General features: G+C 41.8%; 2 protein-coding genes across 3 annotated transcripts; one reads left to right on the top strand and one right to left on the bottom strand.

Annotated features, from left to right (window-relative positions):
- The first annotated feature begins 9,171 nt into the window (after positions 1-9,171).
- STK26 (serine/threonine kinase 26) lies at positions 9,172-64,049 on the top strand. Of its 2 annotated transcripts, XM_049644293.1 has the most exons (12): positions 9,174-9,331; positions 9,439-9,590; positions 41,003-41,233; positions 49,763-49,819; positions 55,050-55,158; positions 55,243-55,400; positions 57,025-57,210; positions 58,368-58,516; positions 59,767-59,860; positions 60,306-60,368; positions 60,448-60,584; positions 62,274-64,049. In XM_049644293.1, the coding sequence occupies exons 2-12, from the start codon at positions 9,549-9,551 to the stop codon at positions 62,296-62,298; spliced, it is 1,251 nt and encodes a 416-aa protein (XP_049500250.1). In that variant the 5' UTR covers positions 9,174-9,331; positions 9,439-9,548; the 3' UTR covers positions 62,299-64,049. The 2 variants fall into 2 exon arrangements, with proteins under 2 accessions (XP_049500251.1, XP_049500250.1); XM_049644294.1 differs by lacking the exons at positions 58,368-58,516; positions 59,767-59,860 and having other exon boundaries at positions 9,172-9,331.
- A 1,272-nt stretch (positions 64,050-65,321) lies between these two features.
- On the bottom strand, positions 65,322-91,679 carry FRMD7 (FERM domain containing 7). The gene is made up of 12 exons (XM_049643298.1): positions 91,602-91,679; positions 90,726-90,830; positions 89,876-89,918; positions 86,993-87,071; positions 83,940-84,037; positions 75,799-75,913; positions 75,239-75,386; positions 72,227-72,322; positions 70,662-70,825; positions 68,659-68,727; positions 68,473-68,548; positions 65,322-67,387 (listed from the first exon to the last, which is right to left on the bottom strand). The coding sequence occupies exons 1-12, from the start codon at positions 91,677-91,679 to the stop codon at positions 66,323-66,325; spliced, it is 2,136 nt and encodes a 711-aa protein (XP_049499255.1). The 3' UTR covers positions 65,322-66,322.
- Positions 91,680-144,179: the final 52,500 nt, after the last annotated feature.

The following is a 144,179-nucleotide window of genomic DNA, read 5'->3' on the forward strand; positions in this document are numbered from 1 at the left end:
CAACCATGCCTGACACAGAGCAAGCACTACATAAACTATAGCTCTTATGATTACCGAATTTTCTAGTTACATGAATACAAGTTTGGCTTGGGCTCCTGCTTTAAAAAGGACAATGAAAGGGGCCCCTGGGTGGCTCCGTTGGTTAAGCATCCAACTTTGGCTCAGGTCATGATCTCGTGGTTTGTGAGTTCGAGCTCCGCGTTGGGCTCTGTGCTGACAGCTCAGAGCCTGGAGCCTGCTTCGGATTCTGTGTCTCTCTCTCTCTCTGCTCCTCTCCTAGTCTCTCTCTCTCTGTCTCTCTCTCTCTGTCTCTCTGTCTCTCTCTCTCTCAAAAATCAATAAACATTTAAAAACATTAAAACAAAAAAGGACTACAAAAGAATTACTTTATACCTCATTTACTAGGTGCAGCGCGAAAGTGGGAGAGCAATACTGAAGTGTTTTGTTATGCATACTCACATGGAATACCTTACTTTTTTACTAGGAAACGTATTCAATAACTCAGCATTTTACAACCCAGACACAGTTTCTCCTGCTATTGTTCATATAAATGACCTTTCCATACAGCAATAACCTTCTAATGCTTTGAGAGTCTGGAAAAAAATAAGAAAATACCTTTTTTTTAGTATATATTTCATGAACTAAATCCATCCTTCACAACATAGTAAGCACTCATTTCTCTATATTTGCATCACAGGAATCTGTATATTGTCAGATGCAAAAGTTACATTAAAATTTAAGAGCTGGTATGTTCCAGTTTCTTGTAACACCTGAGAAAAACCCAAACACATAATAAAGGGCATTGTGCAAAACATTTAGAATATAATCTATTTGTATCTGCTTTCATGATTTCATATTAGAAATGTCTACCGCCATTTTCCCAATTTATATGAAAAGCATGATTTATCTATGTTAATTTCAAGCTGGCATTTCGCCACTTGAATGCTTACTGTCACATATGGTAAACTATCAGGATGTGTGAAGTTTCATAAAAGGGCAATAGCACGGAAAGAATGGAGGAACCAGAATAGTATGAATGATTCTGAAAAATTGGAGAAATATTAACTAAAGTTGCTGTGCTCTTTCACAGCAGGCAAGTAACATGGCTTTGCTAGTAATCTGTGCTTTAGATTGCAATAAATTGTTCCTGTTTTTCCTTCCATTGTAGAAGACACTAACTTGGCTTCATGAAACCAGGCATGCATATCATCTCCCACCTCATTTTCTTCTGAGTGTAGGAGGGGAAATATAATACAAACTGCTCTGGCGCACAATAATCTGTTTTACAGTTGCATGCAAGAAAACCATCCCAGAAACCTGGCAACATAGCATTCAGATCTCTTCACATCACTCCTGTCCTTTACTCCATTCTTTTCTTTGCTGTCATTATCATGCATTCCAAGGACAATCTACATATGCAGGAACACGGCAGAAATATTTAGTAATATAATCTTATACAGATGAGATTAACAATCATTACTTTGAAGAAAATGGTGTGCTTTCTATAGATAGATACAATGTCGGTAGGCACAGGCAGCATCTCACCAGACCAAAACATAGGACAGCTATTCAAGAAGTGACTCTCAAAATAGGAAGTGAAAGGTTCCAACTTGGTTTCTATTTTTTACATCCTTTATTGACAACTCGCCATCAGGTTACAAAGGATTTCTCTCTGCAATTCTCAATCTATTTTTGCAATCTGACCTCTTGTTACTTTTAACTGCCTTCTGGACATCTCCTCTTGGATATCGTACAGGAACTTCAAACTCAGTACACCCAAACTCAACACCTTATCTTTTCCCCAAACCCGGTCCTCCTTCTGTATTCCCTGGCTCAGTTCCAGGCATCAGCATTTACCCATTTCCCTAAGCTACATGTCTCTGGCATTTTACACCTCTCCCTCTAGTCCTGGCCACTTCCAATCAACTGAATGCTGTTGATTCCACCCCCAAATTGTTTCTGGACGCTATCCCCTCCTCTTTATTCTTGAAACCATAAATTTAGCTTAGTCCTTCTCCTGTACTTTTACAATGTTTCCTAATGGCCTCTTAATAGGTCCCTCTGCTTCCAGTCTCTCCCATAACCAATCTGACCTTTTTGTACTGACCAGAGAGGGGGGGTTGTTTTTATTTTTTGAACATACAAATCTAGGGCAGACTCTTCTCTTCCTTAAAACCACTCATTACTCCTAGGAGCTTACAGGATCAAGTCCAAAGTCTTTGGCATGGCACACAAGGCTCAAGGTCTGTCCCTCACTTCCCCTTCCAACCTCATTACCAAGATGCCTCACACACTCTGTACCTCTGCCTGTTAAACCAAACTACCAGCTAGTCCCGAGAGAAAGCTTGTCATTCCTCTAAGCTAGTGGTTCATAACCAAGAGGACACATCATAATCACCCAAGGAGTTGTTTCAGTGTGGGGTTGTTTTGTTTTTTGTTTTTTGTTTTTTGTTTTTTGTTTTTTTTTTTTTTTGGTCACAAAATACACATGCCCTTTCTCCATCTCACATCTACAAAATTATAATCTATATGAATGGAGCATGGTATCTAGATTTTAACTAGGTCATTGGGTGGTGGGGGATCCACTACCCAGATTAGGCATTTGTTTGTGCTGTTCCTTCTATCTGGAATGCTCTCCCCAAGACTTTTCCTGGCTACCTCCTATCCATTTTTCAAGGCTTAGTTCAAATATTACCTCTTTTGTGAAGCCTTCCAGGATGTACACAGATAAAATGCATTGCTCTGTGGTGCCAGTTGCCAGAGCATTTTTGAAGGTTGTGCTACTCTAATCATGTATCACTTTGAGTGCTCCTTGTTTCTTATGGTGTTCTCCTGCGAGGAAGCAAAGTTCTTGGATTTCTTTGTATTCCCTGCTCTCAGCACAGCTCCTAGCACTGTGCTCAAGAAATAAGAAAGAAAGAAAAGAACAGAGAAGAAGGAAAAGGAAAAGGGGAAAGATGGTGTGGCCTAGGCTGTCTCTGCAGCCCAAGTGCAAGTATAAAAAGACATTCTGCCTTCTATCCCTCAGCAAAAAACACCCTGTCACAGCCTGCAGTTGGACCCTCGTTGTGAGCCTCACGGGATAACATACTGACTTTTTACTAATCTTAAACTTTCAGTTTGGCACAGGAAAAAAAAATGAGTAGGGTGGAAGCTTTGTTTGTCTACAATGTTGAGTTCTGCCCCCAGAAACTTCTGGTAGTCCCTGATAATAGTCCTGCATGGGCGGCCTGTTATTTCCCGGCTCTGTTCATGTTCTCTTGAGAACAGCAGTAACAAAACTACGGGAGCTTTGACCACAGGGTGACAGAAGCTCAGCAAGCAAGTTGAAGGGTGGTAATTCTACCCAACTGCCTTTCTTAGAGGTCCCAGCAACAACTTCCTTTTCCCCAGTGTGAGCTGATGGCACAGTCACTTCCGATTTGGTCTCAACTGCCAGTTTTTTTCCTGTTTTTAACTGCCACCTTTGACTAGAACTGTTTTCTCGAGAAGCCTACAAATTAAAGAACAAGCAGTTGATTCAATCCATTTTAAAAAGTTAATTCCGAGGGGGAAAGTCTCACCCAAACTGGTGGTTCAGCACCATTTCATGGTAACACATGAAGGGTTCTCCTACAGCTAAAACCTGCACCCCGGAGAGCTCAAAGAAGTTACCTGACTTCATTACAAAGAGCCCAGTCTCCCAAAAGAATCTCTCCTAAGAAACTCCCCAGTCTTTGTGTTCCTAATGGCAACACAAAACTATCCTTACAGGACGGCTGGTGTGGAAAGCCGGGGCTCAGCCAACATGGAGGAGACTGGGAGTGAGGGCATGTGGGGTTCTGAGAGCCTTCCCCTTAGCTCCAAGGCCTCTAAACATCAACAGTGGAGTCCTGTGGGAATTTGGGCAGGCGGCAAAACCGGAACCAGGAGGATACCTCTTAACATTCCATCTTTTGACTCCTACCTCGACACGGGAATGAAATGTTCCCGGGCCACATTTACCTCTCTCAGTTCTAGAACCAATTGGTTAGGGCAAGAGGTAATGAGCTCAATCGTTTCAGTACCTACATGCAAATATTTCAAAGTGAGTTAGCAAACATGTGAAGAAATATTATAAGCAGGAAACCACCTAAGCAGCATCTGCTTCCACCCACCCCCTCTGTGGCTCTATTCCCCTCAGTAGCACCAGGAAGTAAAGCTAGCAAGAAAATTCGGCGGTGCCGAGTCTTAGATAGCAGTTGTTGTTACAAGTGATACTATGGTACAGTCCTGTGCAAGCTCCCAAAGGCTTAATGCTCCTTGACAGAGAACCCATTCAACAGGTTTTTCTCGTGATGCTTTGCTGGAACAACAGTGAGGCTCCAACATATGCAAGAACTATTCTGTCACGGTTTCCAATTTGATACCCACAGAGAGTAAAGAGGAGTTGTGAGGTATCACACAAGCTTTTACATATTTGAAAAAAGGACCCTTGAATGTTGTACTTCCAAATATCGGTACAGAGTCTAGCAGCTTGAATCAAAATATTCCTATCACTGGATGGTGAGCTTTTAGAATTACCAAGATCATTTCCTTTCATTTCAAATATTCACATAAGTGAAAGAAATTCAGATAACCGGATCAATTGGCCTTGTACTTCATACATTCGTACACATTTTACATTTCAATGTAGTTATCGAATAAGGTTCAAAATGTTAAAAGTCCAAAATGTGAAACCCTACCTCTAAATTTTGTCATGTGGAGTAAGAGGTCAAATTTAACTCAATGAGGTAACATATTTGAAGGCTCCTAGGTAATGTCTAGTACATAATAACCTGCTCCATGATTAAGTATTTTTTAAGCAAATCATTAAATTTTTCTTAAAGTTATTTTCTGTTCAATATTGTTTTTCATTAGGTAGTATTCACCCTTTGGGGGGAAGGGTGATCCATGGTTTTATACACAGGTAATATAAAAATACTGCTTTGTTTCCAGTACCCCCTTGATGTGGCCTAGTATCTTGTGGAGTACTCGTTGGTAGTGGCTTTTTGGGTTGCTTTTTTAAAAAGCTTATTTATTTATTTTGAGAGAGGGAGAGTGGGGGAGGGGCAGAGAGAGAGGGGGAGAGACAGAATCCCAAGCGGGCTCTACACTGTCAGCATGGGGCCCAATGTGGGGATCTAACCCACAAATCATGAGATCATGACCTGAGCCAAATTCGGACACTTCACAACTGAGCCACCCAGGCGCCTCTTGGGTTGTTGTTTTTTGTCTGTGTGTTTGTTCGTTTGTTGCCCCAGTCACCACACTGAACTGAAATTCTCAGGGAATGGCGCTTCCCAACTCTGTTTCTTGGTTATTAAGCCTTAATGAAAGAGTATAGAGCATGGTTTCTCCAACCTTGGCGCGACTGCCATTTTGGACTGGGTAATCCTTTGTTGTGAGGGCTCTCTTGTGCACTGGAGTATGGTTAGCAGCATCTCTGGCCTCTACTGACTCCCAGTAGCATCCTTTTTTCCTCATTTGTGAAAACCAAAAATATCTCCAGGAGGGAAAATTGCCTCTGGTCGAGAACCATAGCCCTAATACATTATTACCTGACTATTGCCCATATAAAAGTTTGGCCATTTCCATCTACCTACACTTTAGCTATGAACCAGTCCACTCAGTAAATACTTACAAACATGTGTAAAGTTAAATATTTAACACTGAGGATACAAGAAATTGAAACTACAGATTGTAAATTTAAATTATCAAGTTTTCTTGGGCTTAAGGACACTGTCTAACTTGGAATTCCCTGACTTTGCTTAATCTCTATACAATCTTACTGTATTTATACACTTAGACTACTTTATTTATACACTTATTAAGTATTCATAGCCACTCAGGTCACATCATTCAAGCAGGTACCAAATTCAATCTGAGGCACAAGTTACACTCTATGGGACTACTAAAGAGCATAAGATGTGGTGCCTCCCCTCAAGAAACTTATTCCATCAAGTTGGGGGAATACATGGTAACATATTATTGGACACTGGGCTGACATTTTGACGTACAATATTCAAGTGTCCTTCTTGGTGGGGAGTAACAAAAGCACACATGAATTTCTCATCACTTTATTTCAATTAAGAAATATATATATGTATATACTTATATACATATATTTATACATGTTTATATGTGTATTTATATATATATTCATGAAAAAGCATAATCAAACCACAATGAACTCTATGTCACAACTCCAGTGATCTCTATCAAGCATAATGACAACAAAAGATCGTTTATTAAGTAGCAGCAGACCTAAATAGGGGCCAGAAAGTTTACTACGATCTCAAAAGCAGTGTTTTTAAGGAAATGCCTCAATAGTTCAGGTCTCAAAATTTAGCATTCAGTCTTCCACATTCTTACATAACTGGTTCAGAATGATGTCAGGGAAAGTGGCTTCTCAGATAGGCTTAATTTGCTTATTTATTAAAATTACACAACTCACTCTTAGGTACTTGCGAAATTAAAGTAACTGGAAAGAATTTAGGACACACAAATATTAACCGTGTAACCTACAGGGAAGTGAACAATTTAAAGATTCAACAAGAGCAGTGCCTGGGAGTTTAGCCAAGCATCAATAAGACATACAGCGTACCCATTACTTGCCCAGCACTATACCAACCTCAGTGAGGACTTCAAAGAAAACTCATTCATTCATTCATTCATTCATTCAACAAATACCTACTGAGGGCTTACTATGTGCCACACACTGTTCTAAGCTCTGAGGATATAGCAGTCAACAAACCAGATGAACATCTTGCCCTCAGAAAACTGATATTCTACCTGAATAATTCTTATGTAAGACAAGTTGGATCTCTGGTCTCAGGGAGTAAATCATCTTGTTGGGCAGAACCAAACAAATGAAATCCATGAAAGAAGAAGAAAGAACTACAGTGTTGAGCACTGCTTCTACCAACGTGCAAAAGGAGGGGTTTGAAGGAGGGTTTGGAGCAATGAGGAATGTTCCACGGGGGTGGGACTTGAGATTCAGACCCTTGCTACCCAAAGTGTTGCCTAAGAATCACCAGTATTGGCACCCCCTGGGAAATTGTTATCGATGCAGAATCTTGGACCTATTCCAGACTTGCTCAATCAAAATCTGCACTTTAAAAAGAATCCTAGGGAACTTCTAAGGACATTAAAGTTTAGTTGGCACTGCAGGTTTCTGGTCAGGTTGGACCACTGAGTGAGTTGGGCTGGTGGGGAATGGAGATTGGATTGGCCGATCACCAGGTTAGAAGTTGTGAGGGCCTGGACTTGGGGAACTAGGAATAAGGAGAATGTAATTATATCCTTTATCATCTGAATGGATAAAGAAATATGATGGATATACATGCAATGGAATACTATTCAACCATGAAAAAGAAGGGAATCCTGCCATTAGTGACAAAATGGATGGACCTTGAGGACTTTATGCTAAGAGAAAAGAATTCAGAGAGAGACTAAATACTGTAAGATCAAAAAAAAAAAATACCAAACTTACAGAGTGTAGACTGGTGGTTGCCAGGGGCAGGAGAGAGGGAACACAGGTGAAGGTGGTCAAAGCGTACAAACTTCCAGTTAGAAGATGAATGAGTTCGGGACGCCTGGGTGGCTCAGTCGGTTAAGCGCCCGACTTCGGTTTAGGTCATGATCTCACGGCTTTTCAGTTTGAGCCCCGCGTTGGGCTCTGTGCTGAAAGCTCAGAGCCTGGAGCCTGCTTCGGATTCTGTGTCTCCCTCTCTCTCTCTGCCCCTCCCCCACTCACACTCTGTCTCTCTCTCTCAAAAATAAATAAACATTAAAAAAATTTTAAAAAAAGAAGATGAATGCGTTCTGGGGATGTAATGTACAGCAAGGTGACTACAGTTAGCAATACTGTATTGCATACTTCACAGTTGCTAAGAGAGTAGATCTTAAAAGTTAGAGGCACTTGGGTTTGGATCCCCAGCTCTACCACTTCTTAATTGTGTGATATTTGAGTCAAATTATTTAACCCCACTGGGCCTTTTTATCATCTGTAAAATAGCAGGGCCCTTGTAAAGATTCAATCAAGTAACATGTATGTAGCACTTAGCAGTCCCTGACAGGAAGAAAGTGGCAGCCATTAATAACAATTACATTGATAACAATTTAAAAAATGTTCTATTGAGAAGGGTTCGAAAGCAACAGATGGAACAAAAAAAACTTTTAGTGAGTGTCTGTTTTAGTGAGCGTTGGGTACAGAACCGTAACAACCTGCAATGTAAGGAACTTCAATCTTAAGCTGGCACTTAGATACTGCATTTTGAAATGTAATTAACCCTTGTTGATCCCCAGAAGTGCCTTCATGATGAGAGTTCGGTAATTGTTATTATTACCACTATTACTGCTGTTATCATTAGGGTGTTCTCAAAAGGGCCGGTTTCCCTGCTGGAGTGGAAGGAGCGGAGACAGGGAATTGCTGGTACCACTGCTGCCTATGTGGAGCTCCATAATGCGTACTGCTAATCATCCAGTCTCCTGCTCTATGCCTCTATTATCCTCATTAATGTTTCTGCTGAGGCACTATCTGTTTTCCAATTTCTCTCTCTCTTCCACGTGCAGAGAACTTGGGAAGAGAAGCACCAGTCTGACCGCCCTCCCCCAACTGACAGCCCAAAAGGCAGGGGAGCCTCAGGTTCAAGTCACCTGAAGCATATCTGGGGGTGGGGAATCCGGAAAGCCGGCGAGCGCCTATGGATCCGCCCGGACGCGCGGCCCCAGCCTAGGGAGACCCGGCCGCGGGAATGAGTAAGGGGTCAGCCGACTGGGCGGCTCTCCGTACCCCCGCCGTCGACTAGATCGGGGAGCCAAGAGGGACTTCCAACACGCCCCAAGTTTCATCTCAAGTCGTCTCCGAGGCTGCGTGCGCCCCAGCTTCGAACGCTTGCCTGCAACGTGGCCGCGTTTGAGACGCCCTTTCTACCCCAGGGTCACCCAAACTCTTCCGTTCCCTCCCAAGGCCGAGCCGTGTGCCGGGTCCCCCAGCCCCCGGCTTCTCCTCTCCGCGTGCCGGGGGAATCCGCCCCTTAGGCGGCTCCGGCCAGCCCAGCCACAGCCCCGCACCGCAAGGAGCCTCGGCGCTCCTGACACCGCCCGGCTGCAGGACGGGGGCAGGGCCAACGGCGGAACCGCCCCCAACCGCCTCCCCGGCCCGGCGGGCGGGCGGGTTGCTGGGGCGCCTCCACCTCCTCTTCCTAAAGCGGCGAGGCGCAGAAGAGCGGCATCACTCGAGCCCAGGTCCCGGCCACCGCCACACGCTGCGCCCCGCGTTCGGGAGAAGGAGCGGCGGCGGCAACAGCGGCGGGCAGGCGCCAGAAAGGTAGACTGAGTCCCGGGCAGTCGCGCCGCGAACCGCACCCCCCCCCCGCCCCAGCCCGGGGCTACGAGCCACCAGCCCGGTCACCCCACTTCTGTGTGTCCTTCCAGGCCCGGGTCGAAAAGCCTGGGAGGGCCGCCGAGCTACCCCCCGGAGGAGGAGCCAGTCCGAGCCCAGGGCGCCACCGCCGCAGGAGCAGTGCGGAGCAGCCGTCGCCTTCATGGCCCACTCACCGGTGGCTGTGCAAGTTCCCGGGATGCAGGTGAGGAAGCCCAGGCCGCCTCCGCCGACCACGTGACTGCCCCGGAGCCCGGTGCGCGGTCCCCAGCGACCACGGGCGGCCCTGGGGCTCCCCTGAAGGCAGGGCCGGGCGCAGGGGCCAGGTGACCCGGGAGTCGGGCTCGAAGCTTTCCCGGCGTTTCGACTAGCCTGGTGCACTGCGCGGGGAGGGCCGGGAGGGACGGCGCGCGCGGCGAGGTGCGGGGGGGAGGGCGGGGGAGCATAAAAATAGGCCAGATCCAGACACCTGCGCCTGCGGAGCGTGGTCCGGCTGGGGAGGAGGGGGGGGGGCGTGGAGGTGGGAGGTCTTAACTCCGGAGAGATGGAGGTGTCTCGGAATTTGTGGGGTAAAATGCAAGTCGTGCGCCCCCCGCCCCCGCACACACAAGTCGGGGCGGAGCAAGACAAGGGGGTGTCGGTGGCGGCGGCATTGAATTGGCCTCTTCCTGTGTGCGTAGAGCGAAGAGCGAGGTGACTTCTTTTCCCCTTTTGGTGTTGCTTCTTAAGGGCTAAGTTCTGTCTCGTTCCCCCACCTGGCGCAGCCCTTAGTGTGGCGTGAGAAATGCAGGGTTCGGTGTCGGAGTGGCCGAGGTGATGACTCCGCAGCCCCCTCCCCTTGCCTTTCCCACTGCACGACTGTTGCATGTGGTTAAAGGAAGCTTTTTGTCCTGGACGGGGGACTACTGCAAGGGACCCAACTTCTTACTAGAGATTTACCCAGGCCCCTCCCCCCCATTCTATTTTCATTTTCTTCAAGAAGGAATAAGCTGTGTCCCTACACTTTTTATGCGGTTAAGTTTTTAAACCGATGCATTTCAAGCTACGTACTCAGTGTTATCCAGGTCTGCTAACTTTTAAGCATTCGCTTTTTTCCTTTGCCAGATATCCTAAACAACGCATTTATCAACAGATCAGAGCCTAGAAACACGAAAGCCTCAATCCCTCATTATCTTCCAAAAATGTGAAAGCAGATGTTTTTCAAGTTCAGAAAAAACATTTAGAGTGGTAAATAGACACGGTTTCTAGTAAAAGACTTTTATGTTTCTGGTAAAAGTCAAAGAGCTGTGGATTGGGGCCTCAATTTACTAACTGATGCGTGGAATTTTTTTTTTTTTTAAAGCAATTGGTCACATTTTATGCACGGTCACAAAACAATTTTAAAAATACTTTCCCACAAAAGGACCATTTGTGTGGGGCACGTACCGAGCCTAGGACTCCTGTGCGGATTAAGCACCAGGCTTCTTCGCTGAATATAGGGCACATCTGTGTCGAGTCCCAGGAAGTCGGTGTGTATTTAATTTAAAAAAATAAGAGAGGAAGAAAACAGGAAATGAGAAATATTAGGGCTTTTTAAAAGGTTAATCCATTCGGGCTTTACACAAAGCCTCAAACTTTTTTCTCAGGCCACCCCCCGGCCTGCCTCCCCCCTCTCCCCCAGCCGCCCTGCCCCGCACCCCATTCATTCAGCCTGCCTTTGATTGTAGCAAGAGGTTAGTAGTTTGCAATACTAAGTCCAGTTTTGCTCCGTCTGATGTGGAAGGAGTGCGAAGACTTTCCCACCGTGCTCTCCTTTCCAGTGTGGGAGAGTAGTACGGAACGGTTGGCAAGTTTGCCTCTGAGGGTCTCCATGCTTCTGTCTCCATTGTGTGCGCGTGCGTCAGCAGAGCGAGTGCCTCGCGCTCGTCAAGTTTGTGATTCTGGGGAACTCTGTGCTGAGGAGAAAATGGTTTCTGGTCTTTATTCCGTTCGTCTTTATTTAATTTGTGTGGTTTTCTGGCCCTTATTTGATTTGTCTTGATTTGATTTATATGGCTTTGGACCTGCTTGCTGTTCAGTATTCCTTACCGCTCCCTGCTTTGTTTACTTGTCTGAGTTCCTTATCTCTTGAATTTTTAAATCTTAATTAAGGTGGTTTAGAATGGGAATCACATCTTTTAACTTCCCAGTTCTGCCTTTCACGTTACGCCTTCCCCAGGTTGTGGTTACTTTGTCCCGCATAATTTGGGGAGGGCGGTCACCTCAATATTAGCAAAGAAGAGAGGGACATTTATTTATGTCACTTTCTCCATCTTAATGAAATGGTGCATTCTTAACTGCTCGTTTCCATTTTATATGTAGATGTGGTTCTTAAGCATTTGATGCAACATAAAAATTTTCCACAGTTAAAATTGTACAGTACCCTAAAAGTAAATTTGACAGCAGGCAGTGAGACTCTTGAGCCTAGACTACTTTTACTATTCTTTTGTTCAAAAATCTTGCAAATGAGATGCAGAAATACATCATGAGCTTGTAAGATTCTCCTAGACTTTTGTGCAAGAGTTAGGAGCAACTTTTAAACCCTTCGAGTGGTAAGAAAACTTGAGTTAGCCATGTGTTCTGGAAATCAGTGTATAGTATTTCCACAAATCAGGGTGAAGTGGTGGACCGGCCCATAACTTTTTAACAGTTTATTTTAGAGCATTATGAAGATTGATGGAAAAAAATGATTTTTCCAGAAATAAAAACAAAATTACTTTATCCACAGTGTTTTTCTCTCCCTGAGGAGAGACGTGAAGTAGAAGCCGGGCTACCTGTTCTATCACTTAAGACTTCCAGCATTCCTGACTTTCGAACAAAGAAATTTCTGTTGCCACTAGTTTAAAATAGAAAAGAAACTTGGAGTGACGAAAGAAAACCCAGGATTTGGTCCAGTTCAAACTCTTCCTTATGAATTAGTTATTCAAACTCATATTGTTGATATTTCTCAATATTGTGGTAACGAACATTTTTGCCCCATTACACCAAATGTTGAGGGTATGAATTTGTTTTGGACTTAATTTGCGCTTACCTTTGTTAGTGTATACCTAAAGGAATTTTCCATACCAGGAGCTAAACTCTTGAAAAATATTTAAGGCACAACTTAAAAAAAAGGCAATAAACCAATAAACCTGTTTCTTTCCACTCAAATATTTACTCTTTAATGATTTAAAACATTTTTTCTTTGAAGTTTTCAGTTATTATGCTGAAGTTTAAAATATTTTCCCTTAGAACCTATATTAGTATTTCAGACAAGTATTCTAAATTGGTTGTTAAATCTTTCATAAAATGTAGGTGGGAGATGTTAAATACTGAATTGGAGTACTAAGTGGTGTTATGTTATGCTTTATGTTATGCCTCTTGTGAAAAATGTTTTCAGTTTCTATTAAAGACTTTACAAACTGGCCTTCATGTATCTTTAAGTACATCAAGGTGGTACAGTTTTTCGGTGGTTGTTATTTGAGATGTGAACTGGAAATGAAACATAAGAAGTAATGAACACATTACTAAAAGAAGACTTTTATCTAAAGAGAGGGAAAACAGTGCCTTGCATTGGTGAACCTAGTGCCTGGGTTCTGGGAGGGATACAGAAGTACCCTGCATGATCTGTAGCCCTTGAAGGTCTTAAAAGGTTGTTGGGGAGTTAAATCCAGTACCTGAAATATAAAATAATGCAAACATCTGTAAGACCTTTTCTAGAATAGAAGTTTCTGACTGGAGGAGTTGAAGGCTTACAGAAGGTAAACTGACCACTAAGGATTATTGGGGTCCATATTGGGGAGCATTTCTAAGCAGGAATGTACCCTGAGCAAAAGCATGGAGACAGGGAAAGGCACACCTGCACGAGTGTGCATGCACACACAGTCTTTGAGAGTGAGAGAAAATCAGTTGGATTATGACGAATTCCTCTAGAGAAATAATAGGAGGTAAGAGTGGAAAACGTGACTGGGTCCAGATTATGGTGGTTATTGAATGCTAAGGAAGGACTTTGGCCTTTGGACTAGTCATTGAACATTTCTGAGTAAAGGAGGCTCAATCAACGAAATTATATATAGGAAGAGAAATCTCAAGATTGGATGAATAGATGACCTGGAGGATTGAGAGTCTTGAGGCAGTTGGATCTACTGAGGCTATTTCAATGGGATGGTCATATCTGTACAGAAGCAGTGGACCTTCCATTGACTGATGGCTTTGCACATGCCCAGTACTGTGAAGAAAAAAATATGATTACCAGACTTAATACTTAGCTAATTATAGAAGGAGAAATTAAAGGTTTTATGGTGTTGAATATGAGAAACTGGAAGAATTATGGTACATATGAAAGAAATTGGAAAATCAAGGGGAAGAGCCAGATCTGGTAGGAAGTTAATGATTTCTGTTCTAGACTTGTGAGGTTTGAAGTAACAATGGGATGATGAAGTGAAAATGTAAAACAAAATGTCTATCACCTTGTTGGTGGTGATGTTTTCACAGGTGTCTGTGTATGTCCAAATTCATCAAATTATGTACATTAAATGTGTACAATTTTTTTGTATATCAATGTGCCTCAATAAGGCTGTTTAAAAAAATGTCCAGGGGCGCCTGGGTGGCTCAGTCGGTTGAGCGTCCGACTTCGGCTCAGGTCACGATCTCACAGTCCGTGAGTTCGAGCCCCGCGTCGGGCTCTGTGCTGACAGCTCAGAGCCTGGAGCCTGCTTCGGATTCTGTCTCCCTCTCTCTCTGCCCCTCCCCACCTCATGCTCTGTCTCTCTCTGTCTCAGAAATAAACATTAAAAAAAAAAAATTAAAAAAAAAAATGTCCAAAAAAATGTGAAGGTACAGATCTGGAGCTTTAGTCATTCGTCAGACATTGACTGAGCATTTACTATATGCCAGTCTCTTGAAACTGAAGGAGAGGAACCACCAAGAAGGGAGAAGTTTCTAATACACGAGAGAATATATGGAGGTGCGGGCCCTCATGAGACTGGAAGCATAAGTGGAGGATTAGCTTGTAAGAAAAGGGGGGGTGAGTTTAAGATGCATGGGAGGATGATGGGGCGCCTGGGTGGCTCAGTCAGTTAAGTTTTGGACTCGAGTTCAGCTCAGGTCATGATCTCACAGTTCCTAAGTTCGAGCCCTGTGTCGGGCTCTGCGCTGACAGTGTGGACCCTGCTTGGGATTCTCTCTCCCTCTCTCTGCCCCTCCTCCGCTTATATGCGTTCTCTCTCTCTCTCTCTCTCTCTCTCTCTCTCTCTCTCTCTCTCAAAATAAATAAATTAACTTAAAAAAAAAAGATGCATGGGAGGATGAGAAAATGTGTCCGCACCAGGAAGGAGTTAACCTGGGGAGAATCTTTGAACTAACTCTGTTCATGACAAGATTGGAGAGGAAATTCAGTTCAGTGCCAGAATCTAGTTTGGTGGAGTTCTTACCTCCCTTACACCCTTAGAAGGCATAATTTGAGATGGCAAAAGGTTTGAGAGCATTGCCTTGCACTGATGAACCCAAACCCTTGTCCTTATTGGTGAGTAGTTGATACAGAGGTGTTGGATATGCTAATGATAATGGTGGAAGACCAGCTGGAACCAAATAATCAAAGACAACTGTTAGCTAGGAGAGTTGGAGGTAGTTGAAAGGTATGGGGTTAGAGGGCTAGGGCCTGTAGGGAGAGTAAACAGGAATTGGGCATGGTAGGACATGTGCCTTGAACACTAATGAAGGTCTGGAAACGGCATTTGAGGACAAAGGTCCATCTTGTACCTCCCTTGCTTGAGTCATAGAAAATGAGAGAACATAATTTAGCTGATACTTAGGAATTGTTGAACATCATGATACTGTGGGGTTTTTTTTTTTTTTATCCTGCCTTTCAATTATTCAGTGACCTTGAGCAAAATGGGGAATAATAAAAGCTGCATTTCCTTTGCTTCAATGAGATGTTATTAGGATGAATTAACCATCATCTGTGGAGTATATTTTGAGCCCCTTTGTAAAAGGTGTTGTGATGTATATGGGCAGTTCATCCTGCAAAACAATGCTCGGCTAATCACATGAAAAAACACTGTCATTATCTCATCTCTCTCCTGCTTGATAAGCCACATTTTTCTATTGAAATCCTGTCTTCCTCTCCTCCTCCCCACAACACCAGCACCATACCCAAAGTCTAGGCTCAGCTTTCCAGACTTTTCTGTTATCTGGCTCCAGTCTACCGATGTAAACTTTTTGTTATCACTATTTCCCAGCAAGAAATCCCTTTTGTTCTACCATGCCAGTTACAATTTAGCAATCACTGACTGACCAAGTCCTACCTGATTTCTTCAAGGTCTGCAATCTTACTTTCTCTGTGAACTTTCCCTGAGTATTCCAGGCCACAGAAATCTCTTGTATTTCTAGGCACCTATTATATCTGTTGTCAGTGGTAGGCAGTCCAGTTACACTGCCTTAGATTTTCTCTAATATACTTATCTTCCAAACTAGGTTGTATATTTTTTGAAGGCAGCGACCATGTATTTTACTTTTCTTTATGCCACTAGGTATGAATTACATGTAAAAGTGTTGGCTAATAAATGCCATATAGACTAGACTAGACTCTTCTAACTTTTTTCCCATTCTGCCTGTATTGTGTAATGCTTGAATTCTTATAGGTCATGAAGGCTGATTTGTGTGCGCACAATGTAGACTTTTAACACTTACTAAAATGATTTTAATGCATTATATGCAACATGTCTAACAGTATATACTTGTAACAAATCAGCTGTCCACACACTGAAACTCTCATTCTCTCTCTCTCTCTCTCTTTTTAAAATTTATTTATTTATTTTGAGAGAGAGACAGAGACAGAATCCCAAGCAGGCTTGGGGCTGTCAGACCAGAGCCCGACACAGGGCTCGAACTCACGAACCGTGAGATCATGAGCTGAGTCAAAATCAGGAGTCAGACGCTTAACCACCTCAGCCACCCAGGCACCCATGAAGCTCTCATTCTCTTACTTACCAGGACCCTTGAGAGAAAAAGGAGACTCATTGCTTTCCTGGTAACTAGAGCTGATTTCAGACAAATTTGTGTCTTTGTCAGAAATAACTTCTTATCCCTTCCCTCTGTTTCCATCCCCACCATCCAAAAAAAGTCCAAATAAGTAAATAAAAGAAATTTTTGGCTTCTCTGTCCCAGCTGTCACATTAGGAAAAATCTGATAAAATTTTCATATTAAAGTGTTTTTGATTAATTGCTCAGTGTGTGACCTCTCCCATGAATATTCACATTTTACAGGGAATAATGTCCAAAAAAGTTTTAAAAAGGAAATCTAGTAATGGGATTTCTGACAGCTAGATGATTATTTTTGACTGAATTGTGTCTTCTGAAAGAGTGGTTGTTTTACTCGTTTTATTTGTTGCTAGAAAATGGAGTTAGGAGAACAAAATTCACAGCAGCCAACTCCTTTTCATTTCTTGTAATCAAGACCCGAAGAATTTCCACCACAGGTACATATAAAATAATGTTTCTTGGGGCACCTGGATAGCTCAGTTGCTTAAGCAGCTGACTCTTGATTTCAGCTCAGGTCATGATCTCATGGTTTGTGAATTCAAGCTCCGCTTGGGGCTCCGTGCTGTCAGTTCAGAGCCTGCTTGGGATTCTCTGTCTCCCTCTCTCTCTGCCCCTCCTCTGCTCTCTCTCTTTCAAAATAAATAAACTTTAAAAAAAGAAAAAGAAATAAGGGGCACCTGGGTGGCTCAGTCGGTTTCGTGGCCGACTTCAACTCAGGTCATGATCTCGCAGTTCATGAGTTCAGTCCCCAAGTCAGGCTCTGTGCTGACAGCTCAGAGCCTAGAGCCTGCTTTGGATTCTGTGTCTCTCTCACTGTCTCCTTCCCTCAGTCATGTTCTCTCTTTCTCTCTCAAAAGTGAATAAACATTGAAAAAAATGTTTAAAACAAAGAAATAAAATAATGTCTCTGGAAAAACGCCATGAGGTAACTTTTAGAAGAACAAAAATCAATAAAGTAGGCACAACTAAAATTTTCACCCTGTCTTATGTACATTTCCCATTTTGTCATCTGCCATTTTAGGCTAAGGTATTCTGTGGTAGGAAGGAACCACATCTTTGAATTAATACTTGTGAAAATCAAACACTTTTTTAAAAGTTTATGTATTTATTTTGAGAGAGAGAGAGAGAGAGAGGGCGCGTGCGCGCGCGCGCATGCACACACACACACACACACACACACACACACACACGAGCGAGCAAGCAGGGGAGGGGCAGAGAAAGAGGAAGAGAGACAGAATCCCAAGCAGACTCTGAGCTGTCAGCCCAGAGCCCCGGCATGAGGCTCAGTCTCACAACTTGAGCTCGTATCAAGAGTCCGATGCTTAACCCAGGCTCCCCCAAATCAGGCATTTTTAAAAAGATATTGACTAATTCAAGAATTCTATGAACCAGGAAAAGTTATCCCATAGGAAAACGCCTTTACATTTGGATTTTAAAACATAACACATTGCTGGCCAACTCTGCCCATCATCCTCTTTGATGTCACTCCCCCAAATCCCATGTAATTCAGGCAATTTACCTGACATGCCCATTCGGAAAAGCAGGGAAACCTAGTGCAGAACTGATCCTATCCTTCTCCTCTATTCCTGCCTGTCTCCCTGCCACCTGTCACCAGCAGGATAGAGCCGCACACCCCCTCAGCCTGTTCTGGACTTGTTCCAGCATTTCCCTGACTGCACCCTGCTGGCCTTTCTTTTCCTTCATTTATCATACCATCATGGATTAGAATGATCTGTGTCCTAAAATATCAGGTTAGTCATTGGTATGGCATAGCTTTGGCTATTCTAGCAAAATTAGAACAGAATTGTGGTTCATACTTCCTAAGAAGTAGAGGAAGCAAAATTGTAGACAGCTTAGGTAAAGGAGTCAAAAATATTCTTTTTTTAAGTGGCTACTTTCCTCCTCTTCAGTACAGTCACTTTGAATGGAAAGTGCTGCTAAAGAAATGAGACTTTTTTGTTGTCTTTTTGTCATGAAAAACATTTACAGAAAAAATTGTCAACCTTTCTTTGTGTTTCTGGTAACAGATTATATGTTCTTTATGGTATTTTTCTGCCCTCTCCCTCTTTCACCTGTTTAAAAAAAAGTAGGGAAAAGAAATCTGTAAAACCCTATCAATTTACAGTGCAAAGGACAGAGAAAAGTAGGGTTCAAATCAGACACCATTGGATTTTTCAGTTTGTTTATTACGGAATAATAGAGTGCCTAGCTGCAGAATAACAGTTGCTTTGAATTATAGAAACAGCTTACCAGTATCAACTTAATGAAGTTGTGCTGGATTTGAAATCCATACCACGCTAGATATGTTAGGGAATTTCTAAGCATACTAGTGAATTACTCTACCAGGTTTCAATAGTGCCTGGTAACACAATCCTAGGAGTGAATTTTTTGGCAGGTGGAGGAAATACTTCCAGGACATCTAGACGCATCCAGATTTTTCTTTGAAAATGCATTTTTGAGTTGCTCTGTTAGTGCCTTTTTATCCCCCTCCCCCAGCTTTCCATTAAACCATTGGCTTTGTGACATATCACTTTACAGTATGTTATATTAAGCTAGGACTTAACTGCTTGATGCAGTACGGTATAAATAACACAGCAGCGGGTGATGGGGAAGAGATAGGCGACATAGATCTTCAGGTGGGGCCTACATTGTTCTTATAAATGCAAGAAAATTTGGGGGAACTGAGCTCCCAAAGCCTTAGCCTCATCAGTATTGCCGCCCACTAGACCTGGGAAGGTTTCTAGACCCCCTGGTCTCAATTTCCTGCTGCCTGCCTTCACTTGAAGCGGAAACACAAAAGAAACCAATCAGCAAAGCATGCACACATGCTACTAAGTATGGTGACAGAAAATAGAACTTTGACCTCTTGTGGTTAAAGAGACTACAGTCAGTGTGTCTGGCAGAGTCAGGGAAAGAAGCATTTTTCAAATGTATGCTTTTAAAGTGCTACTGACCCCATGGGAAGAACAGTTAGCAAAACTCATTAATTAGGCTCCTGTTTGTTTCTGTGGTTTCAGTTCAAATCCTTTGTTTGAACTTAACCCGGAGCCTTCCTGTGTGCTAGTCAGTAAATGGTAGATAGTGTAGTGGACTTTCCCAAGTTGGACAATGGTGATCCAGGTTTAATGTTTTTACACACTTCTTCGTGAAACAAGACTGGGTGTGACTGAAGCTCGACAGTTGTCAGCAGCAAAGTTTGGAAAGCTTACTTTGTGTAGGAGATGGTGCTTGAAGCCTATCTTCGAGGTACAAGAAAGTATAAAAAGGAGTCCCTGACCTCAAGAAATTTATGCTGTACCTGGAGAGACTGGGCACTTATACATTTAGAAATCTAACAACGCAGAGCAGTTGTGATGAATCCCAAATGAGATAGAAACTGGGGCGCCTGGGTGGCGCAGTCGGTTAAAGCGTCCGACTTCAGCCAGGTCACGATCTCGCGGTCCGTGAGTTCGAGCCCCGCGTCGGGCTCTGGGCTGATGGCTCGGAGCCTGGAGCCTGTTTCCGATTCTGTGTCTCCCTCTCTCTCTGCCCCTCCCCCGTTCATGCTTTGTCTCTCTCTGTCCCAAAAATAAATAAAAAACATTGAAAAAAAAAAATTAAAAAAAAAAAAAAAAAGAAACTGACGTAGGAGCATTCAGAGGAAGACCAGATCGAGGAAGGGAACAGTCATTCATAGGATACCTTTAAAGGAGAGTGAGAGACACGCAAGGGAAAAGGGAAAAGGGATAAGGGATACACACCACGTTCCCTGTATAACAGATATTCAAGGTAGGTGTTCACTGGCATGAACTCTTAGGGCTAAATGCCAGACTGACAGTTATTTTTTTTTTTTTCAACTCTACAACAAGGACTTTTTCTGCAAGAAAGTATACTGATGAAAGCAGTGGTTTGTTTGATTTTTGAAATGGGAAAATTGCATTAAGCTTCCAACCCTACAGGCTGGGTTGGAGAAGGGGAAGACTAGATATAATAAGGAGACACTGAAATAGCCCAGGCTTTAGTTAACAAGGGTTTGATTTAGGGCAGTGATGGTCCAACTTGCGCGTGCATCAGAACCACCTGGAGGGTTTGTTAAAGCACAGACTGCCAGGCCCCATCTCCAGAATTTCTGATTCAGTAGGTCTGCTCTGGGGCCCATGTATTTGCATGTCTAATTGGATATGGAAAGGAGAGAAACGTGGGAAAAGCTGAATTCATCTTTGTGTTAAGTTCTACAGCTTCCAAAATCTCACGGCCACCCGTCACTTCCGTTTTCCTTTATCCAGGTAGGTAGGTTTGGCAACTTAGTAAATGCTCTTATCTTCAAATGCAAGTACTTTTATCAACAACGTGAAATCTGTTTATGCTTATAGTTGTGAAAATGCAACTTGGCTGAACTGGAATAAAATGTCAGTATACCAAATGTCAGCAAGTGGCAATATTTCCCCCCCAAAGTTTGGCATTTTTCAGAATTTTGATGCATCTCATCAATTTTTATTGTTCAGAATCCCTTTTTTCCACCCTGCTGTTAACTCTCACCCCTCCAAAATTGCTGGACTTAACTCTGGGCTGCTGTTAGGTCAAAAATCGCAAATTCGCAGTAATGATAGTCCAAAGCCCACTTGTGTTTACATATGTAAATTCCTGAAGGGGAGAGAAAGTTACTTCTGAATCTTTAAGGAAATATCAAATCACTTCCTAAATGGCCTTTCTGGCTCCAGATTTTGCTCCCTAAAATAGTCCCTGTACCTGTCAGATTAACATACTACCATTTGGCAACAGGTACCATGTAGGAAAGCTCGGAGGTTGGGTCAAAGGATAAGGACTGAAAATTAAAGAAGCAAATAGGGCCTACTTAATGAGTTTGCCAACACCAAACAATGTGAGCAAACTTGATTATTCACCTCATTCACCAGCCTTGGATCCAAATCACCTTTCAATTTCTAAAATGAAAACACAACCAACAAAAACAAAATTATCCTTCAGAATCCAAGATTTGCCCCCAATGAGGATGTTCAAAAGGGTGTACAGAAATATACATCTAAACACATTTAAAGCGATTATCAGAGAATAAATTTCGTGGGTCCGTAGGTAACTTGCTCCCCCTTTAGGGAATTTGGTTTCGGGTAAAAATCCTGATATTTTTACCTTATATTTCACACCTTTTATGTGGTAGCTGTCTCTTTTCCAGGATACTAAATTACTCTTGTGACCCATTTTTTCATAATTCTCGGTGGTAGATTAACTTTTTGTTGAAAAAAATTGATACGGGGTGTACAGGCACTTGCAATGTATATTGTGCAGAAAGTCTATTTTGTGCTTGAAAACACTTTTACTCTATTCAAGAAAATAAGGCTCAACATTTGCCACAGTTTTTAATCAGTGGTACCAATTTTAGACATAACTGTTTTTAAAACATAGCAAAGTGCATTTTTGAAATAAAAATGGGTAAATGATAGGGTAATCACTAAGTTCAAGAAGCAGAAAATTATTATTTGGCAATATCATTTAAGAAGGTCTGTGTATGGGGTGCCTGGCTGGCTCAGTCAGTAGAGCGTGTGACTCTTAATCTCAGGGTTGAAAGTTTGAGCCCCACGTTGGGTGTAGAGATTACTTAAAATCTTGAAGGAAAAAAAAGAGTCTCTGTATATAAGAGGAACGAGTAAAATATGTATAACTTATGTGCTCAGTAAACATTATGGTATCTATTGATTTGCTAAATATTTTTATTAGAAAATATAGAGAATTATTTGCCACCTTTAAAAATATTTATTCTAAGGTAAATACATATGGAAATGCATATGTATATATGTGTGAAACCATAGTAGGGTTATCAAGATTTAACACCTGTTGTATTTTTATCAGGGCCAGCTCTTTCTGCCTTTAGTACTTAAACTATTATTATTCCTGAAGAAATTGGGCTCACAGCAGTCCATTCCATACAGGATACAGATCCTGGGAAATGACTTTTAATGAAATTCAGTACCAATGTTAAGCTGTTTTAGTGAATTAGAATTGAACTTTACAAAGGATTATATTTATCAAGATTCTCAATTCTCTGCCTAATTTCTCTCATAGAATAGTTTTACAGAGCATCATTGCATTGAAGGAATTGCTTTGGATAAATATAAATTGGTTTACCTGTGAGTAAAATCACAGGCATGTGGGTAGTATACAAATGATTTCTGCTTAACAGAAACTTGTGATCATTTGTGTCTAAGCTCTTACTTTGAAACTAAAATTGCTATAAGTACTTTACACTGTATATTCTGAGGTGATGGGGAATGGAGGAGACAGGGCACTGGATTCTGTTTCAGTGACAAACACAATCTTGTACCCAGAGAGCTGCCTTTTTTAAAAAAAAAAAAAAAACTATTTATCTCTTCATGAAAAATGGTGACTGTCACTGAAAGATCTTTTTTTTACTCTGTCACAGGCTTCCCAAAGGGCACATAAAATGAAAACGTGGGATTTGACTAGTTAAATAATAAATCAATTTCGAGGTTTTAGCATAGGTGACACCTCCATGGTCGTCTTTTTGGACTGTGATTTCTGGTAATAGCAAGTGAAAAAAAAAAAAAAAACTATTACCGCTGTTGCTATGGATCTTCTATCTGCTGAGGTTCGGGCATCGTTTTGGAGGCTGCAGTGTAAACCCTGTTTAGGGAAGGTAGAATTTCATAATACCAGAGGATTACTGCTGCCTCATGAGCAAACAGAAAATGTAGGTGAGGGAAAAGGTATTGGACTCTGGAAGAAGAGAAAGACAGTGTTTCCAAGGAAGGGGAAAAAGTAGCCTCTTGCTTTTAAGATTGAGAATTCTCTGTGTATTTTTTTTAGAATGGGAAATTTCTCTACTTTCTGCAGAGAGGAGAAAAAGCTAACAGAAAAGGAAATTGGGGAGGTAATAGTAATTCGTTTCTTTCTTGTTGTTTATGACTTCTGTGATAAAAGTTACATTTACATAATTGATTTGTTGTGGCAAGAAAATGCCTGTAAGTAGTCTTTCGGGTCGGGAGAAAGCTTGTGGAAGATCTGGGGGAAGAGCTGACATTATAGGGATGGTGATTTCAGCTGCTTTTCTGTTTAAGATGTGCAATTTTTTGATGGCGTGTGTACTGAGCCAATAAATTGTTTCTAGACACTTGGAGTCATTTTGAGTGGCCTTTTTTTTTTCCCTCTGTAGGCAAAATGAATACTTTTCATTAACAAGGAAAAGCGCTAGATTATCAGTGGATTATATTTGGCTAATTTGGACTATTATTTGGTCGGGGGAAGGGGAGAAGCTAAAGAGAAGTTATCTTTATTTCAAATGACTGGACTTAATATTATTGTTACTTTTCCAGTACGTTCTGGCCATAAAAGTCTCTTTCAGGGAATGATTAAAACAGTTCTTTGGAGCATTGCAAGGCTGAGTAGCATCTCACATTTACTTGAAAATAAGTTTGCTTAATGACTTTTTAGCACCACTTGATTTATGTCTTGGCTGAGAGAAGAGTTCTAAGTAGCATGTAATCCAGTTGCTTTTTTCTAAGAACACTGATGGGTACTGAATACTGTATTACTCTATTGTTGGCTTTTAACTTTTCAGTAGTGTAAAAGGTATAAAGGTCTTCATACCTGAAAAATGAAGATCGTTTTCAGCCCGCAGCTTGCAGGCCCCTGCCTACACTGAGTCTTTCACCCACGTGCCCTGGCATGTGTATGTTTGGATGGCAGTATGTCAGGCAGTTATAGTGTAAGTACGATCCTGATTGAAAGACGAAGCACAGTTTGAGATGATCTTTCAAAAACCCTAACTGGAAAGATGATCTGTATATTGTGAAAGAATATTTTTATTTCATACAGACGAGTGGTGCCAGAGCTTGAGGATTTAATTATTTTTTTCCTGGTAGGACACTAAATCATTTCTTCCTAGCTATTAGAATGAAGAATGTGGCATATTCTGTTCCTCTATGCTATGGAATAATGCCTGCGTGCATCTCCTCAAATGTGAGGTGATGAGATTATAGCGGGTAACCCTTAAGCTCTGAAACTGAATTTTGGGGATTCTGCTCAGGGGTCTGGACTAGGCCATTATTTACAGAAGATGAGGCGTACGTACCTATGTATATATGGAAGGGATCAGGTACCTATTCCAAACCGATTTTGAATTAGATGTAATTAATTTTCTGAGGCAATTCATGTGTAGCAACTTTTCTACTATGTGTAATGACGTTTCCACCAGGAGGTAGTAAGGCTGTAATGTTTGGCCTATGCCTTGAACAAAAGCTTCTGGAAATTTTGGATTTTAACTTCTCCATAGTTAAATAGTTTTGAATGCCTGTGTTTTTTGAAAATAATAATGATGCCCTTTTTCCAGCAGTAATTTTGGACCTTTGTGAATCGAATGCAGCCTTTCTCAACCACAGTTGTCATCTGAACCACAAAACGGAGAAAAATGATTTAAGTTCATGTTTCCTCAAACTAAGACCATTCTAGATCTAGGAGAGTGGAGTTTATTTATTGCATACAGTGGATTCCTTCAACCAGCAGTCAGCGAACTATAGCCAAGGGCCAATTCCCGCCTGCAGCCTGTTTGTATGGAGCCTGCATGCTAAAAATAGTTTTTACATTTTTAAGGAGTCATTAAAAAGGAAGAAGTATATGTGACAGAGACCACAAACCGTACCTGGCCCACAAAGCCTAAGACATTTAACCATGTGGCCCTTTACAGAACAGTTTGCTGACCACTGTCTTTGGGTATGGAACCACATTACATTGAGAATTGCTAATCCAAATAAAGGAAATAAAGGAAACGTTTTATAATATTTGCTCTGAGGTTAGCGATACAGGAAGATAATAGAAAAGTTTCTCTTTATTAAAGTGACTTGCATATTGGTCCCATTACTGTAATGCTAAATAGATAGACATTTTTGTTCTCTAGACATAAACTTTAGTGGTTGAATTATATGGAAAATTGCATTGGTAATGATAATGTGATAAACTGTGTGTGTGTCTGCACACAGGTACATTTTAATATTTTTCTTAGTTTCTAGAACAAGAAAATAAAAGTGAGTGAATTTTATAGAGGAACACAATGGAGGGCACTGATTGCTTTTATCACTCTTTTAAAGACTGATATCTATTAGAGAAGGAAAGTGAATAGAGTGTTAAGTGTCAGACATAATCACGTTTGTTTCCTCCTTGTACTGAATGAGTGTCTTCACCCTACAATTAACATCTCAGGTACCTTGTCAGCAGCTTGGAGAATAGTACTTAATCAAAATGCATTAAAATTATTAGATCATAGCATATGAAATAATCAGGCTCTATCAAATGCCGCCTAACTACTTGATTTAGTGGGGGGAGGTGCTATCAGCCATAAAACATTATATTGGTAGATCACAAAATTATCGAGAGAGAAAAAAAGACTAGCAGGCATTATTTGTAATTTGCTGCTGATTTCTTTTATCTCCATATTCAGTTAACCATGAAGGTCTGTGAGGGTTTTTTTTGTTTCCAGAAAGTGTCAGACCTCATCTCTTCTTTTATCATGGCATTCTGGCCTTTGTCACTAAGTAGACTCGGGGCTAGGTGCAGACATGATGGAACTACCTGAAACACATGATTTTTCCACTCATCTGCTGAAAACTTGCAGTGGCTCCCTCCTAGCCTGTCCAGAAATTCCTGGGAAAGATGAGTCAAACCAGGCTGCTGAGATGGTCGGGAAAGGCATCACTGGGTAGCTGAACAGGCCTGGCTTTAAGACTGGGTGGGAAGAAGGGAAAGGAAGGAACGGAATGAAATTCGCCAAGGCAAGAAAGGACAAAGGGAGTTCTAAGGTTGTGTTTTTCAGAAATGTTTTATGGGTCCTTTCGGGGTGGGCAGTGAGGATTTGTTTGGTGAGTGGTACTTTCTCTCTGGTTAGGGCTGTAAAATGATAGGGTACAAGTCAGCTCAAGTTGTAGATCACAGATCTTTTTGGGTAGCACACTGTTCAAAGCATTTTAATTACTTTGAATTGCTCATCAAGCTTATTTTGGCTCTGGCAGTTCAAGAACTAATTAGGGAACTTTGTCATTTTGTCTCCATCCTGAGGTTATGTGTTTGTCATTGCCCCTCCCTACCCCACCCCCAGCTAGAAATCACTTGTTATAAAATCAAAAAAGCCAAGTATTTTATAAGGGTTACTTCCAGTTATAAAGTAAAATGACCCTTTAAAGTTCCCAAAGAAACCATATAGCATATTTTTTTGGAGGAAAAAGTCAGATTTTGTACATGTACTAAAATTTGTTACCAGATATTGATTATACTTATCGGAGAATTGCAGTTTTGTTGATTGCTAGATGAACAAAGACTATAAATTTTGACTAATAAGATATCCTAGCCACAGTTGTGCAGAGAACATATAAACAGCCTTTTGTTTATTTTGGTATTTGTTAAAAATTAAAAGATTCAGGGGCACTTTCACGGCTCAGTCAGTTGAGCGTCCAACTCTTGATTTCGGCTCAGGTCATGATCTAATGGTTCGTGAGTTCAAACCCTGCATCAGGCTCTGTGCTGACAGTGTGGACCCTGCTTGGGATTCTCTCTCTCCCTCTCTCTCTGTCCCTCCCCTGCTCTCATGTGTGCATGCACATGTGCACACACGCTCTTTCTCAAAAAACAAATAAACTTAAGTAAAAAAAGATTCAACCCCTATTAGTAGATATTTCATAATTTCAGTAGCATTTCCCCACCATTATTTGAATATTTAATTTGTCAAGTGTTGTGCTTTGATAACATGAACAGATTTCAGCAATGTCAGCACAAATCAATGGTGGTTAAAACTGCTGAATATGGGGCGCCTGGATGGCTCAGTTGGATAGGCGACCGACTTCGGCTCAGGTCATGATCTTGCAGTTTGTGAGTTCAAGCCCCGCATCGGGCTCTGTGCTGACAGCTCAGAGCCTGGAGCCTGCTTCAGATTCTGTGTCTCCCTCTTTCTGCCCCTCCCCTGCTCACACTCTGTGTCTCTCTGTCTCTTAATAATAAATAAATGTTAAAAAAAAAAAAAAAAACACTGCCGAATCTGTACCTTTAGAGATAGGGGTTAGGATATTCACACGTGCTGTTGACAGTGGAGTGTAGGGTGGGATGCAGATGGGTGTGAGAAAGTTCAGGGAGGATGTTGAAATGCACCCCTGTTTTGTTAGTGTAGCAGATTTGTTCATGTCCGCTAATTTCTGCTATATGTTGGGTGCATCATGGTGCTGATTACAGAGCTAACTTCTATGTTCCTTGTAGTAGTTCTTACTTTAGGTTTTCAGGTACAACTGTTACCAACACAGGCATCCCTTTTTTTTACTTGATTTCTGGGTGTATTCTTGTTTATGAATGCACTGCTTCAAATGATTTAAAGAAGTAGATAGGGCATAAAAATTAACAATAAGCATTATTGTTTTAGCCCTGTACACATACACACACATAAACAGACACTCTGGTGGTATTTTTCACTCTGGGGAAACCCAGAGTGGATTGTTGAAAATATCAGTGACCATTCTTTTAGAGTATTCTAGAATCTCCTCCCTATTCTTTGTATTTGCCAAGATTAAAATTCTTTGCTGTTGACACCTTTGTGCCATCAGTATCATTTTCTTGGGATCATAGAATGTTAAAGCCAGCAGGACCTAAGAGGTAATTTTCCTCAGTCCTAAGATTCTATTGGGTAACTCCTTGCAAATACAATTTGATTAAATCCGTTCAAAGTATAGATTTGATTAAAGAGAAAAATGTTGGAGGGAAATTATACCGCAGCCACTTTCTCATTAAGAATGAAAAGGTAAGTCTATGTAAAATTCCACTTTTTCAATCAGTGTTAATTTTCTGAAAGAACTCATGGTGTTAATAATTTAGTGCTGTGCTTACAAGCTTCAAACCTATTGATTTTAATTGGAGTTCCCCATCTAGAAGGAAGATAGGCAGCAAGCAAATCAATTTTGTGTTAATCCCGTGCATTTTAATAAGTGTGCTAAAGATTCACCGTAACATTATCTGTGATAGTTCGATATCTGATATGAGGTGTCTCTGCCTTAGATTCTATCCAAAGGTGTTTATTTCTGAAAGTACTAGAATGGCATCCTTTTATTTTACCTCCTGTATGGATAGCATAAAATAAGGCTCTCAGGGTCCATCACATTAAAATGTCCTGTATGTGGGTTTGATTAAATAATGGCCTGAATAAATTAGGATACCTGTTCTGTCATTTCTGTATTAGCGGAGTCGTTGTCTTCCTTTCATTGTATGGCCTCATCACCCTTTCCAAATGAATATTTTATAGTTAGAGCTTGTTATCAATCCCAGGCCATATTTATATAACATCCTGTCTAGTCAGTAATAATCCCTTTATTTTCCCATTAATGCTTATGGTTAAACCTGATCCCTGATTGAATTGTGTATTTCTATATGTGTTTAGCCCAAGTAAATTAAAAGAAATGTACGGCAGACTGATACACAGACTGTTGCCCTTCGAGACCTTTAATCTCTGCATTAGAGTATGAAATTGCCCTAGACTCTCCAGGACACACAGCAGTCATGTGGCTCTGGTTAATAGTGATTGCAGATGTGCTTCCAGAATCATAATTGCATGTATTGCTGATATGCATCCTTGTATATATGGCTACTACCAACTCGCTTTTGGGTATAGCTCCATATTACTTGAAGAACTGCTGTTTTACAACCTAAAAAACTCTCCAGTGGAAACAAAAAAATCTCAAAGGTGTCACTTTGGAAAGTTGCTATTATGTTAATCACATGTGAGAATAGGGATTGACTTAGAATTTCATACCTAGTTTAATATCCTTCAGTTTATTGAATGTCATCTCTTTTGCACCAAAAGTCAGAAATCAAACTACAAATGAGAGGATAACCTCAAGGGGCACCTGGATGGCTCATTCAGTTGGGCTCCGACTCTTGATTTTGGCTCAGGTCATCCCGAGGTTGTGGGATTGAGCCCCACATTGGGCTCCTGCTCTCCCTCCCTCCCTCCCTCCCTCCCTCCCTCTCTCTCTCTCTCTCTCTCCCTCCCTCCCTCCCTCCCTCCCTCCCCCTCCCTCCCTCTCAAATAAAATAAATTTAAAAAGGAAAGGATAACCTCACGCCAAAGATTGCATCCAAAGATGGGCCCCAGGTAAACACCCTGCAAACATCCAAGGGCTGCAAACGGAGCCCCATCCTTAATGAGCTTATTTATTAGAAAATGGAAAGATCATGGCAATGAAAGAGAATACAAAGATAATAAAATGTGTGCTGTAATGGAGGTTCAAGCAAAAAGCTGTGGGAGGGCAGGGGGTGAAGCAATTGATTCTGTTAGGTGATCAGGTTACCCTGGGGAGTTGGAAAGGTGTGTTTTGTGTTTTTTGTTTGTTTGTTTGTTTGTTTGTTTGTTTGTTTAAGAGATGTGGTATTTCCAGAGATGGGGAAGACTTCGGGTGTTGACAGAGAAAATGGCATGACTCAAAGGCTCAAAAATAAGAAAGTAAAACTGTTCCCCGATGGAGCATTGCATTTAAGTTTGTATGTCTAAGGTACTATTCACTGAAGCAATTGTGTTTGGTACATGATAAGATACCCGTGAAATTTTCCCTCTGGGCACTTAGTTTTGGTGGTTGTGCTAGTTCTGTATATGGGCAAGTATCATTATGTTACTTTCTGAATTTACAATTAGAGGAAGACTAACAGAACCTCAGGTCCTATGCAAGCTGAACTTCTGGTCCCCCTTCACTTCCTGGAGCAGTCACTCATATGTCCTGAGACATGGTCCCCTGTGAGGGGTGAGAGGTCAGTCTGGACAGTAACTCACTCTGTCGCTCTTTACCCATCCTTATTCTTAAGCCTGCTTCATTATAGTATCAGAGTTGGGACTTGAATGCAGTTTGCTAGTGGTTCTGAATTCCTTACGGCAACAGTAGAATAGTAGGAACTTTTCATTTGAGCCACTGTGCCATTACCACTATAAAATCAGCCATGTGGCTGGTGCCAATTCATCCCCTGACTTAATGACTCCTTCAAAACTAGAGTTTGGCAACTGCTATTGATACGAGGAGGAGGAGAACAAAGTGACTTGGCTTCTAATACCTCACACATTCACAGTGTCAAACCAGTAAGGGATCGAGAGATCATTGAGCCCACCTCTTTCCCTCATTTTACAGATGGTGAAGCCGACAGTTAATCGCTGAGTTCTTGTCATTTCCGGGATAAGCAAAATTAAGGCAATTTTGCCTGACCTCTCTGCTTTCTTTACCTCTGTACTACTTCTAAGAAACCAGACCTCCTTCTTCCTTTGGAGTGGCTGGAAGGTCAGAAAGAAGTGAGCTAAATGATGCAATGGAATTTGCATCCAGCATTTATTGTGATGATAGCCTTGACTTTTGGTTTATTGAGAGAAGAATGTGATTGTTTGCAGGATGTTTCCTTCCCCTGCCCCATGGCTATAATTAAAGGTTTCAGGGAACTTCAAATCCCAGAAAGTTAGTCAAAACGACACAATTAGTTATTTCCTTTAATTTAAGAGGTCTGCAATCCAAAGATGATTTACCTGGCTGAACAGAATAGTGTGACGTTTCTAATTTCAATTAAAATAACAGGAATTTAAAGATCTCTATAGGAAATAGAGCTAATAAAAGCACTGCCTGTTAGGAGTCTGTTTCTGAAGGATTTCCAAGAGTGGGGGGAGGTTATGGTTGAATTTCATCTCGTTCTTTCTGCATTTCATTTTTCTTTAGAAAAAACTGTGATATGTGGTAAAGTGACAATAGAATCAAAGAGATGTCTCTTTCTTCTTTACTCAACTGTAAATTGAACTGTCTTACCAACATGTGTAAAGAACCACATTCTTCATGTCCCAGAATGTGTCCTGCTTACGTCATTGTTCTTTCCCTCAGCCCTGAGCTTGGGTACAGAGGAGAAAGCACATTAGGGGGGCAGAGGAAGCTCTTTTATCCTCTCTTGAGTAGGAGGAATTCCGATGAAGGAATATTTTCAATTATTCTTTTGTTCTTAAAGGTGAAGTAGACTCAAAATTGTTCAGCAGGAGAAACTCCTTAAACTGCTATGTTATTCACGCTGCGACGTCAAAACCTTTCGTACTGGGTGCCCAGGTGGCTCAGTCAGTTAAGCGTCCAACTTCAGCTTAGGTCATGATCTCATGGTTCATGGGTTCAAGCCCTGTATCAGGCTTTGCACTGTCGGTGTGGAGCCTGCTTGGGATTCTCTTTTTCCCTCTCTCTCTCCCCCTCCCCTGCTCTCTCTCTATCTCAAATAAATAAATAAACTTAAAAAGAAAAACCTTTCGTAATAATTCTAATGAAGTTATCCTTTGCTAGAATATTTTCTAAGTATTTTTGCTAATGAGGTACATTTAAAAATAGGAATAATAAACTAAAGGAAAAATGAAAAAGTGCTTATAGACTTAATTTTATTTCTGCCTTATGAACACATTTTTCTTGTTGCTATGCACAGAATTGCTAGAAGCTTAAATTGTTGCTTAAGAGCACAAAATAATACTGTATGAGACCTTTGACTTTATCCTTTGCCAGTAAGATCAGGGCTGCCTCATCCATCTCAAAAGTGCCTTTTAAGTGGTGAGCAAAGACGGGGGCTCCACTGTGAGTTGATAGAATGCTGTCTGATGACCACGAGGAAGACCAGGGTTGTTGTAACCATACTTTTGACTACAGTTCATTTATTTCATTGCATGTACGTAAAACCTGGCAATTTGACACCTGCTGTATGTTGCAAAAGCAAATTCTAATAACTTCTGAGAGAGATACAAAAATGGGAGTGTGCCATAAAAGTAGGCAAACTAGGAACATTTTCTTTATGCACCTAGATAAATATTTTGAGCTCTCAAGCATGGAAATACAAACTCAGATGACTGACCACCTAAAGAAGATTGACCTCAAGCCCAACTCTTCATGTTTAATTTGAAACATGTACAGACATACCAGTTTTTACCTTAGTTCTTATTCTGTCACGGACAAAATATAGTGCAGCTCAATATTTTACTTCAGAAATAGAAATCTCAGAGGTCTCTTAAGAACTCCATAAATTTTTATCAGATACTTGTAATATGAACCTGAGGTTGTACAAAGTGGAAGAATACTCTGCCAACATCATGTTCTCCAAAAGTTTAGAAAAAAATATGAGTTTGTTTTATTCTTATTATTAAAATAATCTGAGTTTTCACATGGTCATGTGAACAATTCTATGCCCATATAAAATCTAGAACAAAAGTATTATTTTTATTCTTGGACAATTTCATCAATTTGAGGATCTTTTCAAATGAACAGAATGGAAAACATTAGTATTAAGGGTTACAGAAGTGTGAGAAAGCTGGAATTGGAGCGCTTGACTTCCGGACGTTGGATCTGATGGGTATCATGGTTTGGAATACCATCGCTACCTTGCCTCCCACACTCCAGAGGGTAGTGCATTCCAGTTTAGTTATTGGCATGAAAAAACAATGGGCCAAATATAGTAACCTTGCCAGAAAGTCAAAATTACATACAGGTCACTCCTCTGTAGAATTGTAGTATAAAACATTTGGTAATCATGCATATCTACAGGGATCAATCAATAGCATAGTGATTCCAAAATTGGAAGAAATCCTATCATTTGGAGAAGAGGAACATTCTATTTTAAGTTTTTCAAATTCTTTTAAAATTTTTCAGACTCTTTAAGCGTAAGGATATTACTAAGTACACATTGGACAGTTCCGTGATCTGTTCATGATGGAAAATAATTTTGGTTTTATAGCCAAAGGATAAAATTTAAGTTACAAATTAATCCGAGCTGTAGTGAAAGCTTCTTAGACTTAAGAGAAGACCTGGGTTCAAGTTTGAGCCTTGCCACCAGTTAACTACCTTATATCCTTGAACAATTTATAATCTCTGTAGGCTACAGGATTTTTTCCTCTATAAAAATTGATTTTGGATCAGATATTTGCTAAGTTCCCATCCATCTCAAAGATCCTATCATTCTTTTAATTTCAGGATTTCTGTTTCCCTTCTTAACCTCTCCCTACCTCTGCCATCATTTTGACATAAATGGCCTTAAATTTCATAGCTTCCATATGATGGTATTAGCCTGGGACCCAGTGGGCATACAATAAATGCTTGTTACTGATGGTGGTGATAAGGAGTTGGTCTAAATGACCTATACATTTCCTTCCAGCTGTAAAAGCCTGTGACTGTTTCAGTTCTATCAAGGGAGAAGTCAGCTGTGCTTGGATCATATATAGCACTTTAAAAAGGTGGATAGTGTCTGGGCGCCTGGGTGGCTCAGTTGGTTAAGCATCCAACTCTTGTTTTTGGCTCAGGTCATGATCTCGCATTTTAGTGGTTTGGAGCCCCTTATCCAGCTCTGCGCTGACAGTACAGAACCTGTTTGGGATTCTCTTTCTCTCCCTCTCTCTGCCCCTCCCCCACTCGCGCTACCTCTGTCTCTCTCAAAATAAATACATAAACTTAAAAATAAAAAGATAGTGTCCGGTCGTCTTGAACACAACCAGTGCTGAGAGATAGATGGCTGTTGACTTTAAATCTTTACTTTTTTTCTGGCAGTATGTCGATTAGGAAACACTCAACAACCTTTTGAAGAAGTGGTTATAGGGCAATTGAAACAATCTTAACATAGGCAGTCATAATAGAACTAATTGCAGGTGAGGCTGGTGGAGCCCCTAGAAAATGACTTCTATGCATTCTATTTGTTAGATGACAGGTACTAATATAGACATGGACGTAATCCAGAAAAGCATTCCTCTCTAGCTTGGGAGAAGTGGGTGCATCTCTAGTCCTGAGTATATTGTTGGGTTACAGTTTTCAGTTATTCTCTGTAACTGTCTAGGCATCCTCAGTTCACAGCAGGTCACTCCTGGTGTTACCACTTGAGACTATGAAAAGAGTAAGAGGCCTTCCTTTCTAAGCCTGATATCATTAGCACATTCTTTGCTCATCATTTCCTGTTTACCCCTCTTCATCAGTGAGTCACTGGTAGGCTTTGTAAAGTGCAAAAAGTATGTAGCCAAGAGCATTCATAGTATGGATTTTATTAAGGTAGGGAGGCAAGTGCAAAACCTAGTGTGAGGTCAGCTTTGCTCAGCTGGGTTCTTGCTTCTTGAGGGTTCTTTCACTTGCAGTCGGCCCTTCCTGGTCAAATTCTCTGAGAAATCTACCTCCTCTTCTTCCCTAACTCTATTGTTTTTACTCTCAGCTCCAGACTAGAAGTTTTACTTTACCTCAGATTCAAAGAAACTAGATTTTGTACCTTTGGTTCTTTACTACTTTTGGCTTTCCAGGTCCCCACCTCAAAGCCAATTCTAATTGTGTCTACAGTTTTCTCGTTCCTCCTGATTTTGCCTAGTCCCAATGCCCCTGATGGGGTTCAGGATATGCTATCCCAAAATATAGCACCTTGGCATGTTGAATATGTTAAGGTAAAGGAGTTTGAGAAAGTAGCAGAAGCAGGAAGGTCGCTCTGACTGACTCTGCCCCTTCCCGTCCTCCTTGCCCTCCTTCCCTGAAGCAGGTCATAAGATCCTCATGTGAGAGGTGTTCTCATGGTACCAGAAAGAAAGGAGCATCCTTATCTTTAAAGACAACAGGATGCCAAGAAGAATCTGAACAAACTGGCCTTGCTAAGTCTCCCCCGTTCACCACATTTCTTTGTCCTGTCACATCTTTCCACAATTTCTCACTCTTTCTCCAACCTAGCATCAAAATACATTAGTTTAACCATTTCTTTGAGTCTTCATTTCCTTATGGAGGCTCTGGTGTCATGTAAAACTGACATTAAGTAAATGTATATGCTTTTCTTCTGTTAGTCTTTGTGAGTTTAATTTTCAGACCCAGCCAGGGACCCTAAGACGTTCGAGGGAAACCTTTTTCCCTCTCCACCACCACCTTCCCACAATTTGTACCCATTTTCTAGTAGCTAAACTTTTACTCTTTGCCAATGTTGACTGGTAACTCAAAACCATCATCAATTAGATCTGAACCTATTATGTACCCTATTAACACATAGACTATTGTGTTAAAAAATGTTCAAGGATATTTATACAAAGAGTATGAGCCATTGCACTCTGGGCTATCCTACCTCTGTTTTGTGGCGTCTCCTGGGGTCCTGGCCTCTTGAGTAGTGAAGGAATAAACTGAAGTAATTACAAAAAAAAGGTGGGGGGGTATGGGTTACATTGTGTGTGTTTTTCTAAATATTACTTTTCTGGTCTTATTTGAGGGTAGGCACTAATTTTAGAGATGTGTCCTTAGAAGTATTGCAGACTTAATTTTTTAAATATAGCTATGTATATATAAATACCAAAGTCCCTTTGGTTTTATTTTAATCTCCTAAGTTGTCCACTTTCAGTGTGCACAGTTAGAAGATAGCCACAGTCTTGCCGAGGAAAAATAGGGGTGACAAGTTCCCTATAATCAAGGATACAAATTTCAGATGTCTGCTCAGTGGTTCCCAATGCTGATGTCAAGTCTGGTGCCAAAATGACTACATAGGAAGTAGTTTGTAGTACTTTAAAACAAGAACTTATTGCTGGGCCCTAATTTCAGAGATCCTGAATCAGTAGTTTGGGGATGAGGCCTAGGTATCTGCATTTTAAAAGTTGTACTGGTGTAACTGGGTGGCTTAGTCACTTAGGCGTCTGACTCTTGGTTCCAGCTCAGGTCATGATCTCACGGTTTGTGAGTTTGAGCCCCATGTCAGGCTTCCAGCTGACAGTGTGGAGGCTGCTTGGGATTCTTGTCTCACTCTCTCTCTGCCCCTCCCCTCCTTGCGCTCCTTCTTTCTCTCTCTCTCAAAATAAATAAACAAAATAATAATGTTTAGCCAGGAGTGAAGACTCCTTAGAGAACCCTTATGAGTCCTTCCAGCCCCCTGATTCTGTGAGTTAAGTATGCAGGAAGCCTTCTTCCCTCTGCCCCTGACTTGCCACAGTAAGATATCCCTTTTAGACATCCTAAGAGTATTCCCGTAGTGAAAGGTTGTTGCCGGTTATTGTTTTATTAGTAATGATAACTTCTGTCTAAGACTCAAGTTTGTAATAGTGTAACTACAGCTGAAGAGTTCAAATCCAAGCAAAGGACAAGTACAGAACGTCAAGGAATAATGTAAGTGTCCTGAGGTGCACCTGTGAAGTTCCCATTTGCATGGACCTGTTTTTGTGGGGCATGTAGAAATCAACTACCATTAGTTTTAAATCAATGTGAAGTTAATGTAGCCATTCCTCCCATTTGCTGCTACATAACTTAGAACTCCATCCTGCAATACAGCTTTGAGAAGGCAATGCAAATACAGATATAGTAGTAAACTGAGATTTTGCAGTAGAGGTAGGAAGAGTAGGAGATTTTAATATTCTTTGGAAATTCTTAATATAATATTAATTTTCTTTTTCTTTAATATTTTAATATTCTTAAGATTTGATTTGGATGCAGAGGGAGTTGACTTGACGTGACTTTCTTAGAGATTCTGAAGAAGAGTGGTGTGAATGAGCAGGCCAATCAGCTTCTTCATATAGATCTTTTCTTTTTTTAAATATGTGAAATTTATTGTCAAATTGGTTTCCATACAACACCCAGTGCTCATCCCAACAGGTGCCCTCCTCAATACCCATCACCCACCCTCCCCTACCTCCCACCTCCCATCAGCCCTCAGTTTGTTCTCAGTTTTTAAGAGTCTCTTATGCTTTGGTTCTCTCCCACTCAAACCTCTTTTTTTTTTCTTCCCCTCCCCCATGGGTTCCTGTTAAGTTTCTCAGGATCCACATAAGAGTGAACACATATTGTATCTGTCTTTCTCTGTATGGCTTATTTCACTTAGCATAACGCTCTCCAGTTCCATCCACGTTGCTACAAAGGGCCATATTTCATTCTTTCTCATTGCCACGTAGTACTCCATTGTGTATACATATAGATCGTTTTCTATTGCATTACTTGCGATGTTTACCATTTATTTGCTTGACTCTGCCCTTGCACGAAAAACAGAAAGGAAACCTATCTTAATAAAGATTTGGTATACTTTGGTTTAAGAAGCTGGTGAGATGGGGAAGGGAAAGAGAGTACTTGGGTATTATCTATCCAAGATTCAGGAATTGGTAAACAGGGCAGGGATCTTTATCCTTCAGGTAGACAGGGAGGTGAGATTATTATACTCGTGAAGAGTTGTACAAACATTGTAAATGATGGAACTTTCTCTTTTTGTTTCTCCAACATGGTATTCCTGGATTTATGATGGGAAGCTATTCATGAGCTAGGATTCACTTCAGAGCTTTTTTAAAATTCAAAATGTGACTTGATTTTTAAATCTTTGTTTACATACTTTCAGAAACTCATTTTATTATAGGACAGCCATGTTCTCCCTGGAGTTGATTGTTTCAGTCAAATCCTTTTAAAACGTGAATTAAGGAGATTAGGATTTAATCTTTGTTGCTTACAACAAAATCTTGTTATAAAGTTAAAGGAATACACTTGCTAGTCCAGAATGTATTATCAGGGAGTGCACACTATGTATTTTTTTAGTCAGTGGTATACTTACAACTTCAGATTTGTATTGTAGCTATATCAGAAAAATGGAAAGATTTATTACTTTTCTTTTTCCAAATCCACTGAATTTAGGAACTTACTGAGAGGTAAACCTATCACAAAGCTTTGGTGAATATTTCTGCCACAAAGTACTGGAAAGACCAGAACCATCACCACAAGTAGAAAGAGGTAACTTGTGGGTTAGCTGCTAAATAATATTAATCACAACGAAGTACAATGTCTTGCTAAGGGAACAACAGGGAAGTCAATAATGATGGTGATACTCAAGTTTTAGAGAAGGTATATAACAAAATGTAAGCATTAAGACCCATTTGCAGCCTCCTGGAAATCTAAGTTATTTTTACAAGCCCATATGGAAGCCCCAGATATATTTGTTCTATGTGGGTATAGAGATGGGAGGGGATAACAAGTAGCTTGCAAATATCAAAGAGACTACTACATGGAAAGTGCATCTCTGAGGAATGGAAAAAATCCAATCGAGGAGAATGGGGAAGCTTATAAATTAAGCAGGTCATGTACAAACTGAATTTTGGACAGGTTGAAAAAAGAAAAGTTGGTGACATTCTGTAAAAGTAGGCATAAGCTTTTAGGTTACTCAAAGGCAGGCAGTTTAATGGGATCATAGTGGGTCTGTTTGATGACAGTGCCACAAAGAACTGGATGAGAAACAAAAATAAGCTTTGATGATCTTGTTGTCTAATAAAAGAAGAACTAAGGGATCATGCTAACTCTGAAATTGTCTCCTGAAATTGTTGAATAGGTAAAATTGTAGTAAATGAAGAGATAATCTAGGTCCAATTGACAGATTAAATACATGTAGCTCACCAGAACTAGATAGCATCCTTTTATATTTTGACGCATTTAGGTATAAATTAATAACATGCCTATTTGGGGGAGGTTTGGAAATACTGTGTTTCTACTGGATCAGGAGTATATATTCGGCAATGTGAGTTTAAATAATGATACAAATATTGTCTTGTTGGAGGAAAATTTGGATTAAAAATTGTATAAGGTGAAGGATATTTCTGAATCAGGAAAGGACAGTGAATTTATGAGCAGAAGTCATACCGAGGCATTTGTAACCTAAAACACCTATGCTTGATTCCAGATTTTATTGTAGCAAAATGTTGATTTCTAGATTCCTACTGTGGGATGAGTTGCAAAAGTTCAACATATTACCATTTCCAAACGAGCACCAGCATTTATGATCAAGGCAGAGAAGAAGCTTATTTCAACCATCAATGAAAATATTACATACAGATACGATCCCAAGCAAAGAAAAAAAAAAAAACTTGTAAATTCTTGAGCCTTTTGCATTCTGTGTTGTTTACATGGTGGTTTAGGAGTACAGGTGGAATAATTGGAATATCAGAGAGAAGAAGAGTTAAGAGGTAATATTTTGCTGCCAGAATGTTAGAATTTTAAACAATTTACCTACTTTATAGCTCAGGTTAAGTGCTCTGTCACCATCGCTACCCTTGCATTAATGTGCAGACCCTGCCTAGTCCACTGCTTCATCCTAAAAAGTGCCTGGCCCCATATTTCTGAAGTATAATTAACATACAGTGTCATGTTAGTTTCAAGCATACAAGGTAATGATTCATACATTAGTGCTCGGCACAATAAATGTAAACATCTGTCACCAAACAATGTTATTGTAATATTGTTGACTATTTTCCCTATGCTATACTTTTTACCTCTGTGACTTATTTATTTTATAATTGGAAGTTTGTACCTTTTAATCCCCTTTATCTATTTCAATCTGCCCCCCACCCTTTCTTTGGCAACCATCAGTTTGTTCTCTGTATTTAAGAGTCTGTTTTTTTGTTTGTTTTGGTTTTTTAGATTACACATACAAGTGAAGTCACATGGTATTTGTCTTTCTCTGTCTGGATTATTCCATTTAGCATAATACCCTCTAGTTTCATCCATATTGTCACAAATGGCAAGATCTTGGTCTTTTTGATGGCTGAGTAATATTCCATCGTGTGTGTGTGTGTGTGTGTGTGTGTGTGTGTGTGTGTGTGTACCATATCTTCTTTATCCATTCATCTATCAATGAACACTTGGGTTGCTTCCATATTTTGGCTATTGTAAATAATGCTGCAATAAACATAGGGGTACATCTATCTTTTTGAATTAATGCTTTCATTTTCTTTGGCTAAATACCTAGTAGTGGTATCACTGGATCATATGATATTTCTATTTTTAATTTTTTTGAGGAACCTCCATACCGTTTTCCACAGTAGCTGCACTAATTTACATTCCCACCAACAGTGCATGCAGGTTCCTTTTTCTCCACATCCTTGCCAACACTTGTTATTTTTTGTCAGCCATTCTGACAGATGTAAGGTGATATCTCATTTTGTTTTTCATTCACATTTCCTTGGTGATTAGTGATGTTGAGCATCTTTTCATGTGTCTGTTGCCCATCTGTATGCCTTTAGAAAAATGTCTGTTCAGGTCTTTTGCCCATTTAAAAATCAGATTATTTGTTTATTTGTTGTTGAGTTGTATAAGTTTTTAAATATATTTTAGATATTAACCTCTTATTGGGTGTATCGTTTGCAAATATCTTCTATTCAGTAGGTCGCCTTTTTGTTTCGTTGATGGTTTCCTTTGCCGTGCAAAAGCTTTTTATTTTTGCGTAGTCCCAATAGTTTATTTTTGCTTTTGTTTCCCTTGCCTGAGGAAATCTATCTAGAAAAAAAATGTTGCTAAGGCCAATGTCAAAGTAAAGAGTACCTGGCCCTTTGACAGGCATCAGAGATAACATTTTGCTGCATGGGCTTGTTTTGTGGTAACAGGATCAGCTAAGCCCGGTTAGTGTGGGTGATCTAGTAGAATATGGACTATTTGGCTGTTTGGGATTATAATTGCCCTAACAAAGCACATGTGGAGAGTCAAGGGAGTTTATATGCTTTTAAAAATGTGTTATTGTCTTATGTGATTTATTTTCCTTCATTTCAAAAAATTTGATGCAAAACATTTGTGTTTTCTTTCTTTCTCTTTCCTGCCCCCACCCCCTTAGAATAACATAGCTGATCCAGAAGAACTGTTCACAAAGTTAGAACGCATTGGGAAAGGCTCCTTTGGAGAAGTTTTCAAAGGAATTGATAACCGTACCCAGCAAGTGGTTGCTATTAAAATCATAGACCTCGAGGAAGCCGAAGATGAAATTGAAGACATTCAGCAAGAAATAACTGTTTTGAGTCAGTGTGACAGCTCATATGTAACAAAATACTATGGATCATATTTAAAGGTAATGTGTGTGTTGTATTATTTAAGTCATAAGGTATTTTCATTATAAGTTTTTCTTTCTTTTTTTTAATTCTGTTTTTTGAAAGGCAGTGTCTTAAATTAGGATTTGGCAGTCTTTGGGCTCCAGGCAGAATCCAGCTCCATTTATAGTGCCAAATAGACCGTTTTTAGATTTAGCAGCTGTGTCCTGAATGCATCCCAGTGCTCAGCTGCACCGTTATTCCACACCTGAACTTTGGGTCAATGGAGGAGCAGTAATACAGCTGGTCCTTGAGACACATCCTTTGTCAGGAAAGAGCTTTCCCCCTGGGCTTTCACACATTATTCTCAATGGTCCAGTCTGTCTCAACCTCAGAATTGATGGAATATGTAAGTATGTCATTTATTCCATTGAGTTGTGGTTATTTACACATCTTTCTCTCCTTCCAGATTATGAGCTCCTTGATGGCAGGGAGTTTAGTTCAACCAGTCTTGGTTTTCACATTTAGCATAAGACATGGAACATCTCAAGCACATGATAAATACGTGTGGAAGTGGAGTCAAATGGAACACTGTCTGCCCCCCCACCTTTCCCAAAAGTTGGAATTTTAGTTTCCAGGATCATGGAATTAGTAGACACCTTAAGTTGCAGCAGATGGAGATGTGACTGCATAACAGAATACTCTCCGGTTAGTAAAACCCAAGAGTTAGGGGCGCCTGGATGGCTCAGTTGGTTAAGCATCCAATTCTTGATTTCGGCTAAGGTCATGATCTCACATTTTGTAAGTTTGAGCCCCACATTGGGCTCTGAGCTGACAGCTTGGAGCCTGCTTCAGATTCTCTCTCTCTCCATCTCTCTCTGCCCCTCTCCTGCTTGTGCTCTCTCACTCTCTCAAATTGAATAAACTTAAAACACACACACACACACACACACACACACACACACACACACACACACAAGAGTTCTTGGGTTCCAGAGTTAGAAGTCGGGATGCGTGTCTATTGAAATTTGAAGAATAAATAGTTAGAAAAATCTAGCTTAAGGGACTCCTGGGTGGCTCAGTCGGTTAAGCATCCAGCTCTTGATTTCGGCTGAGGTCATGATCTCATGGTTTGTGAGTTCGAGCCCCACATCCTGCAGAGCGCTGACAGTGCGGAGCCTGCTTGGGACTTTCTCTCTCTCTCTCTCTCTCTCTCTCTCTCTCTCAAGTAAATAAATAAACTTAGAAAAATCTAGGTTAGAGTTAAAATTATTTTAAAATTAAAAATTTTTATCATGTTAAAGTTTTTCAAAGGAAGGCAATACTAGTTAGATTTTTGCTTTTCAGGGTTTACAAGGGGAGGAAGAGGTTTTTTGTTTGTTTGGTTCATTGGTTTTTTTGTTCATCTATCTCTGGGCCAAAAGGGGTGTGTTTATAACTCATTAGCTATTGGCCTCCATAAGAATGAATGCTATTTTTTATATTCTAATGACCAAATAAACCCTAGGGTAATCTATCTATCCATATTAGTTACTACCGATTCAGAAATCATGAATTTCACTTTCTTTTTACTAAGCCTGTTTATTCTCATATTACATGAATTAGATGAATGTGGTGTGAATGCACAGTAAAGCATTAAACAGCCAGGCGCTCTGTGTCACACACTGTATTAGGTGCTGGAGGTATAAAAATGAGTGACTCCTGTCATTAAGGAGTTCACAATCCCATATTGTACTAAAAGGGTGCAGGTTTTGTGATTAAGTACGTACAAGGTACAGATGGGGCACAGATAAACAAGTAGTCACTTCTGTCACTTTGAAGAGAGGCTAATGGTGTGAAGGAAAGGCTTCCAGGAGGAGATGATAATGCCAGTAATTCCTATACAATTTACTTTTTTAAATTTTTTTAATGTTTATTTCTCTTGGAGAGAGAGAGGGAGCAAGGGAGGAACAGAGAGAGGAAGACACAGAATCTGAAGCAGGCTCTAAGCTCTGAGCTGTCAGCATTGAGCCAGATAGGGGGCTCGAAATTACAAACTGCAAGATCATGACCTGAGCCGAAGTCGGATGCTCACCTGACTGAGCCACCCAGGCGCCCCCCCCCCCCAAATTACTTCTAAGTGTTAGCCATTACTCTCACACAATTATTTGATTCTTTGTGGCATATTTTGCTTTTGCAGTCTTTCCTACAAAACTTATTTAGCGGGTCAGATTCTTTTTAGGAATCCTGAGAGATCGCTCAGTCTCAATATGTTTAGGTCTCCCTCCTGATCCCATAGCAGGCTTGGTTTAAGACAGCCTCAGGAATTTGCTGTTGTTGTGGTTGTGGTTGTTGTGTGTTTGCTCATTCTGGTTTACACTTTCTGGATTGAATACTGGTAATTCAAGACCTACTCTAGAGCAAATTTAAACCTTTGCTATTCTTAGGCACCTGTAACAGATAAGCTATTTTTGGAACTGACTTAACATATTAAATAAGCCCTATTTCAAATGGAGTTTTCTATATTATATTGAAACTGGGTACCGAAATGCAACTGACTGTTTTATTGGTTGCTTATAGCATTTTTAATTAATGTTCAGTACTCTCGTGGCAAATGAATTACAGTACTGTTTGTATTATTTATTTGTATGAGTTCACATTTTTAAAAAATTCCCCTCATCGTGTACATGTACCAGTCATCCAATAAGTACTTAATGTTTAAGTAAATAAATCTGATTGTTTTGTCCAAATCTTGATTATAGAATGTTCTTAGACTGGTCAATGATACACAGCCATTATCCATGATGTCTTCATAAAGGATTAAATTGAAATTATTTTTATCTCCTTTACCCATCATTAATTAAAGTCCACAATGTGAAGGACTACTTTGAAGAAAATAGCACTTCTTGATAAAATTGTAGAAATTTACATATGGCTGATATTAGTTATTTATATCCTGAATCTATTTACATTAAAGTAAGTAAATGTGTGTATTATCTCTGTACACATGTTCATATATACAGACAAAGGAAAAGAAATAGCTTATGATTTTATAACCTTTTAATATCATTTATTTAAATTGACCAACTTGTTTGTTTTCAGTTTATATTACAACATGGGACTTTTGTGGGCTTGCTTTTTTTTTTTTTAAACTAAAATCACATCAAATATAACAAGGTTCTGTTTAATGCAGGCAATATAACTCAAGGCTACATCATCTAAGTATCATCAGGGAACTGCATTATCAATCGTTGTGGCACATCCTTCCATTTCAGATGACATAGGGGATTTTGTGAGTCAAGTTAATTGAGTAGAGTAGGATATGGGTTTTTCTCAGGTTGTCTTTACTCAGGATATCATACATAGCCGAGACCTCACTGTAGGCTGGAGGAAAAGTTCTTGCATTTGAGAGAAAATTATATGCTCTCTGAAACTGTATTCAGTTGTAGTGATTTCCTTGAAACATACAAAAATGTACAAGGTATTCATTTTGACTGAGCTCACTGTATAACTTCATTTTTAAAAACAAGAGTAAAAACCAGACAAACATCAGTATGACCACAGTATTTTGCTTTAATTTTAGTTCACTGCAGATTTTCTTGAGAGACAAAGTTAGTCTTTATGAAGAGTGCTAACATAAGCAAACCCTTCCCTTCTGATCTCATAATATTGGAAAAATCTTTTATAATCTTTAAATATTTTTCTAGTTTGATGTAAATCTTAAAGTGAAGCTCACTCAGGCATTGAATAGAATTTGAATCATGCCTTTATTTGCTGCTGAAAATCGCCTTTAGATTTCTGTTTATGTTAAGGAAATATGCCCCCCTCCACATACCACCGCCACTGATATTTATCAAAAAAGAAAAAGGAATTGAGTGATTGAAGTAAAATATTCCAGAATAGAGTCTGCAAAATTTTGTGACCTTCTCACTGTTTTTCCTGAGACTTCTGTGTGTGTTTATTCCCAGTGTATGGTGAATGTTTCTGGAATCTTCTTTAGTTAAAAAAAATTTGGGGGGGAGAATTTTTTTATAAAACTTGAAGGAAATTGCAGAGGAAAAAATTTTCTCCTTCTTACAGTGTTTTTCCCTCAAAATAAATATAGCTTTACACTTCACAGAACACACCTCTAAGGAGCCCCATATTAGATTCAGTTTAGCAGGCCTTTATTCATTTATTGAGTGCCCTACTATGTGCATTCCTTTCAGTCTGCATACTTGCCCTGGTCAGTCTCATTTACTTTATCTTGACAATTTCTGAATTCATGTCTCTGGTTCTAGCCTGTCTCCTTAGCCCCAGATGGATATATCTAACTTGCTTCATATTACCCACTTATCTGTGGGTACATCAAGTACCATAACCTGAATGATGGCGAGTAGCATTTGAACAAGAACTTGAACATGGTTTGGATGAGGGTGGAGTATAGACAAGGCATTCTAGTTTGGAAGAAAATGATTCAGGGGTAGTAAAGCATCTGGCAAGATGATCTCTCCTGTCCCTTGCAGTTCTATAAAATTTGACATGCTGTTTCCTTTTTATTGTGATAAAATATGTATCATAAAATTTACCATTGTAATCATTTTAAGCCTACCGTGAGTAGCAGTGAGTATATTCATATTGCTGTGCAACTATCACCACCATCCGTCTTCAGAACTTTCTCATCTTCATCAGTCAAAACTCTGTACACATTTGGGGTGCCTGGGTGGCTCAGTCGATTAAGCATCTAACTTTGGCTCAGGTCATGATCTCACGGTTCGTGAGTTCAAGCCCCACATGGGGCTCTCAGCTGTCAGCACAGAGCCTGCTTTGGATCCTCTGTCCCTCTCTCTGCCCTCCCCTCCTTGCACACTCGCACTTGCTCTCTCTCTCTCTCTCTCTCAAAATGAATAAATAAACTTTGAAGAAAAAAAAGAATGAAACTCTCTACACATTAAACTATAACTCTCCAGGGGCACCTGGGTGGCTCAGTCGGTTGAGCGTCCGACTTCGGCTCAGGTCATGATCTCATAGTTCGTGGGTTCGAGCCCCGCATCAGGCTCTGTGCTGACCGCTTGCTCAGAGCCTGGAGCCTGCTTCGGATTCCGTGTCTCCTTCTCTCTCTGCCCCTCCCCTGCTCAAGCTTTCTCACACTCTGTTTCTTAACAATAAATGAATGTAAAAAAAATTTTTTTAAATAAAAATAAACTGTAACTCTCCATTGTCTCCTCACCACAGTCCTTGGTAACCACCAGTCTACTTTCTGTCTCTATGAATTTGACTACTACAGGTTCCTCATATATATAAGCAGAATCAGACAGCATTTGTCTTTTGGTGAGTGGCTGACTTTAGTCATACAGGTTGGATTATGTGGTCAGTGCTATGATTGCTATGAGATTCACCGACCAGCCCATTTAATTCAACATATAGTTAATATCTAGTACCATAATCATCTCTCAAATACATACAGTGAATGTTTTAAATGGTTTTTTCCTATGAACAAATGAATTCCAAATTGCTCTGTCGCCTTTCTGCCCGCTTTGGGCAAGTGTCTGTTTAGCACCAAACAGTGGGGTTCAGTTGGCCTCATGGGGTAACAGAGTTGATACTGCAGACACCAGTAATTTGTTAACATTAGGCTCCAAGATCTCCCCAGCAAATAGTACGACTCTGGAGCAGTTACTCTTTAGGCGTTCGGAATTTCGGAACAGAGAGCCATTTCCTAACACCTGGCCACCCATGTTGATGCAGAACTTTAAACGTACTCCTCCAACCCGCTGTTAATATGTGTGGATCATTTTGTAAGTGGAGAAGTGGACTCTTCCCTTCAGGGACTTCCTCTACTTCAATGTGCCGGATGTGCAGTTATGGTTTGCAGTCCCTGGCTCTTTGGGAATTTTAAACTGGTATGTAGATATCATCTCAGCTTTGTAAATTATTGAAAAGCAAGCCAAACGTACTTGTTTGCATTCTCCAGCACAAACATCTTTTCCCAGAAATCAAAGGTTAGAAGTTGTAGTCCTCCAAAAGAATACAAACATAGAGTCTGGGCTTTTTTTGGTTTGGTTTGGTTTGTGATTGGCGTTGTCATTGAGCCCTGCTGTGGACCAGAAACCTGTAAAAAGAGCCTCTGTGGGCAAAGCTTCCTTGAGCAGGGAAGAGCCCCTACCAGCTCACCATTCCTGCCTGTGCCCACTCAGGCACTCAGACTGTGTAACAGTCTTCTGAAGGTCCGGATCTATGGCCATCCTCCAGTGAGGCTTGTCTCCAGAAGCGGTAATCAGAAGGAAGCAGGCAGAAAATCCGTCTGACGGCTCTGGTTCCTTCCCTGCCCTGGTACCACCAAACAGCTCGCTTGCTAGGAGGAATGCTTCTTTTCAGATCTGGCAGTTGCTTAGTCATACCTCTAATAACATTTTACGCTTTCTATGAATACTCTTCAGTGAGGAACAGACAGTTGGTAAGTTTCCATTTTGGAATCGGTACCCCCAGAAAGGACACACATCATTTTAAACCTGGAAAACAGATGTTTTCGGTCATGTGGAACTACAAATCAGATAACCATCCGATAATAAGATCTTTTCATTTTCCTTTTAAATGTCAGGTGAATGGGAAGCATTCTGAATTCATAAGGTAGAATGTAGTACTTATCAGGAACAATCTTGTGGCAAAAGAAAAATTTCCCCAGCTATGCACTGCTGTGAGAGTCACTTTTTTCTTCTCTTGACAAAAATATAAAGACACGTCAGGTGTACAATTCTCAGGTTCCGAGTGCCTAATTTCTATACATAAAGACAAGTTATGTGAACCACTCCTAGAACTCCATTCCCCTCCCTGCTGTTATGGGGACGTATTTGCTCTCTTTTTGTGCCGGAGGCAGGGCCGCTAGCAAAGACTCTCAGTTCTTCCTTCAGTTCAGGCTGTGATAGGAGAGTGGACATCAAAACTGGGGGGAGGGAGATACATCGTTACCCTCTCTCGCGCGCGCATCTTACGTGGTGTCAGCATCCGGAAAGGAGGAATCCCTAAATCTCAGTTTACCTGAGCCCTTCCTCCCCGGCCCCGGACATTAGGCCACATCCCAGTACTCACACTGCAGTGTCACCCACCATGAGGTTACTGGGGGCCATTCTCTGCCATGATAAAGCCCCAGCCTCATGGACACATGTGGACGTTTTGAATGGAACTCCTGAGTACTTCCCAGGGATTTTAGAGTTTTAGAGTTTGGCTCGAGAATCCTCCTCCTACAGCTGGGGCTGTAAAGGTAAGAAATGTGTTCTGACATCCCAAGGTGAAGCACAACACTGAGTGTGTTTTTCCCCCCAGAAACATTGTTACATGTTATAGCATGCTGTACTCTGGATACCTTTGTGTTAAATTGTCTTTTTGTGGGGGCTTACCCCAGGAACCTAGACATTATTTCTAGGGGAAAATGCTTGCTTTCCAAATTCTAAACGCCTTACTTAAAATGGACTTTTAAAACACAAGCCACTCACAACTTGGATACTTGCCAGTATAGTAAACTCAACCGTTCTACTTACAGTCAATTCTGTGGTCCCACAAAAATTCAGAGAATACTACTGATGACATGGGGAGAGAAGCGTCCATAGTATTTCAAGCTAGAGCCGAAAGAAGAACAGATTCGATGGTTTATTCTGATTTGTATCTGATAGCGCTGAAGGGTGTCTGTGTACATACACCTGATTTGGAATTTATATATACTCTGCCGATGAGCCCCGTTTCTTCTTGGACAATTTACAGTGACGTAAATTCCACCTGGAGTAATCATATGCTCTTTAAGCTACGCACTCCTTTCTCGTATCCATTTACCTTGGCAGTGGGACACCGTGGGGTGCAGAGGGAGAGGGACACTAATTCTTTCTAAGCTCCACCTGTGTACCAAAAATGCCCATTAATCATAGCTGATGAAAGTGGGAAAGTACATGAAAACAAAAGCCAAAAACTGAAACAAGGCAAACTGTCTAGTGTCCTCAAACTCTAAAATCGTATGCGAAAAACCCAGAAGCCCCATTTAAAATTTCTACACACCTCAGGGCGCCTGGATAGCTCAGTCAGTTAAGCATCTGACCTCGGCTCAGGTCATGATCTCGCAGTTCATAGGTTTGAGCCCCATGTGAGGCTCTGTGCTGACAGTGCAGAGCCTGCTTGGGATTCTCTCTCTCTCCCTCTCACTCTCTGCCCCTCTCCCACTTCTGCTCTCTCCTCTCAAAATGAATACACTTTAAAATTTCTACAAGTCTCCACATACCTCCTCATTCTTTAATGTAACTATCTTTTCCTTTCAGTATCATTCAAAATAATAATTTAAGGCTATGGTTTATTTTTTCTGGGTTTTATAAAAATTTTTAACAGTTCAACAATTTTAAAAACAGTATTTATTTAGCTATATCACAAGCTAAATACGTAGGGAGGAAGGTCAAGACTCAGAACTTTTATCTGTAATGTTCTGTGGGAAAATATATTCTGCGTTTCAAACAACTAATCTTAAACTTGTATTTTAGAACCAGTACATTAGTCTGTCAGATTTAATGTTTTATGCTAGTATGTTATTTGGCTCAGGCTTGTAATGATTAAATTGTTTCATAACTTTACAGGGTTCAAAATTATGGATAATAATGGAATACCTGGGTGGTGGTTCAGCACTGGATCTTGTAAGTATTTTAAAATAATTACACACATACCTGTCTGTACTTTAACTTTTTTTATTTTAATTGGAGGAAGCAATGGCTTTTGGGCAAGCTGAGTGGTTGCTTTAGATAATACATTCAAATTAAGGTCTCTATTCAGGACTATAGATTGAGCCGTATTGCAAGATCGGGCATATTGCTGACGTTTTTAGAGTATATATGAAACGCAAATAGCTTCATGAAATAAAGCTCCCCAAATTAGGACTGTGTGTGACCATTGCCATCAGTTTAGAGTTTTACTTTGCAGGCGTTTCCCTGAAAAGACTGAACGTTCTTGGATTTTTGAAATATGTAATTCAGATAAGTATCACTAAAACTAGTTCTTGGGTTCTCACCAAGTGCGCCTGCAGACCCAATTCTCTGCAGAATTCTCTCTGCCCCTCTGTAGGTCATTTGGAAATGTGATGGTACTTTTGGTTGTCATAATGACTTGGAAGTGTTACAGCCATTTTAGTGGGCAAAGATCAGGATGCTAAAATCCTGCAGTGAACAGGAAAAGTTCCACCCAGTGAAGATGGGAACACACACAAATTCCTTTGAGAAGCACTGGTTGTTTTCCCCGAGTTAGTGTGATTCTGTCATTGCCGTTTTCTTCTCCCTTTTCAATCTTTACTAATATGGCGTTGTATTTAAAATTCAATACGGATTACTAGAGGCAACTTGGTGTAGTAGAGATGGCCACTGGGCTGGCCTATGGGAGTGTGAGGTGATGGGGCGAGCGGTCTTCGTAACCGAATCTGTGACTGTGAACCAGGCACACAAATTTCTTACATTTGGATATCCTATAAAACAAAGAAGTTGCACTAAGTTATTTTTAAGTTCTCTTCCATCTTGAAAATCTATACGGACCCTGACACAGGACTCAATCCCACCACCCTGGGATCATGATCTGAGCCGAATTCCAGAGTCGGGCATTAAACTGGCTGATCCACCCAGGCACCCCTCCATCTTGAATATTCTGTGACTTACATTGTCTTAGCATGCTCCTGGATTTAGAAATGATAAGAGTATGCTGTCTCTAAAAATAAAGTGTTTTGATGACTAAGATCATCAAGTAACATTTTAACTCTTATTTTTAAGTGGAGATGAGTTTCCCTAACTATAAGTGATTAAATATTTCTAAAGGGGTTTAATCCTCCCTGCCAATGGCTCCAAAGTTTCAAATAATCCTGTGAACAGAAATGACTCTAAGATTTTCTTTCCTTTAAACAGAACCATATTTAAAGCATTCTAAAGAAGTGGTAATTAAATTTGATGGAGAGTCTCATCTCCTTCTAGGAATTCATCTCATTTTAATCTGTTGCTGAGTTAGGTAATCCTTCCTTGTGTCTCATCTAATTCGTACATCCCAAAGCTTGAGTTCATTTTGTCTTTCTCCTCTCTAGTGATAGAACACAACTGGTATTTCTTTGTAGAATAATCCTTCATGCTTATGGAGTCAGATCTCTTTCTTCTCCTGAAGTTAAATGGCCCCATTTCCATTTGTCTTGTCACATAGTTTTATTACACAATAGTTTTTTCATTAGCTCCACAAGAAGCGTCTCAACTGCTCCATGATCCTCCTCCTACCCTTTAAATATTCAGAGCTCTTTCCAAATTTATCATAGTTACCTTCTCTGGTCCCCCAAGGTGCTAACCATATGTCTTCCCTGTTTCGTGGGCATTGGCAAAGCTAGTGCACTGCCGTCAGCAGGATCGGCAATAGCAATGTTAAGCACTGGACGCTGGCCCAACCCTAACCAATAATGTGAGCTGTAGTAGTAGTTTGGTCAGTTTTATGTAATCTCTGAGTGAAGTCTCTTAATTTCATCCTGCTGTTCTGATCTCTGCCTAATAGAACAAATTGCCAAGTTGCATAAATTCAACAAACTTAAGATGTTTTTAGCCCTGTCATAGCTAAAAATCAAGAGACCTATGTCCTAGACCTGGTTCTGCCGTTGACTAGCTGGCTAATAATGGACAAGTCATTGAACCTCTGTGCCTTAATTTCCTCACATGTTGAATGAAGAAATTAGATGAATGATCTCTCGAGGTTTGTGTCCCTAGCTCAAGAATTCAATAATACTGTGATTGAATTATAAACATTTAACTGGCCTTTGTAAGGAGGGCAAATGATGAGAAAATGCGCTGTGCCGTACAAACAAATGCTATCATTTGGGGAATCTAAAAAGGATTGGGTTTGAGGGAGGGCACTGCTACCAGGGACAAGAAAAAACGACAGGGATGCTGAGAAGAGAATATTTGTCACTTTAAGATTTTATTTTTAAGTAATCTCTACACCCATCGTGGGGCTCGAACTCAAAACCCCGAGAGTCACATGCTGACTGAGCCAGCCAGGTGCCCCAATATTTCTCACTTTAAATTGGTGCCCAAATAATGGAATGCGATTATGACTTGTAACTGACATCAACATTTTATAGTGTATACTTGAAGATTCTCTCCCATTCCTTTTTTTAAAATTTTTTTAATGTTTATTTATTTTTGAGAGAGAGACAGAGACAGAGCATGAGTGGGGGAGGGGCAGAGAGAGAGGGAGACACAGAATCCGAAGCAGGCTCCAGGCTCGGAGCCGCCAGCACAGAGCCCGACGCGGGGCTCAAACTCGTGAACCACGAGATCGTGACCTGAGCTGAAGTTGGACACTTAACCGACTGAGCCACCCAGGCGCCCCGATTCTCTCCCATTCTTGAAAAAAATTAGTTATACATGAACAGACTCTGAGAGTATTTTTTTAAATCATACCTCACTTCTTTCCAGTAGGAATTGCAGTGGCTTACAACAAAAACACATATGATAAGGTTAAGAGGATAAAATATGAGCACCAAAGACAAAAGTTGGAAACAATATGCTAACCGTAAGAGAAGGCACTGACATAACCTGCTGCATTAGGACCAGCTGAAAGTCACAGGAGTGGGGAAGATCCCCAGGCCCACAAGTACACAGTCTGTGAAAGAGCAGGTGACCCGCTCTTGCATGTCCTCACTTGACAATAAGGCCAGTACACTGGCCCTGGAGGCAGAGATATTAGCTATTAGAGACATGGCACTGTCTCTGGCCACTGAAGACAAGTTCAGTTATGCACTCCAGGGACAGTGGACCAAGATCTCAGCATTCTCTCTCTCCCAGGGAATAGCAATCTCTGTTCCATCTACTTTACCTCCTCTATCACTCCAGCTCCCTTTTTTCTCCTTCTCTCATCATTGTCGACATGGCTAATGATACATTTTAACCACAAGGCTTGGAAGAGTTTTCTGTCTGATAATGCACCAGAAAAACCCAGCTGTACTACCCAGTTCCCATTGCCCTGCCATGGCTTCTCCCCGACTCCACCATCTTCCTCCAGTACCCAGTTAATTGAGATTTTATTTTTCCTGAATTTTAAGGACCTAAGCTGGACCTAAATATACCAGATGAGCCAGTGGGTCTTGAGGACCTCTTCTTTGTTTGTTTTTACTTAAATATATTTTTTAAAATTCTGTATTAGGTAATACACTGGCTTATCCAGGCCACTTTCAGAAGCCCTTCAGAATAAGTAGTGTCCCTTATATATACCTTGCCCAATTTCTTTTTTTTAATGTTTATTTTATTTTTGAGAGAGAGAGAGACAGAGCATGAGCAAGGGAGGGGCAGAGAGAGAGGGAGACACAGAATCCAAAGCAGGCTCCTGGCCCCGAGCTATCAGCACGAGTCCGACGCGGGGCTCAAACCCGCAAGCTGTGAGATCATGACCTGAGCTGAAGTCGGATGCTCAACCGACTGAACCACCCGGGCATCCCAGACCTTGCCCAGTTTCTTAAGTGAGTGAGGGCATACCTCCTCTGGCCCTGTCAACATTTTCTGATCAGTGATACCAACATTTGTCTTTAAATTATTTGGTAGTACCTCAGAATTTCATTGCCGGCAATCAATAAAATGCCATTTTCACCTTTGAGAACAACTTTAATCACTACTGTTTAAATAGAAACTTTTGGAGTGGAAGTTAATAGACTTATAAGTAAATAGATAATGTTACCTAGGAAAGGCACCTATTGAACTACGGGCATCCCTGGAGTATACTGTATATCCAGACCACAGCTAATATTTTAGTGGTGAAACTGAAGTATGGGTTCTATTTTAAGCTGTTAAATTGCAACATGAAAGTGCCCTTTATTCAGAATAAATACGGCATTCATGAAAGATGAAATACACAAGGTGCCAAAGAGCTGTGAATCCCTCCCAGTGTGAGGCAGAGTGGGCGATGTTTGATTTTCACCACCTCCTCCCTCCTTCCAGCAAACAGCTCAACCTCAGCCCTGACTTCAGATTCCCACCCTTCCTGTAATAATATTGTACAGTCCACTGTTTGTGCTTTATGAGGTACCAGAATTTTAAAATAGCCATTTATTTTAAAGGGAGATTTTCAGATACTCCATTACAAGTTCTCCCGAAACCTAATCATTGCTTTCCTTGTATTCCAGTTGGAACTATTGGCTTTAGGACGGGGATGGGGAAAGAAAGGGGAAATGTGTTACATTTAGTTAAAAAACCATTCCCCTATTCCCCTTCATGATTCGATCTTTTTTTTTTTTTTTTTTTTTTTTTTACAATGAAGTCTGAACAGATTAATTGTTGTATTCCTGACTAACTTTTAAAATCTCAGCCTCGGAAAGGCTGCCTGCTTTCCAGTGTTATTGAGATACATAAATGCTAAGAACTGTGCTGTGGCTGACCTGTACCATTGAGCTGAGTTGCTGCGGAAATCTTACAGACTTTTTGATCTCAAAATCAGTTTAGTGTAAATAGTTAATCATTTAAATAGCAAATGTCAAAATTTAAGTAGCTGATTTCTTTTTTCCTAGCCAAAGAAAGAAAGAAAAGAAAAGAAAGCTAGTTCTGTCATTATTTAAGAGTATTTCTTAAATCTTTGATGTAAATATTTAAGAACCTCACAGAGGTAACACTGCTTGTATTATCTTTTGAGATTAAATCTAATCCGTTTAAAAACCATTTCAGCCTTAACCATTTCAGACTTAACTTGTTTACTATCTTCCCTTACCTTTTTAATCTTTTTCTCCTTTGTTTAAATATTGGCTTAATAAGCAGAATTGCTTCACATATCTAAGTGATTCCCTTATTTCAAAGATCGTATCAAGTTAGTACTTCATTGTTTGGAACTTATATATGTTTGTAAAAGTGTGTGTGTTTTCCCCCTAAGCTTCGAGCTGGTCCATTTGATGAGTTCCAGATTGCTACCATGCTAAAGGAAATCTTGAAAGGTCTGGACTATCTGCATTCAGAAAAGAAAATTCACCGAGACATAAAAGGTATACAAAAATCTTACATGAACCTGAGAAAAGTAGCTGCATTCTGAGGAAACTGAGCGTTTTTTGTTTCTTTTTTCCTCCTAGCTGCCAACGTCTTGCTGTCAGAACAAGGAGATGTTAAACTTGCTGACTTTGGAGTTGCTGGCCAGCTGACAGATACACAAATTAAAAGAAATACCTTTGTGGGAACACCATTTTGGATGGCTCCTGAAGTTATTCAACAGTCGGCTTATGACTCAAAAGTAAAGTGTTACCTGTACAAACTTTAGTTTTTAATAATAGGTTTTATAGAGCGTGCTATTCTATATAATAAACCGTCCCAGTTTTCCTTCTTTTACAAGTATTTCTAAAGCTAGAGTTATGTCAAGTGTTACTGCTAAACCATTAGTTCCCTGGATGCTGATCATATTTGGACCTTATTCCCTTCAATGGCCTTCCATTCCACTTAGAATAAAATCTAAAGTCCTCACTATCACATACATGGCTCTTGATGATCTGGCCCTTGTCTGCCTCCTCAACCTCATCTCCTATTACTCTCCCTCTATATTCTATCTGCTTTGGCCACAGTGAGTGCTATGTCCCACAAACATAGCAAGTACTCTCTGGCCTCAGGACCTTTGCACTCACCATTCCTTCTATCTGGAATAACTTTCCCCCCAATCAGGTCTCTGCTTAAACATTACCTCACAGAATAGTCTTCCCTAGCCATCCCATGTAAATTTGCAACCCCTTGCAATCATCCATTATTCCGTGATCCTGATTTCTTATTTTCTTCATTGAACCTAGCACCATCTGACATTGTATAATTTACATATTTGTCTCTTCCGTTAGAACACAAGCCCCTTCAGAGCAGAGATTTTTGTCTGTTTTATTCACCACTGGAATCTTCAGTATCTAGAATATGGTGCCAGGCAAAAAGTTAGGGAATTTGATAATTCTTTTTTTTTTTTTTATGAAATTTATTGTCAAATTAGTTTCCATACAACACCCGGTGCTCATCCGATAATTCTTTTTTTTTTTTTTTTAACGTTTATTTATTTTTGAGACAGGGAGAGACAGCATGAATGGGGGAGGGTCAGAGAGAGAGGGAGACACAGAATCCGAAACAGGCTCCAGGCTCTGAGCGATCAGCACAGAGCCCGACGCGGGGCTCGAACTCACGGACCGCGAGATCATGACCTGAGCCGGAGTCAGATGCTTAACTGACTGAGCCACCCAGGCGCCCCGATAATTCTTTTTTCAAGTAGGCTTCACACCCAGTGCTGAGCCCAATGTGGGACTTGACCTCACCACCCTTAAGATCAAGACCTGAGCTGAGATCAAGAGTTAGACACGGAACTGACTGAGCCATCCAGTCACCCCAGGAATTTGTTAATTTTTTTAAATAAATGAATTATATTAATAAAAATTTATTGCCATTACATTTCTTGAGACGCTCCATTTTTTTTTTTTGAGTTTGTTTATGTATGTATGTCTGTCCTCTCTGCCCTCAACTTGGGGCTTGAATCTACTACCCCAAGGTCAAGAATTGCATGCTCTTCCAAGTGAGCCAGCCAGGCACTCCTTTTAAGACACCTTTTTTAAAGTTTATTTATTTATTTTGAGAGAGAGAGAGAGTTGAGCAGGGGAGGGGCAGAAAGAGAAGCAGGCTCCACACTGTCAGCAAGAAGCCTGACACCGGGCTCGACCTCATGAATCATGAGATTGAGATCATGACCTGAGCCAAAACCAAGAGTCACACGCTCAACCCACTGAGCCACCCAGGTGCCCCAGGACACTTTAATATCATATGACCCATAGGCTATTTTGTGGCGGTCTGTTGGAATGGAATTTCGAGGTAATATTTTTTTCTTTCTCTTACCTCAGGCTGACATTTGGTCATTGGGAATTACTGCTATTGAGCTAGCCAAAGGAGAGCCACCCAACTCTGATATGCATCCAATGAGAGTTCTGTTTCTTATTCCAAAAAACAACCCTCCAACTCTTGTTGGAGACTTTACTAAGTCCTTCAAGGAGTTTATTGATGCTTGCCTGAACAAAGATCCATCATTTGTGAGTATATATTGCTCTTACTACCATTTGTTTTCTATTATTAAAGCTGTTTAAAGCAAATGTAGTTTTTCTACAGTGGGGAATACAGTGCATGGGAAAATTGTCTAAGATCCTTCTAGGAACCTGGTTCTTCCCCCTATCTTGCTAATTCTGTTCAGTTCTTAACAAGGTCCTTACTTCCTTTTCTCCTTGCCCTGTATCTTTTTCTCTTGCTCATGGCCCCTAGCTTCCTCCTTACTCTATTGATCATTTCCTATTTCAACAGGAAGGAAATTTGAGAAATAAGGTTTCTGTTATAGGATGCCACTATTAAAGCACACGTGTAACTATTCACAGTGATATTTATTCAACAGTGCTTTCATTTTTCATGAAAAGTTATGTGTGCCTTTCACTCGTTTCAAAATTTAACGTTGAGAAATTCCAACATGAAGTTGCATGTTTTTACTGATGTCTAGTGAACTCCACTCGTTTACCTGGCAGATTTGATCACAGTTGCTTTACTATTTCAAAAATAAAGCTGCCTGGTGACTTCTAGAAGCTAGAAGTGTACAAGAACTAAGTTGTGACGTAACTGTTTTAAAATTGAGAATGAACATTCTGATATTGACAAAATACTAGGAGCGAAATATCCCTCACAGGATGTGGCATTTGTATTTAGGTGCAGTATGAATTCACGTGTGACGGGGAGAGGATTAATCTGGGGATCACATGATAGGTGCAGATGATAATAAAAGTTTTAGCCTTGCTAGTTTTCATCCAGTTTTTTCAACTTACAGTAAATATAATAAAAGTATTTTGAAAGCACTATTGTGAAACGGTTGTAAATTTTTACTCCATTTTCAAAACCTTGCCACGTGTCTCTCTGCTGTGGAGAAGGCCCCACAGCAAACTTGCCAGTTTGCTGGTGGACAGGCCACCTTTTTGTCCGTTGGGCTTGAACAAATTGGTATCAGAGTAGTAAATTTAATTTGGTTGCCTTGAGCCACTTCAAAGAGTAGAATTAGCCATTGCCCTACAGCATTTTAGCTGTCCTTGTGTCTGTAGACATACTTTTCAGACATACCTTTTCAGGTTAATAATGGAAGTTTTTTTTTTACCACACCTTGCAATCATAAAGGGCCTCGAAATATTCATGTGACCTTCATATCTTTCCCTAGCGTCCTACAGCTAAAGAACTTCTGAAACACAAATTCATTGTAAAAAATTCAAAGAAGACTTCTTATCTGACCGAACTGATAGATCGATTTAAGAGATGGAAGGCAGAAGGGCACAGTGATGATGAATCTGATTCTGAGGGCTCTGATTCGTATGTACAAATCATTTCATTGTTATGTAGGTAGCCCGTTCGAATACTGCGTATCTTCTAACCAGTATCCACTATGCTTTCTCTAGCATAAAATGGAAGCTGTATTTTCAAGTTTTATAGTAGAAACTGTGAAAAGCTTTTAAAATCACAGTCTGTGCAGTACAATGAATTTGGAAACATGTTTTTTCTTAGAAGTGAATTGCTCTAGTTTTAAATGGTCTCGGTCTAACCCCTAGTGGATACTTGAGTATATTACAAAATTTTGGAACAAGATTCTATTAAAAGTGTTACATCAGTTTGCCCAAAGTGATAAAGGCTATGTCTTCTCATACTTTGGGGGAAACCTGCAAAATCCCTCTGGAGCACTGACTGCCAGGCCTTTCCCACCTCTTGGCCATGTCCTGAACTGTGATCAGACTGATATATTTAAGTATTTATTTATGTGTGATTTGGACCCTCCTAAAAAAGCTACACCAGTTTTTAACTGCAGCATTTACATTGACATCTTATCTTCTAAGTCCATAACTTAATTTAGACTAGGAAAGTCTGTGGGTTATACCAGAATTTACTCTTCCACTTGATGAATTGGCACAAAGACAACACCAAATTTCTTTAGACAATACTCTCAGAGTCCTGCCTTTATGAGAAATTGCCCTACTTTTGAAAACAATAAAAAATACCAGGATGATTTTTGTGCCTTGTTGTAATGGTTTGTTGGCCTTAGCGGCCCATGAAAGTAGCACACGGAATGTTAAAAAAGAATCCAAAGGGGCGCCTGGGTGGCTCAGTCGGTTAAGCGTCCATCTCTTGGTTTTGGCTCAGGTCGTGATCTCACGGTTTGTGAGTTCAAGTCCCACATCGGGCTCTGCACAGACAGCGTGGAGCCTGCTTGCGATTCTCTCACTCTTAAAATAAACAAACAAACAAACAAACATGAAAAAAATTGTTTTAAAGAATCAAAAGCCACACTACAGGAGATCCTGATCCAGTCAGTGGGGAGGGGTGTGGGCAGGCCTTTCTATACACTAAGAGGTCTCCACATGTGATCCTGATGCACACTTCAGAGTTGAGAACTACTGCTCTTCTTCAAGTAAATTGTATCTACCTGAAACTGAGATCACATCCTTTTTTATACTATGACTTGTGTCTATATCGGGACAACTCTTCAGAGTGTGGCTGCATTGATTTGATATTTTCACCAAGCTGAATTATTTAGGAACTTATATTAGTATTTTGGGCAATCTCTTTAGGGAATCCACCAGCAGAGAAAATAATACTCATCCTGAATGGAGCTTTACCACCGTGCGAAAGAAGCCTGATCCAAAGAAACTACAGAATGGGGCAGTATGTGCATGGAGATAATCACTTACTTCCTCTTGATAGACTCTGTTGAACTACATAGTGAGATTACGATAGCCAAAAATTACTAGAATTTAATACCCCTAAATTCCTGTCTACCTCCCAGTGTCCATAGTATGCTTCATTTGCCATTAGTTTTGAGCTAATTAAGTAAAGGTCATGGAAGTCATTTAAGTGGCCATTGGTACGTTTTTAAATGCATTTTACTTAGAGGTGCGTAAACCCAGTGGAATTATGGATATCTATTGTAATCCCAGAAGTTAGAAGCCTTCTGGATGATGGATGGGAATTAGGAAGGAAGCATGGAGACGTGCCTTATATTGGGTCTTTTGGGAGGGAGAATTCAAATTAGTGCTCCCTTGTTATGGAATAAGAAAAACATGAATGATTATTTTAATTCATGTGTATAATCTAAATTATTTGTTCAAAGGAGCAAGATCTTGTGCAGACTCTGAGCTGTTTGTCTATGATAATCACACCTGCATTTGCTGAAGTAAGTATGGATTCATCAGGTTTGGATATCTACGCCAAGAAGTATAGTAATTTTAAATGTTATTGCTATTGATTCTCAGCTTAAACAGCAGGATGAGAACAACGCTAGCAGGAATCAGGCAATTGAAGAACTTGAGAAAAGTATTGCTGTGGCTGAAGCTGCCTGTCCTGGCATCACAGATAAAATGGTGAAGAAATTAATTGAGAAATTCCAAAAGTAAGCTTGAAATGTCATTTAAAATGTTTATTTTAACGTTTTCTGTTGGGTGTTAGTTCGTGATGCAATAGAATTACCTTGATTCAGTCATTGCAATCATTCCTCATTATTAAGTCACTTCTTAAATAGTGGTATGCTTAAAACTGTTTTGTTTGTTGCCCATCTTAAACATTAGCTTTTGGAATTATTATCTTTGGGCATTACAAGGTCGTTTTCCACTGAATGAAATGGCCTGTTTTGTTGTTTTTCTCCTCTGCCTGCTAGCAGGAATATAAACAAAAGGTCGATATGGAGCATATTTTCATTTGGGCCCTTGTAAATACCATTTAGGAATGCTTTCATTCTTGCCGCTACCCTCATCACACTACTATTCGCATAGTTTCCAGTGCTAAAGTTTAACCCCTGTAAGAAAAGTTAAAGGAAGGATTTTAGGTAGAGGAGGTCACTGAAGAGTATAAAACGTCCTTATGATTGACTTCAGTTTCCACACTGTCTCTTGAGCTGTTGGTTTAACTTCGTTCCCATTCAATACAGTTCACACATTTCATTTGCAAATTCTCTTTTTATTTTTTTAAATTTTTTAATGTTTATTTTTCAGAGATAGAGAGAGACAGCATAAGTGGGGAAGGAGCAGAGAGAGGGAGACACAGCATCCGAAGCAGGCTCCAGGCTCTGAGCTGTCAGCACAGAGCCTGACGTGGGGCTTAAACTCACAAACCACGAGATCATGACCTGAGCTGAAGTCGGTGCTTAACCAACGGAGCCACCCAGGCACCCCAACAGATTCTCTTTTTAAACAAGACTTTATATGCATGCACAAACACACAGCTTCTTAGCTCAAACAAGTTATAAAGCAATACTAACTCTAGCCTCAATCCCATTATATCACTTCTCAGTGCATTTTTCTTTTCTTTTTTATATTTTTTTTTAGTTATAGTTTTTGAGAGAATGAGCGGGGAGGGGGCAGAAAGAGAGGGCGGGGTACAGAGGATCTGAAGTGGGCTCTGTGCTGACAGCAGAGAGCCCAATGAGGGGCTTGAACTCACGAACCGTGAGATTATGACCTGAGCTGAAGTCGGATGTGTAACCAACTGAACCACCCAGGTGCCCCTCAGTACATCTTTCTACTTGTTTTTGTATTTGTGATGCCACTGGGATCAAGCTGGAACAAACTATACGGCCTATAAACCATATACTCTGATGGATCTTCTCTCAGATGAAGCCTACTTGTACAGATAAACTGAAGCTCCTCTTAAAAATCCGATAGATTTGGGGCACCTGGGTGGCTCAGGTGGCTGAGTTTCAGTTTCAGTTCAAGTTGTGATCTCACAGTTTGTGAGTTCGAGCCCCGCATCAGGCTCTGCGCTGACAGTGTGAAGCCTGCTTGAGATTCTCCCTCTCTCTCTCTCTCTTTCTCTCTCTCTCAAATAAATAAATATTTTAAAAAATCCAATAGATTTTCACGGACAACTTCCCACTCTTTTCCAATTTGCAGACAAATCAGTTGGAGGTTGTAAAATCAGATACAGAAGGGATTTTTGAACTGCTTTATATTTTAACCTCTACATGAGGAGATTCAGTAAGAGAATTTGGTTTGCTGAATCAGTTCCTCCATTGCAGAGTTCACACAGCTGAGAAATATAAACATACATAGTTACATATCCGTTTACGTTTTTCTTCATTTTATAGGTGTTCAGCAGATGAATCCCCCTAAGGAACTTCTTATTATTGGCTTCTGTTTCATACGGACTCAGAGAAACCCACCAAAGCTACTTAAAGCTTAACAAATGCTTAACTCATGAGCTCCATGTGCCTTTTGGATCTTTGCAACATTGAAGATTTGGAAGAAGCTCTTCAACTATTTTGTGATGGTGTTTATCATTTTATATCTTAAAGAGATTATTTTGTAAGGAATAACTTTTAATACTATAGTTTCACCTGCATTCTACTAAATGTTGTGATACAGTTTTGCTTTTAGGTATCATTATTAAGTTACTGGGATGAATACCTTTCATGTTTTGATCTTTAGTTAACTGTGCACCCAAGAAACATACAGGTCTTTCAAAGTCATCCTAAATATTCAACTTTTGTAAATCATCAAGACTCAAAACACTTTATCTTTTAAACCAAGCATTTTCTAAAAATGACTATTGGTGGGGAGATGGAAACAGGTCATATCTTCTTAAGACAGAAGTTTTTAATAAGCTCTTGGCAATGAAACCTGGAAAAGTATTGACTCTTATACAAAATTGGTATGATATCCCAGGCAGCTCAATGACGATCACATTTGAGAGCCCTGTGTTTGAAGCATTTATAGGCAACATGTAGCAACAGTATTTACCTTTTCTTTTAGAAGAGGCTATTAACCCTCATTTAACATGGTTGAAAATTTAAAGCAATACTAATTAGCCAAGGATGGGTTTTTGGCAATACTGGAGGAATTAGGCTTCGTTTTTAAAATCTTCAATTCATATTGCATATTTTATGCTTGGATTTGGGGAGCTTAAAAAAAAGCTGATAATCATGTGATTAAATACCTGATCAACAGGTAGGAATATAATTTACACCAGCATATTTTTGTCATGGTAGTAAAATGTCCTATAAACTATTTATACTTTTTTTGTTCTTCATAATTATCTAGTACATAAGCATTGTTTGTTCATTTTTGAAAGGGTATTTAAATAAGCATTTTTTAGTTCATATGAAAATAACCATAGTACAGAATGATCTGTGTCCGTACAATGTTAAGTTAGACTGTACAGTTAATTAGCTGTTATATTTATGGTACTGTTACATGGGGTAATACCTTTTTTCTTTTAAGCCCAATATATATATTATGCCTGCCTAAGTTTTGAACTGGGGCTATATTTTCAGTAGTTGTAGAATTATTGGTATTAATTAGTTTTGATAGTTAACGTCTGGTTTAGATCTGCACAATTTGGTTTTTGCACAGAAATCATTTCTAAAAATCTGAATAATTGCCAAATATTAGAAGAAAGACGTTCTTCAAGAATACAGGTTTTAGTCAAAGTGGCCATTACCTCCTCTTTTTCTGTAATAATACAGACACTTGAATAAGTTGTGGTCATGTCATATGCCAAGAAAAATCTTTTCATTGGTGCCTATACTGTAACAATTACTTTTAACACATTGTATTTTGAAGTAATGGTTCAGTTGAAATGTTCACCTGCTATGGAACTGAAAGTCAATTACAGTTTATAACCTATAGAGGTCTAGGAATAATTTTGCAACTCATGTCATGGGTTAAATGAATATTTTTGTAAAAGCAAAGGTAATAAATTTATAAATTGATTATTTGAAACTTGACAACACAGCCACATCATGAGTAGGAATTATATTGCTTATTCATTATAGTTACTAGTCCTATAAACTGTTTCTAGGTGAAGCATACTCCAGTGTTGTGGGGGGGGGGGGGGGTAAAAATAAATATTTAAATTTCATGGTCCTCAGTGTATGTTTTCTCCAGGGGTGTTATGGTGTCATATTTTAATTATTTCAAATTTTTTTCTCTTTTGCCCTTTAATTTGCTGTTGGAAATTTAACACCAACGTCTCCATTGGAAACTAGAAGGTATTCTTCATATTCAAACATTGATTATAGCTACAGTGAAGATATGCCCCCCTGTCATGACGAAATTATCGAGAGTCCTCTTTCAGTCAGAAATGTCCTAGGTTGGACATTAAGTTGTCTGGTCACCCTAACAATAGTTTTATTAGGAAATCATATACAGACTTGAACCATATAGCTCTTTGGGGAAAACAGATTTCACAAAGACTTCCAGAGCTGAGATGAGAAATAGCATATAAGCCTAAAGGAATTTGAGTTTTTCCTAGAGAAAAAGTCGAAGATGAGCTTAATATAGCTTTGAGGATCTATAGGATTAACACATACGTAACTGGACTTCAATATATTCTTACTATTAAATAGCTTTTCTTGGGGAGCCTGGGAGTCAGTTAAGCGTCCGAATCTTGATTTTGGCTCAGGTCATGATCTCATGGTTCATGAGATAAAGCACCACATCAGGGTCCACGCTGACAGCACGAAGGCTGCTTAGGATTCTCTCTCTCCCTCTCTGTCTCTGCCCCTCCCATGCTCGTGCTCTCTCTCTCTCTCAAATATAGATAGATAGATTTGTGAGTTACTGGGTAGGATTCAAGGAGCAGGGAAAAAAGTGCTAGAATGAGGGAAAGGACTAGAGAAAGGTATGTTAAAAGGATATTTTCTGATATAAGGATGAGGAAAGTAAGAAAACGATTCCATGCATCTTTTCTCCATTAAGTCATGTATAAAAATAGCTTGCTTATGTAATTGCATCATTTGTTTGAAGTTAGTACCCAACATTGTCCTGTAAATATGTTGTACTTAACATTAAAATCAATAAATGAAGTTCTCAGATGGAATGCTGTACCTTCCAGGAGGAATAGTAGGGAAATTCTGAATGGGTCAGGAATAGAATCTTGGTTCATGAACTCAGTCTGGTTTTAGCACGATCCTTTTTCTTTTCAGCAATCGCAGTTCAACCACTTCATCCCTGAATATACATTTTCACCTCCCTCCTTCCTTTTTCTTATTTTCTAACTGTCCCTTCCTTTAGTAATACACCAGAACCAATCATTTCTGAAATTGATTAAAACAAAATGAAGACCCAGGGGTGCCTGGGTGGCTCAGCTGGTTACGCATCCAACTCTTGATTTCAGTTCAAGTCATGATCTCACAGTTTGTGAGATGGAGCCCCACATTCAGGCTCTGGACCGACAGCACAGAGCCTGCTTGGGATTCTCTCTCTCCCCTCTCTGTTCCTCCCTTGCTTGCTCTCTCTCACTCTCTCTAGACAAACTTTTAAAAAGAATAATAACAAGCAAAATGAAGATCATACTTGCAACTTATTTTTTTAAATAAATGGATGTTCATCACTCTTTATTAAAATTCTGTTCATCTCATTTCTTTGCCTACATACATGCAAAAAAAAAAAAGAACTAAGTCTTGCAGGAGAAAGTAGATAAACCAACATGTTGACTTTTATCTTTCACTACATGTAATAGTTAAGAATAGAGAAATAAGTCAAACATCATATCTTCATCAGGCATATATCTGGCTTTAGAAATTAATTCATGAATTTCCGAGGTTGAGAATTTTTCCCAGTCCCAGATGCATCACAAACTTGTATTCTGCCGAGAGGATGTATGCCACCATCTTGTTCCTGAGACATCAGAGGGCCATGCTCCCCCTAATATATGTTATAAAAATCAAAATCTTTAACACGTCACAGAAACATTTTCACTGGAACCTTTAGTCGCGGTACGGTTTAAGAACAAAATGACCAACATAGTCACAATCTACTAAATCACTAAAGGACACAAGTCTATATGCCAACCCATACTGTCCCCATTCTTCAATGTGGAAGAGCGCGAACTTCACTGATAACGTCTCTGGAGAAATGTATCATGGAGATGATAAATGGCCACCTCACCCTACAACAGTGCTGGTGATGGGAAGGTATGTTCCAGAGTCACTTCAAAGGAAACTTGAAGAGAGGAGATTGAGGAACGAGGCAGCAGCTGGATCTTTCATAAGCTAGGTGCCCAAACTCAGGAGATTCCCTTAATGCCAATGAGTAGTAACTAAGAAAACGGTTTGTGCAGAAGGTTCCTTTTTTTTTTTTTAATCTACGTTGGCAACATGGAACTGGCCTAGGAATGTTCCTGGCGTTCACACTTCTAAGCTAAAAAGTAATTACACGGTTTTAGCAAAGTCCTGTCTTCAGCAGTCGGTGTACTGAAAGAAACGTCTTCGTCCTCTTCATCTAGCTGTAGACTACCAGAAGATAAGCGGACTCTGGCCATGGGTGACCTTATCCCTTTGCCATACAAAGAGTAGTAGTCCGATTTAAGAATTTCTGATTCTGAATCACTGGATTCACTAGCTACGTATCTTTCTGATGCTCCCTGATCCATTAAAACTGTTGGAAGCTCCTGCTCTGCAAACATATATGGGAAAAAGTCAGCTTTACGACTCAGAGTAGGACAAGGCCCTAAAGGTCTAAATTCAGACCCAAAAGGAAAACGGATTGTTTTCATATCTGATTGGCTCTGGGATCGTTTGGGAGCTTGCTCTTGAATGTTACATGCAAACGCATCTTCTAAATTTGGGTCTTCCGCTTCCAGATCTATGTTGATGTTGCTCCTACCACTGGTCCTGGCCGTAGCTTCTTGGAGTTCTTCAAAGTCTTGCTGAAAGCTCTTCATTCTGACATTCCTTGGGCTCCTTTTGGCTGGCTTCGTTGCAGTGGGCCCTGGAGAGCTGTCTGGCCTTTCCCTTTCCCCTGCCAAGGTCGGAGACCGTCTGGGCACCTGGGGTGGTCTGTCCACGTAAAAAAAGACTTGGGGAGGCATAATACTGACCTGCTGGCCAGTACAAGGTATATAGGGCACATCTGTGTAAGTCAGCCGCCTCGCTGGGCTCACTTCACTTGTGAGGCCGGCAGGTGTGCTCATGTGATTGTCAGCAAGCTTACAGCTCGGCTGGAAGGAGCTCAGAGGACTCCTTCCCTCAAAGTAATCTCTGGGATCGGGGTCTGTGTAAAGAAAAGGGAAAGAGGAACTGCTCTGGGACTGATGTAACAATGCGGGGTCCGCCTCTGGTTTGGACCGCTCTGGCGCGGCGGCAACCGTCACCTCGGCCGCGGAGCTCCTCCTCCTACCGTCCAGCACGGGCTCCGAGGCTCGCACCCCATTCGCGGTTCGGTAGCATCCGCCGCCATACGCTAGTCTCAAATCTTCCACCTTGAGAGGGAGGACATGGTGAAAGAAGAGAAGAGTCGTTTGGTGGGGGTGGGGGCAGGGATCCAAAGTAGCCTCCAATTTCACAAAGGTATTTCTCACACGGTCGTTTCAACCCATGTTCTAGTCCCAGGTTGATAAATCTATACAGGCAGGACCATAACTTGTGCCATGGCCCAATCCCTGCGCTAAAAAGTACACAGGACGCTCTCCTTTCTCACTGCCACCCCAAGCCCAGCCTCTGAGTTCTTCATGTGCTCCAGCCAGCGCGGGACTTTAAGCAGTGCGGTTTAGAAGCTCTACAAATGAGCCGGGGTTCTGCTTTCTGGTTCTGGTTCTGCCTTCGACTTGCCGTGTGACCTTGGGCAAGTCCCCTAACCTCCCTGCTCCAGCCTCCTCCCTATTTTCTGTAAAATGGTGGGAAGGAGGGCTATGAATGGCATGAGAGGGTCATAGATTAGATGGTACCTTCCAGCATCATACCTCTGTGAAGCTTTTGAGATAAAAGCTGCCTATGACCTGAATGAAGACATGAGCGTTTGTGAGACCTATAATTATTATTATTTTTTTTTTTTTTAGGGAGAGCCAAAGAAAAATAATTAACGTGGCTAATGCTGTAAAACCCAAACGAAGCCATCATCTCACTGTTCCAGGAGAACAGCACTGTTGTTAAATTAAGTGACAAAATTACACAGCAAGAGTACTTTAAAACGTTAACCCAAGACCTTACAGCTTCCTCTAAGCCTTAAGATTTTCATTAGGTAAAAAGGAAGAGCTTTTACTTTTAAACATGCAAAGCCACAGAAATTCATTTGGATCTGCATTTTGCAAGATGTTAGCAATACAAGGTGCAATTTAAAAATGTGCCATATCCTTCCAGTCTATGAGGTACACACCAGTGGTCATTTATTAAATGGTCTTCTATTGGCTGGAAAGACTGAGCTGACAGATCTCCCTAGGAGGCCAGCCTATGCAAACAGTCACCTTTTTACACACTGGGAGATTCTGGCAGAATCAAATCTTAAAAGCATTTGAAATGTAGATGCATTACATTTATCTAAAGCAGAAAGAATTTTCAGAAACCTTACTTGTTTTGATACATCAGAGAGGAGGTCTGGTGACGACCTGCACTGCCGTTCATGGTACTGAGATGGGTAATGTTTCCTGAAATCCCCAAACAGAGAAGGAATTGAAATGGTCTTCATGCACCTACAGAACATATATAATTCTCTAATTCAACTTAAAATCAACACGAGAGAGAGAAAACCATGTACCTCTCGAATGGTAAGCTCCTCAACCTCCCTTTCTTTCCATATTCCAAAAGCTGCCGTTGGGTTCTTCCGCTATTTTAAGAATGAGACAGACATTTTATTTTAAAAAAGATTTGATGGGGGGAGCCTGGGTGGCTCAGTCGGTTAAGCGTCCAACTTCGGCTCGGGTCATGTTCTCGCGGTTCGTGGGTTCGAGCCCCACGTCGGGCTCCATGTTGGCAGCTTGGAGCCTGGAGCCTGCTTTAGATTCTGTGTCTTCCTCTCTCTGCTCCTCCCCTGCTTGCTCTCTCTCTCTCTCTCTCTCTCTCTCAAAAATAAACCCTTAAAAATTTTTTTAATGTTTATTTTTGAGAGAGAGTGTGAGTGGGGGAGGGGCAGGGAGAGAGGGGGACAGAGGATCTGAAGCGGGCTCTCTGCTGACAGCACAGAGTCCAATGAGGGGCTTGAAGTCACGAACTGTGAGATCATGACCCAAGCGGATGTTGCACACTTAACTGACTAAGCCACCCAGGTGCCCCGAGATAGACATTTTATTAACACTAGCCATAAGCCAGTAGGCTACTAAAACTTGAAAGCTTCGTTTACTGCTGAAGTCCAGTCCACATGAATGACATATGCCATGAATCGTTGACCGTCACAGTAATTAAGAATAATACCCACTTATCCAAATATCAGGCATATATCAACCTCATCTATGCAGAGCCCAGGAAATTTTTAAAAGCTTCTGAACAGGACTATATAACAGTTAAAAAATCTGGCCTTGGAAACTAATATACTTTCCTATGAAGGCCTTTTCCCTACCTACAAATTTAGATACAATTTCTTTTTTTCTTAATATTTTTTAAAGTTTATTTATTTACTGACAGAGAGAGAGAGAGAGAGAGAGAGAATGGCAGGGAAGGGCAGAGAATCCCAAGCACGTTCCACACTATCAGTGCAGAGCTCGATGCAGGGCTCAAACTCAGGAAACCACGAGATCATGACCTGAGCCAAAACCAAGAGTCGGCCGCTTAACCCACTGAGCCACCAGGCACCCCCATACACAATTTCTAATAAGGCTATTTATCTGGTTTCCCAATTCATGACAGAGGAAAAACAGCTAACTAAAACAGTAGAAGAGGTTTGCTCCAGCCAGACACACACCAACAAAGAAAGCCAGCTGGGAGAAACACAAAAGCCAAAAAGGAAATCACAAAAATAATAAAGCCCCAAAACTCTGAGCCATTTATCACTGGGGTGCAGGGACTGACATTCCTCTCCCGCCCTGAGGCCATCACTGCACTACAGCTGCCTGTGCAGGTCAATAAGTGATGTTTATAATAACTCAGGTCATTAAGACAAGGGCAAAATATGCTCAGTATCATCTGTTTAAGGAGGCAGGGATTTGTAAAATACATTTTGGAAAGATTCCATCAAAAATATGTATGTTTTTAAAATCTCCTCAGTTCTTACTGAGGCAGGCCTCCACTATTTGAAAATCCCCTATGGGAAATATTCAATTCGGATTTTTTTTTTTTTTTTTACCTTAGCTAAGAGTTCTGAAAGCCTCTTCCAAAGAGTGACTAGGCTGGTGCGTTCAAGTAAAAACAAGATCTTATTTTGACCTGGCTTCCATTCTTCCAGTGTTTTCTCACGCTATCTCTTGCCTAACCACCACCAAACGGATGTTGTTGAGCTGCCCTTTCCATGGCTTGCATACACGTTCATATAAAGAAAACAATAGGTTCATTAAATACGTCTTCTCAAACAGTGTCTGCTCCCTGCTCCTCATGCTTGCCAATATTCTGATCTAACCCCTTGCTAGGATGCTTCCCTCCTCCTCCTTCCCGGTTAGGAAATATTGACCTAATGTGTCACACAGAGAATGAGCCGTAAAGGGTGTCACCCTTTAAGTGACTTAAACGGATTCTGTATTGCTTCTAGAATTCAACTCCTCCTACTGCCTTCCCTGTCACTGAAAAGAAGTTGCGGGTACAGTATGCCCGCGTGCAATAATATTTCATTACCTGTAGCGGAAACTGGAGCCCTTGCTGCAGAGTAGGGTTCTGGGCTTTGATTTGGGCTCTTCAGAAAGTCTGAAAAAAGCATGGTACTCCACACAAGTCTTCCAGAAAGCCTTGCAGGCATCTCGGCTGGCCATGGTGAACTCCAAGGTGTCCTTGCACAACACCTGTATAAACCAATTTCCATTAAGCGAAACACCCTTCATGACTATCAAAGAACTTCAAATCCCAATGCTATCCAAACCATTGGCCCGAGGGCCCGTGCAGCTTCCGATTTTCCACTCGGCTCCCTACAGGCTTCACACCTACTAAAAGCAAATGATTGGCCACCTTCCGAGGAACGGACAGGGCCACTGCTCAAAAACAGAGCCTTCTCTAAGAAGCCCATCTCGCTTTGCAGCCCCCTCACCTCAAACGCTTGTTTACCCACCCACCCCACTTCTCTGCCAGGAACCTTTTTATGAAGTTGTAAATTAGGTTAAAATGAACATCAAAGGACATCCTTTCGAGGTGACAAGAAGTTATAAATGACCAACAGGAAACGGGGTGGGGGGGAGGGGATTTCCTTACAGATGGTAGGCTTTATAGGATGATTACACGTGTGGGAGTCTTTTTTAACATATCAGCTAGAAACACTTTGTCCTCTCTATGCTGCCTTGTTCGACAATGCTCTGTATTGCTCACTTAGCATATTCTAATCTGCTTTAGGGGAGCTTAGCCTTCCAGACCTAAAGTTCAAGTTTCCTCCATCCCCCAACCCACTATATACCCGCCTTTGCCCACGCATGCATGCAGCCCTATTTTCTGCTGACCCCCCCCCCCACCTCCTTTTGTTCATTCTCAGGTTCCTGCATGCAGCCCTGGGACACTCGACAAGCCTCACACTGGATACAGTCTCCTGAAGTGCTCAAACAAACGCTTTCACGTAAGGCTAAGGTCCAGAGGATGCAGCCCAAGCTACTGAATCTTCTGTAGGTCAAAACACGAGTTGATACACATTTTTCATTTCCTTTATGGTCACAAAAGGACATCCTTTGTAGCATCGTTGTCTCACCCCGAACAATGCGGCCTTGACCGGCAATTCCTTCTTTTGCTTAATCTACACCCAAAGTTCCCTACGTCTTGCTTTGGCAAGTAGGTGTTCAATTATTTGGCATGTAGTAGGTGTTCAGTTATTTTTTGTTTAATGAAGAGGCATGAAAATACTTTATAAAATGGGGCAGATAACATCAAATAAATATGTCCATAGTCCTAGATCTGTTCACTTCCATTTGACTTCTCAAATCCCTGGAAAAAAAATGTTTTTTTAAGGAGACTTGTCTTTCATTCCAGCCACCCCATTTTCCTACTACTTTATTCGTTCTGAACTGTCAATAGGATTTCTTGGTGTTCTGCCTTGAGTAGAAATATGACTAACGCTCTGGTTTATTTATGTAGAGGCAAAAGAGGGAGTACATCACCCCTCAGGGCCAGCCAGCTTTCACCACCCACATTCAAACAATTTGCTGAAACAACCAAGAAATCCCACGTGAACCAAAAGTAGAAGAATTTATTATAAAGCTACTTACCAAAATGTTGGAATGAAGTTTGATGAGAAAATGCTTTCTCTTAAAACTCAGCTTGCGGATTTTAGCCCAGTTGAAAGTATTGATCTTTGTATTTCCCTATAATGAAACACATGGCAGACTTCAAGGTGAATGTCAGCAAAAGCTGGTTGGGAAGACAATGAGAACCTGCTAGAAAATGCGCTTCTGTGCATGGGACCATCCTTGATCTATCTCTTGCACGTACTGATCCTCCTGTACTAGGCGGAGGCTGTGGGCCGCAGAAGGCGTTCCAGGTGGGACACAGGGCCGTTCCGAAATGCCAGCAAGGAGGGGTACACCTGGGAAAGGTTTCCAGCCAGGATGGGGAGATCACAGTAGAAAAGGATTACTGCAATAGCTTCTCTAATCTCACCCCTTCCTACGTTTTCACATTCAACTGCCACTCCATTTACTCAAACACCTTCGATAGCTCCTCACTACATGCATCATCAAGTCTAAACACTTTTGGCTGGGTTTTCCTGCCGCCACTATATTGAATATTCAGCCTTCTATCCCACTGATCCTAGAAAACAGTCTTCCATCCAACTCTGTACCTTCCCTCCCAGAGAGAGGGCTCCTCATTCTCCTTACCTAGAATTGCTTTCCCCATAGCCAAGCTTTCTTGCCCCGCTAAAGCGTTCTGTATAACTATGACAGCCTACATCCATTTCTAACTCCTCTTAACTCCCTTGGCTATAGTGGACTTCCCAAACCATTTAGGTCTTTTAGTTGGTTAGTTGGTTGGTTGGTTGGCTGATCTGTCGGTTAGCTGATGTTTGTTTGTCCACATGCTCCAAAAATCAAAGGTATACAGAAATATAGACATTGAGAAACCTTGCTCCTATCACCATCACTCCTATCTCTGTCCCTCTGTACCTATCTACCCATTCTCTATAGATAACCACATTTATTAGTTTGTTGTGTATACTTGTACAACTTCAAATAAATATGATAAATTAGGTTTTGATTACTTACTGGCTGCTATTGATCACTATTGCTCTGGTCTCTCAAAATAAATTGTGAGTATCTTAATTATAGGAGCCACAGGTCACGCTTAATGTTAGTTTCTTGATTATGTCATCCTTTACCCTTCTCGGGGCCTTTGTCTGTGTGCCCTTTGTCTGGAACCCCCATCCCTCACCTGCCAGCCCTCACTTCGATCTGGACAACTTCCTCAGGTCTTAGCTTAAATGTTCAAGTCCTTTCACATGTGTTACCATAGCATCCCACACTTCTTCAAGCACAAGTACATTGTATCTGTTTAAAATTATTTGTGTAGGGGTGTTTGGGTGGCTCAGCCAGTTAAGCAGCTGACCCTTGGTTTTGGCTTGGGTCATGATCTGACGATTCATGAATCAATCCCCTCACTTGGGATTCTCTCTCTCTCCCTCTCTCTCTGCTCCTCCCCTGCTCATGCTCATGCTCATGTCAAAAACAAATAAACTTAAAAAATAATAACAAATAAAATTACTTGTTTCATTGTCGGTCTTCCCCCTATTAGAATGCAAGGTCCATGAAGTCAGGATAATTCCTGCTCACCTCTGTACCTCTAGTGTCTGGCATAGGGTGGATGTACGATAACTATACTGACAGAAGACTGAATGAACAGATTGCTGCCCAACTCGGTAAAAATACTCAAACCCATTGAATTGAACAATTAAAACAGATGAATTTTATGGCATGCAAATTATATCTCAGTAAAGCTGGTTTTGTTTAAAAAAGAAAATAATAATATAATGAATGAAGAACACATAGGAAGTACTCAGTACATAAGTATTCTTTGACTGGATTTGGGGTAGGACAAAATAGACCAGCCACATCGTTTCACACTGTCCACAGAAGTATTCACACTGGAGGAGGTCACAACTAACACGATGGCTTTGCTCCTCTGCCCTCCCCCATTTTTTCCCATGCGGGAGGAAATGGCGAGGATCGGGGCTTAGAGTGGAGTGGGTAAACAGGCATGCCTGTGACCCATTGGGTCTTTTGCCCACGAGTGTGATTCTCGTGCCACAAAGTTTACAACCAGAAACATGAGAAGGCCAAGATTCTTTTAGCTGAGTCTGTACCTGACTCTTTGTGACTTACTTCAGTACTCTAATTTGGTCCTGGAGATCACTGGGCCTGAGCTCATCCCTTCCTCTCTCACAAGTGATTTATTCCCAAACCTGCCCAGCTATCTGCCTATCATCTTTTTAATGTCTATTTATTTTTGAAAGAAGACACAGAGAGACAGCATGAGCAAGGGAGGAGCAGAGAGAGAAGGAGAGAGAAAATCCCAAGCAGGCTCTGTGCTGTCAGCGCAGAGCCGGACGCGGGGCTCAAACTCATAAACCACGAGATGAAATCAATAGTCAGATGCTTAGTTGACTGAGCTACCCAGCCACCCTTCTGCCTATCATTTTGGAAGGTGAGGCAAGTGCTCTTGAACCTTAACCTGTATCTAAATTCATTGAATGTTCACCCATGTGAGGAGACTTAATGGACTGGTCAGGTTCCTTGGAGTGAGGATTCATGATGATAGAGGACCAGAGAGGCCTGAGTTGGTTTCTAACCTGAAAAACAACGTCCTGGGAAAATAATGAACCAGTAAACAGAAGCAACTGCTGGCACACTGGGCTCTAATTCCCTAGCAGCCGACGGTGGGCATCTCCAGTGAAACCAATAACTGAATGAGAACACCACATTTTGGACCCTTCGGGTTGTTTCTGGTGCATCCGGATAAGGTGAGTGCACTCCGCATCACAGCCTAAGCTTTTAAGATGCCCAAATCCATAATGTGCGAGTTCCTGTGAGTCAAAACAGTCAGTTACAGACCATAAATGGAGGCAAAGCACATCAAGGGGAGAAGACTTACCCAAGACACTGGCAAGTGTCCCCTCCCTTTCTGACGGGTGGTAATACTGAGAGGTGAGGTCACCTCAGGAATGGACACCCACGCTTGTGCCAACGTAACCCCCGAAGCCTCAGGACTTTAAAGGAAAGAGTTGGTACCCGTAACACCACTACTCCCATGTGAGCAACAGCCAGGTGGATCTGCATCCCTTCGCCATCACTGGCGGGGTGAGGCCTGATGCCGTACATATCCAGCTTCCTTGCTATATCCAGTAGCAGAATGTCCGATTCAGCCGGGCTCCTGCCGCTGCAAAGGGAAAGAATTTACGAGCCTAATAAATGCGGCAAGAATGACACCTCCACCCTAAGGGCTCCAAGAGGAGCTCAGTGTTTTCTCGAGCTCGAAGCTTCTCTGACTTAAGGACTTGCTTTTTTTTTTTTTCATGTTTATTTACTTTTGAGAGAGAGAGAGAGAGCACAAGCAGGGGAGGGGCAGGGAGACGGGGAGACACAGAACCCGAAACAGGCTTCAGGCTCCGAGCTGTCAGCACAGAGCTTGACGCGGGGCTCGAACCCACAAACTGTGAGATCAGGACCTGAGCCAAAGTCGGATGCTTAACCGACTGAGCCCCACAGGCGCCCTAGGACTTGCTTTTAAGAGCCTGTCCCCAGCATTAGCATGCCCACTAGCAGAAGCAGGTGCCAGATGAAGTACTTACACGTGCTTCTGATGAAAGTGCATGATCTTGCTCTCTAAACAGTCTTGGTTCGGTAAGTATCGGGTTTGTGCCAGATGTTTCTTATCTGTTTCTTCATGAAAGTCTCCCAGTTCTGCTGCACGACAGAAAAGTGACATTTTTCACATTAGCATTGAGGAGTTAAGCAGTGGAGCACCTGGCAGATTCTCTGACCTGCCCCAAACAGCCCCTTCTTTGCAGCCAGTATAGCCCTAGGCCCCCCACCCCATGATTTATGTATCTTTATATTTTAGTTCACGGTGGAATGAACTGGGTCTTTCTCAAATCAGAAGCAGTGGCTTGCTATGAAGTCTCAGTATAGTAAATCACAGACACGGTGTAGGTCTTAAAGGCTCCAGGATCACAGGTGAGTATTTCATTAGTTTCTTCTTCCACATTCTGTTTGTGATCTCTTCTTCTTCTCATCAGTTCCTGTTACAGTTTGAGTTGTGTGTGCCCCAAAAACACTCTCAAATTCATATGTGGAAGTTCTAAACACCAGTACCTCACACTGTGACTGTATTTAGAGATAGGACCTAAAAAGAGGGGATTAAATTAAAATGAGTCAGCAAGGGGGCACCTGGGTGGCTCAGTTGGTTGAGCGTCTGACTTCAGCTCAGGTCATGATCTCACAGTCCGTGAGTTCAAGCCCCGCGTCAGGCTCTGTGCCGACGGCTCAGAGCCTGGAGCCTGCTTCGGATTCTGTGTCTCCCTCTCTCTCTGCCCCTCCCCTGCTCATGCTCTGTCCCTCTCTGTCTCAAAAATAAATAAAAACATTTAAAAATAAAATAAAATAAAAAAATAAAATGAGTCAGCAGGGTGGGCACTCATCCAATCTGACTAGTGTCCTTATAAGAAGAGGAAATTCGAACACACAGATACCAGGAATGCAAGTGCACGGGAGAAAGACCAGGTGAGGATACATCCAGAGGACAACAATCTGCAATCCAAGCAGAGAAGGCTCAGAAGAAACCAAAGCTGTCCACACTTCAGCCTTGGATTCCTAGTCTCCAGAAGTGTGAGAAAATACATTTCTGTCATTTAAACCACCTAGACTCTGGTATTTTGCTTTGGCAACCCTAGCAAAGTAATACAGGCCCCTAACCTCGCTCTACCTTGATCGTACATTATCCAAAAAGGAGCATATAAATGCCAAGTACAATGCCAGCCAGTCACAGCTATTCATCACTCTGTACACTGGGAAGTGAGTAAAACCCTAGCTATCTGGAATCCCTAGGAAATGAATCATTCTGGAAATTATTTGGGCTTTTCCAAATTACTGGCAGTTCACCCCTGATCATAATCTACTCTTTTCTAGATGTCTCCAGTTTATTGTTTTAAACATCTGTCAGCACAATGCCTACAAAGGTCGTTGAGGTGTACAGGATTATCTGCCCCTACAGTTAATGGATTGGAAATGTTTTGATTTTTGAATTACCGTGTCTTCTTTATCATTTTTACACCTTTCCCTCTCTGTCAGATTGATATGAATCACTTCCTGGTCACTGACTTCCCTTGAAGAGGTCTCCACTTGGTTGTAATTATGACTTCTAAGTGGGAACCTAGATATCCAAACCTGTTAGCGTTTTATGAATTGGAAGAGTAAATGGATTCTCCATGGAATCCTGTGGTGCTTGCCTATTGACTAAAATACATGGACACGGGACACTGATTTTGAGTGCTGGAAACTTATTTTGCCTTTTCTCTTGATTTTCTTTTGTTTCTTAATTTTTAAAGTTTATTTATTTATTTTGAGGGGGAGGGTCAGAGACAGAGGGAGAGGGAGAATCCCAAGCAGGCTCCGCATTGTCAAGGAGCCAGACACGGGGCTCGAACCCACCAACCATGAGATCATGACGTGAGCCGAAATTAAGAGTTTTATGTTTAACCAATTGAGCCACCCAGGTGTCTCTTGACTTTCTATTACATTTTAGACAGGTGACATGCTCATTGAGATATAGGTGTATGTTTTTTAAAAGTCACATTATAGTGAAAATCCTCATATAACAAGCTTTCTTAAGAAAAAAAAAAAGACCAAATAAATGGCTCTTTTATTTATTTTTTGCCAAAATTGATAACTGTACAAATCTCTTTAAAACAGAATCAGGCCCATATGATTTCACTGATTAATTCTATCAAATATTCAAAGAAGATATAAAGACCAATTCTTCACAAACTTTTCCAGAAAATAGAAGATATAATACTTACCAACCCATTCTATGAGGCCAGTATTACTCTGATACCAAAACTGTGATGGACAAAGCCATCATAAGAAAACTACAGACCAATATACCTCATGAATACAGAGGCAAAAATCCTCAACCAAATACTAGTAAACTGAATCTGGCAACATATAAAAATGATTACTCATCATGACCCAGTGGGATGTATCCCAGGATTGCAAGATCAGTTCAACATATGAAGATTAATTAATATAATATACTATGTCAATAGAATAAAGGACAAAAAAACATTTATCATTTCAGAAGATCCAGAAAAGCTCTGGGCAAAACCCAACACCATTTCATGATTTTAAAAAGTTCAACAAACAAGGAATAGAAGGCAGCTTCTTCGACCTGATAAAAGTTATCCATGAAAACCCAATAGCTAGCATCATAATCATACTAAATGATGAGAAACTGAATGTTTTTCCCTATGACCAGAAACAAGACAAGGACATCTGTTCTTGCCAGTTATATATCCAACATTGTACTGGTGGTTCTAGTCAGTGCAATGAAGCAACAAGAAAAAATATAAACAATTTGCACTGAAAAATAAGAGATAAAATTGTCTTTACTGGGGCGCCTGGTGGCTCAGTCAGTTAGGTGTCTGACTCTTGATTTCGGCTCAGGTCATGACCTCTGGGTCATGAGTTCAAGCCCTGCATTGGACTCTGTGCTGACAGTGCAGAGCCTTCTTGGGATTCTCTCTCTCCCTCTCTCTCTGCCCCTCCTCCGCTCATGTGCGTGCTCTCTCTCTCTCTTAAATAAATAAACATTAAAAAATTTGTCTCTACTTGTAGTCAATGTGGTCAGGTGTGTAGAAAATCCTAGGGAATCCACGAAAAACTCTAGAAGTAATATAGGAGTTCATCAACGTAGAAAAATGGATCAATATACAAAATACACTTGTATTCGCATATACTAGTGATGAACAATCCAAAAATGAAACCAAGAAAATTCCATTTATAGCATCTAAAAACCCAAAATGCTTAGGAATAAATTTTACCCAAAGATGTAGAAGGCTTGTATACTGAAGATTATAAAACATTGCTAAGAGAAATTTTTAACAGATCTATATAAATGGAGAGACATTTCGTGTTCATGCATTATAAAACTCAATTTGTTAAGATGGTAATTCTGCCAAAATTGATTTATAAATTCAATTAAATTCCCACCACAATTTTTTGTAGAAATTGATAGATGATCTTAAAATTTACATGGAAATGCACAGGATGTAAAATAAGCAAAACTATTTTGAAAAAGAACAAAGCTGGAGGATATACATTTCTCTATTTCAAAACTTAATACAAAGCTACAATAAATAAGATAGTGTAATAATGGCATAAGGACATATAGATCAATGGAACATAGTTAAGAATCTAGAAGTAAACCCTTACATTAATGGTCAATAGGTTTTTAAAAAGATAAGACAATTCAATAGGGAAATGATAGTTTTTTTCAACAAATAGGGAAAATGGACATCTACACGAAAAAAAAAAAAAATGAAGTCAGATCCCTACTTCACAACATACACCATACAAGCATACAAAACAACAACTCAAAATGGGTCATATAACTAAATCTAAGAGGCAAACCTCTAAAAGTTCTAGAAGAAAACCTAGGAGAAAATGTCTGTGACCTTAGGTTACACAAAGAGTTTTTAGATACAACATCAAAAGCATGATTCGCTAAAACATACTGAGAAAGGGAATTCTGCCAAAATTAAAAACTGTTCCACTCCAAAAACCAGAAGAAAAAAAGAGTCAATGCACCAAGTTGGGGGGAAATTTTTCAGTTACATATCTCATAAATGATTTTTAATGAGAATATATAGAAATCTGGGGCACCTGGCTGGCTGAGTCAGATCAGTGTGTGACTCTTGATCTTGGGGTCTGAGTTTGAGCCCCATTTAGACATTACTAAAAAAAAACAATATATATATATATATATATATATATATATATATATATTCATTCATTCAGTAGGAAGACAACAATCCATTTTAAAATGGGCCAAAGATTTGAAAGGCATTTTACCAACAAAAACATAGGAATTGTTAATAAGCAAAGGAGAAGGTGTTCCACATCATTAGTCACTAGGAACATGCTAATTATAATTGCAACAAGATAGCTCTTCATACCCACTAGAATGGCCACAAGAATAATAAGAATAAATAAGAATAAATAAAACGGAAAACAGTTCAGCAGCTTCATAAAATTTTAAACATATATTTACCTTAAGATGAGGTAATTACCCTTCTAGAAATCTATTCAAGAGATATGAGAATATGTCTAAACAAAAATTGTACATGAATGTTCATAACATTATTTATATGAGCTAAACTGGAAACAATCCAAATGTCCACAATCAAGTACATAGATAAACAAAATGTTGGGGTGCCTGGGTGGCTCAGTCAGTTAAGCATCTGACTCTTGATTTTGCTTTTTGTTTTGTTTTGTTTTTTTAATTTTTTTTTAACGTTTTATTTATTTTTGAGACAGGGAGAGACAGAGCATAAACAGGGGAGGGTCAGAGAGAGGGAGACACATAATCTGATACAGGCTCCAGGCTCTGAGCTGTCAGCACAGAGCCTGACGCAGGGCTCGAACTCACGGACCGCGAGATCATGACCTGAGCCGAAGTCGGCCACTTAACCGACTGAGCCACCCAGGCGCCCCTGACTCTTGATTTTGGCTCAGGTCATGATCCCAGGGTTGTGAGACGGAACCCTGCGTTGGGCTCTGTGCTGAGTGTGGAGCCTGCTTGGGATTCTCTTCCTCCCTGCTCTCTCAGAAATTAAACAAAATGTGGTATGTCCACAAAATGGAATACTACTCAGCAAAAGAAAAGAACAAACTGCTGTGATTCATGCTAGAACTTGCACAAATTTCAAAAATATTATGTCGAGTGAAACAAAGCCAGAAGTAAATGACCACATATTTTATCATTCTGACTGAAATGTCTAGAAAGGGCAAATCTATAGAAACAGAAAGTAAGTTAGTAGTTGCTGGGGCTGAGCATGGGGACAGGGAGTGACTGCAAATGGGCACGAGAGGTCTCTTGCATGATGGGAATGTTCTAAAACTGGATTGAGGTAATGGTTGCATAACTTTGTAAAATTTACTAAATATTGTTGAGTTGTAGTCTGAAAAAGGGTGCATTTTATAAGTAAATTGTACCTCAATAGAGCTGTTTTTAAACACACACACACACACCAATCTTTCCGTCTATTAAGCACAAGAGCCTATGTTGACCCTAGGCAAACACAAGAACACAAAGACTGTGCTGGTTTTTCATTCCATGCAAGACTATGAAAATCTAGGAAGAGACCTACAACATAGAAATGAGTAAATATCATCAGTAAAAGAAGGTAGCAAATGTTATGAGAACCCCCGTTACCAGGCTGGCCCAAAGTACCACCATCTCTCTCTACTGCAATAGCCTCTTCTCTGGTCTCCCTACTTCTGCCATTCCCTCACAGGGTCTCTTTTCACCCCGGAAGCCAACATGGTCCTGTTAAATCCTAATTCAGATCATTTCACTCCTCTGCTTAAAACGCTTCAATGGCTTGCTGTCTCATTTAGAGTAATCTTCTATGTCTTTAATATGCTTTTAAGGCCCTCCACGATTACTCTCTCCCCTTCTCCCTCAGTTCCATCCAGCCACAAAGCCTGCTTAACATTTCTTCAACACCCCTGGCACACTCCCCCCTCAGGCCCTTTGCACAGGATGTTCTCTCTGCCTGGAACACCCTTCCACCAGATTTCTGCAAGGCTTGCTCTCTTACCTCCTCCATGTCTTTGTTCAACTGTCATGTTCACAGTGAAGCCTAACTTGACTACCTTACTGAAAAATTCAGTACCCACCCCCGGAATTCCCCAGCTGCCTTCCATACTTTATTTTCTCCAATGCACTTATCTCCTTCGAATACATTATATATTTCCTTATTTTGGTTATTGTCCGATTGCCCTCCACTGACAAAATGTGAGCTCCACAAGAGCAAGGGTTTGTGTCTGTTTAGTTCACTGCCGTGTTCCCCATGCCTATAATAGTACCTGGCATGTGGCAGGTACTCAGTAAGTGTTTCTGGAATGAATGACAAAGAAGAGTTACTAAAAGCGTTCACAAAAGGGATGTGTAGGAGAGACTTAAGCAGATGAGACGTCAGAATGTGGAGATTGTTGAATGCCTAGAACATAAATATGGAACGAATGAATAAATGGATAAATGAGCAAATGAACGAGCAGTCTTGTGATGTTCTACACGCTGCCTTAGCATCCAGTGAAATGGTCCAACCTATGGATTGTGCGGAGCTGACTCATCGAAACTTTAGCTTTTTCTCTATGGAAAGAACTTGTATTGACAAAATAATCCTCTGGAAAAGCTGAAGTCCTCTGTGCTATGCCTGAAATGGCCACTAGGGAATGCCCAAATCCATAATGCTAAAGTATCCAGGATGCAATTGGGCTCCCCAACAGTCATGTGGGGGCCCCGGTCATTCACAGGCTGATAACGAAAAAGGAGAAGTCTTCCAACATTGGTTCATCTATCCGCCTTACCTGGTGCCCACCAAGCCAAACATTCAAAGCCCATCAATATTACATATAGTTTTCAGCCACCCCTCCTCGACACACCCTATGTGTGAGCTGTACTTGAGCTACATCTCTGTATATATGACTTCTTGGCCCAGCACAATTTTCTTTTTTATGCTGTCTTCTCTGCCTATCACTGCCTGTCCGATTCCTATGTGTCCCTTTAAAGACCAGCACAAAAGCCACCTCCTCCAGAAGCCCTTCCTGATTACTACTGCTCTCACTGCCCAGTGCTTTCCTGATATCCTGGGGCTGTGGTCACCTGCCCCAGTCAGCAGTCCCTTGGTAAACACTGATTTAGACACTGCCCCTATCGAAGCACTTCATTCTGGAGTTCCCAGTGAAATCAGAAATCTACCAGCTCGGGACTGTCAGGAAGGTCAAGGGATACAGGTCAAAAATGAAGTCGAGAAACAAGACAGAATACAATGTTATGATTCTGCAAAAGTGGTAAAGAACAGCCTATTCTTGGAAGGCCTCTCTAGAAGGGAAAGAAAGTCCACTGGCCATATAAGAAGAAATACAGTCTCCAGTTGCCTCGACCCCACCCACCCTCAGGGCTGCAGGAGAAGCCTGGCCTGCCCAGCTTTCCCCCCTCCCAAGCTGGCTCCCGCTGTTCCCCTGGTCTCCTTTTCCCTGCCTTCATTATTCAGCCTAGTCCAACTACTTGGCTGCTAGCAAATGGGAGCTCTAATAGATGCCTGGGGCCTTTTTCCCTTTTAGCCTCTTTCCACCTGCTGTACTCTGTGCTTTGTTCTCCAGATTCATGATAAAGAGCAACACAAAAATCCCATCAAACATGACAATGTGCTGCAGAAAGCACGTACCAGAAATGTATCCTGGGGCAAGCACAGAGAGTGGAGCCTGCCTGGCAAAACCCATGTCTGGACAGATTAGTCCAAACCCGCTCCTGGACAGCAAGCCCCAGGCGGGGGTAGGGGGGTGGGGAGGGTAGGGGGGCTGGAGGTTACGCCATGATAGAAAAAAAATCAGCATTTACCCTTAATCTCTATAGCCATCTTGTGAGAATGTATTCTTGTCACTATTATAAAGACTCGGAAACTCAGGCACAGACAAGTGAGGGGACGACAACAGCTAGGTCGTAGTAGAGACTGGATTGGAATCCAAAGCTGAATGACTACAATGACTAGCCTCTTTCTCCTGGACCATGCTGATTCTACATATATCTTATCCAGCCTTCCTCTCCTCTGTAAGTCCTAACACAGGATGGACACGCTGGGCGTGCTCGGCTCCTTTGCTCGGTTCCCTATCCGGTCGATAGGCGCCGAAACCGACATTTGCTACTTACATTGTAGGATGTGAGATACCATCAACGCTGTAGAGTTGTCACTGCATGGAAGCCTTCCTAGAGCCAAATCCTTCTTTATTTGAAGAGTAAAAAGATACCTGGAAGAAGTTGGGGGGGGTAGAAAATCTCTTAAGAAACAAGCATTTCCCTTCTCCCAGATCTCAGATGTTTCAAGAAAGAGACGGCACCCCCAGTCAGCAAGATGCCTTTTGGGGATGGTGAGTAATGCATAGGCTTTGCTTCAGCCCCAAACCAGTACCAGACCACAACTCAGCTGATCCAGCATTTTGGCAGGCCTCACAGCCATTAGGAATCACCCCAGCTAAATCCTCCCGCCAACTTGAGGGAGTTGGCCAATCATCCTCCAGTGGTTTCTGCCACGTAGCAAAGCCACATAGCCAGCCAGAGACAAAGGGAGATTCAGCAAGAACAAGCCCACTGGGGAGGCTCTGTTTACTAAATGCTATCAGAGCACTCACTATCAAAACAACTTAGATTGGGAGAGCAGGAATGATCACCCCATTTTACAATTACAGAAAGGCAGAGGTTAGGTGATTTGGGCAAGGTCATTTTGCCCAAAGATAGTGAAACTGGCCAGAAGTCAGGTCACCCACAGAATTTATGCCTCCTCCTATCCAAAATATTGTGTTTCAGAAATCAAGGACTTGAGGTCATGCTTTACTCGGACTACCTTCTCTGTATCATCAGAGACCAGCCCAGCACTTTGCACAGAGCACGTAGGAAATTCCTATGTTCTGAAAGGAATGAACCCAGTGTGCTCTTTTTTTCCCACCGACATGCTCATCAGGGACCCATAAAGTACAGACTGGTGTCCAGAGTTCTGCCAAAGAGATAGCATTTGGTCCCACGCTTTTAAGCTGTTACCAAAGGAGAATCAAGTTTTGAAAAGATGTGTAAAAAGAAGATTCTATCATTGACTGCTTTCTTCCATGGTCCAAATTTGGTTCCAGTATTTGATTTTATACACTGAAAAACATATTGAGTATGTACTGTGGGCATTTCCCAATGTAAGATGTAACTTTCTAAATAAAGTTTTATCTGGACTTCTTTATTTAAATCAATTAAGCCTTGAAGGCAATGTGGTAAATCAAAATTAATTGCAGGGGATAGATAAAAATCTAGATTAGAACAAGCAGGTAAAATTAGTAGGTGATTATTCAATTTATAAACGCATTCATCATTGTAATACTTCAAATTATGAGCTCCCCTAATGGGCTAGAAATGATTCAATTAGAAAATTTATATTTGCATACCACTCTCAGAAACTCATGGATTGGCCCCAAACGAGGCATCCTTGTGAATTTAACTATAGTTAAGTATCTTAAATGGCCCACCAGAAAAAATAAAGGAAGTCTAACATTTGCCATTGCCTGCTCTCAAATATAGATGTAAATGAGAATTAATAAGCCTCAATCGCTGAAGGGAAAGTGAATTTCTTTTTGCTCCTAGCAAGAAGGAAAAGGAAACTTCTTGTCATTTGACACGTTCCTTGCTACTAAGAGGGCAGCTGCCTGCTACAAATACCAAATCCTCGCTCTGAACAGCTGATGAATCATTTATCATCACATTGATTTTCTCATTCTTTCCCTTTTGGAGGGTGGAGGAGTTTATCTCCATTAAAATTGGTCACAGTGTGAGACTCAAGTGAAATGGGTTAGCAAATGCAAACTGATATAGATACCAAGATATCAGGTTATCTGGGAAAGTGGGCTACAACTCACAAATATGGAAGAGAGAAGGTGTGAAGGAGTGACAGACTTGTGAAAAGTGACGTCTGCAGAGACCCCGCAGCATACAAGTCCTCCTGTACAAAAGGGGTGAAGAAGAACTGGCCTTGAGCTGTGTTGGGAGGTGTGGGAGGTGGGGGAAAACTCGGCCAAATCACTCAAAGCTCCCAGGACCTGTTTTCTCCTCTGTAAACTAGGAGAGCTGGGGCAGATTATCTCAAATATCCATGCTAGGGTAAGATTCTAGAGCCTGGCAAGCACAGTAGGGTTTGGGGGAGCCTTATGTTGACAATGCATTTTTGAAGTAGGTTTACATTGTCATTTTGAAGGGTATTGTATCTAAGTATAAATAGACTTTTTAAGCGAAATCAGTCAGTCAGAGAAAGACAAATATCATATGACTTCACTCAGATGAGGACTTTAAGATATGAAACAGATGAACTTAAGGGAAGGGAAGCAAAAATAATATAAAAACAGGGAGGGGGACAAAAACATAAGAGACTTAAATATGGAGAACAAACAGAGGGTTACTGGAGGGGTTGTGGGAGGGGGTTGGGCTAAATGGATAAGGGGCACTAAGGAATCTACTCCTGAAATCATTGTTGCACTAGATGCTAACTAACTTGGATATAAACTTAAAAAATAACTTAAATAAAAAAATTTTTTAAATAGATTTTTTAAACGTTTTATACTTGTAAATTTTATTTTTATACACATAAAACATTTTGTCTCAAATTATGAATAATGTGTAATTATAAATGACTGTTAAAATTACATAAAATTATGAATAATTTATAATTATTAAAGAATTGTAATAATTATCAATGATTTCCATTATATATTATAATTTATTAAAGTCATTTTTTAGACTTTTTATTTTTTTACTCTTTCAATGTTTTATAAGTATGTGTCGTCATCACTTTCTACCCATAGGATGCATACACACACCCGCAGGTTTTCATAGCTGGTATATTCGTGCCGTCAAGCTGCCTTCCAGCTGGAACACAGATGCAATGAAGGCAAGCAGTCCTGTTGTTGTAGCAGCTAAAGGCAGAACCCCCACATGGGCACCCAGGCTGGCTGCCGTGCTAGAAGGCCACCCCTCCTCCCTGAAATCCCCACCCTTTGGAAGACTAACACTTTGGGGACCAGCCAGGCCCTCCTTCTCCTCAGCTCCTCACCGTCTCCCAGAGAGTGACTGAGAGCCAAGCTTGCCAAAGAAGGCTAGAAGCCCATCCCCTGATAAATGGAGAATAATGAGTCTTAGGTAACATCATGCAGCCGACCCACAGGTAAGTACTCTACCTTGTAAGCTCTTCTCGAAGATGTCCGGGGTCCACTGGGAAAAATTTCACCATAAATTTGAAAACAACCTCCTTAGGATCTTAAAACACAATTATCTCCATAAGTTTTATTTAAATGTCCATCACAACAGTTACAGGTATTTACACACACACACACACACACACAGTGTACGCACACGCACACACACACACACACACACACACACATACACACTTCCCTCTCTCCTCTCCCCTCTTCTCCCCATCACTGCTTCCCTCAGACTTTTCTTTTAAATTTCAATTTTCCACATTTCTAGGATGGTGCTATTTCTGGATCGTGTCTTTATGTGGATAGCAATCGGGAAAGTTTCCCTGTCCCTCTTTCTACCCTCTCTCCCTTTGAGTTTCTTTTTGTAAACATGTGTCTCTTTCTGGGCCCTACTGTGCCCTCTATGATGCGTCGCAGTTAGAAAATATATATACCACTTGCCTCTTGGGGATTCTGCACTCCTGGCTGAGAGAAAGGCCCAGCTTTAGAAGCAGGTATTTATCATCTGACTCAAGGTTCTCATAAAAGGAACTAGAGGTGAGTGTATGTATGGAGTGGTGCCTCTTTGTTGCTTAAAATCGACATTAAGAAAACACATCTAGGGGTGCCTGAGTGACTCAGTCAGTTAAGCGTCCAACTTCGGCTCAGGTCATGGTCTCATGATTCATGGGTTCGAGCCCGGCATCGGGCTCTGTGCTGAGGATTCGCTCTCTCCCTTTCTCTCTGCCCCTCCCCAACTCATGTGCATGTGCCCTCTCTCTTTCTCTCTCTCAAAATAAATAAACTTAAAAAAGAGAAAACACATTACTTGTCTTCACCCCTACTTGCATTTGAAAAAAAAAAAGAAACTCTTTGCATCAAAAGCAAATATTTATGGAGTGCCTATTATAGGCCAAGCGTTGCACCAGGCAGGTGCCGGGAATGAAAAGACAAAGAAGTACTCATAGTCTGGGAGGATGGGCAGCAGCACAGACTAATGTCAGTGTTGAGTACTGGGGAAGCAGAAGAGGGAGAAAAGAGGGCTCCCAGTTCGATTTGAATTTTAGATAAACCATGATCACACGGGAAATACTTATACAAAGAAATTATTCTTTGTTTACCTGAAGTTCCAATTTAGGTGGACATCTTTTATCTGAGAACCCTACGCCTGAAGTGAATTTTGTCACAGGCAGGAAAGGTAGGAGTATGAAGGGGGTCGATGGCAGAGGTAAAGCTAGAAAGGCAGGCAGAGTCTGTGCTTTGCGGATCCTGCTAACGAGTTTGGGCTTTATTCTAAGGGCAATGAGGAGCCGTGGAAGCATTTTCAGCCGGGGCGTGATGTGGTCAGCTTTGTATTTTCAATAGTTACCTTTGGAGTAGTGTACATGATGGATCAGGGGAATCAGTTAGGAAGCTGTTGGAATAAGGTGACACGGGATTATAATGTGGTGGGAACTGATGGGACTGCGGAAGCCCCAACCCAGAGAGCACGCGAGGGAAGAGACGCTGTAAAACAGCGTGTCTTGGGCGCCTGGGTGGCTCAGTCGGTTAAGTATCCAATTCTTGATTTCGGCTCAGGTCATGATCTCATGGTTGGTGGGAGTGAGCCCTGCATCGGGCTCTGTGCTGACTGACAGTGTGGAGCCTGTTTGGGATTCTCTCTCTCTCCCTCTGTCTCTGCCCCTCCCCCGGCTCTTGCACGCGAGCTCTCTCTCTCTGTTTTATTTAACACACTTAAAAATAAAAGCATTTCTCAGAGTGTCGACTGAAATCTGCCTGCATCAGAACCACCTGTGGAATTTGTTTAAAATGCAAGCTGCTGCCCCCCCCCCCCCCCCGCAACCCGGGAATGAGGCCCAGGAATCTGCATTTGAACAAGTGATCCTGACACACACTGAAATTTAAGCACCACACTAGGTGGTGACATCCGGGTGGAGGGAAAATTCCATACATACTAGGCACTCAAATACGAAATGAAACAAATGGACAGTGTCTGTGACATTGGATAAAACTAAAACATCTTCGGGTAGAAGGTAAATGGCAGTGCAGACTGACATAACGACCAAGGTCAGCCTGCCCTAAAATGGGCACTTAGGCATTAGGATTATTTTGACTTAAAAGCAATCAAAACCCAGTCAATTCAGGAAATGCTTTTTACCTCCCCCTCAACTGGCTAAATTTACACTGGAAAGGAAGAGCCTGTACCAGGAAGAGAGCTATTACCTGAGATAACTCCATTACAACATGAACTAGGTGTGGCAGACAGGGAGGAACTTCGTTAGGGCTTTTGATCAAAGTCCTCTATGTCCCATTGTGTCTGAGTGGCCCAGCAAACATTTGTTTACCAAACATTTACTTTTTCTTCCTCCTGTGAAGTGCATTCCTTCCCTCTGAGGTCCCACACCCTGCCCCCTTCTCCTTAGTTCTGGATGACACATTTACCTCATTTCACCTGTCTTTGGAATTTCCATGCCTGTGTGGATTCCCCATACCTATGAGATTAAATTTGAATTTCTCTTGTTCATCTGTCTCCTGTCCATTTGATTCTTATTCTGGCTAGAAGGACCTTGAAGGGCAGAGGAAATTTTTCCTTCCCCGAGAACATGAAGGATGCTCAAAGATTTGCAGTGCTGGAGTCCGAGCCAGTCCACAGAGTGCTGTAATTACCAGCATAGATCCAGGAGCATGAGTTTTTTCCTCTTGGGCAAAATTAAAACGATTTTTTTAATTGCTAAATTCACTGGATATACAAAGGATTAAAATAATACATCGAAGCCCTTTTCTCCCTTATATTTGGTGAGGAATAGTGTGGTGTTGCTGAAATATTTTCAAGCTGTCACTGGGAATTACATCCCTTAAGTGATTTTCCATACTTACTTTTTACTTGCTTTGTAATGGGCTTCAGTATCTCCAACCAGACCTGTGATAACATTAATGAAAAAGTTGGTAGAACATGGCATTGAGTGCAGCTTTTTTTTTTTTTTTTTTTTTTTGGTAATGGACAAAAGTCAACACGAAATAAACAAATACCAAGACTACTGAGATCCCTTCTAACGACAGTTAGAAACAGTGGTGTCAGAGATGACATACCTCGACCATATTCAATCAGCCCCCTCGTATTTACCCAATGACAGTGAACACTGTTGATCTATAAACTCTTCGTTGTTGACATTTGAATCACTGCTCCCCTGCCTAAGTAGGATGACAAAGGTGTCACATACAAGGCTCGTTAGTGGCTACAAAGACTAATGAAGGCATTTGGCTCTGCATTTGAATCCTAAAGCCTCCAAATGCCAGCTTACTTTCTGGGAAGGTGCTGGTGCTGGATAACGGAATAGCCAAGGCAGGACACGTCAGGAAGAACATCCAGAATGTTGGGGCCTGAGAGAGGGGAAAGAAGAGTCCCCTAGTCATTGGTAAGGTTAGGAGCCTTCATTCTGGAGGCCGATGTCCAGCCTCAGGGAAAATCAGAACAGATAAAGCACAGATTGCTGTTCCCAGGATGACAAAAGAGGAGCGTAGGGTAGAAAAGTCTGTTTGGTAAACTGAGGCGACTTTAAATAGACAAAGAGGGAAGAGGGACAGTAGTTGTTAAATCTGGTCATTTTGCAAGGATTTAAAATGCTTTTTCATTTTTCAGTCAGGTTTGAGCGCTCCATACCTGGCTGCAAACTGCATTTTAGAAGCAATCCTAGACACAAAGAACCCTATAATGAAAGCAACTTACATTATTTCCAGAATGGCTACAGAATTCTAATCCAAAATATTCCTTTTCAGCAAGATTTAGGTGGCTGCAACTCAGGTTAAACAGCGCCTTCCCGGATGACTTTTGCTAAACAAAACAGAGAGATCATAGCACAGTTTGCATTCCTGACCTGATAGTGTTACTGCAGTGTGGGAGAAAGGGTGGGGGCAGCCCAACTCTTAAAGCACTTTCGGGTAAGCACGGTTTACAGGTCTTGCTTGCATCCTCTCAAAAGACGATGTTTCACAGATAAATACATGCCTCTACCTGTAGATTGTTTTAGGGCCTCCTCCCCCCCCTGCTTAAAAAGCCTCAGACTAATGACAAATCCTCTTAGAAAAAGAGAGCCTTGTACTTAACTATGGCGAGATCTGCAAATCTACCCCTTCAATGGAATTCTTTAATCAATTCATCCCACAGGCAATTTGAATGATTTCCCCCCCAAATTGACAGATAGTTTAATCAAGATGCAAATCTGACCTGCTTAAAATCCTTCTGTGGCTCCCCTCAGGATAAAGTCTCTAGTCTTCGCTCAGGAGTCCGGGCCCACTTTGGCTCAAGCTCACGTGGCCCCGCCTGCCCCTCCGGCCTCTTCTCTTGCCCCTCCCCCTCGCTGGCATTTTCCTTTCTAATAATCGCAGCCTGCTCGCAGTTCCCCGCTCACATCAAGTAGTTTCATGGCTCCGGCTTCTGCTCCCCTGTCATTCCTTCTCCACAGACCGCCCTTCCCACCCTTCTTTGGTTTGGCTCACTCCTACTCAGCTCAGATGCCATCTTCCCTGGAGAGCTTTCCCGGATACCTATCAGCCACAGGGTGAGCCAAGGGCAACCTCGGTGCTCCCAAACACCCTCTCTCACCTCCAGCGTGCACTTTGAACCCGGATGTCTGTCTTTCCCATTAGACCGAATACCTTCATAGCAGGGACCTTGCTTCATTTTTCTTGTTACCCACCACGTCTAACTCAAAGCCTGGCACCTAGTAGGGGCTCTTGAATGTTTGCCGCTCTGACATGAAATTGGCCAAATTACTCATAGGAGCTCCTTGAGTAGACTTCATTTTGCTGCTTTTCCCACCAGATCTGGGTCCAGCATAACTCGTTCACATAGGGCCACACGTTTTTGTTTTTGTTTTTCTTCATAAAGCCCACGTCCACGGTGAACACAAAACAGCCCCTTTCCTGGGCTTCTCTGAGAACAGGAGCTTTGAAGATCTCTCTGAAAATGTCCCGGAGCCGTTGCAGGGAGGGCCGTGATGGGAAAATTGGGCCCTGGATGATAGGCGCAAAGAAATGCTGCTGAAAACCTCTAGTTAAAGCCAAGTCACGTGGTGCCTATGCGGCTGCAAAGGAAGCCGGGTGAGGGGAAATGTAGTTGGAAATCACCGACCCATAGAATTTACGGCAACCTTGAGAGGTCAGAGAGCCCAGCCACCCTCCTCCCACCCCCTACCCTCTCCCTCAAGGCAGTGCCACGCGGAGCAGGGGCCCACATCTGGGATTTAATAGCTTCCAGGAAGGCGACCTACCCCACCCCCTCCCCCCGGCGACCCCAAATGCTCCCCTCTCCCCTGGACTTCTCTCTACTTAGTTACACTGTCCAAAGCTCCACCACCAGCTCGAGATTCATGTGGGTCAGCCAGGGTCCTATTTTAAAATGCAAATAGGCCGCCAGGGGTAAAACCTACTGCATCCCCAGCACCTGGAGAAAGCTTGAGGGAGAGGGGGTTTGATTTTATGTGGGAGGTCACATTGGAGCTGTGGTCTGGGAAGAGGGGGTCAGCCCACACAGAGTGGGGGGTGCAAGGGCATGAAGGACATTGGGGCGCAGTGGAGGAGGGGGACGTCTGGAAGGGAGGAGGGAAGGGGAGTTTTTGCCTATGTGGCAACCTTGCCTAGGGCAAGTGCTGACACAGACCATTCCAGACAGATGAGATCGCTCCTATTTTTAAAGCCCTCCAGACAAGGAGCTGCCACGGGATTTTTATTATGAGAAAGAAAAAAGAAGAATTTCTAAAGAGAGATATGACAGCAATACTTTTTCCGACACCAAAGAAACATTTCAGTCATGAGGACCAAATTCTGTCATAGGCTCTGGTTTCTTCGCAAACAACTTAGGAAACTCAAGATTTTCCTTTCTCCTCCTCATTTTTGATTCTTTTTTTCCACCAGAGTATTTAACCCTCCCCATCAAGGCTGCCACATCCCACGTGTTTGTGTATTTAAATGTTTCTGCAGTCACAAAGAATAAATATATAGCCATTCTTGTAAGGATTCCGATCAGGGCTTCCTTTTTGCTTTCTTCCGTAAGATCCCATACCATGTTTATAAGAGTAATCGACTGAGTCTTCCATCCCCACACATGTTGCCAATTGGCTCTAAAAGCCTTTGGCATTTATGCCTTTGGAGGTCAGGCGCTCACGTGGCTCGGGCTCTCCACCCCCATTTCCGGAGAGGCATTTCCCCTTCAGCCCTCCATAATGTACCTCGAAATTGGCCAGCCTTGTGGAACGTGTTGCATAAGAGGTAAGGGCTTGGTTCTGTCTCAACATGCAGGCTTTAATGTTTTTCAACCATGATAATCCAATTCCTCAATTTTTAGGTTACGATTATTTTTCTCATAATATCTCTTTCTATGCAACTTTTCTATTTTCTCTTTTCTGGACTTCTCTGTTTCTTTTCTGGACTTTTGAATCTCTTTTGCATTCCATGTTTGTGTTTAAACTGACACTTCAACGTTCTGATCAAGCTCTTGAGTGGATCTAAATTCTTTACTACCGGTCCCCCCTCAAGGAATTGGAACTACAATCCTGAATCCTGTTTTACCCTCCCCCTTGGATTACAGTAGAACAGCGTTTATCTTCAAAAGAAAACTTTTTCTATAGGGGCTCGTGGGTGGCTTAGTAGGTTAAGCGTCTGACTCTTGATTTTGGCCCAGGTTAAGATCTCACGGTTGTGAGATCAAATCCCGCATTGGGCTCCATGCCGAGCGTGGAGCCTGCTTGGGATTCTCTCTCTCCCCCCTCTATCTGTGCCCCTCCCTGACATGCACGCATGTGTGCAAACTCTCTCTCTCTCTCTCTCTCTCTCTCTCTCTCTCTCTCTCAAAAATAAATACTTGAAAGCATATATATGTGTATACAGTTGACCCTCGGGCAACACAGGTTTGAAGTGCATGGGTACACTTGTATATGGATTTGTTTTGTTAAATACAGTACGATACCGCAGTGTAGCACTACAGATGTATTTTATCTTTCTTACGATTTTCTTAATAACATTTTCTTTTTTCTAGCTTACTTTATTGTAAGAATACAGTATAGAATACAGAGAACATACAAAACATGTATTAATTGATTGTGTTATTGGTAAGGCTTCCAGTCAACAGTAAGCAGACTGTTAGTAGTTAAGTTTTGGAGGAGTGAAAAGATAGAGATGGATTTTTGACTGTGTAAAGGGGTCAGTATCCCTAACTCTTGTGTTGTTCAAGGATTAGATAGATACATACACAATTGAAAACTTGTTTTAGAACTTCTATTTACAGTCTCCAATTTACAAACTGTGTTTTAATCATTGGGCATTGATTTCTGGGGAGCTCCAAACTCCTCTTCTCATGGGAACAACAAATGTTCAAGGTAGTTATCTGTACCCAACAACCTGCCAAAGCTTCTAGGCCCCCAGAGCTGTCAGGTGACAATTTGCTACATCAAACCTGAATTGTAATCGTGCTCTACTCACTTATTAGCTGAATGAATTGGGGAAAATCTTTTACCTCGCAGATTTACCTGCCTTTTCCAGGTACCTGAAAACAGAAACCACGTGTTTGACTACCTGGAAGTATATATATATGTTTGCTGAATAAGTAGATGAATGGATCCGAACAATTAACTTGATTCCTATACATTAGTAAGACAGTTCTTTCAGGAGGAAGAACAAATTAGTCACTGTGTGGACTAGAGCAAGTTACTGAATCTTCCGGAGCCTCAGTTGACTCAGCTGTGAAATGGAGATAATGGTACTCTTATCTCGGGGGGCGTGGGTGGTTCAGCCGGTTGAACGTCAGACTTGATTTCGGCTCAGGTCATGATCTCATGGTTCGTGGGAGTAAGCCCCGCTTCGGGCTCTGTGCTGACAGCACGAGCCTGCTTGGGATTCTCTCTCTCCCTTTCTCTCTGGCCCTTTTCTGCTCATGTGTGCACATGCGTGTGCATGCTCGCTCTCTCTCTCTCTCTTTCTCAAAATAAATAAATAAGCTTAAAAAATAGATTTATCTCATGGAGTTGTGAGAATTAAACAAGATAATTCACGCCAAAGGCTTAGTACGGTGCCTGGTATGTCATATGATTTAAGCGATTAATGATTAAGCAGTGGATTTAATTAATTAATTAATTAATTCCGTCTCTGCCGCCAACTGAAGAGAGCCCTATTCAAGGCTTGGACTCACGAACCATGAGATCCTAACCTGAGCCAAAGTCAGACGTTTAACCAGGCACCCCTGGATTTTTTTTTTAAAATGAGCAAGGACAGTAGAAACTCTCTTAATGAAATTCCACTTGATGATGCACAGAGAATGCTTTACATTCCCTCTTTAACACATTGGCAGATGCCTGTGTCATGATGAACGTTCATGACTAGTAGACTGCTCTAATGGTTGTGTACTTCTACACCCATCAATTGAGTTCCATGTGTAATAATTATTTTCTTGAGCATATTTTTGATCATTCTACTCATTATAATTACACAAATTAAATGGCATGTACACCAAGGAATTATGAACACTGAAAGCAAGAATTGTTTCTGTGAAAACTAAGTTCATCACTTTGCAAAAACTCAGTAAAGGGGGAATCCCCAAAAATGTGCTGTCATATTAGTTTTGCACATGACAGCAGTAAAATATTGCAGGAGAAAAATCCGGAAGGATTCTGTACTCAAATTGCTTTGCAAGCATCTATGTTGTTTTTCCACATTAAATAAGTGAATGCTGAAAATCATAGATGATGAGTTATTGGTGTGGTTTATGGAAGAAAGACAAAGAGAACCAGAAGTCCATACTCAAAAAAGCTCTGACCCTACAGCAAAAGACTGGCATATGAATAACAATGTATATGTTTTATGTCAAAATTAGAAGTTTCAGGGGAATCTGGCTAGCTCAGTGGGTGGAGCATGCAACTCTGATCTCAGGGTTGTGAGTTTGAGCCCCACGTTGGGTATAGAGTTTACTTAAAAAAACAAAATCTTAAACAAAATTAGAAGCTTGGGGCAAATGGGTGGCTCAGTCGGTTAAGCGTCTGACTCTTGAATTCAGCTCAGGTCATGGTCTCACAGTTCTTGGGTTTGAGCCCTGTGTCAGGCTCTGTGCTGACAGCAAGAACCCTGCTTGGGATTCTGTTTCCCCCTATCTGGCTGTCTCTTGCTCGAGTGCTCTCTCTCTCTCTCTCAAAAATAAATAAACATTAAATTTTTTTTAAAAAATTAGAAGCTTAAGGTGTCTGTGTGTGTACTTTGATTTTCTGCTTTGACAAACTTTATCAATTAACTAACAACCACCTTTGACCACATAGATAAGGAGATTCTAATGTATTTATATATTTTGTGTGGACTTTAAAAAATATAGACTGTACAACTAAGGTTTCAGAAAAGGATAAACTGAAACAAAATACAGCATATTATTAACAGTAGCATAATCAGTATTTTTAATTTTTTCTTATAGTTGTTATATTTTTCCTGTTTCCAGTGCTGACTCCACATTCAAACTATTTCTCATGTTCCCCTCAGGAAATTGTTCTTGAAGTCACAGATGATAATCACTCATTCTTTTGACGTTATGGTTCTGTCTCTCTTTTTATCCCCAAATATGACTGTATTAGCTTTGGCTGCCATGACAAAATGCCATAGACTGGGTGACTTAAACAACAAAAATTTATTTCTCATTTAGTTTTAAAGGCTGGGAGTTTGAAATCCGGGTACCACCAGCAAGGTCAGGTTCTGTGAGACCTATCTTCTTGGCTTGCAGATGGCTGCCTTCTCACTGTGTCCTCACATATCAGAAAGATAACTCCCTTCTTCTTCTTCTTCTTCTTCTTCTCCTTCTCCTTCTCCTTCTCCTTCTCCTTCTCCTTCTCCTCTTCCTCCTCCTCCTCCTCCTCCTCCTCCTGCTTCTTCTTCTTCTTCTTCTTCTTCTTCTTCTTCTTCTTCTTCGATTTTACTTTTAAGTAACCTCCACACCCAACCTGGAGCTTGAACTCATGACCCTGAGCTCAAGAAAGCACAACTAACTGAGCCAGCCAGGCGCCCCCTCTCTTCTTCTTATAAGGGCACCAAACCTATTGGATCAGGACTCCACTCTTATGATCTGATTTAACCTTAATTACTTCCTAAAAGCCCTATCTCCAAATACAATCACGTTAGTCACACTGGGGGTTAGAGGCTCAACATATAAACTTGGGTGGGACACGATTCAGTCCATAGCAGTGACCCAGCTTGATGGCCCACTTTAGTTACCATATCTGGTCTTTATGACTTTGGCTCTTTCCAAACATTAAATCCACTCTGAAATAATGAAGATTTGTGAGGCATTTTGGAAAGAATGTGCCCAGTTACAGAAGGCCAAAAAAGAGTTCCAAGAATGTGCTGAGTACCTACAATAAATATTAGGAGGCACCACATCATGGTGGCTAAGAATGTGGGTCCTGGAACCAGACACACCTGGGTCTAGTTCTGCCCTCTGTCTGCTAGAGGGGTGATCTTGGGCAGGCTATTTAATCTCTCTGAGTTTCAGTTTCCTTAATTCTAAAACAGGACTGTCAGAAGCCAAACACCAAAGGCCATATATTCTATGATTCCATTTATATGAATGTCCAGAACAGACAAATCCATAGGGATTGGGGACTGGGTGGAATGGGGAATGACTGCTAATTAGTATGGGGCTTCTTTTTGGAAGGATGGAAATATTCTGGAATTCGATAATTGTGATGTTTGCACAACACAGTGAGTATACTAAAAACCATTGGACTGTACAGTTTAAAAGGATGAATCTTGTGGTATGTAAATTGCATCTCAATTTTTAAAAATTCATAGAGAGCATCAAATGAGGATATTGAGGTTGAGTACTTTACATAACATCTGGTCTGTAGGAAGAGCTCAAGAAGTGTTGCCTGTAGGATGAGGATTATTTTATCATCCAAACTGGCACACTTTTGAAGGTTGACAGGGGTAGTAGTAATTATTTTTTTTTAATATTTATTTATTTATTTTGAGAGAGAGAGAGCATGCGCATGAGTGTGGGGGGGTGGTGGCAGAGAGGAGAGAGAGAGAAACTCAAGCAGGCTCCATGCTGTCAGTGCAGAGCCTGATGTGGGGCTCGATCTCACAAACCGTGAGATCATGACCTAAGCCAAAATCAAGAGTCTGACACTCAATCGCTCAACTGACTGAGCCACCCAGGCACCCCAGTGGTACTATTATTATATTGTCACAACAGGTGTAAACCAGGACTGTCTTGGACGAACCCTAATGTATGGACATCTAGCTATCGGCATATGGATCACCCAAGGGGTCTGTTTTGATAAGGGCAACATTTATTTGAATATTCAAGATCAGGGAGTATTAACGATTGCGATTGCACACGTAACTATAAGTATCCCCTCAGAGAAACCAGTGCCTGTTGATCATTCCTTCATTGGCAAGTGAATGGAATTGCCTTTCAGGCATGTTAACAGTCTGATTCCACATTTCCATAGGTAAGACCCAACCGTAACAGCCACATGAAAAAAAACAGGAAGAGAATTTCATCAATTTTAGCTTTCTCCTTAATAAGCTATTAAAAGCTTTCCCTCACCTCCCCTTTAGCATGTTTTTTCTCCATTTTGTGTTCTCTGTACCCAACTCTTTTTGTTTTTCTATTGTAATCCCCCCACCCCCACCCCCACCCACGCTCCAGGCTTACTTTTGATGCCCTTGCCTTTGTCCTTCTTTGTTGCCTTTACTCTTTTGTGACCTTTCCCTTCTCTCTTTGATGCAACACACATTATTGAGCACCTATTCTGTGCCAGTGACTTTCCTCGGCTCCAGGGATACTGCGGTGAAATGGGTGCAGGCGTTACCACGAAGGAATACATAACAGGCTGGCAGTCAAGGCAGGCACATCAACAGGTAACTGCAGTAGTTAGGGCTAAGTGCCCTTGTGGAAGCATGTAAGCAGGGGGTAATAAGAAATCACATCCACTGGGCACCTGACTCAGAAAGATGGAAAGGGCATAGCGTAATGGATTCCTACTGGAGGAGACGCCTATTCCAAGGGAGGAAACAAGAGTTGGGGTTAGCCAGGTGAAGACAAGGATAGAAGAAGGACGTCAGAGGCAGAGGAGATTAGAAAGCCTGGTGTGAACGAAAGTGCCAGCAGTGAGGTGTTCCTAACGGAGCAAGTGAGATGCAGTGACTGGAAAAGTGGGCGGGAGCCTTACCAAGATGGGCTGCCAGGAGAGGCAATACTCCTGCAGGCAGGGTTTGAGGTGGGGACCGCTGGTGTTAAGTGGAAGTTGACATGGTCAGACCTGGGTTTCAGGAATGCCATCCTGGCAGAGGTTAGGGCAGAGGCTCCCAAACTGTCAAGTGCATATGAATCAACTGGGGATCTTGCTAAAATACAGATTCGGCTGTCTGTCCTTCTCTCTGCCCCTTCCCCAGGTACACTTTCCCTCTCTCCCTCAAAATAAATAAACTTTAAAGAAAAGGGGGGGGGCACGTGGGTGGCTCAGTTGGTGGAGCAGCCGACTTTTTTTTCTTTAATTGTTTTAAAGTTTATTTATTTATTTTGACGGGGAGAGTGAGCAGGGGAGGGGCATTGAGAGACAGGGAGAGAGGATCCCACTGACAGCGTGGAGCCCAATGCGGGATTCGAACCCACGAACCATGAGATCATGATCTCAGCTGAAACCGAGTCAGGTGCTTAACAGACTGAGCCACCCAGGAGCCCCACCCCCCTTTTTTGAGCATCCGCTCTTGATCTCAGCTCAGGTCATGATCTTGCAGTAGGCTCGAGCCCCACGTCCGGCTAACAGCATGGAGCCTGCTTCAGATTCTGTCTCTCCTTCTGTCTGCCCCTTCCCCACTTATACTTTCTCTCTCTCTCCCAAGATAAATGAATAAACTTAAAAAAAAATACAGATTCAGATTCGACAGGTGTGAGGTGGGGCCTAAGCATCTGTATTTATTTCTCACAAGCTCCCAGGGGAGACCGGTCTGGCTGTCAATCTGTTGATACGCTTTGAGGGACAAGGGAGGAAGGAACAGGTGGAGCAGGTGGGGCTGCTGCAGCAGTTTGAGTGAGAAACGATAGATGGCAGCGTGGACTTTGGTGGACAAGGAGGTGGGGTGTGAGACGTATCTCCATGGCCGGTGCCATAGGGCTTGGGGAGGTGAGGGAGCATGATGGGCCTGGAGGTCCCAATGTTCTCTTTGCCTGGCCCCCCATTTGCCTTCTGCCAGGGTCAGGTTTGCTTACACCACGGCTGAGCTTAGGCTACATTTTGCTGCCTTTTATACACCTTCTGCATCACCCTTCTCATCCCCGACATTTGTTCCTTTGCCAGTTGGCCCACCGACCACGTGTACAAGAAGGGGCTCTCCTGCCAGCTTGCTGCCCTCACCTCCCACCACTCCTTGCTACTGAATTCTTCCCATATCCACCTATCTGAGAGTGGGGATGCTTGCAACATTCCTCACCAATGTCTGCACATACTTGAGCCCCTCCTTTGACACTCCCTACCCTTTGCGCCAGTCTGGAAGGAAAATCACAGCTTGTCATTATCAAAAGCTTTCTGCTGACGTACAGTAACAAAATACGTTTTTGACACTCGTCTCTGATGTGTTCTCTGATTCCTTCTAAAGTCACCCAGTTGGAATGTTCTTTTGGGTTTTTATGGTGCATCTTGAGAGCTTTCCTGTGTATTATCCCATTCGCAACTTCCCCCAAACACCCACTCTCGAACTGGCTGAGGATCAGTTGTATCAAGGATAGCATAAGCACATCGCCACTCAGCATCTTTATGTAGAAAATTGTGAACTAGACCCTTCTGGCCAACCATATGGCTGATTTCCATCTCTCCTTTTCCTCGTTACATACTGAACTCTGAATGCCATTTTGGAACACAGAACCATGCAGAGCGCTTCTAGTGAGAGTATCTGATTTGTACTGAGTAGAATAGAGTCCAGAGATATTTCTGTATTTTGGTACCATTTGATACAGTTCCAGGATTAGAATGTTTTCAGTGATGCTGATTTAATTTCAGCCATGTGGGAAAATCTTGTTCTGCATCTTGGTCTACACTCCTTCACCTCAGTCTAGCTGTTTATAAACAGCAACAGGCATACACCTCATTTACAGAGAGTTTGGACCCCTCCAAAAGTAAGTCTTTTTCCTTCTCTGTCTTCCACAGACTACATCCAAAAATCTCAGAACACCTTAGCGACTAAACCTTGAGACTGCTCCTTCCAAAATGCTGTTTTACTTTTCCTTAAAAATGCAAATATCTTGGGGCGCCTGGGTGGCTCAGTTGGTTGAGCATCTGACTTCAGCTCAGGTCATGGTCTCGTGGTTTGTGAGTTTGAGCCCTGTGTCGGGCTCTGTGCTGATAGCTCAGAGCCTGGAGCCTGCTTCAGATTCTGTGTCTCTGTCTCTCTGCCCCTCCCCCACTCGTGTGTGTGTGTGTGTGTGTGTGTGTGTGTGTGTGCGCGCGTGCGCGCGCTCTCTCTCTCTCTCTCTCTCTCTTTCTACCTCAAAAATAAATAAACATTAAAAAATGCAAATATCATGACATTGCAATAAAATAAATAAATAAGGCCCATGTCTCACACGTTTACCAACAGAGTCAGATGCAACCAGTTTTCTAAGAAAGAAGTTGAGCACGATTTCAAAGTTTGCACTGGGGACCACCCAGGAAACTAGGAAATGGAGCTCCTTCAGGACAGAGCAGAAGAAATTATTGGCCAAGCTGTGACCCTTCTTGGGTGTTGAACTCCCAGTAAAAAGAACCACTAAAAGTGGTAAGAGGCTAATTACCAGGCAGGAGCAGTTCATTCTAAAATGGAGCCCTCTCTGCAGGCAGTCTGGTCTTTTAGCATCTGGTGTAGAGCAAGGTGTAGTTAGACACATCAGAGAACAAAGAATAAGTAGGAAGTCAACCAAGGCCCTTTCCAAGGAGCCCATAGGCTCAGCAATAAACCCTGGAGGGAAGCCCAGTTTTAACTGGGTATTTAAGATTTCCTGGTGGGGGTAAGCAGAGAGAACCTAATCCTTGTATTTGCCTGTGCATGTGTGAAATTCACACCAAGTTACAAGTGGTTTTTATTTTATTTCTGAAAACACAAAGCAGTTCAAAGTACTGCGTGTGTGATAGATGGAAGGCTTGAAGTTGCTTAGGATTAAACTGCTCAGAAAGATTTCCAGCCCACGTGGCTGTCCTGGGGTGGGGAGGGGTCCGGGAGAGTCAAACGGAGCAGCTGCCCAACTTCCACCCTCCTTACCCACAGCCATATTGATACTGACCAAACTAATGTCTGGAAGAGAACTCTGGAATCAGAGAGCTAGTTTGGTACCTGATACTTTCTGGCAGACACCTTTTTGAAGCTACAAGGGAATGATGATGTCATTGCCTGAGGCCTTATGCAGGCCTGGCGATGATCTAGACAGGTTGCATCTGATTCATACTCTTTGCTGGATGGTGTCTCATTGCTCAGAATTACCCTTCACACTAAAGGAAAAAAAAGAAAAAAAAATCCTAGGGTACCTCCCTAATAGCAATCTTGCCCCCACTCCTAGGACACTGAAATTACCATGCCTATATTGGAAAGGCTGTTGAAAAGTGACAATGTAATAATAGCATTCTCAAGACAGTGCTCCCAAGTCTTGTCGAAATTGCTAGGTACTCTGGGTAATTAAAACAATTATAATTGTTTGTTTCCATGTAATGCTTTAGCACTAAATCCCTGTGGTGTACATGATGCACAACCAGATTCCAAGTGGTAACTGGAGTTTTCTTTTAAACTTGAAGTCAATGAAACAGACCTTCTGTATATATCTAGCAATTATATATCTAGCAATAGGAGACACTCAGGACACAAGAGAGACCATTAGATGTCATATAGTCTGGCCCCTTCATTTTATAAGTGAGGAGATTTGGATCCAGAGCAAGGAAGAGACTTGCCCAAGGGCTTTCTGAAAAGCAGAGCTGGAACTGAGCTCATTTCATTACACCAGGCTGTCCTTAAATGTAAAGAAAAAACTGATGTCTAGGTGTATGAAGGACAAGAAAGATAAACACCCAAAACTCATTCCTTTGATTCACTCTTTCCTTTCATGGTCACGCTGTTTTTTCCTAACTTTACTTTTTCTCACCTTTTGACTATACTGTTGACTCACACTTCCCTCCTGCTTACAACTCCAAGGTCTCTCCATTCCTGTCTCTTCCTTCCTAGAATCAGTTTGACTGCATTTAGAAGGAGAGCTCAGTATGTCGCCCAGCAGGGCTCTGAGCCGGTTGGAAGCCACCCTGTTCTGACAGGTTGTGAATTTCACAGAAACTCTATAAAGAAGCCTTTAAGAATAATGCCTTTTAAAACATCTACTTAATAAGAGGCCATGAAAGGCAACGTATTAGGGTTACTGTGGAGAAACTGTGTTGACTGAACAGAAAATCTTTTAAAATTATATTCAGGAAACTATTCCAAATTAAATGGATTGGGGGAGGCATGTGTCAAGTTTGGGGATCCATAAGAAAGTAGTATATCAATGTATAAAATATTCACCCAAATGTTGAAACCTAAGTGATGGGATTTTATTTGCATTTTTTTGTTGTTGCCAGAATTTTCTAATCTTTCTGTAATGAATTTGTCCCATCATGTGTTAGTTAAAGCCGGATTCAAAAATGAAAAAGAATCACGAACTTCTAAAGGCTTCTAACTGGTTAGCAAGACGCAAGGTCATGTGAGCTATCACTCAGGCTAATTGCCCCGTCACAAGACGTCTCATTCGCGCACCCTGTCAACACCCCCACATTAGCCAGGTGTGCTTGCTTGTCGACACCTGTGGACTACACTGAGGGACCAGATCTGCCCTGAAGCTAGAAGCCTATAAGGGGTGCTTGACTCAGTCCTAACTTGGCCTCTTGCCAAGCTCCACCCTTGAAGAAGTCACTTAGGACCTGGTATTTCATTCCTCTTCCCCCACGTAGACATCTGTCTGTGTTCCTGACCCTTATTCACCTCGTCTTTTATTTCGGCTTCTGCTGTTTGGTGCTGCTTCCCACAATGGCAGCCGGCTAGATTCCATAAGCTCTGCTCTCCTCTGGACTGATTTTCACCCGTGTCCTGCACACAGTGATTTGCTGAACCCATGGCTTAGCACCAAAACTGAACTCTTAGGCCTGATTGTGGCAATCTACCCCTTTCCTCCTAGTCTGCCATGCATATAGCCATCCAAGCCCTGAGTGCTGACTCACGCGTGTGGGCCGTGGGGTGACCTGGGCTGTATCACCCAAACCCTAGCGGTTGCCCATTTTTCTTAGTCTGGCTTAGTCTGGGGCTGATGCCAGGTTCGCAGACCTCTGCCATCCTCCCTCCTCCAGGTTATTTCAATATGGCAGATCTATTGTTAGGATGTGTAACATAACTCAAAACAGTTGTCTGGGATTCTCTTAGTGTACTCAGAGACAAGTACAGCCAAGCTCAGAAAACTTTGTAGTCATATATTTTTTAAAGTACTGTACCTCTAAAACTCTAGCATACAAGAAAGAAAGACAAAGTATGCTTTAACCTGCACAATGTTCAGTTGGGGGAATCCGAGAAGGGAGTGGTGGCAGGAACGATTACTTATCCTCAGTCTTTGGTGGGAAATTGGGGTCCCAAGATATACTAACCTTTGGGTTTTAAAATTAGTCGCATACTCCCAAAGCAAGCTTTTCCAATATCTTACTCCCTTAATTTCTTACGTGGAATTATTTGTGCAGAAGGATCTGGTTAAACGGACTCATTGTCATTTATAAATCAAAACCAAACATATTCCTCCCTTATGAATGTTGAATTTGATATTTGCTTGTCCCAGCTTACGAGGTTCTAGTCCACATTCCTACAAATGCAGAAACGAACAAACATGTTCATGGTGGCATCTCCAAACCGACTTGACTTGGGGAGCCTATGTAGGCTACTAGGAGAAGAGATGACCTCTCCTTCATTGAACTTTGGGGGAGCCTGAGTCACAACATCTCTCATCTCTGACAAACAGTCAGTGAGGGTTTACTTGTGGTCACACAGTTTTACATGGGTGCAGGTTTGGCCCAGAGATATTTTGTTACTGTAATACATGAAATATTTGTGCCACATCCCCCCCTAAGACTTGACTTCCTAGAATGTTTTATTAGCTAAGTGACATTTTATCAGCGAGCTCGTTGGAGCAGGGATTAGCTGCCTGGCAGCTGAGGACAAGAAGATAATTCATTCTTTCATTGCTTCAACAGATGGCTATTGAGCACCTACTATGTTCCAGGTAAGTGCTGACTATACTACAGGCAATCTGTGACTTCACCAAATTAGGAGAGCTCCCTGTGTCCTTTTGGATGTATAACTGTCCCCTCCCACACACACACCACTGAGTCCCAAAGAATGACCTATCCTTTTTGGCTTCATGTAATTCTCAGCCACCCTATGCCTTATCTTTCTAACTCTGTCCATTTATCTGAACCATTTCCATTGTCCATCTGCCCCCACGAAAGCCCGCTGACGGCTATTTCAGGTCCTGCTTACCCCAAGTCAGTTTTCCCCTGAAACTGTTGACCTGGTTTTCTGCATCATTACTTCAAACACACACAAGAACTAACTGCTTAAGATGTAAATACCAAGATAACTCCAACACAGTGACTCTTGAAAGACAAGCCGTAAAGACTGGATACAGTGGTCAACTGCATGAGTTCTTAACCCAGAGGGCCCCATTTAAATCCTCTTTCTACCACTTACTATACTTCTCTGCCCAGATTACTCATCTGTCAAATGGAGATATTAATAGCACCTATTTCACCGAGGATTTTGATGAGCTAGTACATGTAAAATACCTATACTAGTGCCTAGTACATAATAAATAAACATTCTTGTGATATATCTTAGCTATTATCATTACTCTTTAGGTTGGAAAGAAACTGAGTAGTAATTGTGGGCTAGTGGCAATGGAGTTGATATTTTTGAGGCAGGTACCTGGAACCTCCACATATCAGATGATGTGGCTGCACGCAGCTGGGAACATGAGGCCCCGCCATTTTGAGAGGAGTCCCCTAATTTGATTAAGTATGTGGGACATGGAACTTATATAGCAACCATTTTTCCAAATGAAGTTTCTTTCGTTGTTTTTGAGTTTTTTCCCCCTCTCATTCAGAAAGCAAAATATGCTCACTAAAATATCAGGGTAAAAAATAAACAGAAAAACAAGAGGAAGATATAAAGTGCTTATGAGCATATCCCTCAAAAGACAGACAGTATTAGGACCTTAGCGTAAAACTTTCCAGATCATTCTCAAGGCATGTGATACGGTAAGACTTTTTGGTGACCATCTTTTAAGAAACTTAGCATTATATTCTAAATATCATCATTAGGGGCGCCTGGGTGGCTCAGTTGGTTAAACGTCAACTCTTGATTTTGGCTCAGATCATGAGTTCAGGCCCTCTGCTATCAGCATGGAGCCTCCTTCAGATTCTCTGTCCCCCTCTCTCTGCTCCTCCCCCACTGAGGTGCTCTCTCTCTTTCTCTCTCTAAAAAATAAAATAAACATTTAAAAAATTTAAAAAACGTATATATCATCATTCGTAGGGGCACCTGGTTGGCTCACTCCATGGAGTAAGTTCAGGGCCCCTCATTGGGTGTAGAGATTATTTAAAAATAAAATCTTAAAAAAATAAATATCACCATTAGTTGCTGTAAATTGTTTTCTCCTTTTAGTTATTGCAAACAACACTAAGATAGACATCTTCTTAGATGTATATCCATCTTGGCACACAACCTTAATCGTTACCTTAGGACACTTTTCTCCAGAAGGTGAAATCCTTAGCTTATTTAGGTTGCATTGTTGGTTGTTTGCCTGCTTTTTGTCTGAGAATTTTAATGAAATACTGAAAAGTTTAATTTTTTTTATAAAATCTTAATTAGACACTGAAATATAAATATAAGTTGTGGGAAAGCTTCATGACCATCATTGCCATTGCTCGGTAAAGCAGGGAGAGCACTTTACTTCCTGCTGGGTACCGGGAGTCTGGAGGCCGCAGGCTGTGGGAAGAAGTGGGGGGCGGCAGTTCTGGAGTCTACACACTCCTTCAATTCCCGGCTCAAGTACTAACTTGCAATTGTATGACCTTGGGCTCATTTTTAACCTTGCCGAACCTTAATTTCTTCATATGAAACATCCCTTTTTATGACTTGGCCCATGCTTGTCTCTCCTATCTCATCTCTGTCTCTCAAGGCTCCCATAGAACCCTCTGCCCACAACGGTAAGATCCGGTCCGACTGAGCTACTCCCCAGGCCTCTCCCTCTGTTTCTCCCTTTTCCTCTAGTCCAACTCCCTCCTTGTATCTCGGGAATTAGTACTGATCGTTAGGGCTTCAGTTATTCATCACCTCCCTCGAAGAAACCTTTGTGACCATCCCCTCAACATGTACGCTTCGGTCTGGGTGAGTTGCCCTCTTCTTTTGTGCCATTAAAAAACTATCCTTGCCACCGTCATTTGTACACATCACACTGTTAGGTGCGGACCTGTTTGCACTTCTGGTTCTTCCACGACACAGAGAGGTCTTTGAGGTCAGGCAATAGTTCTTATTTATCTACGCATCCTCAGGAGCTAACCCGGTGCATGCAAGCAGTGAAGACTCCTCAGAACTTGTCAACTGACTGATGAATGAATGAAGTAGTATAACCACCCCTGTTTACCAAACTGTGTTAGCTAACGAATGAATGAAATAATGTCAGTGGAAATCCCCGGAAATGGCATCTCGGGGCACTAAAGGCAATGGACAGTAACTTTGTGACAGATCTCTTGCAATCACTTAAAATGTTCTGAATGTGAAATTCTGGAGAACCTCTGTCTTTGTTTGAGTCTGTTGAAAGGTGAATTTCGTCATCATAGACAAAGGACCTTTTGTTTAAGACAGCTAAGCCCAGCGATTAGTGGTGAGGCGCCATGCCTAAATGCTTCCAGGGCCTGGGGTCAACTCACCCAGACAGACCTCCCCTCTCTGGCCCCACACCTCGGACACAGCAGAGAAGGAGGAAGTGGGTAAAGAAGAGAGGGAATGAAGAAAAGGGGGCTGGAATAAGACCCTGTGGGGGTCAGTAATTGCAGCTTTTGCAGAGCAGCTGTGTTTCGAAAAGACAAGTTATACATCAGGGAGTTCCACGGCCCCCAGAGAAGTGCCCCCCACCCCCCGAATGCCTGTCACCTTCCATTCTTCCTCAGCTTTGCAGCCTTCTTCTGCAGATCTTCCCTGTGGTGCCTTGCGGAGGCATTCCATTGGCCAACTCCCCGTTACCTCCTGAGGTGCAAATGATCTATTGAGTACTGAGGGTGGATCTCCCAGCAGAAGAACTGGTCTTGCAGTTCTGACAGTCTGGCACGAAACTGCTTAGTGGCACCTCGTATCACAAAGGCTGGTCCTCCCCTCAACTGCTGGGATGGCAAACTCCAGGTCCTTTTAGGAAATTGCTGGCTCAGTCGCCGCCTCCCAGGTGGTTCTGCCCCTCAGGCCACCCCCTTTTGGTCCCCAGACGACATTCAGCTCAGTCAGTTTGATGAATTTCTCAGTCTCCAAGTTGCGGTTGACAACGGCATTGTCTTAAAGCACAAGCGAAAACCAAGCTCTTATTTGTGTAATATGTTTGTACTTGTGACGGGACAATGATGCAAATACGGGGTAAAGGGCATTTGAAAGAAAGAGAGAAAATCCTATAGAATTCAGAGGAATCTTGCCCTTTGGCCGGTTTCATGGGGAGAAGCCCTACAGAGGGCTGTAGCTCCACTGCGAAGCCTCAGCTAGTCCTCCCCAGGCCTGGGCTGATGGCGGGCCGCGCACCATGATGAAAGGTGAAGGGGTGGCAAAGCCCCAACCCACTGAAACCCTTTGCAGAGATTCCCACGAGTGCAGACTTGAACAAACACCCAACCACCACCCACCCAGCTCCGAAGACGGTTCCCAGTCCCCGCCCCCAGCATCCCCAATGCTCTGGAGTGCAGGTTCCCTCCTCCTCGCAGCTGCAGGGGTGGGGAGAGAAGAGGCAGAGGAGGAGCAGGGGCGGGGGTAGGGGGGAGGGTGGGAAGGCTTGAGTCTGGGCCTCTCCTCTGAGATGGAGCATCCGGAGGGCGGCCTGGCAGCCGGGTGACAGCAGAAGGTGCGGGGCCCCTAAAGGGGCGGGACTAGCACACTTGGCCTGCAGCTCAGCCTGGCCCCGGGCCAGACAAAGCACAAGCACTTCCTTTCTTTTTCAGTTCAATTTATTCTCTGAATCAACAAACCTTAGGCTATGAAGGGCAAAGCAAACTCAGTAGTTTAAACAAAGGCATTCATCAGGCAGCTGGGGCCCCCTGCAATGACAGATCAATTCCCACCCCCCCACCCCCACCCCGGCCAAGAACCAGCCAACCTCCGCTGGGCTGGGACCCTAGGATTCCAGGATGATTTTTCTGACGTGGTTTCGAAGCTCCTTCTCTTGGACTTCTTTGTACAGGCAAGGGGTGGTGATGAGGTGATAGGGGCAGTGTGTCAGCCAACGCTAACGGAGCATCTAGTGTGGGGCAGGCTGCTTGGAACTAGAGGGAGGGTACATCACGAGGTCTCCGAAAACCAGGAAGCTTCGCCACCCGCACAGAGACCCCACTTGAGCCATAAACCTACCAAGTAACCAGTTACCAGCCAAGGTTTTAAAGCTACACAGACTAGGGCTCGAACCCCGGCCAACTCATTAACTTAAATAGCAACCTGACCTGGGGTACGTGGACCTCTCTGCACCTCAGTTTCCGTGCTGGTGAAATAGAAAAATAATATACCAGGCCTCATCCTTATTCCAGGCCTTATTGCCGCTTGGACACAAGTATCAGTACGTGTGTTCACCAACTACATTTGAAGCCAGGTTCCATAAGGCATTGGTGTGGCAAACACTGGCTCCCGTTCTAAGTGTTTTACATATTCATTTACATGTTCATATTTGCTTATTACATGTTCATTTACCTATTCATTTAACCTTTGTAGCAATCCTATGGAGTGGGTGCTAATGTTATCCCCATTTAACAGATGAGAAAACCCACCGCACAGAGAGCTTCTGTAACTCCCCTAGGCAGTGATACTTCTTCGATTTGTGTGAATGTGACACCTGTAACATAGGCCGTCCATAAATACGATCTGTGATTATTAGTCAGTAGTACTGTTATCATTACTATTAACTATGTTAGCATAACTATGAGTGGTTACCGTGGACTAAATTAAAATGTAGGTAAACACAAAGGGTTTGGCTATTTCCATCTGCTTCCTTAAAGGAAGCCCAACATTATTTTAGGTAACTCTAGACAGTTATAATGGACCCTCCCAGGATTAATGGCTCCAGGGGGAAAGAGCAAATCCCCTGGGGCTACTGACTAAGCAAAGGGCAAACCGCTAGAAAGCCACGATGAATTAACCCTGAGAAGCCCTGAAGGAGGAAGCACAGACCAAGGCAAACAGCTCTGTTGCCTGGCGGTTGGCGGCAAAATCAAGACTTATCCAAAGAAACTCCAAGTCGAGGGTGAAAGACATTCTGTGTCGGTTTGCAAAGTGTAGAAGTAAAGAGGTCTGCAAGCAAGGGAGAGGGGAATTAACATACCTTGACTACCTTCTTTGGGTCAGGAATCGGGTAATTCATTTATCTTCATAGCGACTTCATGAGCTAGGTACTATGATTATCCCGATTTTAGTGATAAGGGCACAGACTCAGAGAAGTGAAGTGACCCACCTGACATCCCATGGCTCAAGACTGCTAGAGCTGGGACTAGAACTCTTTCCACAACCCCATTTTATAAATCCAAACAGAACTCATTATTGCCCTCCCTAAACATGCTCCTTTTATTCTATTCTCTGTCTTGGTGAATGGGGGCCACCATCCAAGCAGTCACCCAAGACAGAAATTTGAAGCTCATTCCCATATCCAGACCAGCATCAATTGCTTCTAGAAACTCTACCTCATTAACATCTCTTGTATCCACCCTTCCTGTCTGCCTCCACCATTCCCTATCGGGCTGGAATATTGATACTGGGGAAGGTATGTTAGGACATAGGCTGCCTAACACTGGAACCACTGAACTTGAAGATATCATCCAGATTCTGCCTGGCATCTCCAGCTCTTAAAACACATATTTCATGAAATATTGGCTGACTGAGTGGATGGATGAATAAATTAATGAGTAAGCAGATGCTAATATTCCAACTTTGAGATTCTTTGTTTTAATAATTGTTGTAAAGTTCACGTAATTTGAGAGAGAGAAAGAAAAGGCACGAGTGGGGGAGGCGCAGAGAGAGAGGGAGAGAGAGAATCCCAAGCAGGCTCATTGCTGTCAGCACAGAGCCCAACTCGCGGGGTTTGAACACAGGGCTCAAACTCACGACCCGTGAGATACTGACCTGAGCCAAAATCAAGAGTCAGCCACTTAACCGAATGAGCCACCCATATGCCCCCCACTTTGAGCTTCTTAAACTCCTCAGTGATTGTCCACCACCTTCAGGATAGAGCCCCAAATTTACATATAGACTAGTTGGCTTCAACGATCTAGCTGCCGACTCCCTCTGCTTCAGCTTAATTCTCAGATTAATTTTTTTTTTCTTTCCCATAAAAGAGCCACATTCTCTTTTGCATTTTGGCCTTCAATCTTTCATTTGTGTGGACCACCGCACATCCTCCCCACACTAGCTCCCACTCTTCACCTCCTTAGCTCATGCTTAGCAACATAAATGGTTTATTCTTTGGAAAGTTTTTCCCGACACCCCAAATCCAAGTTTTTGGAGTTGCCACAACTCAGTCTCAGATTGGCCAAGTGACTTGCCCAAGGCCACACAGCTTGTAAGCGTCAGGGTCCAATTTTCCCTGCTTTATGAGATTCCAAATGCACGTTATATCATTTGCATTACTCCTCAACAACTCAGGGGGCTAAGGGGTTAAGTGACTGGCCCAAGATTACACACCTAAAGAGATGCAATTTTGTAGCCCTAAATCCAGCTGCATTCTGCTATACCAGATCAATTCCATCTCATTGGAGTTGAAAAAACTTTGCGTTATGAAGGGGTAGGGTATCGATTTCACTACTGACAGAGGTACAAAAGATCCCTCATCATTATAAATTGACAAACCAGCTCCTAGACAAACATCCCAAGGGTACATACCACTACCAATAGAAAAATCCCTGGACAGTTCTTTGCTTTCTTGTTTAGCTTGAATAGTGCTCCATCTTGGCACTGTCCCCTCTCTGCGTCTGTCAGAAAATGAGGCACGGCGGCCTTTATGATGGGTTCCCAAGGGAATGAAGTGAGCTGACTCACTACATTCTCTCACTGGGTAAGCCACTGGGTACCCACTGCAGTGGCCAATACCTTCACTTAGCAATCAGGTAAGTGTAAGACTTGAAACGACTCAAACCTCTAGGGGTGCCTGGGTGGCTCAGTCAGTTAAGCATCCAACTTCGGCTCAGGTCATGATCTCACAGTTCATGGGTTCAAGCCCTGCGTGGGCTCTGTGCTGACAGCTCAGAGCCTGGGGCCTGCTTCAGATTCTTTGTCTCCTTCTCTGTCTCTGCCCCTCCCGTGCTTGCACTTTGTCTCTCTCTCTTTCTCTCTCTCTCTCTCTCTTTCTCTCTCTCAAATAAATAAACATTAAAAAATTAAAAAAAAATAAATGATTTAAACCTCTTCATTTGACTTTAGGCTCTAGAAACCATCGAAAAGAAGTGTGCTTTTGGAAATTCACAAACAGCAGATTTTCTTCCCTTCCATCATATGCTTCTATAAAGACAGAATTGCATCAGGCGGGGAGGATATCAGACAGGACTGTGTCAGATATGGTGCTGAGATTATTATTAGCCTTGAAATTCTCCATCTAACCCGGAGATAAACAGTTCAGGCTTAAAAGAAGGTCACCCTACAATGACACTACTGCTCCTGGTACCTGTAGGTGTTGGGAGGATTCATCCTCAAGCTGGACGTCTGACGTCCCCTACTCTTTTTGAGAGCTCAGAAGCCTCCAGCTTTGGTCTCGTCCTCCCTTTTTCTGTTAAGAAAAGTCCTGGTCCTGGGGCACCTGGGTGGCTCAGTCGGTTAAACGTCCACTCCTTGTTTCGGCTCAGCTCATGATCTCATGGTTGGTGAGTTCGAGCCCAGCATGGGACTCTGTGCTGTGTCAGCTCAGAGCCTGCTTGGGATTCTCTCTCCCTCTCTCTCTCTCTCTCTCTCCCTCCCCCACGTGCTCTCTCTCCCTCTCTCAAAATAAATAAATAAACTTAAATTTTTTTTAAATGTCCTCATCCTCAGGTTGAAGAGGCACAACTGAATTTATTCTAAAATCTGCCGTTATTTAAAAAAGTAATTGCCTCATTTCCTTTCTCCTCCTGCCTGTCCAGTCTCATCATCATTCTGTAGAGTCCTTCTTTATTGCTGAAGGACGCAGCCCATGATCAGTGCAACACTAAGAGTGCTGTTGATATTTGACCATGATCAATTTTATTAAATAAATATGACAGCTTGAAAAGTACGATGAGGTTTTCACTAAAACACATTTTCCTCATTGGATTACATTTCAGTAGGCACATTCCAGCAAGTCTGCAGTCCCATATCTATCCTGCATCCCCCAAATACTCTTGGGAATGCGTAAAGGAAAAGGCTGGCTAACAGCCTCAGAAAGTCCATCTATAAAATCAAGGCATAGGGCCTCGGAGTAGAGATATGCAAAGAAACCTCAAAGATCCAAGATGTCTCCGGGGCCAACCACTTTTCCCAGCAAGCTAACTGACGGCATTAACAAGTCAAAGACAGGTCAATAACCCAGGAAGTTTGTCAATCTTGCAAGGGGAGTGAAAGGAATCTCTGAAGCCAAAACTGGTAGCACTGTCCAGGGGAGAGTGTGACCTTGTTCAAGAACTTTACCTACCCGTATGGTACGGTCTACTGTATCCAGAACAGAGACTGTAAGACATTAAGACCTCAGGAATAATTTGTTAATGAAATTACTCAAATGAATGAGTGGGTGCCTTAAAGGTCTCAGTGACAGGGCATTTGTGGAAATGTCTGCATTAGCAGCCCATCGAATATTAGCATCGTGGGTCTGATTCCTTTAAATCTGACTCTTCTGACACATGGTATCCAATGTAACTGATTGAGAGGACCCTAGTGTCCCAAGTCCCACCGTAAATGGTGCCACTGGCATCCCCATTGTAAATATCATCTCTGACTTCTGTTCTTGTGCAGTGCTGACAAATCACGCTTCTGAGTCTGGAGCCCTAAGCCAGATCTCGGACACCAGCAAATTCATCAAGATAATGTTACCGGGGGTGGAGTAAACACAAAGGGTTCTGGATGTCAATTAGTCTTACCCAGGAGACATTATTCTATCTGATCATGGGTCCTTTTTGTATTTCTACTACTTCACTTTCTGTAAAATCAACACCAATGCCCAAGACTCCATTATTTTTCCCCATGCAGCCAATTATTTTCTTAAATTTTATCTTAAAGAACAATTCTCCCTGGGACTGATCCATGCCTCTTGAGACTTCAGTCAATTTTGGTATCCAAAGCCCCTCTGTGCGACTCTCTTTAGCTGCTAATGGTTCTTTCCACTATGGTTCCAAGTATTTCTTCATCCTGTTTAAGAAATTAGCACTAATGGAAGAGAATATGTTTAGGTTGCTTTTTTTCCTATCCCCAACCAAAGTCCCTGAGGGTATGGTGCTGGGGTGCATTTTAAGGAATTATTAACAGGGCTGAGGGACCTTTTTTAAATATTTATTTTTAAGTAATCTCTACACCCAGCATGGGGCTCAAACTCACAACCCCAAGTCACATGCTCCACCGACTGAGCCACCAGGTGCCCCCTGAGGGACCTTTTAAAGCTTTCGAATTAATGAAAAAATTCAGACCATGGTGCCCTTGACCTCTAGAAACCACTTTCTCACGTAGCTCCTCATCTACAGGTAAGGAAGGAAGGATCTACTAATTGGCTTACAATAGTCGTCGAAGGCTCACTGTATACCAAATTCTATGGCCTTTGATGGCAACAGAAAATAAATAATGTGCATGAGCCATATGACAGGACTAGAAGGCTACTGACAGATGAGTCTTCTGGATTCGATTGTACATGGAGTAGTGGAGAGAGTTCTGCATTGGAAGTCCCAACTCTGCATTTACCTGCTGCATAATCTTGCACGAATCACTTAAGCACCCTGAACCCCTACCTCTTAATTGGCAAAACGGGGAAAGATGAGCCTTTCCCCTACCTTCACTCACAGGGCGGAATGCAGGATCAAACGAATGAAAGGACGTAAGATTGCTTTGTAAATTTTAAGGTGCGGTCCATTGGTGACTCACTACTATCACCATCATCATCATCATCATCACCCCTCCTCCTCCTCATCAGTCTACTGTTGTTAAGGAGAAAAGATCCTGTTGGATGAATGGATGCTAGCCTAAGGTTCCACTCCCCTCGGGACACAGCTGCTCATGGGACTGCAGTCAGTGCGCTTGCCACTCTTGGTGACACCACGATTGCTACTTACAGAGCAGCCTTCCCAGGGCAAAAGGGATCAGATGCTGTGACACCCGAATTGCTGGGTATCAAATCTCTCCCATTGTCTTCCAAAGGAACACAATGTGTTGCAGCTGGAAAGAGACAAACCGATCTGAAGCGAAATCATGCTGCCTCCAAGTTGCTGGAGTCAGCTCCTCAGAAGGTGAATGTTACAAAGCTACGGTACTCTGCCCTCCCCACCCCCCCACCCCCGCCCCATTTAATTGGATCTGAATTTAAGCTACACATTGAGAAAGCTCTTCTGTCACTTTTTGTCAAAGAATTCTCTTTGAGTTGCTTGGAATATCTATAAAAAATGTAGCCTAAAGCAGTGTCTTTTGAATACCCAGCTCGCTAATTCGGGTCCTGGAACACTGTGAGCAAACACCACCGGCCTGCGAATGGATAAACTACCAAAAAGACATTTTCCGCCATTCAAATAGCGTTCCAAGAAAGAATAGGAAATGCCTCATGCCTCTAATGGAGGCTATTTGCTGCAAAAACAAGTCATTCGGGTCTGTGGACCTAGAAATGCCTTTTGCAAATAAAAGCGAAAGGAAGAGAGAGCAAAACAGCCACTGAAGCCATGAAGTCATCACCCACAAAGCACATGATTCAAATAAAAATGAAATACTCATTTGAAAAGCGGGTTACCCACACACCCAACAGCAGTTGTTAGTTTATGTGTAAAAGAAAACAACCAGCATTTTGTACGGATCTCAAAGAAAATGAACAACTTGTTCCTTGTTAGTGGCTAATATAAATATCAGAGCAAATAGCATCTTTTGTTCAAATAAAATCATAGAACATTTCAAAATGCTCCTACATAAATCCTTACATCAAAATGTACATATCTTAAGATTCTGGAAGATGAGCCCCAAATGATGTGCTTAATACATTTGTTCTTCCTTCAAGAGATGAGGTATAATTGTACGCAATCATCTCGTAGCTAGGAATTATATTAAGAACCCTGAACTGTAAGTACTAAATCAAACTAAATAGTCTCTTATCCTATTTTTCTTTTCATACTTGTCATTACTTCCTGAAGTTCTCATTACCGCTGCATAAATTCTACCCCCTTCCGTAGGTTTCCTTCAGAAAAGGAGGGTAACCTTCCCCCTTCTCCTTTCCCTCAGAACCACGGTTTTCTCCGCACAAATGTTCCTGAGGTGAGGCTCACAGATTATTTCAATGCGCACTAATACCTTTCTGGGTTCGATGAATCAGTTCTTGCTGCTTTGTCTTTTTACAAATATTTAGCGTCTCTTCCAAACTCGCTTTTGCTGTCCCTTGAGAAAAGAGAACCTGTTCTAGAAGAAAGGTTAATGGGAAAACACGAGCTACACTGTGATGTTCAATACAGGCTTCTTTTTCCAAAGCTAAAAACCACAGTCCTCCTTCATTCGGTCCTACAGAAGACCTAACATCGCCGGCTAATGGGCTGCCCACAAATGACCACTATTGAATGAATAATAAAGGAATAATAGCAATGTGATTTCCACTTACATCAACCACAAAAATCTTCTGGGAATCATCCAAAAACTGCACTTTTAAATGTAGCATTCTTGGAGAGGCCGTTGGGCTGCGAGCAGGCTCTGAGTGCTGTGGGAGCTGTAGACAGGAAGAGGGGTTTTCTCCAGCTGCATGCGGTGCGCTGGGGGTGGGGTGGGGGGAGTGCACCCCCACCCAGGCGCCCCCCGCCCCCCCCCAGCAGGGCATACTTCGGTTTGCTCCAAGTGATGCACACCCAAGGGCGTTTGTGCTGCGCGGCGCTGGCGATCAATTTGGTCAACATCAAATCCAAGTGGACTCTCTCTAGCCCTCTTGAACTAGTTCCTTTCTTCAAGGGAAAAGAGAAAGAGGGAAAGCACTCGCAAGCCCTGGGGATTTTCTTTATTTCACAAAAGCACCATGTGAAAACCCTAGGTGAAGCTTCGATAAACCGGAGAACAGCCCTGTCTCCAAAGTAAAGGGATTAGAGTTGGTCTCAGGTTGTACTAGAAATTTCGTGGCCGAACTAGGAGGCTTTGTACATAACGATTTTAATTGCTTGAATTTCCATGACTTCAAAATGAAAACTGTGTTAAAAGGAATATACAGAAAGGCTTTCACTCCCACTCCTGCCCCCTCTCTTCTGGGCAGAATAGTGCCCGGCGAATAGTGTCACAGGTTGCTGAGGGTACACGTCTAGCAGTAACCAACTGTATTAGGGTTTTGCTGTTGTTATTTAGCTTGCAGTGTGTCTTTAAGCAAACACTGTACAAGCAAGTACGAAAGTATTTCTTATATGTAGGTAGCGTGCTGTTGCACTGGTCCCTGCCTTCCTTTTCTTACTTCGCATATCATTGTGTTCTCCCTTTAGCTGTGCCTGGAGCGCTTCCTCGCTTCTTTTGACAGCCATATGATTTTGCATGCCGTAGGTAAAACAGCTTACTCAAACGGTTCCCTATTGGTGGACATGGGTTGTTTCCAACCTTTGGCTATCGTAAACAAGGCTGAGCTGAATATCTTCATATGTATGTCATTTTATATGTGTGCAGGTATAGCTGTAGGACAGGTTTCCAGAAGTAGGATTGCTGGTCAAGGATTACAGATTGGTAATTTTGATAGCTATTTCAAAATTTTCCTCCATGAAGTTTGTCACGGGTTGAATTGTGTCCCCCCAACATTCGTGTGTTTAAGTCACAGCCCCCAGTTTCCTGGAATGTGGCTGTATTTGGAGACAGGGTCTATAAAGAGAGAATTAAATTGAAATGAGGCCATTGGTGTGGGCCCTAGTTCAGTATGATGGATGTCCCTGTAAGTAAAGAAGATGAAGGCACAGACACGCTCAAGGGAAAGACCATGTAAAGGCACAGGGAAGAGAAGACGGCCACCTACGAGCCAAGGAAAGAGGCCTCAGAAGGAAACGACCCTGCCAGTGCCTTGATCTCAGACTTGAGGCCTCCCGGAAATTGTGAAAAAATCAATTTCTGTTCTTACAAGCCACCCTGTCTCCGGCACTTTGTTACGGGAGACCTGCCAAACTAGTACGAGGGTTGTCCCAGTGTGCAGTCCCACTGGCAAAGTGTGAGAGTGCCTGTTTTCTCCAGGCTCACTGACAGAGCATGGTGTCAAACTTTGGGGTTCCTGCCAAATTGACACGTGAGAAAAAGAATCTCAGTGCAGTTTTTTTTATTGTTTTATTTATTTTTATTTAGAGAGAGACAGAGAGAGAGACCATGCGTGCGCAGGGGAGAAGGGCAGAGGAAGAGAGAGAGAGAGAGACGATCCTCAGGGCAGAGCCCAACGTGGGGCTCCATCTCACGACCCTAGGATCACGACCTGAGCCCAAATCGAGAGTTGGTCGCTCAGCCGACTGGGCCACCCAGGCACCCCGTCCGTGCAGTTGTAAATCTGAATTTTATTGTCCATTTTATGAGGGAAGTTGAGCATCTTTTCAGATGCTTAAGGGCCGTTTAGAGTTGTTTTTCTGTGAACTATCTGTTCATGTAGTTCCACAGCCCCTCTTTAAAATATTGGCTATTGCCCTTTTCTCTTCAATCTGGAGGAACTAGTTCAACGTTAGCTTTGTCTGTGATATGAGGTACAAATATTTCCTCCCATTTGTCCTTTGCCTTTCGACTTTGCTTATGGTGTCTGTGTGTTGTTGTTTACCATGGGAAGTTTTTGATTCTGGCGTTGTGAAATTTGAGTCATAGTTAGAAACGTCTTCACTTCAAAGTTTTCTTTTAGTACTTTTATGGTATTGTTTTTTTTAATTTAAATCTTTATCTATTTGGATTTTATCTTCATCTATGATGTGAAGTGTGGATCAAATTTCATCTGTTTCCAAATGGATACCTAATGGTCCCTATGTCATTGATTAGAAAGTTCCTTTCTACTCCCATCGATTTGAGAAGCTGCCTTTATCATATATATAAAATTGCCATCGTCTGTTTGGTGATTTTTATGCTCTTCTATTCATGTTCCAATTCCACACTGTTTTAATTTTTTTCACACTGTTTTAATTTTTGAGGCTCTAGAGTATGTTTTTTTTCCCCTAAATTCATTTATTTTTTAAAGTAATCTCTACACCCAATGTGGGGCTCAAACTCATGACCCCAAGATCAAGACTCAAGCACACTACTGACTGAACCAGCCAGGCACCCCCCTAGGGTATGGCTGCTCCATACCACATTGCTTTTCATTTAGAGTTTTCCTGGCTTTTCTTGTTTACTTATTTTTCTAGACAAGCTTGTGAAAAATATGTTAAAATGATAAATTTACTTGTGGAAAGTTGCTATGTCTCCGATGGTGATTCTTCTTTTTCATGAGGCATGTATGTCAGTTTGCTCAGATATACTTTTATGTCCTCTTCTGGAAAGTTGTACTTATAAACATTTTCAACCATACACAAAACCAAAGAGTTTAGTACAATAAACTCCCATACACTCATCGTACAGGTTAAATAGTGTTATGAGCTGAATTATATTCTCTCATAATTTATATTTTAAAGCCCCAACCCCTGGGCCCTCAGAATGTGTCTATATTTGGACACCTTTAAAGAGATAGTGAAGTTAAGTGGGGTCTATGGGTGGGCCCTAATCCAATCAGACTGGTGTCCTTATAAGTAAAGGAAATTTGTCCATACAGATACCAGAGATGTCCATGCACTGAAGAAAGAGCACTTGAGGACATATGGAGAGGGCAGCCATCTGCAAGCCAAAGAGACAGGCCTCAGAAGAAATCAAACTTCCTGAAACCTTGATCTTGGATTTCTAGCCTCAAGAACTATAAGAAATAAATTTCCGTTGTTTATGCACATAGTTTGCGGTATTTTGTTGTGGCAGTCCTAGAAAACTACTACAAATAGTATTAAGATTTTGCCATTTTTTCTCTCTTTCTCTCTTTCTTTTTCTCTCTACCTCCCAGGAATTATTCTAAAGCAAATCCCAGACATCATGTCATTTCACTCCCTTCATACACTTACTATTCATCTCTTAAAGATATGGGCATTTTGGGGCGCCTGGGTGGCTCAGTCGGTTGAGAGTCCAACTTCGGCTCAGGGCATGATCTCACGGTTGGTGAGTTCGAGCCCTGCTTCAGGCTCTGTGCTTTCAGTGCAGAGCCCACTCTGGATCCTCTGTGCCCCTCTCTCTCTGCACCTTCTCCACTCATGCCCTTTCTCAAAAATAAATAAACGTTCAAAAAATACATGGGCATTTTTTTTGTATAACCCCAAGACCATAATCACAACTAAAAAAATTCTTGTTATCGTATTATACACAGTCCATATTCAAATTTCCCTAATTGTTTTTTTTTAACAGTTGGTTGTTTGAATCAGGATCCAAACAAGTTCCATATGTTGCATTTACTTGTTACATCTATTAATTTTCTTTTAACCTATAGCAGTACCCTTCCTCCCGTGCCTTTGATGTAATGCCTTTGATTAAAGCAACTTGGCCAATTGTCCTACAGAGCGTTCCACATTCTGGATTTGTCTGCCTGCCTCATTGCGTTGTCATTGTATTTGTTATCCTGCTCCTCATATTTCTCGTAAATGGAAGATAGCTATAAATGCTTGATGAGATTCACATTCAACTTTTTTGGTAAGGAGACTTCATAGTTGATGCTTTGTGCTTCATATTCCATCACATCAAGAGGCTTATGTCTGGTCGTGTCTAGTGAGATGAGGATTGATTAATGGGTTTAGGTTATGCACATCAAAGTATTTGAAAGTATTCCTCATATGGGCTCTGTGCATTTCTTACACATGCACTCCTAGGTATTTACACTGTGTGGCTGCTTTTTTCAATGGGAGGGGGTTCTTCTCTTCCATTAAATCTTCTAAGTAGAAACTGTTTGCATATATGAAGGATATTCTTATATATTAGCGTTCTATCTTGCTAACATACTGAACTTTCTTTTTTTAAAAAAAAATTTTTTTAACGTTTATTTATTTTTGAGACAGAGAGAGACAGAGCATGAACAGAGGAGGGGCAGAGAGAGAGGGAGACACAGAATCTGAAGCAGGCTCCAGGCTCTGAGCTGTCAGCACAGAGCCCGACGCGGGGCTCGAACTCACGGACCGCGAGATTGTGACCTGAGCCGAAGTCGGCCGCTTAACCGACTGAGCCACCCAGGCGCCCCCATACTGAACTTTCTTAAATGTTTGTGGTAGTTTTTCATTTGATTCTTGAGTTTTCGGGTATAAGACCATTATATTACATGTGAATAGAAATGGTTTATCTCTTCTCGTACAATGGTAATTTCTTTCTTTTGTCTAATTGGATTGGCTAATAGCTCCAATGAAAGGTGAAATCCTAGTGGCAATTGTGGGCATCCTTTTCTTTCTCCTGAGTTTAGTGAGAATGATCCCAGTGTCTCTCCATTCAGTAAAACATTGGTTTTTGAAAGAGACATTTAAAAAAACACATTTATGGGGTTCCTTGGTGGCTGAGTCAGTTAAGCGTCTGACTCTTGATCTCCGCTCAGGTCATGATCTCTTGGTTTGTGAGATCGAGCCCGGAGACGGGCTCTGCACTGACAGAGAGGAGCCTGTTGGGATTCTCTCTCCCTCTCTCTTTCTGCCCCTCCTTCATTCACACATGGGGGCGTTTCTCTCTCTCTCTCTTCTAACCTGAAAAAAAAGTACACGTAAACCTGATTGGGCAAGAAGCCCAAAACACCACCCTTTGTCTATATTGAATTAACTTATTCTATGTCACTAAGTAAATAGGCTGGTAAAATTAGACCAATCAAATGCCGGCATCTGATGGACAAGCGTGCATACCTTTGCTAATATTTTGACAGTTCACAGTACAGTCTCCACAACAACTCCAAGTGGGGAGGCAGCTGCAAGGCTGGTGGAAAAAGCAGTAGCTCTGGTGACCAAAGAATCTATTTTAAATCTTACCAGCAATGTGACCTGAGGCAGGTCACATCAAACTCCCGTGCCTCAGTTTCCTAACCTATAAAGCAAGGTGACAGTTCTAATCCATAAGGTCTTGTGCAAGTGCACACAGTTGGCACTCAACAAATGTTTGCTGGATGGGTGAATATTAAGGAAATAAATATGAATAAGTCACTCTTTGCTGAAGTTTAGAGTGGTAAAAGAAGAAGGAGTTCTCTCTTTTCCTCTCTTTTTCCACCTAGACTTTATTCCTTCAGTTATTACTGGCAATGTGTTACTAATAGACTGTGATCCAAAACAGGAAACTGTCCTAAAGGAAATTTTCATATTCTACTTTAAAGTAAAAATCCAAAGTTGAGCTCACCCTTGGAAAACTTAGGCTGGCTGGTCTGTCTTCACTTAGTTCCTCCACACACAGGGAGGCGGAGAGGGAGAGCTGGGCAGGAGGCCAGAGTAGGAGCGAATGGGGAGTGAATTCCAGGGTTTGTGAGCTAGGATGGAAATAGAGGACTATAGAATGTAGCTTTTACCATTATCATTTAGAAATGAATAGAATCAACCTAAACCAAAAATAAAAAGCACCACACCGTTGTTTTTTCCTGAGATCCAAACAGTGATCTGTGGCATGACTTAAGGGATAGAAGTAAAGAATTCTGACCAAAATTATGACCCCAGTTCCTGTCATTTCATCATTCATGCCTTATTTTGGAGGGGTTAAAGTTATTCTTTTCCAGGAGTCCCTTATTTTTTACCAGCTTTATCGAAATACAATTGACATATAATATTGTGTAAGTTTAAGGTGTACAACGTGTTGATTTGATATACTTATAAATTGTGAAAAGATGACCTCAGTAGGGTTATTAACACATTCATTACCTCATCTAATAACCATTTAATTTTTGTAACGAGAACATTTAAGATCTACTCTACTAGTAACTTTCAAGTACACAACATAGTATTGTTAACTATAATCATCATGCTGCACATTGGCTTTCTAGAACTTATTCATTTTCTTTTTTCTTAAGGATTTTATTTTATTTTATGTTTAAATTTATTTATTTATTTTGAGGGGGGAGGAACAGAGAGAGACAGGGAGAGAGAGAATCCCGAGCAGATTCCACAATGTCAGCTCAACACTTAATCAACTGAGCCACCCAGGTGCCCCTAGAACTTAACTCATTTTCTAATTGAAAGTTTGTATGCTTTGACCAACATTTCTCCATTTCACCCACCTCCCAACCCCTTGCAACTACCATTCTATTCTGTTTCTGTGATTTGGCTCTTTTAGATTCTACATATAAGCAATATCATACAGTACTTGTCTTTCTGGCTTATCTCACTGAGCATAATGCCCTCAAGGTCTATCCCCGTTGTTGCAAATGGCAAGATTTCCTTCTTTCTCACAGCTGAATAATATTCCATTGTGTATATATGCCACATCTTCTTTACCCATCCATCTGTAGACTGGCACAGCCATATCGTGGCCATTGTGAGTAATGCTGCAACGAATGTGGGGATACAGTGTCTCTTTGAGATCTTACTTTCATTTCCTTTGATACATACCCAGAGGTAGAGTTGCTGGACAATACAGTAGTTATACTTTTAAGTTCTTGAGGACATACCATACTGTTTTCCATAGTGGTTGCACCAATTTACATTGCCACCAGCAGTGCACCACGATTCTCTTTTCTCCACATTTTTGCCAACACTCGTTATCTCTTGTCTTTTTGATAATAGCCATTCTAAAAGTGTGAGATAATATCTCATTGTGGTTTTGATGTACATTTCCCTGATGATGAATGATATTAAGCATATTTTCATGTACCTGTTGACCCTTTGTATATCTGATTTGGAAATATGTCTATTCAATTACTCTGCCCATTTTTAAAAAAAAAATTTTTTTAACGTTTATTTATTTTTGAGACAGAGAGAGACAGAGCATGAACGGGGGAGGGTCAGAGAGAGAGGGAGACACAGAATCTGAAGCAGGCTCCAGGCTCTGAGCTGTCAGCACAGAGCCCGACGCGGGGCTCGAACTCACAGACTGTGAGATCATGACCCGAGCTGAAGTCGGACGCTCAACCGACTGAGCCACCCAGGCGGCCCTCTCTGCCCACTTTTTAATTAAATTGTTTTGTTGGTGTGTGTGTGTGTGTGTGTGTGTGTGTGTGTGTAGGAGAGGTTTTGCTATTGAGTTGTATGAATTCCTTATATACTTTGTATATTAACCCCTTATCAGATACATGATTTGTAAATATTTTCTTCCATTCCATAGGTTGCTTGTTTGTTTTGTTAATTATTTCTTTTGCTGTGTGAAAACTTTTTAGCTTGATGTAGTCTCACTTATTTATTTTTGCGTTCGTTGTTTGTGCTTTTGGTGTCATATGCAAAAATATATTCTTAAGACTATTGTCAAATAGCTTTTTCCCTACACTTTCTTCTAGGAGTTTTATGGTTTCAGTTTTATCTTTAATTCCTGAATCCATTTAAAGTTAATTTTCATAAGTGGTGTGAGATAAAGATCTATTTCATTCTTGTGCATGTGATTATGCTATTTTCTCAACACCGTTGAAGAGGCTATCCTGTCCTATTGAGTATTCTTTTTTTTTTTTAACTTTTTTTAATGTTTATTTTTTGAGAGACTGAGAGAGACAGAGTGTGAGGGAGAGTCAGAGAGAGAAGGAGACACAGAATCCAAAGCAGGCTACAGGCTCTGAGCTGTCAGCACAGAGCCTGATGTGGGTTTAAACTCATGCACTGTGAGATCATGACCTGAGCCAAAGTCAGATGCTCAACTGATTGAGCCACCCAGGCATCCCCCTATTCAGTATTCTTAACTCCCTTGTCAAATATCAGTTGACTGTGTAGACAAGGAATTATTTCTGGGCTTTTGATTCTGTTTTAGTGGTTTATGTATCTGTTTTTAGGGCAGTATCATCCTGTTTTGATTACTATAGCTTTGTAGTATAGTTTGAAGTCAAGAATTGGGATGCTTCCTGCTTTGGGCTTTCTCAGGATTACTTTGGTTACTCAGGGTCTTTTGTAGTTCCATATAAATTTTTGGATTTTTTTTTCTCTTCCTGGGAAAAAATATCATTGGAATTTTAATAGGGATTGCATAGAATCTATAGATGGCTTTGGGTAATATGGACATTTTAACAATATTAATTCTTCTAATCCATGGACATGGGATAAGTTTCTATTTGTTTGTGTCCTCTTCAATTTTTTTATTCAATGTCTTATGGTTTTAAGTTTACAGAGCATTCACCTCTGTTAAATTTATTCCTATGTATTGTATTGGTTTTGATGCTATTGTGAATGTGACTGTTTTCTTTACTTCTTTTTTAGGTATTTTATTGTTAGTGTATCAAAATGTAACTGGTTTCTGTATGTTGATTTTGTATTCTGCAACTTCACTGAATTTGTTGATTAGTTCTAATAGATTTTTGGTGGAGTCTTTAGGATTTCTTTATATAAGATTATATCATCTGCAAACAGTGACAATTTTACTTTATCCATTGTGATTTGGATGTTTTATTCCTTTTTCTTACCTGATTGCTCTGGTTGGGACTTCTAGTACTGTGCTGACTAGGACTGATGAGAGTGGGCCCTTGTCCTGTTCCTGATCTTAAAGGAAAAGCTTTCAAACGTTCACCATTGAGTATGATGCTAGCTGTGGGCTTGTCATATATGGCCTTTAATATGTTCTTATGGTCCTTCTATACATAATTTGTTGAGAGTTCTTACCATGAAAGGATGATCTATTTTGTCAAATGCTTTTTCTGCATCGATTGAGATGATCAGATAATTACCTTTCCTTCTATTAATCAGTGTGTATCACATTTATTGATTTGTATATGTTGAATCATCCTTGCATTCCAGAGATAAATTCCGCTTGTTCATGGTGTATGATCCTTATATTGTGCTGTTGAATTCATTTTGCTAACACTTTACTGAGACTTTTTGCAGCTATATTCATCAGGGATATTAGCCTGTAGTTTGGTATCAGAGTAACGCTAGCTTTGTAAAATGAGTTTGGGAGTGTTCTCTCCTCTTCAATTTTGGAGAAGTGTTTAGGAGGATGAAGTTTTATTACATATTTTTTACATTTGGTAAATTTCCTGGGAAACCCACTGCTCCTGGGTTTTTGTTGGGAGATTTTTGATTACTGATTGAATCTTGTTACTTGTTATTGGTCTGTTCATATTTTCTATTTCTTCATGATTTCGTCTCAGGAGGTTGGATGTTTCTAATTAACCATTCCTTCAAGGTTATCCTATTGGTTGTTGTATAATTATTCAGTAGTCTTCTGTGATCCTTTGTATTTCTGTGCAATGTCTCCACTTTTACTTCTGATTTTATTTTTTGAGTCTTCTCTCTTTTCTTATTTAGTCTAGCTAAGGTTTGTCAATTTTGTTTATATTTTTTAAAAGAGCTTTTAAGTTTCATCTTTTCTATTCTTTTTCTGGTCTTTTTCATTTTTTTCTGCTATGGTCTTTAATTTCCTTCATTCTACTAAATCTGGGCTTAGTTTGTTCTTTTCCTAATTTTTTGAGGTGTAAAGTTAGGTTGTTTGAGATCTTTCTTTTTTTTAATGTAGGTATTTATTGCTATAAACTCTCTCTTAGAAGCGTTTTTGTAGCATCTGATAAATTTTGGTATGTAATGATTTCATTTTTGTTTGTTTCAAAGTATTTTAAAATTTCTTTTGATTTCTTCTTTGACCCATTGATTGTTCAGGAGTGCGTTGTTTAATTTCCACATGGTTGGAAAATATAGTTGGTATGATTTCAATCTTTGTAAATTTGCTAAGACTTATTTTGTGCCCTATCATATGATCTATTCTGGAGATTATTCCACATGAACTGGAGAAGAATGTACTGGTGCTGTTGGATGGAATGTTCTTTATGTCTTTTAGGTCCATTTGGTCTAGAGTACAGTTTAAGTCCAACATTTCCTTCCTGGTTTTCTATCTGGGTGATCTATTGTTGAAAGTGGAGTACTGAAATCCTCCATCATTGTTGCATTTCTGTCTATTTCTCCCTTCAGATTGGTTAGTATTTGCTTAATATATTTAGGTGCTCTGAGGTTGAGTGCATATGTATTTATAATTGTTATATCCTCTTCATGAATTGACCCTTTTATCAATTATATAGTGATATCACTGTTATATAGTGACCTTCTTTGTCTCGTTATAGATTTTTGCTAGAAGTCTATTTTATCTGGTGTAAATAAATATAGCCATCCCTGTTCTCTTTTGATTTCCATTTGCATGGAATGTCTTTTTCCACCCCTTCGCTTTGAGCCAATGTGTGTCCTTATAGCTGAAGTGAGTTTCTTGTAGGCAGCATATTGTTGGGTCTTTTTTTTTTTTTTTTTAATCCATTCAGTCACTCTATAGCTTTTTAATGGAGAACTTAATCCATTTACATTTAGGGTAATGATTTATAGGTAAGGACTTACTAATGCCATCTTGTTAGTTGTTTTACAGCTGTTTTGTATTTCCCTGTTCAGGAGTCCCTTATAAAAATGCCAGTAGTCTTTGATGTTAATCCACGTTATCACAATGGATTTAATAGAATTTCAGAGCTGAAAGGAACTTTCTTAAGTGTATTGACTTATTCATTTCCTATATCTCCCATGGAAATAGTTTTTTATGAACATATAAAAAAATAAATGTTAATTTGTTTCAAAGTTAAGCAACATAAACAAGGAAGGAATTTGAGTCACCTGAATTTAATTAAACAAACCTCAGATAATCACCATTGACATATTAGTAACCATCTTTAAAAAAATTATGGTACTGGTACTATGATTTGCCAAGTGGGTAACTTTTGATATTCTCTGCACCTGTTCCCTCACCTATAAAATAGGAATAACACACATTTGGTAGCAAACGTTGTCAGTGTGTCAGTCCTTTGCACAGATCCCCTCAGATAGCTTTTACTACTTTTGTGTACCCATCTCCCTAGCTTCTATGTACTTTGCCTTTAAAGGCCAGCACTTCCAACTCTTTTTAAGAGGATGACCCTTCAGTGACTAGAACCACTTTCCCTAAAAGTGCAGAAAATGAGAAAAGCCTGGGAGGTTACATCCCCCCGGGGCAGCCCTTATCCAAAGACTAATGCAGAAATATCAAAGTCCAGCTCTGATGTGTAATTTACATGCCAGAGGTCCCCTGAAGGACAAAACTAAGGCTGGGGTTAATGCAAACTTGCACCATTTTTGGCTTCTTCTGTATCCCATTTCCTCCATTCTTTCTGGTTCTTATAGGAGCAATTGCTTAATAAACTACGTGCATGTGAAACTTCATCTCAGTGTCTGCTTGTGGCAAAATCAGCCTCAAACCCTCCAGTTGCTTATCTCAGAGGTTGTTGTCAGCAGAACTCAAGAAAGTGAAAGTGACCACCCTTGCTAGGTCATAGATGCACCCATGGCTATCCTTTCTGCTTTCCTCTTCATGGATGAATTCTACATACGACTCTCAATACCCATGCAGAACCACCTCTCTAGAAGTGAGTCTCTGCCCCTGCTTAGAATTGAAGAAACTGCCACTTTTTCTAGCCCATTCTTTCTTTCCAGGCATTTTAATCCCAAGAATACTAATGGTTACAGCTACCACGCACTGAGCTCTTACCGTATTCAGAAGGTTTGAATATGTTATCACACTTTATCCTCACAGCAGCCTCTGAAATAGGAATTCTTTTTATTTCCATTTTATAGATGAGAAAATGGAGGTTCAGAAAAAAGAAATGTCAGCAAATACCAATACTGGGATGTTAACTCAGGTCACACATTCATGACTTCAGTGCCCAACTCTTGATCACTACACATACAGTCTCTTGTTTTTCACCTACCTTTCTCTCAGGGAACTCAGGACTCCTGGTTTTTTTCCCCATGTGCCCATCAGAATCTCATCACTTAAAATATGCTTCCATTAGATCCTGACATTCTCCCCTGATCAAGTCTCTGAATTTCTGTAATGTCCATCCTTGATCTTTGCTTTGAGATTTCTGTATAAAATAGTTTATCTGTTTTTTTTTTCTTTTGAGAGAGAGAGAGAGAGAGAGAGAGAGAGAGAGAGAGAACAAGCGGGGGAGGGACAGAGACAGAGGGACACAGAGTGTCCGAAGCAGGCTTTGAGCTGACAGCAGAGAGCCCCATGTAGGGCTCGAACTGACGAACTATGGATCACGACCTGAGCCGAAGTTGGATGCTTAACAGACCGAGCCACCCAGGCACACCTAAAACAGTTTATCTTTGAATGATTGTTTTGAGACTTCTGGGAAAATGAGCTTTTCTTGAGTGTTCATTATGAGTTAGGTACTTTGCTAATCAGCTAATCAGCTCATTTAATTTCCACACAAACCTATCATGTGGGTACTATTTTTATCAGATAAGGAATAAAGATTGTTTTGCAAATGAAAAAGTTTGAATTTGTTTTTTTTTCCATCAGGTTGCCTGTTAACTTTATTTGTCCTAATCTCAAATTTAACTTGTTGGCTCCAGAGCTGAGCATGTGACCTCACCTCTTACTGATGTGCTATCATTGAGGAGGGTGGCACACACTTGGGGTACATACTTGTGTTTCACCAGGTGCTCCGTCTGATTTTTTCAGGCTGTCATTTGCCTATAGGGTTTCGAGAAGGGAGGAAGGGAGTGAGGAGGCCAAAGTCATGCCATCTTGTGTCTTTTTGCTCCCATTATACACCTAACCGTCCTGGAGAAAAATAGCAAGAGGGATGACAAGGTAGGTGGGTGACAAAGGAGGACATGTTTCTTACCCCAGCTGGAAGTTCTTATTCTCACAACAACATGTCACTCAATTTCTTGCAGGTGTTAGTTAGGTAAGAGGCACTAAGATTTTTGTCAGGTGTCTATTATGTGCCAGCCTTCTTCATATGCTATCCACCCATCATTCATTCAAGAATACCTGTTGAGCCTTGTTAATGTAAGGGATTGTTGTAGATATTGGAGATGCATCATTGAACAAGCTAGGCAAAACATCTGCGATTGTAGAGCGTATATTCCAGTGGGAACCAAACAGAATCTTGCTTTCCTATCCCCTGCCTCCAGCCCCAGCTCGAACCCCTGCATCTTTGCTTTCATTTATTTAATACATAGGGGTTCCGAGTGAGAGTTCAATTGAAAAAAGGACCTTGCTGCCTAGACAAAAGTGAAGTTTGAGAAAGACCACTCTAAACAAGTCAGATAATTGAAGCTAAAGTAGATCTATCATTTAAACACAGTCCTTTAGATCTTTAGAAACTCCTTTTTTTGGAAGCAAAATGGGTGCTTGTTTTTCAGAGAACGTCATTCCAAGTCTGAATCAGTTCTGAGTAAAGGCTTTTGTCTCAGCAAGTAAAAGATTTGAACACTTTTATTGTCAGAACTGCAACAAAACCTCAAATAAATTATCATGTTGTATTTTAAAATTACCAAGTGAGGGGTAATTACAGCAACATTGCTCTGTCATTTCATTTTCATTGCAAATGAGTAAAGTAGCTGCTATGATTACCGCATTTAGCAGATAAGGAAACTAAAGCTCGGAGAGATTGAGTTACTTGCTGCCAGGAAGCAGCGGTAACAGCGTGTGCTTAGAGATGTGTCTGTGTTTCATCTACACAGCCCAGATGTGGAAGAGCTGGGATTTGATTCTCAGTGTTTAACTGCAAATCCCAGACATGTTTCACTTGAGTAGACACTCTCCTTTAAGACCAAATGCTCCTGTGTTTCTGCTCCCAACACTGACGCTAATGAAAGACGGTGTTGAAGAGACTTCACTAAAGCTTTGGCTAAGAAACAGGAAGAGCGGTGTTGATGCCACAGCATGTGTCTCAGCTGCACGTCTGGGGGTCATTTGGCCCGAGGTCCCTAGGATTGACCATGCCTGTGTTTGAAGGAAGGTCATCTTGCCTCCTGTCAGGTTCCAGGGATTGAATTTCAATCAGCTATGGAGGAAAGGACAGCCATTAATTAGTTCCCTTCCACGCCTTGAAAATTTCCTGTGATCCCTGCAAAGGCAATCCAGGTTCACGGAAGCGCAATGAAACTCTTCAAGAGAAGGGACATGGGGGCATATTGTGTTGCTGAGAAAAGCCAAGCAAGCAGTATGTATCCCACTGACTGTGTGCCAAGGTTTCAGCTTAGAAGCATGAAGCATACTACATTCTTCCTTATTTGCCCCTCAACTCTGGCTTCCTCAAACACCAATCCCAGAGTCAGTGTACAGCTGAAATATTCAGCACGAAATGGATGCCCTCAACTGGCAGAACACAGCCAGGTCTTTGAGAGCAGATACAGTGAAATCCACCAGATGGTGATGTTTCCAAACAAGGTGATGTGGAGCGTGACTTGGAGCAGCCTGGGAGGTCTGAAGTGTTTACCAATGCCAAACTAAAAGACCGCTTCACATGTTGCTCCAAAGTCAAAGGGCATCTCTAAAAACTATGAAGATGATGGGTCTATGCAGAGGGAAAAAACAACTTAGGGCAGGCTGCTTGGGGCCAGAAATCAATCATTCCTCCTCTAGACAGACAAGGAACTCTTTAGCTTACCGGGGAATAAGCTTGCCCCCGCCCCCACTCCAAGGCCCCCAGGACTCTATGTCTTGGAGAAAGAGATACATGACTAAAAATCAAGGCTGATGTCAGACATTTCGGCAAGAAAGCAAGTTCCAACATACTGTCCTAAGATCAGCCCAGATGAGGCCCCATGTCCCACATGATCTATATCAGTGGTTGGCAAACTTTCAGAAAGGGCAGGCCACAGCTTTATTTAGCCCCTCTAATTTAAGGTTGTGCATGCCAGGAATACATTCGAGCATTTGAGGTCTCTTGACTCAACCCTTCACATATGTACAGTAAATATGATTTCTCAAGTGTTCGAGGACCTTCTTTTAAACTTCGGCTGCAAAGGCCTTTTGGCCACTTTTGTACTATTCCCTGCCTTGACTTTTCTTTGCAGAACCTCATCTTGGATGCTTTAATCTACCTTGACAGAACGTAGCACCCCACAGTCACCTCTCCCCCGGCCCTCGGCCTGTGCCCCTCTGCCTTGCAGTTTCCCTCAAGGATTAGAGGATTCGTTTCCAAATCGCAAGCGACCAGTACTGTTTCCCCTGGCCCTCCAGACCGTTCTCTCTCAGTTGTGGAACACATGCAGTGTTCTTTCCTACACTTTCCCTGTAGGCCGCCTCGATTCCCGCTAGGAATGTTGTCCAGGCTGAGCACTCTAGATCTACCAGAGACCACCGCAGCATCCTGGGTCCTCCCACACTCCTCCTCTTTCTCTTAGTTCTCTTCCCAGGCCAGTTCACCCATTCTCCATGCCACTGCTTAAATGTCACTGCTGCGGCAGGGATGTCTTGCCTGATTAGCTGGACCACAGTAGATTTCCCTCCTAAATGCTCATAAGACCCTCTGTAGCAATAACCACAACTCTCAATTAAAAATTATTTAAATACGGTGTAATGGGGCGCCTGGGTGGCGCAGTCGGTTAAGCGTCCGACTTCAGCCAGGTCACGATCTCGCGGTCCGTGAGTTCGAGCCCCGCGTCGGGCTCCGGGCTGATGGCTCGGAGCCTGGAGCCTGTTTCCGATTCTGTGTCTCCCTCTCTCTCTGCCCCTCCCCCGTTCATGCTCTGTCTCTCTCTGTCCCAAAAATAAATAAAAAACGTTGAAAAAAAAATTTAAAAAAAATAAAAATAAAAATAAATACGGTGTAATGTCTGTCTTCCATACTGGACCATATGATCCTTGAGGACAGGGGAAGTGTGTGTTTTGTTCACCGTTATACCCTACTAGGTACTAAAGTTTATAATCATAACATTTGCTAATGACAAGCACTTACATGCTGCAGACACCGTTCTATGTGCTCATGTGTGTGCTGTGCGTATATTGATTCAATTATTCCTCGCAACAATCTTATAAGGTGCTCCCTGTTATTACCACTATTTGAGAGGTGAGGAAATTGAAGCATTCAGAAGTTAAATAGCTTGCCTAAGGTCCGGTGGCTGGGATGTTATAGAGCTGGCATTTAAACTCAAATAATAAGGCTGCAGAGTCCACATTCTTTACTGTTACACTCTAGTGTCTGTCCCTGAGACTAATACATGAATGGAAATGAGTGAAATGAAATGCTCCACCTTAACATACTCCCAAGTTATGATCAAAAAGCACTGCTCTTCGCAGACCTCAGAAATGGCCTTTTGCGTTTGAAACTGGAAGCCATATGGAAGTAAGCACACATTTGTTCCAATCTCTGTTTAGAGGAGTCCATCCAAGTAGAATTGTCCTCTGCCAGGCTTGCAAGAGAACCCTTTGGGCTCAGTGCACTTTATACCACACATTGAAAACTACATTTCTGAAAATCCAACAGAGATGTAGGAAGGCCTTATCTTTAAGACGAGACAGAGAAAGGCTGAATAACTGTATTTATTGGGATTAAATTTAGTTGTGAGCAAGAGAAAAATCCTCAAATAACAGAAACTTATTTCTCTTTCTTGTTCAATAAATCCCAAGGTCATCAGTCCAGGACTGGGGCATGGTGTTTCATGGAGACAGGGGCTGTGGATGGAAATGTAAATCAGGAAGCAAGAAATAAAAGACTGGCATGCAAGGCAGATGTCTGGGCTAGTTATACCGAATGGAAAGTCATCATCATAGAGATGGTAACCAAAATCCTAGAAGCCGGAGTCCAAGTTCCTTCTTGTCACAAAGACAAACTATCCTCAACTTCTCAGAGTTATCTTATGGTCCAAGATGACAGAGCTCCAGGCACCATTTCCTGCTCTGAGCAGTAAGAAAGAGAAGAAAAGAAGAATGGCATGCCCTTTAATCTTTTTACCTTTAACGACACCTCCCAGAAGTTTCATGGTCACTTTTGCCTGTATCTCATTGACCAAATGGGCCAAATCTATCTGCGAGGGACGCTAGGAAATGTAGCCTTTATTTCAGATGGCCATGTGCCCAGCTTAAAACTGCAGTTTTACTGTTAAGGAATGAGAGGATGCGTGATATCATGCAATAAGTCATGGTCTCAACCACAAATACAATACTTTCTATACAAACAGAGACCCAAGGAGTCTAAAGGAGCAAAGGACACATATGGTGAAGGGATCAGGAAAAACTCGATGGACAAGTAGATGATTGAAATGGGTTTAAAACATGGGACGAATTTTGTTGGGGTAGATGTGTTGTAGGAAAGGAATTTTGGATAGAGAGAAGAGTAAGGGCAAAGGCATGGAGACTGAAATGAGCAGAATCAGTTGTTTTGTTTGTTGCTTAAGGTCCAAGTTGGGGAGCAGTGGAAGGTGAGGCTGTCATGGAAAGATGGGATACTTTGTGGAAGGCTTTAGATCAGTTGGAGCAAAGAGTCTGTGCTTAATTTGCTGGCCAAAGGGGAATAACTAAAGGCTTTTGTGCAGAGCAGTAATGTATTCTGAATGCCACTACAGCAATAGTGTTGCAACTTTTGAGCAGAGGAGGGATGGGATCTGAAGACTAGAGCAGCAAAAATATGGAATTTGGAATAGAGGAAGCAGAAATACAGTGAGGCTATTGTAATAGTCAAAGCAAATGGTAACATGAGCCTGAATCAAGCAGGAATCGTGGGGGTGCAGAGAAGGGAACACGTACGCGGGCAATGGAGAGAGGGAATCTCCTGAAATTTACTATTGATTGTGGAATGGAAGATGTGAGTGAAAGATAATGCTGAGATTTCAAATAAAATTGGGTGGAAGAAAATAGAACCATTCATCGAGTAGAGCACACACAAAAAGAAGAGGTTGGGGGGGGCACAAAAGGAAGATGGTGAGGTCCGTTTGAAGCATGTTGAGTTTGAGGCACCTTTGGGATACCTATATGAACATGTGTATCAGGAAGTAAGTGACAAGCATCTACAGCCCGGGAGAGAGGGCTGGACTTCAGCTACAGATTCGAAAGTCTTCGTCATGGAAGCAATTAACAGAAGCCCTTGGAAGGATAAGATTTCAGAATTTGAAAGTATGAAGAGAGAAGAAACTAGGCCAATGCCATGAGGTTGCCAAAATAAGAGCGAGTTTGGAGAAGGAGAAGGAAGATGGATAATGTCAGGGGCTGTAGATAATGTGCAGGCTGTAGACCATGCATTAAGTCTTTGATGTGTGAGTGAAGGTGGGCAGCAGATAGGCTCACTTTTAAGAAAAGCATGGGCTGTCAGAACCGGAAGCACCCTTAGAAACTTCATCTAATCCCCAACTGAGTGGTATTAAGAACAAAATCTGGGGGCACCTGGGCGGTTCAGTCGGATAAGCGTCCAACTCTTGATTTTGGCTCAGGCCGTGATCTCACAGTTCGTGAGATTGAGCCCTGCATTGGGCTGCACGCTGAGTGTGGAGACTGCTTGGGATTCTCTCCATCCCTCTCTCACTCCGCCACCCCCCACTCACAATTGCATGCTCTCTCACTCTCTGTCTTAAAAAAAATTAATAAATAAACTTTAAAAACAAAAAGAACAAAATCTACGTCCACAGAGGAAAACCTAACTGCTTCTGCCCTGGGCTTTTACTAACCAAGGGGATAGCCTTTCCTTGACTCCCTAGGAACCCATGTGAACAAGACCTGAAAAACTATCCTCAATCTCATTTAACAATGTGGGAAATATTTTCAAAGATTCAAAGTCTCATATCAGGGAATGAATTGTCAGTCTTCTCCGTGGTGATACAATATCCCCTGTGGGGACACCTATAGAGAAACATGTTCCAATTACTAATTCGGGACCAGAAAACATTATAGTCAGGCAGAATTTTTGGAGCCCTAGCATCCTTGAAAACTAGAAAGTGGGCCCAGCTCACTCACTACAACTTACCACAAGGCTCACTCAGATCCATCCTCAGGTATCAGTGAGGCAGTCAAGGATGGAAACGTCTGTGGGTTTCCAGAAAACACTTCCATCTAGTTCATGGTGAAGGACCCAGACAACAGACAAGAGCGTTGTTCTTTACATATGTTTCTTGTAGAGAGCAGACTGAGGGTTGATGGGGGAGTGGGGGAGGGGTGAAATGGGTGATGGGCATTGAGGAGAGCACTTGTTGGGATGAGCACTGGGTGTTGTATGTAAGCGATGAACCATGGGAATCTACCCCCAAAACCAAGAACACACTGTACTCGCTGTGTGTTAGCTAACTTGACAATAACTTATGTGTACATATAAAAGAGAAATTGCAAAGAAAGAATCAGACCTCAAGGCCCAGCAGACCCTGATAAAAGGCCATGTGTGCTCTTACAGGGTGAAATAAGGGCCACACAGAAAGAGCAATGTAATTCTTTTTTTAATTCAGAAGATTTCCACTCACCTGATTTTCTTTTATAATTTAGAAGGGTAAACATAAAACTTCTATCCAATAAGTTAAAAAACAACAAAAAGCATACCTTAAGTGACCCCAAACAGAACCTCTGTACCCATTAAACAATAACATCCTGTTGGCCCCTCACGTCAGCCCTGTTAACCTCTAATCTACTTTCCATCTCTTTAAATTCGCCCGTGCTAGATATTTCATAAAAATGGCATCACATATTATGGGGCCTTTTGTGTCTAGGTTATTTCATCCACCATCATGTTTTCAAGGTTCAGATGAGGGGAAGTAAGTGAAATGTGGTATGGGAGTAGGGGGTCACGGAGTGAGAGAAAGGACACACAAGACCTTTGTGTCCTTTGATAAAAAGAGAGAGATGGAGACAGATTTTACTAAACAAAGACAGGCAAAGAGGAGACCGGAGAGAATTCCATCTTGGAGTTGTGGGAGGATCTGCGGAGTGGATGGCTCAAGGTAAGTGCTAGTCCCAGAGTTAGCAAAGATGTGTCAGAGTAATCACCTGACCTCTGAAATACCCACAGGCTCCACAACATTTCAGGAACCATCCTGTTCCCACTGGGAGCATATGACTGTACTTAGTCTCAAACTGAAGGTTTATATTTGAAATAAAGCTGCACTTACCCATGGAATGCTGAAGGTTTCACATATTTATGTAAGAATGACTCAGACCGTAGAAATCTCCTTTAGAATCTTAGAGGTGTTCGGGCGCCTGGGAGGTTCAGTCAGTTGAGCGACTGACTCTTGATTTCGGCTCAGGTCATGATCTCCCGGTTTGTGGGTTTGAGCCCACGTTGGGCTCTGTGTGGAGTGTGCTTGGGAGTCTGTCACCCTCTCTCTCTGCCCCTACCCCACTGGCTCTCTATTTCTCTCTCTTTCTTGAAAATAAATCAATAAATAATTTAAAAAGTTCTAGAATCTTAGAGGTGTCAATTTCTAGATTTAGTCTCGAGAGAGAGAGAGACAGAGAGCGAGGGAGAGGGGCAGAGAGAGACAGATTATCACAAGCCGGCTCCCCATGCCCAGCACAGAGCCCAACTTGGGGCTCGATCTCACAACCCTGAGATCATGACCTGAACCAAAATCAAGAGTTGGATGCTTAACCAACTGAGCCACTCAGGCGCCCCTCTAGCTTTAATCTTAAATTATGTTTTCCTGAAAAGTTGATTTCCTAAAACAATAATGAGATACCCCTACGCACCTATTACAGTGGCTAATATTCAAAACACTGACAGCACCAAATGCTGGTGAGGATGTGGAGCAACAGGAACTCTCACTCACTGCTGATAGGAATGCAGAATTGTACAAGCCACTTTGGAAGATAGTCTGTATTTTTCTTCTCAAACAAAACATACTTTTACCATACTGTCCAGCAATTACACGCCATGGTATTTACCTCGACGAGTCGAAAAGCTCCATCCACACAAAAGCCTACACACAAATGTTTACAGCAGCTTTATTTATAACTATCCAAACTGAGAAGTAACCAAGATATCCTTTGATAGGTGAATGGATAAACACACTGTGGCACATTCAAACAATAGAGTATTATTCAGCACAAATTAGAAATGAGCGACTGAGCTACAAAAAGGCGTGGAGGAAACTTAAACACATTGCTTCATGAAAGAAGCCAATTTGGAAAGGCTACATACTGTATGACTCCAGCCATATGATATTCTGGAAAAGGAAAGACTACAGAAACAATAAAAATGGCATTTGTTGCCAGGGTTCTGGGGGGGAGAGGCATAAATAGGTGGAGCACAGGGGATTTTTAGGGCAGTGAAATTATTTCTTATGATACCATAATGGTGGACATACGACATTACCCATTTCTTAAAACCTATAAGATTGCGCAACACATAGTGAGCCCTAATATAAACTGTAGACTCCGGTGAATAATATAGTGCTCTTGGTTCATCATTGGTAACGAATGCAACATACTAACATAAGCCGTTAATAATAGGGAAAGCGGGGGGGGGGGTAGTGGAGAGAGTGAGTACATGGGAACTCTACTTTCTGTTCACTTTTTCTATAAACCTAAAAGCATCAATCTATTAACGTAAATTAATTAATTTACATTAATTAATGAACTTACATTAACCTAAGTCTATTAATGTAAAAAGAAAGGCAAATGAAAAGGCCATTCACCCCTCCCAAAAATTTACTTCCCCTTTACATATTTTGCGGTTGTTGCTATTTATTATCTCTCCAAGGATACTACCTCGACCAAAAGTCTGGATTTGATTTGTGAAAAACTACCTACCACAAGGACACAAATTTTGATTTTCAGTTCAACCTTTAGGAATTATGAGGTAGCTTCAGTCTCTCTAAGGGCAAAGACCATCTAAAATTCTTGGAATGGCACCCAGACTTTCATCTTGTTTCACAGCTTGTCAATTCTTCTATCAAGTAGTCAGAGGTGTGGGTCTGAATGGGATCTTTAGAGCAACCCCTCTTATGAGGGTTTATTGTCTTGACTGGAAGCTTGTCCCTGGAGCAATGGGATTCTTTCACACTTGCTAACTGTATTTGTTTCTGAGGGCTGCCCTGACAAATTACCACAAACTGTGTGGCATAAAACAACGGAAATTGATTCTCTCTTAGTTCTGGAGGCCAGCAATCTGAAATCAATGTGTCAGCGTGGCTTATCCTCCCCCGAGTCTCTGGGTAGAATCCTTCTTTGACTCTTCCTAGCTTCTGGTGGTGGCCACCAATCCTTGGTGTCCTTGAAATAAAGCTGCATCATCTGAACTCTGCCTCTGTCATCTCATGGCAGGCTCTTCTCCTGTTAAAAGGACACTAGTCATATTGGACTAAGGGCCTACCCTACTCCTATGACCTCATCTTAAGTTGATTACATGAGCAACAACCCTATTTCCAAATAGGGCCACATTCTGAGATACCGGGGGTAGGACTTCAATATATCTTTATGGGAAACACAGTTTAACTCATAACACTAACAGAATCATGAGGTCAAGTTGTGAACAGGTTTTGGCCTTTGGCCTGAAGCAAAGCCTCCTTCGGAAATGACACCTTTTACTTAGAATAGCCCTAGACTCTAGATAGACCAAAAACTCAACTGTCACTATCATGTCCAGTCATGTTTCCTCAGACATGAGGCTGAACATTCATTCAGAGATTCCGCCTAGGCCAGGAGCTCTGAAGAGGCTCTTCTTCTCAGCTTCACTGGGCAGGACTATACAGCTCCTTCAGGCCATAGAGACTGACAGGTCACACCACATAGGTAGCACCATCCGAAATAGGCCTCTAACTCTCTAAATTATTTACAGCCTTTGTTCTGAACTTCCTACCCTAGACATTCTTCTCTACTTGTTTCTGGTTCTTTCAGCTTCTGATCTCATGGTGGCTCTCACTGATTATGGTGATACTTGTCACCATTACTCTGGCTTTGACCAATATTTTTCCCCCGGTGTCCCAATTTGAACTTACCAAAGACCATATTGTCATCACGCATGGTGGGCCAATTCTCTACAATGTCCATCCATACGCTGACACAGTCATCCACAGACAGTGCTCCCAATGGACCATAACACCTTCATGAATCAGAGCCAAACATCAAGCCATGACCTCTAAGGTTCTAGGCCACCCCTCATGCTGCCATGAGAAAGTTGACCTTCTGTGACCCAGACAGGACCATCCTTTTTCCCACTGGGAACACATTTGTACACTTATTTTTAAAACTGAATGTATGGGGCACCTGGGTGGCTCAGTCGGTTAAGTGTCTGACTTGGGCACAGGTCATGATCTCATGGTTTGTGAGTTTGAGCCCTGTGTTGGGCTCTGTACTGACAGCTCAGAGCCTCGAGCCTGCTTCAGATTCTGTGTCTCCCTCTCTCTTTGTCCATCCCTGGCTGATATGCACTCTCTCTCTCTCTCTCTCTCAAAAATAAATAAACTTAAAAAAATAAAACTGAAAGTATATTTTTGAAATAAAGATTTATTTGCCCACGGAACTCTGAAGGTTTTACATAGTTATGAAGGAATATCTTAAGACATAGACATGTCCTTCACAAGCAGTCTTCTGCCCTCATACCTGCCCTGGAACAACCCAAGAAAGATTGCCAATAGCCTCCTAATTACTGCATTCAATTGATTTTTTTTAGCCTTCACCCCTCTTGAATTCACAGTGCCTTTTGACACTATTGACCACTCCCAGTTCTGAAAAATCTGCTCTCTTGACTTAAGAGATGTAATCGCTGCTGTTTTCTCCAACTTCAGTGACCACTCCTCACAGTCGCCTTGACTCTCTCCTCTTCCTCAGACCAGGCTCTCTCCTTGACTTTGTCCTTGTGCTACACCCTCTGTGGCTAATCCCATTTATTATCACTGTTCCAGTTTTACATTAATGATTACCAAATCTATATCTCCTGCCCCAGCTTGTTTTCTGAGCTTCAGACCTGTGTTTCCAATCACTGACTGGACACCTCTACTAGGATAATTTACAGGCACCCTCAGATTGACATGTCCGACCAAACCTCACTCACAGCTTGTATTGCCCACCTCAGTGAAGGTACCACCAGCCTCAATTTGGCCCCCTCTGACACTCCTTACAGCAAATCCACAAGTTCTGCTTCTCTTACTTGACCCTTTCTCTCTTTGGACTCAATACCTTCACCCTAGTTTCAGCCTTTATTATGCTTTGTCTGGACTATTATAATAGCCTCTTGCGTGGTTTGTCTCTCACTCTGAACCATTCTCCCCCTGACATTCAGAGTGAAGATGCCACAGCACGAAACTCTGCTGTTGTTTCCTTAGCGAGGCATTCAAGAGGTGGCCTTTTGCACTCTGAACCTCATCTTTTGATTTCTATACCTCCTCCCCAAAGCTTCAGTCATCTCAAACTACTTATAGAATCCCAACGTGTGTTATTTTTTATGCCTTTACCTAAACTTCTCTCTCTCTCTGCCTGGAAGGCTTCCCCTTCTCCATCCCTGACTACTTAGAAAAAGCTCAGGGCCAGATCCGCTGTCTGAAGATGAGATCAGAAAGGTGACCTATGTGAGAGCTGAGCCCTGCGGGAAGTTCCAGCGGACACTCTGTTGGGCAATCGCTCCCTTCGCATCTGGGCCCTGGAGCACTACAGCACAGTGACCCTGGATCCCTGCCAGAGGCTGCAGGGCAAAGACAACGTCTGTGGTGGACCCTTCCGGATGTGTGTCAGTTCCGGGTGAGGCTTTGAGGCTGCCAACTTCTCAGGCTGGATCTCCTGTTGGCAGACTGACAGTTCCTCCACGCCCTGGGTGCCAGCACTGTGAAGGTTTCTGCCACGGGCTTCCAGTCTTCCCCAGTTCTACACAACAGCTAGACCTACCTTTGTCTCAGGGCCCGACTCAAAAGCAGATGGGCCAATGGGACTGTTATCCCCCTCGGCTTTTGGGCTGCCTTGTGGCTGGCGCATGGTATTTAATCTGCAAGGGGCTTCTTTCTCTAACTTATAAGATGGCTCCCCTCTCTCTTGTCCCTCTTCCTCTCCCTTCCTCCCTCTCTCTCTCTCTCTCTTTCTCTGTCTCAGCATTGATTCCAGCAACCAATATTTACTGTCTGAGAACCATACACAAAGCACTCTACTAAATACCAAGAACACAGGAATGTACAACACACACACACACACACACACACACAATCACTGCCTTTGAGCTTACAGTCAGTGTGGGAGACAGATATTAAATACAAAGAAAGACATACAAAGATTTCCTTACTACCAGTAGTGAAGGAAAGAGTACACTGAAGGGAGAGCACAGGTTCCATGAAGGAACCTTTGCCAGCCCGATAGCTTGGAGAAACGAAGTTCCTCAAATGATACAAAGCAATTGCCTTTTAAGGCAATTAAGTTTTAAGTTTGTGTTCTCTATTTGTATGAGATCTGAATACATTAAAGCTATGAACCTCTTGTCTATCATATTTGTCACAATCATTTTCCAAGTTCAGTAAATCTGAAAACCTGATACACTTGAATATGACAGGCCAGTTGTGTGGATGTCCCCCCATCTGAGTTTGTCTAATGTTTCCTCATAATTAGCTTCCATTTATGCATTTGGGTCACAGTTACCGCACAAGGGGACACATGATTTCAATGTCTCCTCTTATTGGTCATGTTCACCTTGATCACTTGGTGAAGGTGTTTCTGCCAAGGCTTTTCCACCATGAAGTCACTCCTTACCCCTTTGTCTTGCTATCTTGTGGACCCCTTCCTCACCCTGCATGGATGCCAACACCCCACACCAGGAATGGATGACGTCCTCACCGTTTGGGCTCCGACACCCCACGCCAAGCCTTCCCTCATGTGGATGCCCGTTCTTACCCTGCTTTGGCCCTGACACTGGGTTTTCCCCCTTCATAGATTTCCTTGGCACCCATTTGCGTCCAGCATCCCATGGCAGGTGCCCAGCTCACGGATGGACGCCCTCCATCTGGGCCTCACGCCGCATCCTTCCCCTGCCTGGGCCCTGCCCACCCTGCTCAGACAGACTGACACTCTACCTCTGCTTGGCGTCTGACTGCACGGATGCTGGGGCTCCGCAGGAACAGTCTTCTTGCCGTTCTCTGGCTCTGCCTCCTCACTCTAAGCCGCCTCGACACACCTCGCTCCATCCGTTTTAATGGCATGGGGACTGAATTGCTCAGGAAGGGAGGCAAAAGGAAGGAAAGAGAAGTAGAGTTCTCCCCACTTAACTCTTCCCACTCTGTTATCCTCAGAGCCTAAAGGCACTGTCACCTCTCACCCTCCACCTTTTTAAAGGGTTCACTTAGATGGCACCCCTTCACGAGGCATTTCTTATCAATTCATCCAACTACATGTGATCTTCCTCTTAGAACCTTCTGAACTCCCACAAACACTTTCATTCATTCAAAAAAGCATTTATGGGGCCCCAACTCTGGTGCCAGGCACTGTGCTGGACGTGGAAGATACTTTGGCTAGTGAGAGCCCCACGCCATGGAGTTTACGGTGTAGTTAAGAACCCAGGCAAGCGAAAGGGAAATAAATGCTAAGCAACTGATGACAGAAATGCAGTCTGTGGTGCATGAAGGGGGAGCAGAGAAGTGAAGACTGAAGAGGTAGGCGAGGCCCGATCACATAGGGCCTTTTCAGCTACTCATCCAACATACACTGACCTGGGATTTCTTAAGTGCGGCCATGGTTCTGGGCACTGGGAACCCAGTTATCTGAAACAAAACGAAACAAGTGAATTGTATAGGATATCACTTGGTTTTAAGCACTAGGGAGAAAAATAAAGCAGGGAAGGAGATAGTGTGAGTGTGGAGCCGGGGAAATGAGCAGGTGGCAGGTGGTTACAACTTAAGTAGGGCGAGCAGGATAGGCCTCACTGATAAGAAGGTATTTTGCTTCCTTTATTGAA

Source organism: Panthera uncia, chromosome X (genome assembly GCF_023721935.1).
Source record: "Panthera uncia isolate 11264 chromosome X, Puncia_PCG_1.0, whole genome shotgun sequence".
NCBI lineage: Eukaryota > Metazoa > Chordata > Mammalia > Carnivora > Felidae > Panthera > Panthera uncia.

Coding starts and splice junctions, on each gene's coding strand:
- STK26 (XM_049644293.1), top strand. CDS start 9,549: ATGGCCCACTCACCGGTGGCTGTGCAAGTTCCCGGGATGCAG. Junction 58,517..59,766: donor GATTCTGAGGGCTCTGATTC/GTATGTACAAAT, acceptor CAATCTCTTTAG/GGAATCCACCAGCAGAGAAA. Junction 60,369..60,447: donor TCACACCTGCATTTGCTGAA/GTAAGTATGGAT, acceptor ATTGATTCTCAG/CTTAAACAGCAGGATGAGAA.
- FRMD7 (XM_049643298.1), bottom strand. CDS start 91,679: ATGAAGCAAGGTCCCTGCTATGAAGGTATTCGGTCTAATGGGAAAGAC. Junction 72,323..75,238: donor TGGGAGTAGTGGTGTTACGG/GTACCAACTCTT, acceptor GTTTCATTATAG/GGAAATACAAAGATCAATAC. Junction 70,826..72,226: donor AACTTCATTCCAACATTTTG/GTAAGTAGCTTT, acceptor TGGTTTATACAG/GTGTTGTGCAAGGACACCTT.